The sequence below is a fragment of the Lichenostomus cassidix genome, chromosome 1, assembly GCF_008360975.1.
Source record: "Lichenostomus cassidix isolate B80296 chromosome 1, HeHo_3.0, whole genome shotgun sequence".
In the NCBI taxonomy this organism is placed as follows: Eukaryota; Metazoa; Chordata; class Aves; order Passeriformes; family Meliphagidae; genus Lichenostomus; species Lichenostomus cassidix.
In genome coordinates, this window is record NC_139479.1 from 71506798 (window position 1) to 71635291 (window position 128494).

Here is a 128494-nt window from a genome sequence, read left to right on the forward strand (position 1 = left end):
CCAAATTAATCTCTGTTGTAAGTACACACATTTCAGTGGTGTTGCAGCAGAAATGAATTTAGCCTGAAGCAACTTTACAATAACTCATATATAAGCATGCACAACTAAATGTATTACACTTTAAACAAACTCAGCATTGTCTGGAGCACAGTTGGTCTGCTGAACCTCTGAAGTTAGGAACTAGCCATTGTGTGCTTAGTTTGTTTAGACAGTACCATTTTTGTTCAATTGGCTACATCCGCGGTATTTTAGTGACAGCAGGAATGTTCCCTCTAGCTACAAAGTGACATTATAACTGTCAGACACAATTTTTATTCTAGGATGTTTATGCCTTAACTCTTTTGTGCACTTAGAAATAATATTATAACAAAATAAAATAAATAGTTTCACCAGTTCTGAAACCTTTGAGCTTAATTCTTTGAATTGTTCCTTTAATTCAAAAGGGGTTGAAGTGCTCTTATGGAAGAGACTTTGTAACTAATGGAAGTAGTCAAAGAGTGTGAAGAATAAACCAAATCAGATCCAAAAAGCAAGAACTCAGCTTTCAATAAGCTAATATAACATTAATTTTTCTCTGGCTTCAGGCTTGATTTCTGTATAGTTTTCAGTTATAAATGTAATAATAGCAGACATGGCTACAGCTGCCGAGTCCTTCAGCCAACAGTGAACACAGTGGTTTTGGAGATCATTGTTCACACTTCACCAGAGAAGTACATGGACTGAATGTTTTAGGCAATCACTGTCTGTCAGAGTTGCATAAATGCCTTTTCCTCCTTCATGTTTTTGCCACTTTTTACACCATCATCTGCCATGACCAAGAAGAATTTGGCTTGACTGTGTTTGTAACTCCCTTACAATGAGTTTTATGTTCCTATTATATCTTCCCTTAGCCATTTCTTCACCAAACTACGTGAGCTCATCTCCCACAACCTCTCTTTGGGACTTCAGGCCCCAGACCACCTTGACTGACCCCTGCTGTGCCTTCTTCAGTATCTCCATGTTCCCCTTGAAGTAGGGGCCGTGAAACTGGACACAGTACTCCAGGTGTGGCCTCACTGGTGCTCAATAAAATCAAGCAATTTGCCCTCATTTTCCTGCTTGAGATGATAATTCCCAGGGCAGCTGCAGCCTGACAGTGAGCACTCAGAGAAATATGCAGAGAGCTCTCTGCTGGAACAGGAGTAGATTTCTCATTCACTCAAATCAGGTAGATTTGAAATAGCCTTTTAAAAAAACTTCAGCGGCAAGAAGAGGTCAAAACCAAGAGAGCCCAGAAAAGTGTAAATTGAAAGCATTGCAAAGTATATACTAGAAGAACAAGGCAACAAATACCCCTGTGCAAGCCTGAGTTTTTATAGATGTTTTGTGTCATGGCAAGGGCCAGATTTGGACCTATTTGTGCTATTCCTAGAAGTAATCTTTGCACTTAGAAGAATATAATCTTCTATGCTGTGCATTGTCCGTTTTCCTGTGTTGTCTATCAAATATCTTGTATCTCTTCTTGGGTTCACTGACTGTGTATGATGATCAGATACCCACCTGCCACCTTATCAGATGCAGAGACTGAGGTATGAGCGAAGAGCTGACTGTGACAATGTGAGGTCAAGACCAGAGCTGGCAATGCTGCTTTTTGCTTGATGGGGTGGGGACAGAGGATATGGCTGCAGAAGTTCCAGTAGGCCAAGGGTGATTTCCATTTTTACTTAGTTGTCCACTTTAAGAATAATAAGGGCATGCTTATCTCTCTGGATATTTTTAGGGTTTCCTACAGCAGCATGGTTTATAAATAACTAGGGATCTCAGGACAACTATCAGTAGCAGAGAGAAAGGAAGTTAGCCTTTCTCAGAGTTTGAAAAGGTGCTGCTTGTGATGCTTTTTGTATGATCAGAGCTGCAACCACAATGTCTCTGGTCCAGCAGATCTGTCCAAGCAACCTGCTCACACCCCTTTTTTTTTAAATACTATTAACTTTTTAGCACCCTGAGACAATTTTGCTCAAGGTTTAGTATCATCTTTGCAATGCCAGACAGTGTTTTCTCACAATTTTCAACCCTGCTTGCAGTCAGGTCAATGGCCTCACTGCACTGACATGTTTGGACTGAGCTGCATTCCAGCCTCTGGCACGTCAGTGGCTTGGCAGATTTTCTCCTGCATGGCTACTGTGACAACCTGGAATTTAGGCAGGAATTAAAGTACTGATGATTCTTGGGAGTTCTCAGCAATATTGTTCCACACATTTAGAGCTTGGCTGGGCAATAACCAGGGTGCACTAAAGAGGGTTGGTACTTTGGGAATATTGTTTTCAGTGGAAAGAGCCCGATTGGCTGGGACAGAGACATAAAGCTTGTGGCACTGCTTTTAGTGACTGCAGTTGCTAGTTATGTAGAAATCCATTAAGCAATAAAACCAGGAGATCTCTTGCTGTCCAGAGTTCCTGGGACGTTCTGATACTGCTGGCTGTGGGGTCAGAGTTAGTTTGTTGTTCACCTAAAGAAATGTCAGAGCCTTCTGGAGACTGGGTTTGTGACTCTTTAGCCTTGGCGCTGGTTCTGGGTGCTGGCAGTGGCAGTCTGGGCACTGAGGCCTTTGGACTAACACAGTGTCCTCCATCTGTAAAGAGAGCAAAATATCCCAGGGTGACAAGCACTGTGGCCTTTGCATTGCTAAACCCTTTTCCTTTAGTGTCTTTACTCCCTGGCATCCTGGAATGAAATGTAAAATCCTTTCCCATTTTCAATCAGCCACAGTGGGCGGTGTGGCTGAAGGACTTCTTACCACTCGTGCTGGGGGCAGGCACTGTCTCCAGGATGGGTCCCAGGGAAATGCCAGTAGAAGTAGGGAGGCTGTGATGAAGAGAGTGAACAATCTGCTGGCAGTGATCAGGACACATGTTCTGATCAGCATGGATAAAGACTGATGTGCTGTGCTGGTTTCTATCAATACCATGGGACTGGAGGTGCACTGCTAGCCTGGTGCTGCAGGTTGGTATATTGTTGGTGTATTGTCTGCAGTGACTTTCTGCTCAGTATCAGCACTTTGAGAAAAGCCTGAGGTGAAGTGTGATGAGGTGATGGTTGAGCCACCATGCTGAATGTTAGGAAGTAAAACCCTACTAAGGAAGAGAGGGAGAATGTAGAAGATTGATTTGAACCAACTTCCAGAAGGACTGGAGTCCAGCTTTGTTGGTACAAAGTACCTCACCCCCAATTAGGGAATTTGTAGGCACACCCTGGAGCACTGACAGTGGGAGCTAAGTTGATATAGCTATGGGGTCTACATAGCTGCTGAAGAATTCATTATTAGATGTAATGTTCAGAAAAAGGGAACTCATTTCTCAGTCTTAGCCCCTAACTCATCAATTTTAAATTTAAGCAGACCACATGCTGTAAAATCAATCCTCATATTTATATTTGCAAAAGTACATTTTAATTGCAGTATTGCTTTCCATGGTGCAAAAGGGTTTTTACTGGTTTGGTTTTCCTAAAACTTGATACTGTGTATTAAAAGGTTAAAAAAAGGGTCATTTAAGAGAAGAATCCTGTACTGGGGCTGGGCTGAGCGTCTGGGTGAGGCTGCTGAGGAGCCCTTAGAGGATCATGTCATTGCATCTGAGGATGTTCCCAGACTGCTCAGTGCCTCCAGAGGCAGAGGTCACTGCCTCCTGGCTTCACAAGAACAGCCGAAAATGTCACACTGACAAACTTCTTTGGAAACTTTATCTAGGCTATTATTTTTTACTCTTGCTGTAAGTCTGTGCTTCTTTCTCCTCCCTTTCCTGTCCACAGATGCTCTGCAGTCTCATGCCTTTACAATTCTTCCCTTGCCTGCTGCTCTTCTACCTTCACCTTAACAGCACAAAGCTATTCCCACATCCCCATCCTTCTCTATTTGAGTTGCCAAGCACTATAGCCATTCCCATTTCTGTCCTCACAGATTCCCAGAGGACTTTCCAAGCTAAAACTTCAACCAGTTAGCTGGTCATCAGTTCCGGCTCAGACAGCTTTTGACCTTCACTTCCAAACGTTTTAAATTACTACATCCTTTTAGTCACTTAGGGGACATTATCCTGGTTTCATTTTCTATGAAGGTTTCTCTATACATTCTTACAGCTGGGCCCTGACTGCACTGTGGATAATACAAGGAGTTTTAAAGGTCCTTCTGGATAATATTCGGTTCTTAAGTCTAGCTCACCAGGGTGGGTTGGCACCATCAGCTCTGTAACAAAAGTTGAACAATCTCTTCTGCTGACTGAGCTGCCAAAAGTTAGACCCTGTGAAGGCCCAAAAAGGAGTGTCCAGAATAATAAGGAGTTTCAGAGACTTTCTGGTGAAAGTCAATGCTGATTTCTGCTTCTAAATAACCTCCAGCTTCTTGAAATCCCTGCTTTTAAATCTGCTTAACAATATGAAAATATGAGTTACTTGCAAAATTGAGAGATTAGTTTCACATAGGAGCAGCCTTTTTTCTGGAACTAGCACTCATGTAAAGGTGCTTTCGTATTGGTTTAGTTTATGGCTACTGTGAACCTTCCCTTAGCATAATTTTAAGCAGAATTTCATGGGCAATTTCTTGAGAAACACTTAAAATATAGCTTGAAAGTTAACTGTCTTAAAAGTTGTAAACTTGAAAGGTGTTTGGGTTGCAGTCTATAAGGTCAGTCATGCAAAATGAAGTAGGGCCATGTGTATTAAATATCTCACAGATAAACACACATGATTAAGAGATCCAGACATAGAAACCTGCTTGGTTCTGGGACAGATTCCAAGCACAAAGAGAGCACTTTGCCTGTAAAAATGAAATATTTTTTCCTGATGGGTTGGCTGGTATCACCCAGATGTGGCAGACTGAAAGTGTATTTTGCCATCTTCATGGCTCAGAAATATTTTTTTCCTCGAATGAAAAGTTCCATTAAACATTGAGTCCTTGAATTGACTGTTGTTCTGGTTCTGGTCTTTATGTTATTTTATTCCATTCTCTGAGGCATCTCTGCATTCTGCTGCAGTCAACAGTGTTGACACATCTCCATACACTGGAATCTGCTCACTTCAGGATGTTTATCTGCCTGCAGCAGCAGCCCAGTTGAACTGAGCCCCTGTGCCACAGTGTCTCTGGCCAGACTTTCTTCTAACTGTATGCTGGGTCTTTCTGTGTTTTCCCCCTCACTGATTATGGAACAGATCAATGGGTATCTCACTGCCTCCCTGGACTAAAAAGGGCAGGCTTGCAGGATACATCCATGCTTGATGTATAAACATTTTGTAATAGAAAAATAACAAATTACTATCTGTGATATGCACAGGGAACCTGCTTGTGTTTAACTTTTTCCAGCTATTGGCAAGGAATAACTTTTGGCTGCAGGGAGTCCCAGCCACTCTCCTTACCAGGATTTTATTCTTCTTCAATATTGCTGACAGGTGCCTTCATGCATCACTTGGCTGCTGGGGTGGTCTTTTGGCCACCAGTGATCAATTGAATTTCCCAAGCTCTGCTTTCCAGGCTAAGATGCCCAACTTTTACATGTCACAAATAAAGACAAAATTCTGTCTGTTAGTGTCAAAGTGCAATTTATTGGCTGTCCTTATGTATGCATCAAACATGGATTACCCCCAAGAGGAGAGCTAAAGGGTTAAAAACAAAATGTAAAGTAGTCACGGAGCAACTATTTTCCCTTCTGTATGGAGCCCTGTGTTATCACTGTGTTGCTCAGATAGGTGAGAATGACACAGTGAAGTGGGCCCAGGAAGCATAATCAGCTTCATGTCCCTTTCTCCTGCAAGCTCAGCGGCTGTTTAAAGGAAAAACTGCAAAGTACAGGACACCAAACCAGAAAAGCACATTCTGAGTATCAGAAATCTAACTGATTGTTGACTTGACTGAGCATTTTTCTGTATGTCTGAGTTCATATCCTAAGGTGAGGAATTGCAAACTGTTGGCATATGTCAGCCCAGTGTTTCTGAAGGTTACTATTCTGGCTGGAGTAACCTTTTCTAAAAATGAGCTCCTGCCAAGACTAGATTCACACTGCAGGCAAGCTTTGGCTCACTGCCTGTCTTATGAAGTAAGTGTATTACCTTACTTTTATACTCACTTTTCTCCAAAATGATTCCCTAGTATTTTAGTGCTTTGTGTTCAGTGTTAATCCAACAGCTATGAAACCTCATTTCTCTTAGCAATGCCTTCATGTTAACCTTGAGGAAGTCCTGACACTGCCCAGTACCTCCCTTACCCCATCTGCAAAAGGGACCCATGGCATTCATCTGCTTTAAGAAGTGTTCTCACATTTGCAGATGAGAAGCTTGATGTTGAACAGAGACACTTTCAGTCATGGGAAAGGACACTGAATTTTTAAGAATGGACTATGGTAACTAGCATAAGCTCTCTCTTATACACAAATGTGCAGTAATATTTCAAATTAAGCCAGTATGATTTGGCAATTTGAATGTGATGGGCAAAATACAAGTCTTACAGAAAATGGCCTGTGAAAAAATATTTCTTTCTAATCATAACAATGCTGATTCTGTATATCACTTCATCCCTTACTACAGCTCTAAAAATCCCTGCCATATGTCTATAGCTTCACTAACTAGCTAAGGACATCCTGAAGTGTGCCATATAGCTCCATGATAATTAACATAGTCGTCTTTCACATGAATTATCTATCAACAAGTCCCTAAGATAAAAGCCAGGGTAATTTTAGAGGGAAGCCCCAAACTGAGGAAGAATTTGAAGACCTGCCACGAGCAATGGATGTTCAGAGTAACAAAGAAAGCACCAAAATGTGACTGATGTGGACCATGCCACATGGCAAAATGAGCTGAGAGGCAAACTTGTGCTTCTCCAGATTCCTTTTTTCTATCATGAAAAGGAAACTCAGTGTGTTACTGGTTATCTGTGTTAACTGTTTTTCATGCACCAGAAAACAGCAAGAAACTTGCCACATTTTGAAAGACTGCATTTTGTGGGATCTGTCAAGAAGTAAGATCTTATTTTTGAGGAATCCCTGTCTGGCATAAAATCCAAGCACATTGGCTTAGTGAAACTGGGACGATTAATACAGGCAAAAGGAGTTTATGGTCGTGCCTCAGGAGGTACTGCTGAAAATATATTTTGAGATCAAGGCAACTATTTTTATAATGTTTAATTGATTTTGCATTCTTAGCCTGTCTTTTAGATCCTATTAATGTTGCCCTAGAATCTTTCAGTGGGAAATACCTACCTACAGTTGGTTTCAGAAGGCAATTGCAGATGGATATCTCTTTTTGGAGGATCTCGGAAAGTGGAGAAAAGTGTTTTGGAGTAGGCTTGGACATGAACTAGACCTTGGACAGGATGGCACTGGGGGACTGGCAGGACTGGGAGGAGCCTCTGGGCTGTGGAAATGACTCTGTCCAGCCTACAGCAACAGAAATGGTGCCCAGCTGTTCATCTCCCCACTCCTGCGCAGATGTTGACAACTTGTTGACAGTGCTAGCAATGAGGTCAAGCACCGAAAGCGCAGCAGCACTCAGTCCTTCACTCTTTCTCCTCTGCTATGCCAGCACTTGAGATCCCAGCTGGAAGTACTCTGAACTGGTGTGGATGGAAGAGGATGCTTCTGATCTATTGGAGAAAACTTCAGCATCATCATATTGCTGTTCTCAGTAGACAGCAACTTTCAGCTTTTACAGAATACTTGAAGGAAAATGGTTAACATAAAGAGAGTACTGAAATGTTTTAGCATCTGAATTAATTTTGTTATAAAAATATAAGGTTTCCTTTGATGCTGTGACACATAGAGGGGGATTACAGATGATTTCTCCCAGAACAAACTAGCAGTAGATGCTGCACAGATTTGACTGGTGTGCTGCAGCTATAGGCTGATGATAAACTAGAACACCAAGAGATGCTGAGGGGTGCCAGGATGAATAATGCAAAGACCAAGAGATGCAATGACACTGAAAGATGCAATGATGAGAGATGGAAAGACAGAACAAATGACAAGTTGGAGGGCAGCACATGAGGTTTGGAAGTTACGTTGTGGCTACAGCCCAGAAAAGAAGCTCTTTCTTTCAGCTTTACTTTTAAAGAAAAGAAAAAGTTATTCAAATGAGATAAAAAAGCAGGATGTTGTAGCATTTTATCATTTTCATACCTAAATCTCACTTAACACTATTGTGTTTAATACATTGGCCTCAAGCAGGTTGCAAAATAAATATCTAAAACTGGTAGAGACAAAGCAAACAACATCATTAGTGCAATTAGCACAGGCTGTCCTGACACTTTGCATTGATTTACTTAAACATCAACACCACCATCTTTTGTTCATAGTCTGTACACAGGATATCTGCTGCCAGGAAGATACTTTAAGATGAAACAAGTTATTGCTATCTTAGACAATATAAGTGACACACAAAAGAAAACCACAGTCTACAATTGTTTTCTGAGAAAATAAATTTGGTCCCCTTTCTCTAAACTGTGGTATCGTTCAATTTCTCAGTTGGGTTTTTTTGTTGATTTTTTAAAATACACTCAATAATGACAACCCCCAAACAACCCCCTAAATTAATTTTTGCTCGAAGAAGTGCATGAGGACATACACAGCTGTTTATGGGTTTCTGTGCCTCCATGCTGCCTCAGCCTGAGTGGAGGCATCTTAGAGTCACTTCAACAACCCTCATTCAGAAAATGTTGACCCTGCGGTCAGAAAAGAGAGTCAGAATGTTGTAAGCAGGCAACTGAGTCTCCAGCCCTGCCATAATCAACATGTTTTTCAATTTAATAATCTCTGTAGCTTTTGCAGGGAACCCATCCTCTCAGAGATTTTATTACCAATACCGCTGGACTTACTTCGCCAAGAAGAAAAGAACAAGAGAAAAAGTTCATTTGCTAGTATTCGAGCTTGAATTAAATTTGCTAGAATTTTTATTTGTATAAGCCCCACAATACTTTACAGAATGAACAGAGACAGATAATTTCTGGAAGAATTCATTTGGTGTGAAAGGACTCAATATGATAAAAATGTGCATGATGCAAAGTCCCTGTTTCTGATTCTCCTCTCACAAGTTGTCTGCCTAGGAACCATGTGTTTGAAAATCCAGGTATTGGCAAGGTCTTGCTAAAATTATACTGCCCCCCAACTGCCCCTGGATGGTCCCATATGGGAAGTTTCAAAATGGGATATAACCATGTAGAAAGCATATATGGTGAACACTGTCCCAGTAACACATGTGAAACAGATGGGTTAGCTCACATTGGCGAATTATCTTTAAGATGGAAAATAGCTTTCCATTGTATGGGTTTGATCCAGAAGTCTTAAAGGCTTCCTCACATTTCTACAAGACAGGGATCAAACTGAAAAATTATATTCCAAAGGAGTAAAACTGCTTTTAAAATATAGCCAAAAGATTTCCACAATCAATTTCCACAATCTGATTTCTCCTTCTATTATTTCTCTTCTTATGCATTATATGTATTCACATTGCCAAGAAAATAAAGAATTATTCTGAATTTCAGAAGAACCTACCTGCTGGAGACCTGGACAAGTTAGCAAGTAGCTTTCTAAGGGCCCAACTACAATAAACAAACCTGTTTCAGGGCACAAACATCTGAAAGTCTAGTCCTCAGGTCACATGTCTTACTCCTACACCCCATATTCCCATGTGAAGGATGGAACACATCCCATCCAGTGCTGGTTGCTGAGGTGCCTCACAGCTGGTCCATCCCATTCAAACAGGTTCATCCAGTAGCCAATGGGGAGACTGTGGTAATTCCAGATAAAGATTTACTCCTCAGTCCTCTAATTCCCCAGTGCATGACAAACTCTTTATTTGTCCCATCTTTTCCTCTGGCAAGTGCTTTCCTAACCTAGGGCAGAGGTATCAGGGTTTCCCCAGGGTGGGTCAGCCATGGGCACGAAACCCACCTAGCACCCACACAAGGGTGTAGGACCTCAGTATTCTTTGGAGAAATAGGAGAAATCATTTTCTAAGGTCATGTTTGTCGAATAAATAATTCACGTTTCCGGCATGTCTGTTTGCTTGTTGTCATCCAGCAATCACAGTTTTAGGACTCTACCTTCGTTCTGAGGCTCCACAGGCATTCTTCCTGCCATTTAAACTGTTCATGCTGCTTTTGTTAATCACAGTTTTGCAAAGGTCAGAGGTTTAAAAGACACTGATATCACGTAATGTCCCCACCCAACATCAGCAGAGTACAGCTGCCAAGAGCAAACCAGCTGGATGGGAAGGTCACTTTAGTCACTGTAAGGACATTATGTGAAGCTACCTACACAGCAGTAAGATGCTTTTCTCTGAGAAGCCTGTGCTGAGACAAGAAGGCGCCAACTGTTGAATGATCAAGACAGGCCTTTCTAGTTTCCCATGGAGTATCTGAGTTTGTAAACTTCTACTCACATGGAAAACATAGTTCTTGTTCTTGAGGAGGTAACCAGGATAAATCACCTGGTGTCCTCTGACATTTCCCTTCCTCCAGCTTCAGAGGGCAACACCTTGCCTTGAACATTAATTCTCCTGGGAGTTTTGCAGGAAGAAAGTATTGCATGCTGATTACCCAATGAAAAACAAACTGTTGTTCCACTCTAAATGAACTTTGAGTTGTTCATTTGAGAATTTTTTTTGTCCTTGACTGATCTTCCCTTTAGCTCCTTAGGCCTTTCCAATTTTGTGTTTTCAAACAGAAAAAATTTCCACGTTGACCATTTAGATGGGGCACTGTATGGCAACGTTCTAGCAGTATTGTCTTTAGTTCAGCAGTAAATCATGCAACTTCAGGATATGGGAAACTGCAGACGTGATTTCTGGTAACACACAGTAGTATTCTTTTCTTGTTGACCTTAATTTCCCTTTCCTTCTAGCAGAGTTGTGTGAAAATGTTTCTGATGTGAAGCCACATTCTGAACTCTCATTGCTGTCATCACTATAAGGGAGGCAGAAATCAATGAAGCAGAGCAAGTACTGTGGGCACAGCAATCAGCAGCCACATTCTTCATTCCACCCATGTATTCTGCAGGCTTGTCCCTTAAGTGCAGAATGTTGCACCATGCTCCTGCCAGGTGTTCATGAAATAATGGTAGAAAGGGGTTCCCATCAAGAAAAAGCCTGTATGGAAAAGGCAAGTGATACATAGCTGATATGTGAATCATATTTCCTGGCTGCAGAGATACAGATTTTCTGATGTGCAGCCAGATCCATGTCCATCTTGTCTAGTAACTCCTGTTTCACCATAGACATCCTGTCTGCACTTTCCTGTCTCCAGGGAAGACAGTAGTTCTCTTGGATTTCGGAGATTTCATATGCTAACCTGATGTAATGGTTTCCTCTGTGAATTCTGGCGCACAGGAATGTCAATTATTTGCAAACTTCATAAATATGCTCTTAAAAGTATTTGATTGTATTCAGCGTAAAAGACATCAAAACTTTGGGGAAATTTTCCATATGCAATGAACATAAGAATAATTTTATTTTTATGGGACTAGAGAGAGGCTCATACACAGGTTTACGCTCAAGCTTTGCTGTGGGCTCCCTGTCCAACCTGAGCTGAGTAATTCACTCTCTTTCACTGCCCATTGTTTGGAAATGCTCAAAATTAGTGCTTTTTTCTTTTCTTCTCTTCTCACTCTTCATTTCATCCTGATTTCTCAGATTAGAAAAGCTTTTTAATTCTCTTAATGTGCATTTGCAAAGCTTGAATGTGACAGGACACCGAGGTGCATCTGTGTTACTCATAATTACTTTGTCAGTCTCATGCTTCACTTGACCAGAAAGTCAGTGCTGCAGGACACCCAGTTATACACTATTTTGGTTTATTTATAGTTCTTCAAGAGGCTTGGAACAGCAGGAGTCAGCAGAAGCATGTAAGCAAGAAAAAAGAAAAGCTTTTCTGAAGATGTCAGCCCACCTTGTTTGCTGCAACAAAAAGATCACAGCTTCATGTCTGACCCCTTGACAAACTTCTATGACAAGATGAGTGGCTTGTTAAGAGGAGCACAGAGCAGTGGATGTTGCCTCCCTAGACTTCAGTAGGGTTTCTGACACTGTGTGGATCTGCAGACAGTGAGGTGGACTGAAAACTGCCTGAATGGCTGGACCCAGAGTGTGGTGACCAGTGGGACAAAATCTAGTTGGAGGCCAATAACTAGCAGTATGACTAGCGGTGCAACCCAGAGAACAATAACAGGGTATATCTGCTTAACACAGTCATGATTGACCTGGATGGTGGAGCAGACTGTACTCTCAGGTTTGCAGATTACACCAAACTGGGAGAAGTGGCAGATAAACCAGAGGGCTGTTCTGCCATCCAGAGGAACCTTGACAGGCTGGAGAAACAGGCCAGCAAGAACCTCGTGAAGTTCAACGAGGAGAAGTGCCAAGACCTGTGTCTGGGGAGGGACAACCCCAGGTACTAACATATGCTGGGGATCTGACAGCTGGAAAGCAGTTTGGGAGAAAAGGACCTGGGGATGCTGGTAGACACCAGGTTGAACATGAGACAGCAGTGGGCCCTGTCAGCAAGGAAACTTGATGTTATCCTGGGCTGCATTAGGCAAAGCACTGTCAGCAGGTCACAGGAGGGGATCCTTTCCCTCCACCCAGTCCTGGTGAGGCCTCACATGGAGTGTTGAGTCCAGTGCTGGGCTCCCTAGTACAAGAGAGACATGGATTTACTGGAGAGAGTCCAACAAAGATGATGAAGGGACAGAAGCATCTCTTCTAGGAGGAAAGGCTGAGAGAGCTAGGACTGCTCAGCATGGAGAAAGCGCTGAGGGATTTTATCAATACATATAAATACCTTAAGGGAAGATACAAAGCAGATGGAGCCAGAGTCTTCCCAGGAACAGAAGAGGCAACAGGCACAAAGTAAAACACAGGAAGTTTTCTCTGAACATTAGTAAACACTTCTTTCACTGTGAGGGTGATCAAGCACTGACACAGGCTGCTGAGAGAGGTTATGAGGTTTCTATAATGTGGAGATTCTCAACAGTCATCTGGGCATGGTTTTGGGCAATCAGCTCTAGGTGACCCTGCTGAAGGAGGATGTTGAACCAGATGGTCTCTGGAGGTCACTTCAACCCCTCCTGTTTGGGGCTGGGGTGGCAGAAGGCAGAAGAAATCATAGCAATGCTTTTGTGCTTCCAACCAGGACTTGCAAACAGTTTAAAAGGCCATCCAGAGAGACTCTGCGCCCAATTTTATTATCAAATAAGCTTACCTGGCTGCTGGGTATTTGAGTTAAATGCGTGCTGATACTCCCACTACCCCATGACAGGAGCTACTGACCTTTCCTAGTCCTATGAATTAAACTAGATAAGAAATGAACTGAATTAGTCATATAAAGCAGGATATATTTAGCAAATCAGCTCTATGATCTGGAGCAAAAGATCTAGAGTGGCTGGGCAAACCAGCCTCCACGTTGGTAACAGTGTTGTAACCATGATTTCTGAGTGATGATAACACACTGGAATGCCTCACCACATTCCATGAACCACACAATTCTTTTTGACTCTCTTGTACACTAGAAATATTTTGTGATACCTGTAACTGAAGATTGGATGGACAGTTGAAGATGTGTCAAAATTGACAGTATTTCCAAACTTTTCCTCATTTTGGTATGAAACAAAGTCTATAATTTAAGAAAATTATATTTAAATAACCATTAGAAATAATTTTAGAACAGAATTGTCTTTGAATTTTTTGTATTTGCAGTTTTAATAACATATCTTGAATTCACTGTTTAATTTTTTTTAGCATAACAAGTTTAGCTTCCACTTGTACTCAGAGATGCAGGTGGATACTGATTTCACATCCCCCTTTTCGGGGGATAAATCCTCATGTCCTGAAAAGACACTTGTTCTAAACAAAACTGTCTCGAAATACTTGCACTTATTTTAACTTCAGTTTTTCCTAGTTATCTAAAAAGATCACACTGTACTTGCTTAAACAAAACATTTAAAAATGCAGTTGTCATCCATTCTATTCCTCCTGTAGCTGAACACTTTGTTGTTTTATAATAAATGGTGACATTAGTTCATATCATGTGATTAAAAAGGATTCATCACACATTAGAGCCCATAATCGCAGCCTATAGTCTCATTTTAACATTTCTCACTGGCATATCCTACTTGACCCTGCTTACTGCAGCACTTCTATTATGCTGTCTAAAAGGACAAGAGGACTGAACAGAAACAAAAATGCAGGGGTGAACATTGCTTTCACACTCACAGCTATGTGTTCAGTACTGTTTTAGCTCTCGATGAATAGAAGAAATCTGGAGTCTGGCCAATGCAGCTCGATAGAAATCTCCACCTTCCAAAAAAAATGTCCTGATGTGTTTAAAATAAAGTGACCAGCTAAACCAGTGAGCAAGAACTTTCTTTCACAGAGCTATAGGACACCTCTGAAGACAACCTGACTTAATATGGTATCAGCTTCATACTTTAGGAACTATCACTGTTTAATGGTGTTTATTTTCCTTCTTGGCACACTGGTAAAGTATGATGAGGATAAATATCAAAAGGTTACTGATTAGATCTTTCTGTCTAGGTTTGTAACAAGTAATGCAGCGTTGATGTATTGCTTAGGAAAGAAATCAAGATATAATAAAGCAAAAATGCACCTTCATGGGTCAATTTTGTTACAGATGGTATGCTGATAGCAACATGAAAATAGTTTTCATGTCTTTATTGAGTGATACAAACAACTAAACCAAATCTTTCTTGGTTTAGCTCTTCCTTTTTTGCTATCTTTCAAGAGATCTGCATATCAAACCAACATGAAAATAAAAGGTAGCGAGGTGCTGTCTGAATCTGAGCAAAACAGTTTAGCTGAGCTGAACCACAGGCAGATTTGTGCTGTGGGCTCCTGGGGCCAGCAGAGGGGCAGGGAGGCTGCTGCAGGTGCCAGAGGGCAGGCAGCTCTCCCTGCTGTGGGTCAGGGAAGGAGGGTTTCACCTCCAGCCCACAGGACTGGTGCCACAGCCTGTTTGCCTTGTGTTGTGCCAAGAGCTTCCAGATGGAAATACAGTGATGAAGCCCAAGCTCAAAAGAGATCCCAGCGCGAGGTTTAGCCTGGACATTCCTGCTTCTCTGCTTCTTACACTTAGTTATCCTTATTTGTCATGTCCACACTGTTTTGCTTTGGGCTCTGCCACCACCTCTCCATGGCAAACCTGCTTGAGACAGGGCTGGCTTGGGGCACTGTTTGCTTGGTGCCTCAGGGCTGGGGATTATGTCTTGATTCTTTCCATTTAACATATTTAGAACAGCCTTACAGCAGTGGGTGCAAATGAAAGCTGTTGGCCGAGTACATGGTGGGGCACACTGCTGAGGCAGCAAACATCTCCCTGCCCTCATCCCCTGCTTCTGAGCCCCAAACATGTCCACCTGCACCTTTCCAAGCTACCCCTCTGGCTCAGCCAATTTAACTCATCTTCTGAACCAAATCTTCTCCAACTTTGCTGAAATCCAGGTGCTCAGTGATGGTCAGTGTCTTCACAATGGTGGTTCCCCTTCCTGAGGAAATAAATCCCAGTCAATCTGAATCACAGTACTACCTCAGTTTCTTCTTTTTGAAACCTTACTCCACAGCATATTGCTCCTTTCTCAGCTGCTTGTGTTTTCTTCTGTGACAAAGAGATAGTCTGTCCTAGTGGCCTCTTTTTCACTTGGCAAAAACAAAGTAGGCTTGGGCTTTCCCCAAATCTCTCATAGCCCTAAAAAAATGTTGTGTACAAACTCCCTTGCACAGAAAAACCACATGAGACATCCCATAGTCCAAAGTATTTGACATCTCCCATGGGGGACATTGCTCAGGTTTTCAAATTCAAACAAAATCTTCTCTGCTCATTTTGCAGAGACTGGTTATCCTGCCAGGGGCTTTTTCACATTGTTTAGCATATTTTTCATTATATCTTCCAAAGTTCACGTTTCAGGACAGCCTTATAGTGGATCTCTTTTATTCTTCCAGTGTGGCTGATGGTATGCTGCCTTTGCATAGTTTCCACAGTCCTGTTGCATCTCAGCTCTCCTCCCTGGCTCCAGCCCCTTGGGCCAGTCAAATGCCATCCCGTTTCGCTCACACCTGGGCCATGGAGCATGCATAGTGAAACATGTAAATAGGGTCTGGTGGGGGAATCAGTGTGACCATTCCAGCAGCTGTCAGAGGTTCCCTTCCCATGGGAAAGGAACCTGCTCACCAAACCCAGATCCTTTTGCTGGCTACCACAGAGATCTGCTGTTTCTTCCAGAATCCATCCCCACTGGTGCTATTTTACCACTGAAGCAGCAGTTATTCAGCAATAGTTAAATGATCATTCCCAGCACTTACATAGAGGTAGTTATTGTACTACCCAACCTCCTCATATTCTGTAGCAGCCAGGCAAGGAACAGGAGTTTTGTTACTTAGGTTTTCCAGTTTTGATTTTGTTTGCCCACAGCCGTACAGAAAAGCCACAGTGCAGCCAGCTCAGGAAACTCAAGCTCATATGGGCTCTGACAACAACCAGATGTGACATGGCTGTCAACACAGAAATAATTCTCTAACAACCCTCCATGACAGTAGCATTACTAAACAAGTTATATTTCTTTAAAAAGAAGCCTACGCAGCAGTAGGGGAAGATGTTGGAAAATTCTTTTAACTTCAGCACAATAGTGTTTGATCCCTATATCCATGGTTAATGCTTATTTTTGTACCATATAGTGCTTAGTACAACTGCCAGAGATTAATGTGGCTTTGTGTTAACTCCCTGCAGCTGTGACTAGTAAGTCTTGTGCCAGTTAGTGCTTCCTTATTTACCTATAATATCAGTGATTAATATGTACTAGCAGATGACTTAGTTTTGAAAACAAAGATAGTGTGCCAAAGCAAAGAATGATAAGAAAAGTGCATCATGACCTGACCACATATTTGAGATTCTCACAAGGAGAAAAGATTCATTGGAAGATCTGGAACCATGAAAGGGAAATTTAGGGAATGGAATGTTCCCAAATGACCAAAGACCCTCAAGAGACCCCTGCTCATATTAAAAAAGTTCACAGAAATAATTAGCGTATATGCATGTATTCAGGAAATGTAAATTATATGTCATAGAAAGGTAGAGAATATGTATGGGTTTCAGTGATATCACCTGGTCTGTTGGGTTGCTGGGTGTGCACATCAGGTGGAGTGACCCCCATGCACCCAATGGTTTCCAGGTGGACTTATCTCCCAACTCCTCTCCTTCCATGCTGAGGGAGTCAGTGATGAAATCATTGCTGCTTGGTTCAGTCCTCCTCCACATCAGGTACCATACAGCCTGTGGCTGGGGGTGGCTGCAGGCCTCCTGCAGTGCTCTGCTGCCTCAATTAATTTCTCTCTTGTCTGTCAAATTAGAATGAAAAATGTGCAGTGTAAAATTCCCACCATGCTCCAACTGCTTTTTAATCATGTATTTCCATTTGAATTTATCTGGTTAACGTGGTTCTGTCTTGTCCTGCTTTATGATAGCACATCCATGTGTCTGCAAACCAGCAGCACTGAAAATAAAGTTCAGGAAATAAGAGAGCTGAAATTAGATTATTATTTTCCCCTCGTTCTTAAATTAAATCGCTTTTTTTTAAACCTTTTGCTTGTTAACAGTACTATGTAATTATTGTATCTCATTTCACTTTAATATGAACCTCTCTGGGACCTGCATTGTCCACGTTCCTGAGTTTCCACAGTTAACAAAAATGTGGTTACATCAAGCTTTCATTGTGTGTGGTGTCAGGGATGCTCTGTGGGCTTTGTTAGGCACTGGCTGTGCACGCGCCACGTGATTGTCTCAGACACCTCACACAATGGCATAAAAAGGCTCTCCTCTTGTCAGCAACACCAAATTTGTAAAAAAAAGAAAAAGAAAGAAAAAGACCTCAAACAATTGTCTTCTGTTGGAAGAGCATATGTTTTACTAAAAGCTCTGATATATCATTTGTCTTTTAATGCTTTTTTGCCTCAACGAGAAACATGCAATGGATGCACTGTGGTTTGCCTTCCTTCATGCATCACCAGCTAATTTGGCTGGCACTGCCAGTGAGATTCTTTTACAGCACTTGGAACACTGAACAACTGAAAATTATGTTGAAAATTACTACAAACTATAGAGTAGCATTATATAAGCTACCTGCCTGCTGACACACATTGTTTCTTCTGTGAAGATGACAGACAAACTTCTAACCCAAGCCGTATGGAAATCAAACCTGGCAGAGACTACAGCACTGTAAAGTAAACAGAGTTAATGTTCCCTTTTACAGGAGAAAAAAACAGATTTAATTCTTACTGTAACTGAAAAGAACCACCATAATGTGCCTGTAGGGCTATGTACAAAGCTCATGGAAGCATTGTCACTGCTCTCCTTTCCTGCAGCCACCACTGGGTCAGGACTTCTCAGAAGCAGGTGATAGAGTTTAAAAAGGCTAAAAGACATGTAGCATTTTTGTAAAGAAATACTGTTTAGCTCTGGGGAAATAGGTAATTATTATGCAAAATGCTTAGTTTGAAAAAAACATCTGTTAAAAGAAAAAAGTTAATTTGTCACAAGTGTGTTATACATGCTCCGGGATCACTAACAATTGTGACCCCAGTGGGAGAAACTGCTTAGAATCACAGTATCATGGAATAGTTTGGTTGCTCAGAGCCCCACCTAACCTGACTGTGAATCTTTCCAGCAACCTCTCTGGGTAACCTGTACCGGTATTTCACCACCCTCATTGTAAATAATGTCTTCCTTAAATCAAGTCTGAATCTACTTTCTCTTAAATTTAAAACATTACGCTTGTCCTATCACTACAGCCCCTGCTAAAAAAAATAAATTGTTCCCATCTTTCCAATAAGCCTCCTCCAGATACTGGAAGACTGCTGTAAGGTCTCCTTAAGAGGTTCTCTTCTCCAGGCTGAACAATCTCAGCTCTCTCAGTCTTACCTTATAGAAGTGGTCCAGCCCTGAACAAACAAACAAGCAATGGAGAAGTGTCACTTTCTTGCATTTTTAAAAAATAAAGTATCTATACATTATTTCTGTGATGGCTCTCCTGATACAAAAATACATCCACCATTACATAGAAGATTCAGCAGTGCTCCTCTGCTTTGAGATCCCACCCCAATGGATTTCTGCAGAGGAACAAAACACTGTGAAGGCAGCATTGCTCTTCTTGTTGACTTTTCTTTTGCTTAACAGTTTGTACTAACATCCCTTGCTATTCACTTCCTCCCTATTAAGCTCAAACAATCCAAATTGCTCACTCTTTCTTCTAGAAAATACTTTCCCCACCTTTGCTGTGCTCTTGTCCTTATTAAGTTCAGTAACTGCAGCACTAAATCTGGCCCCTTGTTAAACTGACTGCAGAGCCACCAAGGAATTTCAGAATCACAGAATATTCTGAGTTGGAAGGGACCAACAAGGATCATTGAGTCCAACTCTTAAGTGAATGGCCCATACAGAAATTAAATGTATGACCTCAGCATTATTAGCACCATTCTCTAACCAACTGAGCTAATCTCTGGTATTTCATAGGACTCCCTCTTGTACTGCAATGTACTGAAACTTAACTCACCACTGGCCTGTGGTTCTGGAGATAGAGTTGATGTGAGGAGTTACTTGCTGCTTTGAACCTCCTCATCTCTTCATTTGTGGAGATTCTCCAGTTGAAGCTGGAGGAGAAATCACTTTATATCTTGACAAGATACCAATGACACAGATGAGAATGTCCTCCCCTGAAGGTGAGCAGACTTCTTAAAAGTATGCCAAAATACACATTGGACACCAGCTCTGGGGATGAGGTGGGATTTTTAAGAAATATTTTCTGCCTGAAGATCCTCAGAGATGACTGCTTCAGTGCAATGTGGCCATCTCTCTGGATGAACAGTCATATGCAGATATTCTATACATCTATACATACTTCTTTGAAGTACATCATTTCAAGTACATCAGCTGCAGGAGCTCTCCAAGATGCAGGAACATGTACATGAACAAGTCTGTCCATTGCAAAAGGTGCCTGGGCTTCTATCTTCCACCAGCCTGAACTGAATGGACACACTGGTAGAGAATTCAAGGGACTTTTCAATTCCCTCAGATGACATTAGGGCCAAAGACTGCTCTTCCTCCTGTTCTCTTTCAAAGCTTGTCTTTTTTTATTTATTACTTTTTAAAACTTTTGCCTTTAATCCCTATTTGTCACTTATACAGTCAGAATTCATCAGAGGGGAAAAAATGAATTAAAAAAGCTTTATTTCTTACTTTAATAGAAATAAAATTATGAATCTTCCTGTATTTATTCTTTTGATGACCACAGTAGAGTTGTTACATACTAATGTGGATGTCACATATGGAGCCGAATAAAAGACAAATAGAAAATATTTTATGATGTACTGAGGTGGGAAGATTTTTGGAATTAGTTTTTTTTCTAGAGTACTGAGGCTGATGATATTGCAATGATGGTGGGCCCCTTCCTTTGCCTTAGTGACCCAGCTTTACCCTGAGCTGAAAAGTTCTCTCTTCACTTCCAAGTAGGGTATTTTAAAAACTGTTAATTAAAGACTAGAAATGCAAATGCTACACATAGTGTCTTTTATAATGCATGCTGAAAGCAGAAATAACCTTCATGACTGGAAGTAATCTTCATTACTTACTCAGCTAACATACTAAGAAATAAAATAATATTTCATATTTTTAACCAGTAAAGCACTTCCAGTGTTTTGGCACAAACAAAATGTCAGCAGTTTAAATCACATGGTGACAGAGATGTTCCCATTCCTTTGCCTGAAAGGACACAAAGCTTTCATGTTTTAAGAACCAGAATTTTAGTATAAAAACGAAACAGAGTAGGTACTTGCAAGTACCCAGGCACACTGTACATGACACAACCCACTAATGCTCTGAACACTTTCCTCTTCTGTGACTGTGAACCAGGAACAATTATTTCAATAAGTAAATCAACAAATACATAAATAAAGGAAAAATATGTTAATAAACCTAACTCTCCTTGTACTGAGCATTGCTTCTGAGGAGTTCTCAGAGAAACCAAAGCAGCCTGCTTGTGCGTGGGAAAATCTAGCCACCAAAACCTTTTTTTTTTCTTTAGTATACAAACAGAAACCCAGGAACAGGTATAACTCAAAGAAGGAGCTGGTTTAATGTTAGCTTTTATTCTTTCCAGACCTCTCAACTCCAAACTCCTGCTTGGCATCCATGGGCTTTGCCTTCCAAAGCTTTCACCTCCTGCACAGCTATAGACATCAGTGACAGAAACACACATTTTCAGTATCTGCACTTCTGTCAAACTCTCACTAGTTTGGGCCAAGGCATGTAATATACAGTAAAGATTTAAACCTGGAGAACAATTCCAGGAAGCTTTCAGCTCTCATGTCAGGAAGGAAAACAGCAGCTTTTCTGCTGCCTTGACATTGTCCCGTCTCAAGGCAGGGTGACAGCCTGAAATGGCTCTCACCAAGTGCCACGTGCCACATGCCACCTCTCTGGGAAATGCCACATTTCAGAGAAAGCAAAACTCTGACCATGTACAATCATACTCACATTCATGGAATTTGAGAAAGTACTTGAATAAGAAATCAAAGTTGAGCTTGATCTTCTAATTTTCTTTTTCTATTTGCTTTTTGTGAACATCTGCAGAAATTGCTCTGCTCAGAAGGGTTTCCAGGACTGGCACCAGCACTGGTTTGCCTGGGTAAAACCATGCCTCATGAGGGGAGCAGCAGAGTCTGGGCATTCATGTCATAGCTTTTCCCAGCTTCAACAAACAAGAGGGCTACTTACTCCATGGCTCCTTGCCAGTAGCCACCCTTCACATCCTCCTGCCAGCAACAGAGGAAATGGCTGATGGTGTCCTTGAAGGATTTTTCCAAGAACTCTGTTACCTTCAGAGATTTTCTCCTTTCATTTCACAAGCCAAAACAAAACTAACCACAAATAAGGGGGGGATGGGGGAAAGCACACTGGAGACTTGAGATAGAAAAACATTTCATAAAACCATCAGTAGAAGTGCTGCAATTCCTCACCAGTACCTGGGACACAATACAGTGAGTAAATTGCATCCTTCCCTACTCAAATTAGGCACTTGCAAATGTGCCATGCATGACTGCTGTGTCACTAGCTTTATTCCATAAAGATAATTAGTTCATGGGTGAGGAAATAAAAATATTTTCCAAATGTATGTACTTGGAAACACCAACACACCAATTTCCTGAAAATAAAACTAGCCAGACAAAACCCTTTAAAATACATACCTCTTTTCCATATCCACCATGCATGCAGCAATTGCTGGGTGAAAAGCTTTGAGCCAGGCTATGCAGGAAGTTGTAACAGAGGTGTCAGAAGCTCAGAAAGCCTCATCAGAAAGTACATATTAAACCTGCAACTTTTAAACTCTGGTAGTGGTTCAAAGTGAATAGAGTCAACCTTTTCTGTCCTATCTCCCTGTGCATTAGCTCACTCCTCTTGCCCACCACTGCTTGTCTAGTGGTCACCACATACATCTCCCCTTGCATCCTGATGCTCTTTTCCACACTAGTGTCCCACTCAAACCTTTTTGGTATTTTGCCTGGAAGAACTGAGTGGAGAACTGGGCTGGGGAGTGCTGAGAGCAGTCACACATCTTCCACTGTAAACCAACAGCAAGGAACTCTGAAGTGACTGTGAGCTCCCTGAGAGCAAAGCAAAGAGCTCGACAGACCCCCCAGGCGTGGTGCAGGACCCACTGCCTGTGAGCAGGAGCAGTGCCCACCAGTGCCCACAGCAAGCTGGGGCTCTGTGCCAAGGCTGAACCACTTGCCAGGGCTGCCAGCTCCAACAGGAGCAGCGTGACAAGCAGACACTAATCCCCACATCAGCTCTGTGTCTCTGGGAGAGACCTGCTGTGCCCGCGGGTGTCTGGAGACAGACACCCATTAATGTCAGACACAAACACCAGCCTGAGTGTCAAAGCATCAAAGTGCCCCATTACATGCTGGTCCCAAGTGCTGTGGCTCGTGTGCTGAGGCTTTTGGGTTTCCACGCTTCAAATTCAAAAGCTGCCAGAGGAAAGATTTATTTCTCACTTGAGAAAGGGGACATTGCCACACTTAACTGAGCCCCTGGGGACAGCAAGCCCTGCACTGCAGTCACACTCACAACCCTCACAAATGAGACACACAAAAACTCTACGGCTTAGTTCTAACCCTAAACAAAGGGTAGCTCAAACTTCAGTGCTTCCAAAACATCACTAACTTTTGCCGTTATAATCCAGAGACTTGCTCATCTATGATGACCAAACACCCTCTCAAATCTCAGTAACTTAAGCTCCCACTGCACTCACTCTGCAGCATACTCAGTCCTGCACACACCACGTATTACATAATGCACAACGTAACCGCAATGAACTGAAAACTGGATGTTTCAAAGAGTGGAAATTAAAGCATTTAACTGCCATTCCTATCACTAACAGACAAAAATGGGAAAAGTATAACAAAAAACCCACCTATATAATGAAAAATGTCAGCAAAAATGCATATGGGATGAGTTCCTATCACCACTCGTGCATTTTTCTCTTCCATGTCACACACCACCACCTCCTTTTGGGACTGCAAGGTTTATTGACCACCTCTCCTGTCTCCCCCACCTATTCACACAGCCTCTCATGGGACAGAGTCATAGATACTAAGAAAACAAATTTTGCTGCACTTTAGAGTCCCACTGTGAGTACTTTAAAGGTAATTATTGTACACATTGACATTACTTCACAATCACAAGCTGTTGTTCAAGAAAAATCAACTGTTGTAATTTATGCTTAGTTCCCTAATTACAAAAAGCTGCATTATTCTCATTGACTAAACACAATCACAGATAAAAAAGATGACTAAAAAAGTAAATTTATTTTCTGAAAATTGCATGTATTTTTCACTGTTTCTCACACTGAACTATATTTTCCAAGTAATTTTCTTACTGTTGCTGTCTTATTTTCTTAGTGTGCTAAGAACTTCACCTGGGAATTGTTCAAAACTCAATCTCAAACCAAGGAGATGCAGAGCACATGTTGGCATGATGGCACAAGTTAGGAAAGCCCTGCCAGGAGTGGAGTGCATTGCCAGGACCATCTGCAGGGCTCTGTGTGGACAGAGCAGTGAAGTCCCCACACTGCATTTCTCAGGTGAGCTCTGCCAGAGCTCACAGGGATGGCCAGAACACCCAGGGTGCCACTCCACATCCTCTTAAGGAGGAAAGTGAGGGCAGATGTCTTATACACATCATTACCTCAAAGCTGTGTGTCTGTGTAGAACAGAGCATCACATTTTGTCCTGCACAGCAGTGTGCACGTAATTCCTTGACAATAACCTTATTCTAGTGCAGCTGCTGACAGTTCTGACAACAGAAAAAAAAAAAAAAGAAAAAAAAAGGATTTGCCCTGAACTCCTAATTATTGTAAAATTGCATGTCTTTATTTTTCCAGAACTAAGGTATTTTATTGCATTTTGCATCACCATTCAAATTTAGGCATAAAATGCATACATCGAACCATGATGCAGACTTGACTGCAATATCTCTGCAGTTTACAATGTTCAATCTGAACACATGAACCACTTGAAAAACATTATTGCTGATGATGGAATAGCTCCATCTTCTGGAATAAAAGTTATTTTCTTGACAACCATCTTTGTGTTTCAAACATGGATCTATTTGTAAAAATGTCTATTTCGAACCCCAACTTGGTTATTTTTACTGATGGCAGATGATGGTAGAAAATTGAAAGAATTTATGACAATAATGTGGGTTCTGATAAAATTTAGGAAGCATTATTTCCTACTGATGCTGAAGATGCCTATATATTGTTCAACATGCCATACTAAAGACTGACCTTACTATATAAGAAATAGCTTTAATTTGATTTTGAGAAGAAGAATTTAAAACTCTTGGTTAAGACAAACCACTCAACACATATACTTAACTTTAAGCTTCACATTAAAGGTTTGCAGTTTCACAAAAGTGTGTTTGTGATTAAACACTGTTGTAACCAGGGAGCAATTGAAGCCCCTGCTGAAGTACACGAAGTCTGAACTATAGAGAAGGGGCTGCAAGTGACCCTTACTGCTATTTATCAAAACACTTTAAGTTATGTTTAAATGAAATATTTCAAATTTCATTTTATGCAGGTAATTAGTAATGATTCCCATATGCAAATTTAACTTATTGTCAAGTCAGGTGTTAAAAAAGCTGGAGAGACCAGAACAAAACAATGACTAGAATTCCTGATTTCATCCCTTTTATGTATCATGGGCACATTTTATAGTTGCTGTTTTAAAAAAAGTGTTAATGAACCAAGTTCTTAGGTATTCACTCATGCATGGAAGCTGTTGGTAATCTACTCACTGGTGCTGTGTTGTATTTCTTGATTTCACAGGAAGGGTAATGCCACCAGAAAGAAATTAAAAATTAAACACATACATTTCCATCTCCATTTGAAATAGTGGTATACCTAAAATTAATACATACTCACAGACACACCAGAATAGGAGAAATTTAAATAAACTTGTTTAACAAAACAAAGCAACTGAAGCTTTATTTATCTATATAGAAAGATGCATCCTTATGTGCATTCTTTTAAGCTAAGGAAAATGAAAAAGCCATGCAGCCCTTGCAAGAAATAAATCCTCAGGTGGTAATATATATACACCATAGAAAGTTTCTCCTTTAGTCAATGATTCCTCTCAACAGACAATTAATGCCATTTAGGAGAGACTTTAGCTTATGACTACTTTATAGTAGAATATTCTACTACATTTTTTTTCAGTACAATAGCAAAACCATTGCTTGAACCACCATATTGTTTGCATCAGTTAAATAAGAGCAAGTAACAAAACTTAAGCAGTTAAACATGTATCTGGAAATCAGACTACTTAAGTAAAGTAAGCACAAGGAAAGGACATAGAGCAAATAAAGGGACTTTTCCTCAAGAAAAATTATCTTTCGACTTGTTGCAACTTCACATCTCATATGGCTTTTGAATGGAGGCATTAAAAGAATTTTCCCACCCACAGTCAAGTATTGACTGTATTTAAATACATCAATGCAAGGACAAACAGTTAAAAATTTAGCATACCATATTACTTCATGTAATATGGCACAGAACCCCTTTTTCTAAGGCTACAAAGGATAAATTTACATTAATATGAGGTACTGGCATTTATGATTGGAAAAGTAAAGATGAAAAGGGATTATACAGCATTGTCATCAGACATTTCTTTTTTTCCTTTTTTTCCTTTTTTTTTGGAGGGGCTTTTGGTTTTAGTTTTCTTTTTTACATAATACATGTCTTGATGACCACATGCTCTAAGCTTATATTAATTTATTTTTACATAAATATTTTATTTGTAGGGGCAATTGAGAGAGAGTCACAAATAACGAAAGGACACTAAGGTTTTAATAAGGGCAACAAAAAAATGTTTTCACCAGAATAGATTCACATTACAGTACACCAATATTGACAGCATTCTCTTTTGTCTATTTTTGGTACATAAGGTGGAATCTCTCTACATAACCTTATAAGGCTTCAGTAACTAAAAAGTAAAAAACCTATTAGTTTACAATTCATTTAAAAATTCTGAAAGACACAGCAAGTTCTAAACTTTAGTAGTGCTACCCATCCACAACCATCTGGTTTAAGAAGCCATTAAAAGAGCCTCCTCTCAAGGGAGCTCCCAACTGCAGACTTGTGCAACATGGATGTATCTTACTACAAGGGGGGGAAAAATTACACATGGCACATTCTCATTCATATTTTGCAATGTAAAAAGTTACAAACATACCTAATCAAATAAATAATAAAAAAAAAAAAATCTGAAATGTGTTTGTTATGTATCCTAAAACCACTACGCAGGATAATGGAGACTTTCACTCACGAACTATTTACATGGTAATACCCAGTGAGGGTACACACTGCTACAAAACTCATAAAACAAAGGGTAAACTTGAAATGTTTTCCATAGTAAAGGTCTAGCAGCATGACTCTATCTAACGCTGTTTGTTTTCTTGACAGTTTTTGGAAGTCTGTTTTAATCTATGTCTTCATCCAGTTCGTAATTGTCTTTATCATAAATATCTTTGACTAGAAGAACCCGTACAAGCATGTTTTCCAAAGTGTTGCGGTCCAGTGACGTGGCAGTGTACCAGATGGGGCTCTCTGCAGACACAGAGCACTCTGGCTGCAGATAGAACATGTCTGTCCTCTGATTCAGATTCTGTGGGCTGCAAGGAGGAAAACACAGGGGGTTAGAAACACAGCCTCGCAGCACAAGGCAGTACGTTAGCAGTTCCAAAATATTGCACAAACAAAACTCCAACTGCACCTAGGCAAGTTTCAAAAAAGCCCAAAACCAACCAAACAAAAAGGAGTAATGTGGAGAAATGTGGGCTTGTTGATAGAAGCCCAGCCAGTCCCACATGCCTGGGACTCGGCAAACACACAAGAGACCACAGACTCTCCAAAAACCTGCAGATCCAGGACTTGCTAAACCAGAAAGTTATCTTCCATGATTGGCAAAGAGGCCAAACACTGGCACCAGTAATTGCTCACACAATTGCTGGCTGACCTAGCTACCTCTGAATGTGGAGCCTGGGGCTCCCTTGAAAAGTCAAGGATGGTAGTTCTGAGATGCACAGAAATATAAGCAGCTAAAATCCCTCATCCTTCTATTTCATATAAAAGGTTGGTTGTTATAAATCTTAATCCCTTAATTCCTTACTCGCTATACTATGGAGTTTGATCCAGCTCAGAAACATCCTCTAAGACACTAGAGAAGACTCCTTTAAGGAAATTCTAGCAGTTAATCCATTTAGGCAAGTCTTAGAAAATAATTTTCAATTCTGGATGTGCAAGTGCTCACTCAAGCTCCCTCCTTCACAAATACTGCAGACTTCAGGAGTCAATTCTATTTCATGTTTCTTCAGTAAAAACAAGGATTTTTCCCAGCTCACCTTCCCAAACTGGCTGATAAGATTTCAGGTGTCAGATAAGAAGTAAAATATGGTCGTTTAAAATATTCTAATATTTTAACTATTTTAACCTCCTCCCTACTTTCTGAAACAACAATATTTGTATAGGAACAAGCAATCACAGAACCACAGAATCAATCAGGTAGGAAAAGACCTCTGGGCCACTGAGTCCAACCTATGACCAAACACTGCCATGTCAACCAGACCATGGCACTGAGAGCCACGTCCACTCTTTCCTTAAACACATCCAGGGATGGTGACTCCACCACCTCCCTGTGCAGTCCATTCCAATGTCTAATCACTATTTCTGTGGAGAAATTCCTCCTGATGTTCAACCCAAAACCCCCATTCTGCAGTTTGAGACTGTAATGAGACAATAATGGTGTTTCATAGCTATGAATGAAAGCATCCCAAAATTTCAGCTGCAGCTATCCACTAATTGCCAAGTATATTTCAAACAGCTGGCATTACCTAAAATTTTGCAGTAGTTTTTACAGTATTAAGTATTTCAATAAATTATTTCAACAAAATTAGAAGCAGAACCAGGAGAAGCAGTCTGCTGTTTTAGGTAACTACGGTGACCAATATCTGCAAGACAGCATGGCTTGAAACCATACCATAAATGATGCTCCAAAAGGGTTTCAGTGCATTCTTTTCCCCAAAGTTGACATGATCCTAAAGAAGAAGAAATTATGTGGTCTTGCCCCAGGGACTGTGTAACAATCCAAAAATCCAACTCCAACTTTTTAATGACAAATCCTCTCCAAACCATGACAGTAGAGTGAAAGCAAAATCTGCCTGCAACTATCAGAATTAACTGTGTTTATGAAAAACAGATGATTGCATAACAGAAAACAAGCTACTCTTTATTTGTTTCTCTCTGTAACATCATGTTTGTACTCCTGCTGATGCTGTGTGTGAGCTCTTTCTTCATCTCTCAGACTACTATGCTGTTTCCTAACACACGAGTCTCATGCTTAATTTATTGTGCTGTATATACAAGGTGATTTTATTTCTTTGGTATCTCTTGCCCACAGTTCCCTTAGAGTTACATAAAATCTACATTAAAATCAGCCAATTGAATGGTTGTCACAATTAAGGAAAAGTACTTTCCAAGATATCTTGTTTTCAAGCTTCCAAAACACATAGCTACTAATATTTTATTATTTTTTTAAGAGTTGCCTAAGCCTTTTTTTTTTTTTTTTTTGGTAATGTACTAATTTCTGCTTCCTTCCTGTACAATTAATTGTGGAGATTGGAAGGAAACATTTAGCTATTTCTAAATACTGGGCTACCGCCAGTAGTAGTTTTCCTACTAAAAATATTTTTAACATGCTTCCACATTGGTTACCTGAAAAGCATCTACATTTCAGATGCCAGATAACTTACAAAGAAGCAAAGCCAATTGTCTTAATCCAATTCTTACTGAAGAGACGGGGACCTCACAAACACAATCCTCAGTAGCAAAACCTACCAGAGTTTTCTCTGAGAAATTCCCTTGCTGGCAATTCTCTGCAGAAAAACTTTGGTATTCCCAGGTAAGAAAATTGAATTGCATTGTCATTACCAGAGGGAGCCCTTGATAATTAACACTGAAGTACTCCACTGCTCCCACACTTCCAGCACATCTTGTCCACATAGAGAACTGAAGATTTCAATACTTTCATTTATGTATTTTTAAGGATTATCTCAGTCCATTTCCTTTGCTTGAGCATGTTTCATATTGCATCAAAACAGTTCCTTTCTGTACCTGGTTTGCTCTACACCTTGTCTGTATTACCCCCTGTAATACTTACCTTTTAGACAGATAGCACTCAAACATTTTCACAGGGCATCTAGCTGGATCAGATGTGTTTTCAATTTGTTCAAATACTGGTACATCATCTTCGTGTTTCCTTTTTCCAGTAGCAATTTTATCTTTAAGAAAAAAATCAACAACATCTAAGCTGTAACTTAAAGTTATTTCACATTTTCCAGTAAACTTCCCCGTGTAAGCAGCCCACCAAGTACCGCAAGGCAGTCACCACAACTGTGCAAATCTCCAGACTGGAAATACCACCCAGAGCCACAGCAAAGTCACAGCATTTCACAGGGAGACCAGTGGGCTCAAATTAAGAGAGACCCTGTAGACCCCATGGACCACAGGCTCCAATTAGAGATCTGGGAGCTGAGAGCTGTTAAACTTTATGCAAAGGCAGAGCTCTGGCTCCTGACCAGGTGCCCACGTGTCCCTCATCAGTGCCATCTGGATGCTCCTGCAAGACTAATTTTGAACTGCCATAGTACCTTCACTATCAGCTCTGCACAGGGAAGACACTTGGTATCGAAGACAAGCTTTGCTTTCCATTGTTAGAGGATTTTTTTTCCACTGTCTAAAAACAGTTCCAAAAGAAAGTCTCAAGTGCTGCTCCACTGTTTTCAGGCCAAAATATTTAGTGTTAAAGTAGAACAGAGTATTCAAGAGAGCAACAGGTGAATGAGATCCTAGCTGTTTAATCCTCCAAAGGTAATCTTCTTCGACTCGTGAGAATATTGATCCTTGAAAAAAAGAATATTAAGAGAAAATACAATGGATTAGCCCATGAACTGCCAAGGTGCAAAAAAATCAAGGTTTTTTTTTACTGTGAAATGTAACAACATGCTCATGACAGAAGCCTCTCATAAACTTATTTAATTATATGTCCATGCTGCCCAAACTCACCTCTTAAAGATACAGACACTCATGGAGACAGTAAATGGGAAATACCAGTTCAGCCATATTCACATAGAACACATTTTTGTTTAATTAAAATGGCATTGCTGACATGCAGCTCTCTCATGCTATGTCACAAAAATTAATGTTCAAGGGAGTAATCTTAATTCCTGCATAAAAAGCATGTTTTTGAGTTCATTTTATTCTGCTCGGGTTAAGGCCTCCAAATAGCTTTTTATTTCTTATTAGTAATGGATATCTCACTTGGAAAGCACTCCTGGACCGTAACAGGATACAGGGAAGGCCCAACACAGAGGCTCTCTGGGCTGTACTGAGAGAAGCCAATATTGAGAAGAGAAAGGACAGGGTCTGGCAAGGACACACCCTCACTCCAGAGAGCGTTGTGAGAAAGATGGAAGAACAGTTGATTCTGCAGTTCAGCACCAGCACTGATCTGCAGGGAAAAAATTGCTTTCTCCATGAACTGATCATCCTCCTGAGCAGAAGACTCCCAGCAGAGAGTCCTCCTAATCCATCTGAGAAATGTTAAAATACATCACTTCTTAGCCCTACTCACATAAAGTCCAGTGCCTGCCTGCCTGCCTGCTTCCATCTGGGAAAAAAAATAGGCAAAAAAAGAATTCAGCTCAGGTAAAAACTATACGTCAAAACTATATCTCTCCTAAAAATGGATAATCAATTTTAACAGTCAGTGGCAAAACCAACTCTTGCAGCATGGGTTACCCAGAAATAAGACAATTAAAAACAGGTACAGTTTTAAATTAAATCTCAGAAGACATCTCTGTAATTCGTCATCAACTACTACTGCAATGCATAACATGTCTGTGTATATATGTGTATATATATATATATATATGTGCTTAAGAATACATAACTGTTAAGAGATGAAAAACATACATGACCAAAAGGAAAATTACCATCTGGAAGTATGCTTGGTTGCCAGCTTCGAAGGATTTTATTTAATTCCTGTTCAAACGTCTGGTAGACTGGATCAATAAATATGTTGTCTTTTCGATTACTTCTATATAAATACTACAGAAAAGAGAGAGACACAGTATTTAGAATTCCAGATTAGAACAACTCCTGTGCTACAGGGTTCTTTTTTTTATAACTGTGCAAGCACTGTACTGAAAAACAGTATCTAAAAATAAAGGTATGCTACTTTTCCAATATCTAACAGGTAATAGTTACTTCCAATATAATTGTATCTTGTAAATTTCTAACTGGATATGAATCATAGTTTAATTACAATTAACATCTTCTCTGAGACTTCCTGTGTGCAACATTGTATCAGTGAATGGGGAGTCATTAAAAAACCCCAAACCACAAACAACTAATTCATCTTTTCCTCCACCTAGGCCTTCAAAAAAAAAAGAAAAAACCAACCCAAAAGCAAACCACATTTAGCAACAGCCTGGAATTTTACATGTGAACTCCAGACAGTAACAAAAGCATCTTCAACACAAAAGTGAGAGGAAAAAACCCCATATATTTGTGGTAATAATATACAGCAGTGCAAGAAAGATGACAGGATGGTGCAAGGTGCCTGCCTACTCTGCAGTCTAATTATCTAAACCCTCTTGACCTTATGGACAGAAATTGTTTTGGTAATTTGAACCTTTACCAAAAACTAATGGCTGAGAACTACTATTTGACATTATCCTCTCTGGAGACACTTCTAAGAAAGGGAGGATTGGCTTCTCAAGATTTTTCACTTCAGCATTACCTTTGCATAAACATGCCTGTTGTTAGTGAATACAATAGAAGTGACAGACAAAAAACATATTTTCTTCTGGAAATGGCATCTATTTCTGTACCCATACTTGAAATCCCATTAAACACAACATTCATTTCTAACAGGCAATCACAGCTCAGTATATCTTGGATTCCTTATCCTTGCAACTAATTTTATAATAAGGAAAAATGAATGAATGCACTTCCTACAGGTTTCCAACAAAATTTTCATTTAGATAACTATTTTATGTGATATGCATAACTAACTCCTCAAAGCACAACAGTCCCCCAAACGGGCTTGTTTCTACATATACCAGTTTTGATTTTATAAAGCAATTCTAAGCCAGACATTACAGCTTACTATAAGCTTCATGGGGTTCACCCCCCTGTTCCCTGGCACATTTTTCCTCCATGTATTTTTCTTTTTCTCTGGTTCACATTAAACACTCACACTGAATGTTGGTGGTGAAAATGAAGACTGAAAATGGGTTCAAAGCCAATTCATGCACAAGCCTGTGAGAATTCAACTAAAACTGCTTCTGTTTCCTGGTTCACAATAAGTGTTGACTAAACCCTGACACCCCCAGGAGAAGTCTGAAGCCCCCTGGACCACTAGCACCGCTGAGTCTATAGAAGGACGATGCTGTGATGCAGAGCAGACTCCAGCCTATCACCCAAACCTGCAAACCATTTCCAAACCACAATGCTGTGCTCTGCTGCTCTACAAACCCTATGGGGGCAGGATCAGCACAAGCCATTCCCACCTGGGATGAGCACAGAGGAAGAACTGGATGTGCCTCTGAATCCCACAGCAGAGGAGAATGAATTGCTGCCCACAGCACCTTCAGACAAATATAGGCCAAGCTTTGTCAACCTGAATTTTGCCCAAATGACTCTGTTACCAGACATACAAAAACCAAGAAAAAAAAAAACAAAACAAAATCCCAATAATCCAAATCAGGGACAAAGAATGAAGGTCATAATGCACCAAAGGAACACAGCAGGCTAATACCTTCCTCTAGATGCCTGTCTGACCATGCAGCAGCTTTTACTCCAAAGAGTGATATTTTTGAGGATGACTACTTCAGAGTTATCAAAACCATTACTGAACCACTTCTGTCTGAAAGCGGAACAACTTCAGCTGCAAATGAACCTGAACTGAGAAACTGCACTCTGACTTGGATCAGTTTCCTGGAACAGATTTTACAGTGCTTCCTTTAGGAAAAAGTTATTTTACAAAATTTTTAAAAAACAAGAATACAACCAATTTAGGACTTGAAGACTCCTGAGCTCAAACCAAATTATATCCATGAGGAAAAGCTCCAAACTGAGTGCGTATTTAGCCACAATGAATGCAGTAATTCTGGTGGAAGGGAAAAGTACTTTTTTACTAGCCTATGGTTCCTACATTCTCCTTTTTCAAAGAGAAACTTACTTTAAGTTAGCAAAATATTAATGACCTTTAGCCCAACTGTATCCTTAAATGGCAGAATTTAATCTCCTCTGAGCCCTTTCCAAGTTCAACAAAGCCAATACCTTTCATGCAGTAGGAGACAATTTATTCTCTTTCAGGGTACCCCCATGGGGGTTGTCAGATGGAAAGGACTAAGCAAATTCTAGAAGGCAACGGAATTTTATTGTTCATTGTGACAACTACATTGCATTTAGTGTACCTCTAGCTTGCTTAAACATGTTTCTTCAGAAGGATAACACACACCCAAATATTTGCCATTAGCACACAGATGATGGCTGCAACCCTTCACAACTCATGTTTGTGACCCTCACTTGCTGTCTGCCTTCATGAAACACAAACTCATGAGAACACAGCACATCTGCCTGCCAGTCTCACCAGCACTGGCCCAATTTGGCCAACACATCAGGGCTGTTAACACCACCTGAATTAAATACTGGACACTAAGTACAAGCAGTAATTACATGAGTGACCACATGTTGCTCCACTAATGTTCCAGCATTGTGTATGTGTATTAAGGATCATGATAATTGTGTTTGCCACACAAACTATGGTTCTGAAGAGCTGAAAAACAGAAGTTTTACACATAACTAGCTTTCATGACTGACAAAATAGATAACATCAAAGCTACAAAGAGAAAGGTAAAAAAAAAATATTATTTGACTTCTATTCTATAATGGAAGCTATAAATACATAGCTCACTGTGTGTATCGTTTATCTGCTTAACATGAGTATTTTCAATTCAACAGAAAGGTATAGAGAAACAGTGTATCATGCAAGTGCAGAAGCAGAAAGCCAGCTGAATCTGAAACAGGCCTTATAACAATATTGACTAAAAAGCCATTGACTAAAATCAATGTTTGCTTCTCAAATTTCAACCAAGAGGCAAAGGTATCAACTAACTCTTTAATTTTGCATACTTGCAACACAGGAAAATTACTACTTTACTATTTATTTTAAAAAGATTTCAATTAAAAAACTTGTTACTGGAATCAAATCCTCTGCCTCAAGTATGGAACAGTTTTAGTAGGACTGCAAACCTTGTGAGCAGCTTGCTTTCCACATCATACACATCTTTTATTGCCTTTGAAGTTGAACAAAATTTTCTGTGCTCTCAGCTCTGAACACTGCTTATTTTATCTATGTTTTGCCTAATGTAGCAAAAATTTAGGCTTAAAAGATAAGCTGTGGAACAGCTTCTCTAATTATCTAGTGATAGGTTACTGCCTTCACATACATTACATCTAACCTGGTTCCTTCCCATCCTACTGTGTGTAAGACAATCAATATAGCAGAGTTTCCTGCACTCTATCCTGCCTGTCCACAGTCTGCAATACTAAGTAAATTAGACCCTCCCCAAAAACCACTTAATTTAGGTTGTTTCCTCTATCTGCTAAGTAACTGAATTAGTAAAATGCTTAGAGATCATGCCTTGTTTCATTCTGTTTTTACATTGGACACCTTTAACAAACAAAATGAAGCACAGCATTTGAAAAGACTGTGTAATTTTTGACTGCGTTGATTACTTGCTTTAACCCAGCAAGAAGCTTAAAATTATTACAGTATACCAATTCATACTGGAGTATTCAGGATGGGTCTGAATTTTTTTCCTACAGACAGCTTTCTACAATGTCATTACACAGCAGCCTGATCACACCCATACATTGAGTAGCTCCTAGTCAGTAAATCCATGTTATCTCCACTCTTCTACTGAAATGGGTTACAGTCAAATCAGCAGCTCCTTTTCCCATCTCTACAGCCTCTACTAACCTCCTGAATTCCAAGACACAGATAATAGATGCTGTCAGGTGCATAGTTCTCTCCATTAGGCCTTCGAATTTCATTGACAAAGTGTGTCAACCCATAGTTTAACTCAGCTGAAGTATGTGATAATAGATCTTCCTTTAATTTCACAGACTTTACTGTAAAATAGAGAAGAAATGCTACATTATACAACAGAATTGTCACACAGTTAAGGTGGGATGGGGTATTTTTTGACCAGAAACTGGGAAACTGGCTTGATGTCCTCTCCATTAACCAATGAATGAGACTACCATGTACTAAGTAGTTAAAATGCTAGGTCTGTATTAAAACAAAGAAGTCTCCCACAGTAAAGTCTAGTTAACCAAATGCAGTAACACCTGCTAACAAATGTACTGTCATGCACAGCTCAGGAGGACACAGAAGCAGCCCAAAATGCTGAAATGAAGCCAGTGGTGTAGAGGGGCACATCCAGGGGAAACAGCAGCTTCCAAAGATCCAAGAGTGTAACACAGGGGTGCTGAGATGCGAGTGGCAGCTGAAGAACAGCAGGAGTAACAGCAATTCCCATTCTCCCTCACAGTACAAATGCACACAGAGAGGAGAGCTGCAGAAAGAGCAGCATGGCTCCAGGGAATCAAAGGCCACCTTGTGCCAGAGTTCCACAGCCAGGTAATGCCAGCCTCAGATGAAGATCTCACAAGACAAAGAGTAGGAGCATGTCCCTCCCTTGTCATTTAGAAGCCCAGAAATGGTAGGAACCCTGAGGTGAGTTAGAATATGAGGAACAATAGGATGCAAAAAAAAGATCAAAATGGATTTTTTCAGAATATCAGAATAGCCAAGAAGGAGCTGTCCTAGCTTCACAGGAAGTGTGAGACCCAGCATTTTGAACCAAATAGGGAAAACTAGAAAAAAAAAAAGAGTTTGGCAACTCCATGGTAAAATAATCTCAGCCATGGTGGGAACATTAGGGACATGAGAAAAAAATCTATCAAAAATCACAAACACAGCAATTTTCCCTACCAGGTGGGAAACTGGCTGCCAGACTTTTGGAAATACTTACTTGATTTCAGTTCCTCTAACTCTGGAAGCTCTTCGTCCAAGTAGCGAGACTTTACCCAGTGCTTCCATGCATTTACCCCGTAGGCGTACTTGAAGGGGAAGCTACACTCGGAGTTTTCCGAGCTGTCATCGTGCGCCTGGTACTCCGACACAGCTTTCCTCTTCACGCCCTGCCACGGAACACAGAGGTTAACAGTGCCACCAGCAGCCCCACCAGCAGGGACACAGGACCTGGCACAGCCAGCTGCAGGCCAAAGGGCACACGGAACCTCAGTGTGTTCACAGAATTTCGTGATTTTCATGCACAGGGAGCTACAGGTGCTACAAATCTGTGCCACAGGCTCAACTCATAGGCTCAAATGAACCCAGCAATGGAAAGGCCAGCACTGGTCCCAGATTAAAGCATGCCCAGCAGTGGATATGTGGATAATGGCCAGTGGCTAACAATGAATGCTTAGACTCCAGATTTGATACTAGAAAGGCCCATTTATTATTAGAAAGCTTTACTAGCAGTTGGCTGGTTTTTTTTTAAAGCTGCAATATCTACTCTGTTATTGGAACAAAACCGTTTCAGCCTTGTGCCAGACATAGGAAATTATTTCTTGGTAGTGTCCTTCTAAATGAAAGACTATGGCTAACTTATATGCAATGTTGAAACTACCATTGACTAACAATAAAATCTGGAAAAACTACAAGCAAATTAAAATTTTTTAAACTCTTTTATAAAGGAGATGCTATGGCTCCCATTATAAACCATGGTAATGCCAACGTTCTTCTGTTTCACTATCAAATTAAACCAAGACATCTTTGTTCAAAGTAGAAGGCAAAAAAGCATTACTAAGAGTACAGTAGGTATATACACACTGCCACATTACATCAACAGTTCTACCACTGTGAAGCAAAAACAGGATCACAACTTAAAAATCACACTCCTATTACAGCAGTTACCTGCAACAGACATACCACTGAAATACTTTTATTATTTGAAACGCATCAATTTATGTCAAAGATAGGATATTAAGTATGAGTAGACAGTAACACACTGTGAATCAGTATGAGAACTAAAAAAAAGGCATACTTTTCCTTCATAAATTTTGTGTTTTTCTTGATATTTTTAATAGCATGAAAAAATTACCTTCTTTTTGGACCTTGGCCTTGGCTGTTCCTCATATTCTTCACCAAAAACAGGAGGTAACAAAAACTCATTTTCTGTATCAAGCTCCTCAGTTGCTGAAAATACATTAACAGAAACTTATTTCTAAACATCTTTTAAATCATACTGCTTTGAAAAAAACACCCAATTAACTATAGTGGTGTGCCTTAACATCAGGCATCCACAAAGACACACACATAAACATAACCAAAGACTGGATTTTGGGAAGAGGAAACAAACCTATTCTTACATACAAAGTAAGACAAAGCTGCCAAATAGTTTATTTCTAAGTAAGTTGTAGAGGACACAATGCTCAACATTTCAAGTATCATCTTAAGTCACTAAAGCAGCATTTCTTACTGTAGACTCTTATATAATGTTTTCTGCCCAGGCTGTCTTTGGTATCAAGAATTTTAAGGTACAGTGAGAATGAACTGCTCTGACTGGAAAAAATACAAATTAACTTAGTACATGCACTTTTGTTCATGTATTTATATTATTTCTATTAATATTTTGTTATTTCATATAGCACATTTCACTTGGTTAAAAACATTAAGAATCAGAAGGCAAACTCCTTCAGATAAACTGGTGTTAGTCTGTATTTATACAAGTGGTGGAGATCTAGCTCATGACAGATACTTAAGTTTGTAAGCATATGTATGGCAATACATCAAAATATTGTTTATTTAACACTTCAAGGGCAGGATTGAGGACTCTGTTTCAAATACTGAGGAATGAGACAGCATATGAATGGATATAATGTTGCAAGTCCCACCTTTATTTACTTTCTTGAAGATGGTTCATCAAGCATTTAGCCAGAATGTTTTCACTGAAAATTGAATGCTCCTCTGATTATCTGATTTCACTACCTTATTTCTCACAACGCCTTTCCAACTGCTGCTGATTAAATAGCACTTACATGCAGAGATTTCAGAATTCTGCCCCAGACTCAAAAGCAGTCCTTCTCCTGATACCACAAAGAATCTTATCTCAGAAGCACTTCAGTGTAATCAACGCCTCTTACAGACTGCTGTTAATTACTATTCCACTTTGCTTATTTCTTTTCTTCTACTTTTTTTCTTTCTCATGTACCCAGCCTCATTTACAAGGAGGGTTAAAAATCTAGTATGCATCTGACTAGTAAAGCTATGTCAAGAGGGACACTAACTACAGCCAGAAGCTTTCCTGGATCTTGGACTGATTAGGGTATGGTGTAAGGAAAGAGACACTGTTCCCCGCATTCTGTAGAGTGGTAGAAATAGTACTATATAACATCAAGAGTTTCTTTCCAGAGAGCAGGAAAATCACTACTTTGAGACTTAATTCAAATAACACTACCTTTTTAAATGCAGGTATTGACTTTAACAAGATATTAAAAGGTTACACAAATTATGTACAGCATGGCAACTTGCAATTTTCTAACAAATTTGTGTGGGAAATCGACCCTTTAGCAATTTCTGCTCTAAGCCATGGAAATACCTGATGATTGAAGAATGCATTCACTGTGTTTTTCATTACATATGCCATCTGATTCCTTGATCTTTCAAATTACCTTTCCTAAATCCATGTTCAAACCAAATGATGCAGTCAAGTTCTTTGTGAAAGATTAACTTCCCCTTTTCTTTGCATTGTTTCAAATACTGTATTTGGAAAGATGGAAGAACTCATTCAGAAGTTTGCCATCTTACAAAGGCGTGGCAAAGTTTTACCTAACAGTCAGTCAAGTGGATCCTGCAATCAAATAAAGCTCCTCTGAAAGGATGATAAACAAGGTACAATGGCTGTCCACAGTGTCACAGTATTTATTAAACCACAGAAGAATTACCTCTTGGAAAGTCTATTTCAATATCAAGGTCTGGCTCATATGGAACATCAGGCAAGCTTGTCCGTGACACTGTTTCTGAATTTAGTAGATTTGACTCAACTATCACACCTGTTTAAAAAAAAGAGGAAAAATCCTCATTATTTTAACACATGGATTAGCCAAATAGTGCAGATCTATAACTTTAGAAGCTGAGTTGTTCCAAAACTGCTTGTTCTGATCATTACCATCCTACATTTTATTGTTCTTGGGATCTCAGATTTACTTCTCCAATCTGATTTCCTTCCAACATAAAAGATACTTACTAGCCTATTGTCCTTCTTCATTAAGGTGAGTCAGCAAAGCACATGTACAGAAAATCAAATACTGGTGAGCCTGGATCAGATCAACAATCCCAGAAGTCAAACAAGCTTGACAAACCTAACTATCTATTGTCCTACCCGATCCTGTTGCAACAGAACAGACTTTCAAGTTCGCTTTTGTAGGATCTGTTTCTCAAATAAGGCATGCAGGCAGGGAGAAACAAAGCTTGACCTCTCTCCAACTTCTGGCAAACACTGATTTTTCCAAATTCAGTCCTCTGCAAACGAGCAAGCTCTGATCCCATACATCTGCTCATTTAGCTAGCTGTACTTCACAAAAAACAGCAAGGAACTGTAAATGACAACCTTGCAGTGCTACCAGAAATTTGCAGTTTTAGAAGGAGAATAGCAGTAGATTGAAATACAATAAGCCTCCTGGGACCACAGCTCCACCAGCCTCCTATATACCAGGCACAATGGTAAGTTCATGTAATTTGTTAATATCCTTTCAGAAATCTGTTGAAAGAGCTTGGAAGAAACCCTCAAAATATCACCTGAGTGAAGGCAAATTTTCCTGGAAAGATACAGAACAGACTTAAAGATTTGGGCAGACAGAGCCAGGAAAGAAGAGCAAAGTGACATGGGCATTGAGAAAATATAACTACAGTGTATGCTGGACTTACTGATCTTCAGATATAAATTTTTATCATGAGAATAACGTGCTGGTTATTGCCCAGTAGTGCTTACTCTAAATCATGGACTTTTCAGTTTCCCATGCTTTGGCAGGGAGCAGGTGCACAAGAAGCTGAGAGGGAGCATGTCCAGAGCAGTTGAGCTGAGGTGTCCGAAGGGATATCCCATACCACACAATGCCATGCTCAGTTTATAAACTGGGGGAAGCTGGCTGGAAACCACTGATTGCTGCTCAGGAACAAGCTGGGCATGGGTCAGTGGGTGGTGAGCAACTGTATGGTGCATCACTTCATTTTCTTGCATTTTATTCCTCCCTCTTTGAATTCTATTTACTAGTATTAGTAGCGTTATATTTTATGTTGTTTCAATTATTAAACTGTTCTTGACTCACAAGGTTTACATTTCCAAAGTCACCAGGGAGGGGAATAAGCAAGTGGCTGTGGGATACTCAGTTGCTATCTGAGGTTAAACCACAATGCAACTTCATATAAGACCTCAATGACAGCACTCAAACTTCCCCTAAAATAAAAAAAAAACCTGAACAAACAAACCCAACCCTTCTTTTCACACATATCCCCCAGCACTCCCAACAGTCAAAAACTCATCAGGAAACTCACTGGCCACATCAGAAGCTTCAGCTTTTCCAACATGTTCAGGTACCACCCCTGACAAGTTCAGTAGCTCAGCTTCCAGAGGATCTGAGGGCACTTTCCCCCTCAGCTCTTCTATTGCTGCAAGGATTTTCTCAGTGCTATCCAGAGTAGTGGGCAAAAAAACTGGAACTGGCACCTGTGCAGACAGGGAGGCAGAGATAATTAGAAAAGAAAAAATGCCACAACAAAGCAATCAACAAACAAAAAACTTCTCTACTCCTCTTCTGAAAGGCAGAGTTACACAGATTAGAAACAAGTCACTCCAGTTTGAGCTAACAAAAAATGCTGACAGGTTAAAAACCCAATATAAAGCAGCTAAGAACAGAAGTGAAAGCAGCAAAATACACAGAAGAAAAAAAGAGAAAATATAACCGGTCAAAGAAAGAAGAAAAGGGTCTTTGGAACTTCAAACCTGTCTGATTTCTCAGACTAACAGCTTGGACAATTAGCATCTTGTTTTAGTGGCTTGTTTGTGAAACATGGAATTTTAGGAAATCAGGATTTTTTTCCACAATTTGTATGAAATTAGGTATGTAAGTGGTACCAAAATAAACGTAAGGGTTCTTTTCTTTTGCTGGCACAAGGTACAGGTTTCAGGATCTTTCCTTTGATATTCTTCCTGCAGTTTATTCCACTCTGCCATCCTCCCCCAACACAACCTTTTCAGTTCCCTTATTAGCAGAACAAATCTTGCTGTTAAAGGCTTATTCAGCATATTCAGCAAATACAGAAGTATCGCTCAGAACTGCTGCTAAAAAGTTCAGCAGCACAAGATTTTCCCAGTGGAAGAAGGCAGACAGGTCCTAAAGAACAACCAGGGAATTAAGTGCCACTGTCAGATTCTAATGCTTTTTGAATGCTGCAGCACCCTGCAATCCTTGAGATGGACCAGCAGGAGAACAGCCAGCAACAAGAGGTGATCCCACACGTGCATGTGAATTGATGCCAATTGTAAAATGAAGCTGAAGTCTCACTTACAGGAACAGGAACTGTGGTAGGAACAGGAACATTTTGACTATACATGTTCATAGGCACTGGAACATAGACTGGTACAGGAATAGGCACTGGGACATACTCTTTTTTCCACTCATCTTCTATTAAAAGAAAAAAGAAAAAGGCAAATACTGCCAGGTATTTAAATATATTTTTACACCTGCCATTTAGTGAAAAAAAAAATCAGAATATTTATAATATGTTCAAAGACAGTAATACTTAATTAAAAACTGCAATGAAGAAATTAGTTCTAGCACAGTTCAGAAGTTACCTGTCTGACAAGATTTTGTCTGCATATGAGGTTTACAGTATGTGGCTTTCGTCATTGTCAAAGGCTTGCAAAGAACTGCCTTGTTCTTCATTTCTCTGTTAGGTGTTGGAGAAGGTGGTGGAGCTGAGCCCTGCAGACAAGCAAAGAAGAGAAAGTACTGCTGGACCACACAGATTCCAATGCAAAGTTCTTGACTTAATGTATCAGTTGATACTTTTCATAAATGAGATACTGAAGAGGAAGCTCACAGAAGCACAACACAACAGCACCAACTACTACTCTACAACTGCAAGCTATTCTACCTTCCTAGTATTGAGCTGCCACTAGCAGGATCCTAACAGGAGTAATATTTCACTCAGGGCCAGCACTTCTGGCTCATTTTCCTTTTTTTATTTTTAATAATAGAAGGTACTCTAAAGACTTTTTTTTTTACATTCTTGTTAAAGTGAAAGTGCCATTTAAGCTATTTTATGACATTCAAAATAATTTTAGCTGTAAAAAGAGTTCATTATAAGCAACATTAACAAACTTTAGACTCAAGATCTAACCTTCTTGAATTGTGCCATAGTCCAAAGACCACTTTTTTTTAAAAAAAAAGTATTTCTGAATAAAAATTCTCTAAGCACTTTTTTAGAACCTAAAGTATGAAGTTCGAGCTCCCTCTGCTGGCTCTAGAACAGTGACAACAAATACCTGGGAACATCCATGATGCTCGAGCTGCACCCTTACAGTCAAGAGGTAAAAAACCCTCTTGTTCCAGACACGGCTTTTGTACCCTAGTACCTCTTTTAGAACTCGATTTGAGAAATAAACTCTCTGTTTTATTTAGTCATATGTAGGAAGACTAGCCCCACATGTCCTTTTAGATATGGAAAGAAAACTCAGTTCCAAGGACAGCAATATGCTTTCTACCAGGTGTACACTTCCTAAAATATATTAAAAAATACTGTATCACACATAACTTTGATATCATCTTTAGATATTTATGGACTGAACTAACATCATTAAACATAAAATACTAGAAGTTTTTAACAACAGCTTAACTTGTCTGATGTCTCTAGTTACCTAAGCAATTTTATTTTCTGTGTTTTTCATAAATATATTTATATTGTTACCAAAAAACTTTCACTTAAATCTAAGATTTATCACTAATACCTATTTGCATTTAAAAGGCAAGTTTCTGAGACCTTCCATGCAACAACCAAATCAAAACAAAACTAAGTTACAAACAAAATACACTAAGCCAACTGAAACCAGTATTAATAATAGTATTTTTGACAAGCTGAGAAAAACTGAATCTCGGAATAAAGGCTGCTCTCCCCTGATGATCTCCACCCTTCCAGAAAGTGATCCTGCAAAAGGTTGTGCTTTCCCACTCTGCAGCAAAGTCAATCAGACCTTGAGCACCCAGAGTATTCTGCTCTTGGGAAGGACAAAATATAAGACCTGAAGACTTATTTCCAGCCTTTTAAAGCTGAGCTACCACCTTAATATTCCAATTGGACAGTGAAATTTGTTTCCCTTTCTATACTCAATAAATATATCTGATCAGTCTCAAAATGTGAATAAGACACACAGTTAGTTGATTAACTTTTAAGCAACATTTATATGCACTATAGATGTACAACACATGGTTGATGATTTAGTTTCCCAGAAGACATTGAAAAGAAAATATTAATATTTAAAATTTTAATTTCAACTATGGACATGAAAAGGACTAAAAAGCTTCATAAGTTTAGCTTAGGGTCATTCAAAGACACTAATTTTTGGTTTTTAGTAGTATCCCTTTAATTAACTGGGATCTCCCATTTTAAATCTAATTATATTTTGTATATATGTGTGTATATATAAAAATATATATATAGACAGAGATAGATATAGAGCTAGATACACGAGTGTGTTAAATATATGTACTTACTGTTATTTTTGTCCGGGGGGTTTGACAGCCCTGATCTAAAAGTACAAGGAAACATTTTTAGAATTTTTTGCCCCTTTTTCAAAATCAAAGCTAATTTTAGTAAGCAACTCAAGATAACAACCATCACCAATATAACATTAAATCAAGAGAACTCATTAGTACCACATTGCAGGTGAGAGCTGCATGCAAGATTTTCCTTCATGGGCATCTCCCTGCTCTACCTTGTGCCTTACACTAAGGCAAATGGTAAATCAATGCTCTAGACAGATGTGAATCAGATCTAGAGGATGTGAATACAGCCTCTTTCAGACAAGTAAACACCAAGATGTTCAAGTATTAAAGCGGCTATACAAAGAAGCTGAGTTGCCTAATTGCATGAATTTAAAAGCTGGTTTATTTGAACTTTGCCTGACTTGCCATTTAAACCACACAAACATGTATTCAGTGCCCATCAGCAAATTTACTTAGCACCTATCGCCAACAGAATGGAAGGAAAAAAAAGCAATATATTCTTCTTATCTAGATACTTTCATTCTATTCTCATTTCATTGAAATGAAATGTCATTTCTATTTCACTTATTTCCTTTAATTCCATTTAACATATTTCTTTTCTTCTTTCCTAGTGCATTTATCTGTTCTCTGTGACCAAACGGCATTTTGAGAAGTGTTTCCACAGAGCAAGTAATGACAAACTGGAGCACAACGGAAGAGGAAAACATTTTCTGTTCCCATGATGACACAGCACTAAAATTACACTTAACCCAGAACGGCTCAGTGCTGCCTCTGATGATAACACAGAAAAGGATAATCTCTAATGCACTTTACTACGACAACTAAACAATCCATGCAGCTTTCAAGGTTTCATTTAAAGGAAGCATCTGGTTTGGCATTTCTGAGCCCTAAAGCAGCACATACCATAGTGCAGGTTCTCAGGTCCTTTCTGGGTGGCCAGGTTGGGCTCGTTCTGCTGGCAGTAGAAGCGAAGCAAACAGTGCTGATCGCAGAAGTGTTTCATCTCGCCGCGCCACTGCACCTTCTCTTTGAGGGCTCCTTGAGACTTACAACAGTCACACCGCACAGCCTTAATGCAAAGGGAGAGTTTCACATTTTTAAACAAGCTTTGGAAAAAAAATTATTGCTACATTTTAAAAGGCTGCATTTTTAAGAGTGCTGAGGGTTCACTACCACTACAGTTAAGTCTCGCTCATGTACAACAGTTAAGCTACCTTCTTTTTAAATTGTTTGTTAGAGGTGAACACCCAGAATAAATCTCCTTTGTTTCATTAATTCATCACTACGTGAAGAAAAAAAACCTGCTCATTTCTAAACAGTTACTGAAACAAGAATTTTGTGCATCAATTTTAATTAACTTTATTGAAGCATTCTGCAAAACAAAAGCAGAAAGTGATGGACTCCTTAATGACTCTATTGAACTGAGGACAAGTAAGAGCTGTTTCTTCTCCCACCAAAATTTGGTGAGTTTTTTAAGTCCCCAAAAGAATCACTTCTCTAGGTATCAAATCAGCATAAGTAATTTTTATATTTATATTATTTTAGTAGTTTGGCAACAATTTTAGATTCCAATTCTTTAGTTCATCTGAGTTTCTCTATGATTCATAAGCACAATCGCTCTCAAACTACAGGGGGTTCCTCAAAATTTAGTCAGCATGTAAGTGGAAACTCAAAACATTTAAGTAATATATCTATCATCAGCCTGTGAGTTATTTTCATGAGGCATCACTAAGACAAACACTGTTTTTCTCCAAAATAGATTCTACTGCATTTTACTTGCCATGCTATAAATTATCATCTGAACAGTGCTAGCCTCAATTTCACATCTTCAAGTAAGCAAAGAATTGTTTGCACTACAGCTTGCCTCGATATTGTTTGCAACCTCCATCCTAAAGCAGACCTTAAACAATTAAAAGTTTTAAAGATGCTCAGGAATCCAAAGTAAGTCAACCTAACAATAGAGCCAGGGGAGGAAGAGGGAAGTCATAATATGTGCAACATAAAACATTAATACATAAAACTATACACAACATTGCAGTTATGCACAAAGGCTCTGATGGCTTAAAAAACAAAACAAAACAAAACAAATTCCAACTGTAATTTTTGTGACTCCAAAAAAGTAGGAAGAGGCCAATTAGTTCAAATTTTAAAAGTAATTATATGTTTCGTTTCTCCTATGTATTTGAACAGTGCGGCACCATCCTCTGGCAATATAAGAAATTAAGCTCTCAGTTGTAATTTTCAAGTATTTAAAGATGATACATAGAGAGACTCATTTCTAACAGTATAACCAGCTTTAAATTGGGAGCAATTAAAGCTGCAGCTTCAAGATCACCTCACACTAAGTACCAGGTGGCCCTGGAAGAGCAGGTATTTATCTTCCCTTCTGTGCAGGTAGAAGCAGCAGTGCTCATGCAGCTGTACACCACACAAGGTCAGAGACCTTACAGCACTGCATGATCCCCATCCTCCCTCAATTTTTGTTGTATTGGTCACTTGGACTTTCCACTGATGATGATCCACAGTTCCTTTTGCAGATCATCTCAGTGGGACAAAAGAGCAAGTTAAGTTGTATTCTTGGAAGGGGGTGAGAAAGAACATAAAATGTAGAGTGTCGCCAAAAGAGTCTAGATTTAATCAGTTCAGGAAAGCTGTGAATTCACACCTTTAAGGCAAATGCAACTTCCAAAGCCACCCAAAGACTGAAATACCAGTAGGAAAAAAAAAAGGTATAATTCACTCTAAATTTAAATCTCAAACCCACCTAACACTGATTAAGAGTGACAGCTGACTCACGTACAGAAAAGCCCATCTATTCTGACCTGCTGCACGCTGCTTGACTATCAAAGCACCACTTTCTGCTCATTTTTCTCTCCTTCAAAGAAAGAAAAAGGCGTCAAATCTTGTCAAATCCAGCAACTACAGCCTTCCTACAGGAGGGCCTGTTGTGACAGGACAAGGAGAAATGGTTTTAAATCGGAGGGTCAACTTAGATTAGATATAAGAAAGGTCAACTTAGATTAGATATAAGAAAGAAGTTTTTTAGAATGAGGGTGAAACATTAGCACATGTGTGCCCAGAGAGGTTATAGATAGGGAAACTTTTAAGGTCAGGTTGGATGGGACTCCAAGCAACTTGATCTCATCGAAGATGTCCCTGCTTATTGCAGAGGTGTTGGGACTAGGCAGCATTTTAAAGGTCCCTTCCAACCCAACTACTCTGTGGTTCTCTGATTCCTGCAATTGCTCTCTCCCTCTCCTGGTTTTCTTTCTCATTTAGGCTTTTGCATAAGTATATCATTGTCTCTCCTGGGCTTCTACTAAGTTATCTAGGTGAAAAAAAACATTGGTTTGCTTCCACATGGAAATTACTGCTCCTCAGGAAGAATGAGATTCTTTTATAGTGATGCTTCACTTCTCATCTCTGTATTTGCTACACTTTAATTCCACTATTTCCATAACCTGCTTACAGTCAGTGTTATACACCCTTCCATGCACTGAAGTTTCCTGCTACCTGCTTGCTCACCCACTTCCCTGACCATAAAATTTATTGAAGTGAAAATGAATTAATGATCTTCATGGTATTTTATGATTTTTCCTTCCTTCCCCTTTTCATTTGTTTTCCCCTGGGATACTGGCACTATATGTTAATTGAATCTCCAATACACCTGCCTTCAAGTCTGCTTATCTCTGTGTTCCAAAAAGCCCATCTCTGCTTGCTGTGCTCCCACTGCATGTAAATTCTTTGCCACTCACAACTGGCTTTTGGTACATTTCTCTTCCCACTACTTCAACATGTTCAAATGGGTACGGTGATTAGTATAAATCACTAAGGTTTGCCCCACATTTGGATTAAAGAACAAAGTTTGTATATGTGGGACTCTTATTTACATTTTAAATCCTTCCATCACCTGTTCATAAATGTTCTCCAATGGTCTGGACTGCTATTAACTTGACAATCTTAGCTGCCTATTCCAGCTTCAACTGCAGTAAATAGGAAGCAAAAGATGTTCCCAGAGACTGAGTGATTATAAGAGAAAGGAGATCAACTGTTCTCAAAGAGTACTTACTGGAGGTTGAGATGTCTAACTAGAGAATGGCTGAATTCCGACAAGAGAAATTCCACAAGGCTGTCTTGCTGCCTTCACCATTTTGATTAATGCTGGCTCCACTTTCAAATTTTATCACTGCTGACAATCATTGCTGAGCTCACCAGCCACAACAATCTTTCTTTGCCTCGGACCGTAGTTGCCCACTTCCTACTTACTCTTTGCTGAAGACACCTGACCTTCACTGAGTACAGAGTCATCACTGCACATGCCGAGTCTAATCAGTTCTCCACTGTGGCCTCAAATGACCTGTGTGCACTTCAGCTGTAGTACTGTCATCAATGTTTCTCAATGTATATTTAAAGAAACAGATTTCTGCGCTGTTCTCAGAACTGTATACTCTTTTTCAAGGTAATTTCAATGCTGTAATATAACATCAAGTCATTGAAACTATCATCAAACATCAGGCTACTAAAAGCTTTATACTGGAATTTCCCAGGGATTTTCTGGATTAACATCCAAACCATTGCATACAAGTTTACAGGAGGAGCTCTAAAAACTTAGAGAGCTAACCTCATGACACCAAGAATTGTACCTCTTCTCTTAGAGGTGCATGGAACCCATACAGTAGAAACTTCCTCAGTACTTGGCACCAACTGGTAACTGCAGCTGTTGCCCAACAGATGATCAGGACTAAAACTATTCTTTTATATTTCAATGCCTCACATTAGGTTTAAAGGACTCTTATCTAGATAAGTCTGATGAACTTCTACTACTTCTAGATAAGGTGCTGTGCTTCTACGAGTGCTAGCTTCTTCTGCCTTTTTAAGAAGAGAATTTTGGCATTCAGGGAAGTGCTCCCGTAATACTTCATTACTTTAAAAGATTACAATGTTTTCCAGGTAATACTACATGAGAGAGATGTGTTCATAAAAAAAAGTAGACAAAGAAGATGGAGACAAACACTTGTTTAATGAACACAATGATGGTGTTAAAACATTACTAGGTTATTACTACTTATTCCTCTTTATGTATACATTCATTGAAATTCCAAAATAACACTGAACATTGCATAAATGAGACAAAGCTCATACATATGTAACTATTCTTTTCAGAAACTAACAGACAAAACAACTAATGAAGTACAAATTCAGAGAATGATCCTTATCTATTCTGTCTTCCGATGTTTTGATCAGCATCTGTTTTGGCTAAGTAAGAATATGAGCTAACAGTGCACTACCAAATCTAAGGTATCTGGAGTGACTTTATAAAGTGGGAGAAGTTACCAGCAAAAATGAAAATAAATAAAAAAGAGAATTTTAGCAGAAGACACAATTTCCCAAAACCTATTAAATGTCCTCCCCATGTAACAAATCTCAAAATCTTTTATAACCAAAACTCAATTACATTAAGGCTTTAAGAAGCACTTGAAAAAAATTACAATCAACAATTCTTCTTAATGGAACACTAGTTCCACTAGCAAGTGTAAGATTCAAAAAGTAGAAGTATCTAACACTTCAACACCATCAAAAGCATCAAAAGTCATGAGTCACCAGCAGATCTGTTTATAAAAGCAATAAAAATTGCTTTTTATGACACCAGATCTAACCTTCCTGTGACACAGTACCAACAGCATTTAAGCAGACTTCATGGGCCAGTTAACTTACTACCTCACCCCATGAATCAGGATAATCTGAAGTCTGAGTTTTCAAGTGGTTCTCAAAGCTGAATCACAGTAAAAGCTTCCACAGAAGCTTAGGTTCATGAAAGTAGTTTGGTGTGCACACCTCCAAACTATATTCTTTGCAGAGTCACCAAAAGATTTCTGAAGCACACCAAAGATTTAAGTTCTCCATCAGAAGGCACTTTTTATGCAGGAATACGTTTCATCCCACACTCCAAGTTTTAAGGCATATAGATAGATTAATTATTATTGTATGGAGTTAATATTTTAGTTAAGAACTTGCAGCCAAGCTTTGTCACCCTATTTTCATGTAAGACAAAAGAAACATATTGTGTCTTCAGCAGTTTTCTTTTAGGAAAGTCTAACAGGACTCTACATACACTATTCAAACTAAAAAAATTACAATATTTGGCTGTAACATTTCTGGAACAAGACATTCCAAAGTATCAGATATGTCTTCATATTCAGTTCTTTTATGGTAGGTAGATCATCTTGAATTACAGGACTTGTATCTAGCTCTCTAACATTTCAAGCTTTTTACTGCCTTCCAGGCTGTGTGCAGAGTTTTGGTACGGTGATGAATTTTGTACTGTCATTTTTGCAACTGCATCCATAGTGTAGTTCTTGTTTTGAAATTATCAGTGTAGCTTTCCAGGACGTTCATACCAGAGATCAAATATTTTATCCATGGTACTAATCGCAGGTTAAACCCAGTCCAATTTCATCTTTTCCTTTCAAAAAATGTAAACAAAAACCTCTTATTGTGAAGTCTTTGCTGGTTGTACTTTACAAGGCAGTTAAGCTTCCAGAGACTTAGAAATAGATGCCATCTGTTTGATTTAAACTTTTATTAGAAATCCATTTGGTCTTGCTTTTTCCTTTGGCATCCTTTCCACTGGGAAATACTGAACAATCAAAGACTCTGCAGTTCAAACTGTGGGAGAAGGGAAAAGGCAAAAAAGGAGGCAAAAACAGGAACAAGAAAAACTCCACTAATGTCGGTGAACTCAAGGTATCCAGCTGCTACTAACAGTGTTTTCAACATTCTGAATACACATTTAAGAAGTTTTGACAAGAAAAATGTGTTATTAATCGAGAAAAAATTGGAATTGTAAAGTAACAAATATATATAGTAATTTCTTGTTTTTCTGTAACTCAAGACTTCCTTGCCAAACGAATTAATAAAATCAGATTATAGAAATGCTGCTCTAAGATCTACAAAAACTCAAATGATGAAATTAATACATTTGCTTATTCTCTAGCAAATGCTTTGCTGAAGTATGCCATATCTGCTGCACAATCCTTGAGATATCCTCACATGTGCATTTTTGGTTTTTTTAACTGTGGAGCTCTCGTCAAAAATTCTGAGTTACTTGCCTTGTAGTACCAGTCCTGAAATTTTTTACAGCACTCTTCACTGCAGAAATCTCTCACTACACCATCAAGTTCCTTAGTTGCTCCCTTTTTGCACAGCTGTGAGCAGTAATTACAAGTAACACATCTCAGTCCTAACCGTCTTGCAAAGTCTTGTTTATATAGCAGCTTGCAGCCTGGAAACAGATTTTAAACATTAGGAACAAAGTAATTTTTACAGAGAGATATCACAGTTAAGAGTTAAATATTGAAAATTAAATGAGTACAACAACAGCTAACAATTGGGGCTTCAGACAAATTCAGGTTGCAGAGTAAGACTATATTTCAAGACATTTTTACCCAATTACCTTCCCTACACAACTCTATGGTTTCCTGCAATGCCTGCATCTTTTTCAAAACCCTATGCTGAATCTTTATCAAATCCCTGAATAAACAGTCAGGAAAAAAATAAATAATTTTCTTTTAATATAGACTCATGCAAAAGCACTGACTTGGAGTTACATTGCTCAGTTACACATTCTCAAATTGCTAAAGATCAGACATTATCTACTAAAGAAATATCTTTCTTCATGGATCAACTTAATTTTATGACTACCTTTATTTATATTAATACAACAAACTACTTAAGATAACTCATTAATATCTAAGAACACTAATATGTACAAGATGACCTAAGAACTGAGGCATTTCTTAAAAATTATAACTATAAAGTAAGCAATGACCAGTAGTGAGAATTATGCAATGACAGGAAATTACACATGAAATTTGTAAAGAGTTTGTATGAAATTAATCTTCTATTTTTTTTTTTTTCACATCGCAGTGGGGTGGAGTTGTTGGTTGGTGTTTTGTGTTGTTTTGTTGTTGTTGTTGGGCTTTTTTGTTCTGAGTTTTTGTTTATTTGTTTATTTTGTTTCTTTGGTGGTTGGGTGGGGGTTTTTGTTTTGCTTTGCTTTGTTTTGGTTGGGGTTTTTTTCATTTATTATGCAGTCATAATTTCAAGGTTGCCATAATGACAGCTATATTTTTCCACTATCTGATCCTCCCTCCAGCAAATCAGAAAAGATATTCTAACGTATTAAATGCATTAAATTATGAATACTGTAGCTATTACATAGGCTATTTTCAGAACATAATGTATTTAAACTATCTCAGATTCAGTGCATATTCAGCTGATGCTTAAATCATGTGCTATGTACCTCTGTAATTGTCCTAATTTTACAGAAGAGAACAGAATGAGATGAAGTAACTGTCTATATTGAACACTGGAGGGATGAGGTAACACACAGACCTTTAATCTAAGGTACTGCACATGTTCTTATGATCTACCAAATATCACAGTACCACCAAAGACCAAAACTCAAGTCTTCCAAGGGTCCACTCTGCTAGGGCATATATAAAAAAATCTAACAGATACAAACTTCTATACTTCTAGTAAATTATGAAACTCAGTATGTAGCACATATACTGTACTTCCTCTGCCATACAGAATATAAAAATACTATAATGTATTCAGTAATTTCAATTATGTGACTTCAGCTGTTGTCTATTAGGGTAGAATTCATATGTGTGAAACTGAGATACTATTTTTAAATCACTAAAAGCACAAGAATGCAAATGGAAGATGCAGCAGACTGAATTTTCCAAAAAACAAAAAGTTATTGAGGAACTTCAACTTGCAATGCAACAAGCTTTGCTAACAAATTAAATTTGCTAGTAATGTCAAAACAAGACAACTATAGAATATTGTGCAAATAAGACACTGTAGGTAATGTTTCAAACTGGTTTTGTTGTTGGGTTTTTTTGTTAGCTTTTTTGGGTTTTAACGGGTTTTTTTTCCAAGTTCTGTATCTGGTTCTTTTAACAACAGAATAAAGAAAATTACTAGCACAGATGGAAAATGCCAACTCAAGCAACCATCGTTACAGTGCAACTGATTTGGACTTTAAATATGTTACTTTGAAGGAAATAACAATCCAAAAGATACCACTGTGTGCAAGCTATTGGTTAAAAGTACCCATTAGAAGCACATGAAATCTCTTGCCAGTGTTTTTTCCTGCTGGTTGTATCTCTCATTATTGCATGGAGCATCATATTCTTTCCACTTCTTTAAAATTCCAGAGATATCTTAGCACCACAATGTATCCTCTTCCTCAGCTGTGTCTCAGAAAAGCCACCCAATGGTGCATCAACCTTTCATGACTATAGACTAGTAGTTATTCCTCTACTATCAAGCAGGTAACCCACGCCCACTAGCTAAACAGTTTACAAAAAGGAATGGATAATATTGACATTTCTCTTGGCTGCTGAACTACAGGAAGTAAAGTTGAAAATGATGCTGCTGTTTTATTTTAAAAAGTTATCAGGTAAGAAATTTTCCACTCTACAGTCAAACATCTCCCACATCTCTCTGACTCATGGAAAATAATCATCAGTGAACATTAAGTAAGGGAAAACTAAAAATCCAAAATGCCAGCCCTTAAGACCTAAATGCCTGGAAAACGTGGGACTTTTTTTATAGATCAATGACTGCAAGGCTTCTTGCTGATGGAAGCCTCTACAGAACATGAAAAAAATCCATATTTATAAAACTTTAGATATTGACAGTAGATTGTTACAACCCTGAAGACTGCTAAAGTAGCACAAAGGCTTTCTTTTGCAACATCATGAGCAACATTCTTCCAATTTGTCTGAAGCACTTTTATGTCTTTGTAATAGGTAACCATGTACCTGGCCAGGGAAAATTAGCTTCAAGACGTTGTCACTTCAGACAAAGTGAAACCAAAATGCCTTTCCTAGGTCCTTGGCAGTCTGCAACCTAGGACATACATTTTTATTACAATGCTATGGCTTTGACTACAATATTAAGACTGTCTTTGTATGGAAAAAGGAATTTGCCCTTGGGAAAAACAAATTCTAAGCTCAAACAAGTTGGTTTTCTCCTGCACAAGAGAAATCCTGAATCAACACAACAGTAGCATCCATGCTGGCTTTGTAGATGCGACCATGAAGTGAGCTTTGACTTACAGTACATTGTGGATGAGCAACACAAAAAGCACTGGTTGTATGACCTTGCTAATATCAACACTAAAATCCCGAGGGTTTGCTCAACCTAACTCCCCTGGGGACTTGGGGTTCATGAGTATGAGCACTGCCTAAACCAAACACCTGATGGCCCCAACATTTTGAACAAAAAGATATGAGTAAAATCCTAAGTCCCCCAAGATTTCTGCAACAACACCAGCCCCACAAGTTACAATGTGATCAGATGGAAACCTCTACTGCTGTAAAATGACTCTGAGAGAAAACAGCTCTTGTTTTCAAAAAAAAAAATATTAGCACAGGTTATCTGGCTCAAGCTACACCAGTCATTAATTATGGTCCTTATCAAAGTTCGAACACATCATTCCACAAGTTGGCTGTCTCAGACCACAAATAAGCATTTTCAGAAGTATCTCCAACTCAAAATCAGAAGCTAACAAAAACCAAGGTGAGTATCCACTAAATTAACATAACACATCCTTAATTACACTATTAGAATTCTGGCTTTCAAGAAAAACCCAATATAAAACCTATCCCTTAGAAGCCCTGAATTTTGGCTCCCCATGTAAATGGTAGAGAGAAGACACTGATGTGAACACGTGCAAGAGAAGATTACTGACAAGGCAACACTGAGGCAGTTCCTCCAAACCTTTATCTCAGGGAAGTTCCAGGTTGAGAGAGCTTCCTTTCCTTGGCAGATCCAAGAACTGCCAGGTTCAGCCCTGCAGAGTTATCATTGTAGAAAACCTGCTTCACTTGACTGACTGCAGACTCAGAGCAAGCAAGCTACTAAGAACATGATCCTATTCTACCAGCAGCACCTACCTGAATTATGGGAAGTTCAGTACATTTCTACATCAAGTAGCTATGTAAAAAGGAATGCTGAACAAGAAATATTCCTGAGTCCCCAGCTCCAGTTCCTTTTCACCACAAAGAATAGTATCTTTAATAGAAAGTAATTGTTCCACCCTAAAAGCAATTGGTTTTTTTACCTCTGAAAGGAAGTCCTTACTAAACTGCCTCTGTCCTTCAAGTAACATGCAAGACTTACTATTCTCTCATCTTGTAATAACGTCAGCTGTTATCTGTTCCAGGGAAAAATAACAACAGGCCTGTGCAGCACAAGCTACATCTCCGAGGATTTCTGGAGCTACGTTACATGCAGATCTTTCTGCTGTATCTCCCTCTGTACTCATTCACATGCAAAACCTCTTCCCATACCCTCATCCCTATCATCCACTGGTCTCTGGATTCATGATAAACATTATTTTTAGGAAAACAGATTCAATGTATCCAAATTTTGGGTCCTGCCTGAATTACTGTCAAAGTAGACCCTACCCTCTCTGTGTAAAGAAAAGTTGTGTATATCCTTTCTGTTCTTGTATTCACCTTAAGAACCTCTTATTATTCAATCCAACTTTCATAGAACTTCAGTTTATCATAGTATTTCCTGATATTAGCTACTATCTCCTTCCACTTTCCTCCCTCCTACTCCAATCCAGTTACTCATGTTTTGCTTATTCTTAAATCTTCTCAGATTACTTAATATTCCAGATTAATAAGAAGCATCTTTATAAGCTTTTGCCTTCTTTTGCTCATGATCTCAGCACAGAAAATCGCATCACCCCTTACCTGCAACAGCCAGTGCTGTCTTTGCTCAAAGAACAAACTCAAACCTCTTTAAAAGACACAACAGTATAATTAACACTGAAGAACGATAATCTAACAAGGACCACTGGTGTTGAACAATGCACAGCATTTCACTTGATATTCTTTACTGTGTTACAAATTATCTCTCCACAAAGAAAAACAAAATTTCAAGACTCAATACATGTACACAAAATTTAAATGATGTTACTTGAACACTATCAGATTTCTCCCTCTACAGACAGCAGAAAGATAAACATAGTCTCTTCCACAGCATAGCTCTTCCTTTCAATTTTTCAACCACAAGAACACTGTCAGAAATATCAAAATCCACATTAAGAAGTTTAAAATGTCAAGTAATTTCAGAAGAGCTGCAACCAAGACGCACTAAATGGAAACTACATCTACACAACGAGACTTTTCCACAAGTGGATTACCACTACAACCAACTGCCCAGCTCTTCCATGTGTGTTTGCCAAGAAGGTGCAGAACTATGCTTTCTTTCAGCATAGCCAAGAGCCTTCACTTGGTGCTTCTGTAGCAACAGAGCCTGCTACATACTTCCTAAATGACCTGTCAGAATTTAATATTCTGTCCCTTTTACCTTAACTCATTTTTATAAGTAAGAAGATTATTTTAGCTTTTACAGTAAAAAAATTTGTTTGGAACAGTCATCTGCAGCTCAAAGATGTAAAACCAGACTACTTAATCAGATTACATGGCCTGAATAACTGCTGTGCCATCAGAGTTCCCTAAAGAAAACTGCTTTCTGCCCATAGCAGTCAAAGGTTGTAGTGCCTCAGAATAGCCCAGGCAACTCTAAGTCCCTCCAAAGTTCACTTCTACTTTTCTACTAACCTAATTTATGGGAAAGGAATGTCCTCCTGCAGTAACAACATGACACTTGCAATTGCGAAAGAGCATTTTCACAGATGATGCATTTTGCAGTAGTTAAGACATGCTCTGCTTTTCACTTGTCCCTTTTTTCCAGGATATCCCAACTTGGCACCAAATAAAACTTCAAGTGAAAAACACAAGGAAACTGTCATTTCAGGTCAGAATTTATCTCAAGAGTGACATTGCCAAAAGAAATGGTTATGAGCAAAACCAAACTAGGCACCATAGCAAGATCAAGTAATTTCAACATGGCAGGCCTCTGTCAAGAGCTGTAGAAAGGGACATAACAGCTCTATGAAGCACAAATCCGAGTGTATGAAAGGATGATTTTGTACCATCTTCAAAAATTTCTGTATGCTAGCCCAAATTCTATACATTTTATTTTTAAAAGCAGTATCAGTGTCTCTAAAATACATAGTTGCTACTGTAAACTATGAAAAAAGCTGTGTTTGAACAGTTTCTGTAGCTCTCACTTCAAAAATAATGAGACCAAACATCAGGAACAAAGAGATTCACTCAGGCTTGATGGCAACTCCCTTCACCTAGGGGGGACACAGCACATTGGCACAGCAGGGCCAGTGCACCAATTCCTCCTTGGTCCACCCACCAGAGAAGCCCAGCAACTTAGCAGCACTTTATATAACATGTCAATTTTTAAATAACTTTTTTTGCTGTTTCTAAGAACAGGAGTTGCTATAAATATCAGTAGTATCCTAATTGATTGTGAAATTCTGATACACGAGCACCTGTATGAAAATTGAAACACCCATGTTTAGGCTATCTCAGTATCTGTAATATTTTCATATAAATCTAAAAATTAATCAACTACTCATTTAACAATATAGTATACCAAACAATCCACTGTGAAGTAGTGGTTGGAAAAATACCACTCTAAAATCTACAATGCTTTAACTGAGTATACACCTTTCCTAGAGGAAGGTGCAATTACCTAATTTCCTAAAATTATTTTTCTACTTGTCGGCTCTACAGTATTTTAAGAGAGGTTATCTCTTCTTAGATGAAACATCAGAGACATTTCCAAAGAAAACTCAACGTCTACATTGAGTTTTATTTGCAGAAACCATAATACCCAGAAAGCTCTTAGCATGCTTTCAAGATGATAATACAGTTGCTAGTTTCATAGCTGTCTTTTATCTGTATTATCCATTTGAAAAGAATTCCCAAGCATCAGGTAACTGAGTTACTCCACAACTTATGGACCTTCTCCCTCCTAGAAGCAGACTAACAGATACGAATCAGTGTTATTAAAATTTGCATTATAAAATTATTAAGCCTGTGTTGTTTGAGTCAGAGCACTTACTTCTACTGGAGAGATGAATTACGTAAGTCCGGAAGTAAAACAAAATTATGCCAATACTCATCATAAAACAGTTCCACCATTACAGGATTGCCAAAGACTGATTTATTCTCCCAGACTCTCAGAAGGAATACATATTAACAAAACTGAAAAAACCCCACCCCACTCACAAAAAACTCAAAACCCAGTAACATGAAGATTTCCTCAGGATTAAAAACTTGTACAGCCTATCTGCAATTGTCACTCATGCAACTACACAAGCCTAAAAACCCATAAGCTACTTCTTACTTTAGCATACATAATGTGTATCTTATTTAGTTTAGATGAAGATACTTTTGAATGCAGCATTCTAGTGGTAAAACACCAGGACAGTTTAATTTCCAAAGCCTCAGCACCAGGGGAACAGATTAAACTCTTTCATCTAGTCCGTTCACATTGTTCATTCTCCACATAGCACTTGATTTTTGGACAAAACCAGAAAAAGCATACTATACTCCATGAAAGAATTAATAACCATCTTTAGCACAAAATCTAGGTCAGTTCTAATTACACCTTATTGTAATGGAGGTTTCAGCTACTCCCTGCACAAATTTTTTAGTGTCTCAAGAGAAACATACAAAGAAACAGAGTTGGAATGAAACTGCACAGAAATACTGGTTCCAAGAGACTTTAATGTGGGTGCCAGGGTTTGTGTGTAAATATATATGTATATGCATGTGGAAAAAAACCCTCAGGTGTGAAGAATGGGAGCAAAGGAATGATGACATCTTCAGTACTCCAGCTAGGCAGGTGGTCAGGAGATATTTGTGGTTCATCTTTATATGCTTTCCCATCAGGTTGCTTGAAGATGAACAAATAAGTACACTTGCAGAAATTTAAACACCTGTTTCACTTCTGATTTTATCTAGGAGCCTTCTTTTATAAACACTCCCCTGAAAATTTTCTGCATTTTCCCTTGAGGGTTCAACTTCTTCCAAAGTCACAACTTTTGTGACTTAGTACCTTTGGCTAATCCTTCTCAAACTGTGATATATTGTCTTCTGATGAAGAATAATTGCATGTTCAAAAAAATAACCTATGTTGGTGAGGTTTCTTGAACACTGCAATATCAAAACCAGAACGGCCTCCGTATCCAACAAGTATTTGGTACTTGTACTGGTTTTGTTATTTCACAAACAGTTGGAAATATATCTGAAAAAAGGTTTGAAATTAAGGACAAACCAGTGGTATTTAGGAGCCCAGAAAAGGGGGAAGAAAAATCTATCATGTCTGATGATTGAACTTTTATTTGTTGACCTCCACTCAGCCCACCAAAAGCCCTGGCCCTCTTCTGCCCACATCAGCTCTAAGCACTATTAATTCTTGGATTGCACTGTTTCTGCAGCCATTGATGACAATCATTGGTTTTCCTTTAAAATACATGGTCTAGGGTTCCTTCAGAATTTCTGTCCAGGTCATGAGTTTATTTGCAACAGGAACACATACAGTTCTTTGTCATGTGCATCACAAAGCAGACCTCAGCTACAGCCGGCAGATATGCACTGTATTTAGTCAAGTTACAATCTACTTAATAGTGCTTTTGACTACCCTCTCTCTATTGCTCAGTGGTTCAGATCATCACAGTAAGCTGATGAGCTTTGGCTTTATGGTAACATTTTGCATACTCATCCTCATAAACATAGTATTTGCTCTTAAGCTGGTAGTACAGCACCTGCAGACCCAAGACCCACACTAAAACATCTAGCAACAGATTCCCCCCACTTAGTGTCTATACCTACACAGGAGAGACTGTTTTTATTTCTTTTCTTCCTCAAATTTTCCAATAGAAAACAGAAGTCCTCACTTACTTCAAGCACCTTCATACAGAACTAGTAATGGCATAGATGGCATTAGGAATCCTACTGATTTCATTGTGACAGCCACCAGGCTTTAAAATGAGGGAGTCGTAAATATTCTGTAATCTCCGGAAAAGCATCTTGCTCTTCTTTGAATATATTCTGTGGAATTGTTTCATTTACATAAACAATTTCTAGCTAGAGGCTGCTGAGCAATGCAATGACACACTGTAAGACTAGGCCTTAATTTGTCCTTTTTTTACTCTCCTGCTATCATTTTGCAGGACCAGAACACCACACTCCATTCTTCAGAAACAAAAGATTGCAGAGTCCCGAGTTGTAAGGGAATGGCATGGAGGGAAGACTGCCTCTAGCCCTGCATTACATCTCTCCAGCTTAACAGGATCCTCCTCAAATAAATTAGCATATCTACTATTCTAGTAATCTGCCTGAAAGCAGAGATCTTCCATAGGTTTTATCAAATGACATTGGAAGTGTTATTGTTATTATTGTAACTAAAGAAATAAATATTCACCATATTTGTGAATGATAGGTCATCCAAACTTGTAATTAAACTTCTAAGATCATGATTAAATACCAGTATCAAAGGAGAGCTCACCAGAAGTGGAAAGGATAGGTCCTTGTTAAAACTCTGTGTTGCTATTTCTATTAAAACTATACTTTAATGCAACTTAGAAGAATTCTAGGCCCATAGGGTTCCCTTTTAGTTTGTTTTATTTTTGCAAATTCAAGTAATTAGTCAAGCAAATTTTAGTGACAGTAATCAACACACATCAACAGGCATCATTCAAGTTACTGCTTAAGTAACCATTCTAAGCCAATAGAGAACTTCTACTGTTGTATTTAATTTAGAAGATACTAATCAAAGAGAAAGCTGGTATTCATCAGTGCAGTTAATGCTGTATGTGCACTACTGCATATGTTTTTAAAAAAGAACGTATAATTTTTTGTGCATATCTATATATGCAATGTGCATACATACGTGTATGTGTTTATACACACACACTACAGAGTGTTACCCTTAACCTGGAGTAAGTAAGTGGTGAAAAGCTCTAAAGGCAGCTCAGATAAATTAAAAAGTACATGCTCTAATACTAACATGTGCAATTACTTCAATAATCATAATGAAGAGACTTCTGGTTTAGCCTCAAGTACAACAGAATGAGGTGTTACCTTAAATTTTAACGTTATATATTAACAAAGGAGTAGAACAATGACCAGTAGCTCAGGAAAAAATCAAATACATACATACCTTCACTGCAAAAGGGTCTTTTGATACCGGAGAAATTCACCGTTTCATGCAGCGTTTTCTCTTCTTGACAGTATTCACAGTACGTAACTATGCAGTGCAGTTTCTTATAATCATCAGAACATGCTCTGCTGCAGAACTGATACACTTTGTTCTAAATGCAAAGTTGCAAAGCATCATGAATATGGTTAATGGATAAAATGTTAAAGTCTGACTAGTGCAACTTGAAATAATAGCTGCCACACGACTATTGTGTTTAAGACACAACTTACAAAGTAAACTGAAGAGTGAACATATAATTAGGATATGATAAATTAGGATAATGCTAAAAATTTACAAATCCCAATAAAGTTCACAGTGTTATAAACACTCATCATTTCACGTGAAAACACAACAGAAAATATGCCATTCAATCTTAGCATATCCTCTTTAGATACTTCTCTCAGTTCATAAAGAAGTGTAATAATGGTCTATTGTATCTACAATAACTGAAGATGAAAGCAGATTTCAGACTTACATGTCATCTGAGAAAATAATTTTTTCTTTAAATTCCACAGAAACTATTTATGAACAAAGACTTCCGCTTTTATCCCTACTGAAGATAAATTATATTCTACAAAACCAGGTAGATTGTAACTAAACTTTTTTTAAGAAACTTCAATACCTTATAAAATAGAACTCTGATACAGGTTTTCTAGCTAAGTTTAACCCTTTAAACACATCATCATTCTAATTAGTAACACCAACATCCCCCTCCCCCCCGCCATCCCTTACCTCCCATTCCAGTACTTCTGGCTTTGAACAGAAAGAACTTTTGCAATAATTACATTTCAACTGAATATCACTGGGAGACACAAACTGACCATTTGTTGAAGAATGAACACTGAGAGTCTGAAAAACATAAATATATATACATACATCACTAAAAAAGAAAGTTACCTTTTAAATGTGGGGTTTTTTTCAATTAAGCTTACGGCATTTGAAAATTTAAGACTTTATTTATTAACTCAGGAGCATTTCTAGCAAAAGCACAGCAGGCTGGTCCTTTACCTTAACTCCCTTTCCCTTGTCATCTCAGGTTTTCCAATTTTGAATCTTTACCCTTGCTTCCACCATAATTACTTTATGTCATTGTTTTAACCTTACCTTTCCAATGCCTTTTATTTACCTTTCCAATGCCTTTTATTTAAGGGTAAATACATTTTTTGCCAAAAATAACCAAAAGTATCCCAAAACTAAACACTTCTGTTAATCACAAAACATATATTTTCAGATAAATACATTCCACAGCTTGCATTATTTTGGTGACAGACAAAGACCAACAAACAAGTATTTTCAAATCCAAACCTCACCAAGGCATACCTTATGTAAGCATGCAGCCTGAAAACACAAATACTAAAGTAAAAGGCTTTCAGTGAGAAACCTCACATCTACTCAGATTAAGACAAAACCAGTTAACAGTCCTACGTAGCATCAATCCTATGGCAGGAAGATGTAATTATTTACAGCCAGCCCCAAAACAATTTAGGGTTTTAAGACCGAGAAAAATACTACAGATTGCATGTGTAGGTATGAGAATTTAATTCTGTAACTGAGTAATTTCTTGAAAGTGTTTCTGAGGCAATCAGTAGAGATGAGAAAGCAATTATACAGTACCTGCATCTTTCAGTTTCTTGTATGTGCCAACAGAACACAGCCTTTTGACACATTCCACGTTAAGCAAGAACTATTGGTGTATTGCATGTGTGATGTTCCAAGACAAAAATCTGAATCAGTAGTGATCACTGACACTTAAAGAACCCAGGACAAATTTCTTACATCTGTTTTCTCATCAAACTTTCCCACACTATTTGCAACAAAACAAATATATTTGAAGACAAATTCTCTTCAGACAGATTTGTTACTACCTCTCCACTGTGTAACAGTGAGAATTCAAAAGATTTCTATTAAAGGATACTTTTCTTCAGACTCTCATGTTAGTAAGGGCTCACCTACACTAAAAAATAAATTAAAAATTGTGTTGAGACTTACTGCTGATATAAACCCTGATGTATGTGGGCTAGTACTGCTGAGTGCTAGCTGGCAGTGCAAACAGTATAATTTTATGCAGATACAATAATTCTCTACCAAGAGTTTGCAACCTAAAGTAGTCATGCACATTTCCCAATCACAGGCAATACCTGAGAACCAAATGCCAGGCAGCAGAAAGATGACACCTTTACCTCAATGGCCCTTTGGCCCATATCAAATTTACATACATGACTTCTATAACAACTTTCTTCTGATGCCCTCACACAATACTAACAAATTCCTACCATTATATCCAGCAACTGTCCCTGTGGCTGAGCAAGGTTTGCTTCACTTTGTCTACTCTGTATAGCTGAAGACCTGCACCAACATGAGGGCCACAAAGGCATTTTTAAGTGCAAGGTCCATCCAACCTGTGCACTTCTGCACTTGCAGGTTTCTTTGCAAAGCAAACACCATGCTCAACACATGCAGCTGGGTGGGTTATGGAAGCCCTAGAAGCTCTCATTGAAAATGAAAAGAAATCAAGAAGCAAGTATACCCAGCATCTCCAGTTCAGGAATGAAGGAGATGTAAAGAACTAGTAGATGTGGCAACTTATACAGAAACACTGAGGACAGAGTGAGGAATGAACATGAAATAAACTAAGTGGTCATCAAATGAAAGGCAACCCTTATCTTGCACATCTCTAGTTACCTTTAAATATGGGACTCAAACAACCTATTGTGAGTGCTACAAGTTAAAACACAGGTTTTTTTCTGTTTTCTGAGGTATGCCACAGTTAGCTTCTTTTATTTCTTTTCCCATTTACTGGAGTAGAGATTCAGACTCACATAGTCTATAGCGCTGGTCATTGAGAAAAAACAAAAAGCTAGAGAAGTGAGAACGAAGAGTTTGAGACTACTTGAAATTGGAATTTGTTTTAAAGGATATTTACACTTAACTACAGATTAAACAAATCTAAACTACTAAGCATTATTACTTCTAAAAAAACCCCAAAAGCAATGTTTTTTTTATCATGAGCTCCTCTGGTTAACTAAGTATTTTTCCAGAGAAACCCTGTAAAGAACTGCATTCACACTAATGAAAGTTCTAAACCAAGCAGAAGACAGATTTTAAATCAAGTTAATCACATTATTTTGTACACCTCTTTAAAGTTTCAATTACCCTGCTTACAATTAAGGACTGCTTCTGCATAGTATTTTGAGCCAAGATGACATGTATATAGTATTTTCACCATCTTGCTTTGCCTCTAACTTACAAGGTACTTAAAGTACCTTTAGGAATTATTTGGGAGCACAATAGCACACAAAGAATAATAAAAGAAAAAAATATAATAAATTTATTAAAATCGTTTGCCAGTCACCCTGAACACAAAGTTTTACCTATGCTATGCTTTATCAAAGACATCTCTGAAGTCATGTACATATATTTGCTCTTTTGAGAGCCTGCTCTGAACAACAAGAGCATGGAAAGTGCAAGCAAAGCAAAAAAACCATTGTAAAGCCCTTTTCAGCCTTCAATGCAACCAGCTCAAACTAAGCTAAGTTGCCAGGTTAATAATGAACAGTGGGCAGGCACAGCCCAGGATCCTCTGAGAGGACAACCACAGCAGCACAGCTTCTAGCCCGCCCTGCCACTGCAGCATCTGTGACAGAGGGTGATTCTTGCTCACAGCAACACAAAACCAAATTGTGGAAACACTTCTGCACATAAGTGTACAGGTGGAAGAGCTCGTGGGCAGCCAGACTGAGGCTAGGTCTTTTTTTTCAGATGAGGGAAAAAAAAAACCTTTAAAGAATCAAGTTGTTCTTAACATGCATGAGAGAAGCAAACACTTATAAGGAATCTTCTACATGCTATCATCCACTAGGACTTCCACAAACAAAATCAAGGGCACTAAATTAAACAGGGAAGGAAACAAACATTCCCCTCACACTCATGCACACACAGACCTTCCAGCTTGGGCATGGAAGCCTCAATCTTTTTATGATCAAATTAAGAAGAATATTTGTCTGTGTGCATGTGTGTGTACAAGAAAGAGAAGTGTAAGGCATATAGTGAAGAACACTTCCAGACACCATCACAATGGTAAAAGAGAACAATATTAGTGAATAACCAGACTGAGTACCCTGCTAAAAACCATTGTAATTATTACCCATATTGATCCTACAATTCTCCAGATACATCCATAAATTGGAAGAAAAACCCAAAGCAATTAAAGCTTTAGCACAAATTTTGCACAGACCTGTATTTTGCCAAATAGTTTGTACTGTCATACACTTACACAGCTGCTAACTTTGGGAAGACACTTGTACAACAACCTCCATGTTCACAATAAATAATCAGTAGTTTATTTTTCCCTAAACAGCAACATCTTCAACTGACCCAGTAAAAGTACCAATAGCAATACTGTTTTAAAACAACAATACACCTTGGGAACAGCTCTGTTCTCATCTCTGCAGTAACACCCTCCTAGACAAAGCATAGAAGAAAAGATACAGTCCCACTATTATAACACCAACTGCCAAACAAAATCACATAAAGCAGGCTGTTCTCTCTCTTTTACTCTCTTTCTTACAAGGATCAATGCTCTTACAGGCTGGCCGCTCAAAGGAGAATGTAGATATGGACATAAACTGTAAAAAAATCAGCTCAATTGAATCTTTCAATACATTAAAAGAATAACTAGCTAGAAACAAAAGGTTATTTTTAAGATACAGTGATAATCAATCCTAAAGTTCTGTGAAACACACCCATTTCTAAACCAAAAGGACTAAAATACTGGCAGAAGGGAGAAAACACAGCCCTCAAATAGCAATTATTCTATTCCGAGAAGGATAACTCTTAAAAGAAAAAAGTCTAGGAAGAATAGGCACAGTAGGAAAAAGGGATGAATATGAAGCCAGAAAATTAAAATAAGAGTTATTTCCATTAGTAAACAGTGAAAAATATGAAGCACCATAGTAAATCAACCATTTTTTCACTTAGATTCAATACTTTTACAGGTCACTTAGGTACAAAAGAAAACTCAAGGGAGCACTTACAGTGAAAAGCTCACAATCAAGTATACCACCCTTTCCACCTGAATACTAAATGAACAGAACAAAGAAGCTTTTCTCATACATTCAACCCTAACCTTATGGTGAATATATTTTATTCTTCTACACAGTGACTATACAAAAGCTATGAAAGGTTAAAACCCAACAGTGCTGTTAGAGCAAACTAACTGTAAGCAAGTGATGATATACCCATTCTCGGTCTTTACTAAGAACTCACAGACTGCAAGCCTGCTTCAATTAAACTCCAATGCAACACTGAAGAGAGCTCTACATGCAGCACTGAGACTACAACAGAAGCATCAGCAAGGTCTCAGTAAGACCACAAACTGACTACCAGCATTAACTGATCTGGCAACTATTCAATAATGTTGCTTAATGTTGACTTCAGTGCAAATCCAAGAAGGCCCAGGCTGAATTCATCATTCACTGGCTGTATTTATTCCAAGAGCTCTTGGGGACACAATTTATTGTAAACTCATGTATAATAAAGTAGATGTTAAATGAGTTTGCAAGAAGTATTACAAGTCTGTCATTACATATTAACAATATGCAGCTACTCTGTTAATCAGTTCCACTGACAGACATCAACCAAACTGGTTATGATGGAAACACAGGACATGGCTACATGACAGAGGTCAACCCCGGGTATATTAAAGAGGCAATTAAAAGACTGATTTGCTGTCCAGTTGACAAAAACCAGCAAAATTCAATGACAAATGGCAAAACCCTGCATGGGTGTAACTGCTCAACAACACGAGGAACCAATTATCAATTATCCAGTGCATGTCTGGGAAAGATGTTTTTACATACAAAAATTGAAACATACTCTTTAAAAATATCCTTTGATCACCTAAAGATTAATGGCCACAACACATTTCACTTATGCTTTAACCTTAAGTCATACTGAAAATACAACACTTTCAACAAGCATAGCAGCCTCATCCATATCGTTAGCCTTGCAACACTCCAGTTTCTGACCACAATTTAAACAGCTAGTATTGTCCATAAATGAAATGACTGAGGCTCTAACCTTTCACTTCAAAAGCAATCACTACTCTCCATGGCAGACCTTTGTTAGTACTATATTCAATCTGAGAATTTTGTTACTGTATTTAATACAAAAGAGGATAAATTTGTTGATCTTCAACACAAAACAGCAAGGCTCACATCCATGAAGAAGCTGAGGTGGTAAAAATAAAATGAGCAGTGATATTGCTTTGTATTTTCTAACAATATAAAGCAGAAATTGGTTGTTATTATCCAATTTTGTAAGTTTAAGACAGCAGCTAGTGTTACCATTATGAAACAGTACTTTGATCAAAGAAATTGTTATGAGCCAGAAGCATCTGCTACATTAATTGTAACTCTCAAGCAAGTATATACAAGCAAGTTAGTTTAATAAGCAAATACTTAACACAAACACACTCACACAAATATTTAGGGAGGAAAAGATTTAACACAACAGCTAACCTGAAATTTAGCTACACAACTGGAACTGCAAAAGTTGTACAGTTTTCCATCAGGCATTGTGGCTTGATATTGAGGTAAAGAGTTTCGTTTACAAAAGTGGCAAATAATTTCCATACCTAAAAGAAAAATGTAGTTTACAAATAAAATAAACACAAACTAATAGGAAAAAAAATAGTATTACAGGTCAACCTTTTCCAGTACTTCAATGTAGACAATTAAGATTTGTCTGTTTGCCAGTCAGCTTCTAGAAGTCACAAAAACCAAAAGAAATTACGGAAGTTTTGATAAATACTTTCACTAAAGATCAGCACTAAATACAAAATTACACCTTCTTTCATAAAATTCACTGGAACATTTTCACTTTCAGGTTGAGATCTGTGACTGCTTTGCATATTGAAGCACACACACTTTACTTACTGGATCAAAAATTTTACCTAGAGAATATCTATATGCATTATAACTACCTCCCCCCTTCTCTTGCTTAACTGAAAAAAACCCAAAACAGGGTGAAGTTGGATCACAGAAGAGAATATGAATTCATATGCAAAAGGACTGCACTATCATTCTGTAACACATCAGAGCACGTTATGCTTCAGCATTTTTTGCACTGGAAACCTTAAGACAGCTGAAAATTCTTTCCAACATCATGAAAAAAAGCCAGTGAGGAAAATGAATCCTCATGGGTACATTTACTGGTATTCAATAGAAGATGGTCTTTTTCTTTTTTTTTAAGAAGTTACAAAAGCCTGCAAAGTCATATCTGTATAGACTAACTGTAAAACAAAACCACCCACCCCCAGTGTTCAAACTTAAAAAAAAAGTCTACTCTTAGCAGTGATGAAAATCCATCATCCTTTTCACTTACTTTGTGATTTTGCATATTTTGATTTGTGTGTGTTCATGCATACAGTTGAGCAGTATGGCTCCAAGTATCCATTAGGTCCTATGCACTGAGTCATGTCAAAAAACCTGCACTGAGCTCTGCAGCCAGTACAAGATGTTAATTGGCCACATTTCTAAAACATAAAACAAAGCAAAAGAATGCATTAGTTAAAACTATGCTTGGCTTTTGACTTTAAATTATGATCTAAAAAAAAACACAAAGGAAAACTTTTATTTCTGCCATCTGTTCCCCCATCAGATCCTTCCTGTATTAACTCTCCTGATAATCCTCTCAAGAGCACTCAGCACTATGGTTGGGTCTTTTACTCCTGGGGAAAAGCCAACTAAAGCTAACCTTCTGTGTAAAGACAAGACACACATACACCCACTTCAAAAAACTCAAACCAATAAAAAAACCCAACTGCATCCCAAACTCCACTGTCTGCAAACTGTGAACTGTGATAAGAGCATACAGCAAGTTGTGCTGAGTTGAAGAGCATGGAAGAACTCTCTTCCTCTCCTTGCAGATGGGACAATGGTTGTAAGGAAAGGAACAGGAATCTGGCATGGCTAATATGAATCACAGAAGGGGTAAGCTTTGAAAAGACCTTTGGTCCAACCTCCCTGTTCAAGCAGGGTCTTCCTAGAGCACATTACACAGGATTGCATCCAGATGGTTCATTAATATCTCCACTGAGGGAGACACCATAACCCCTCTGGGCAATCTGTTCCACTGTGCAGTCACCTGCATGGCAAAGAAGTTATGAATATGAAGAATAAATAAACTCTGGGGAAAAAAAATTGTATCTTCAATCCTCCAGGCTGAAGGAACACACTGCAGAGTTTCTATGCTGAACTGTGACTCCATGAACCTGATAACAAACTCAATTTTGACATATCTCAACATAGTAGACAGTCCATCAACAGTTTTCCACAGAATGGAACGAATGTTCTATAAAAGGCACAGAAAAGCTGCACAGAGCAGAAATACCAATGACACAGTCAACATACAAAATCAATAGTTCTGATGTGCTACATGTATTACATATGTCAGTGTCAGGCAAATACCTCCAGCACCATAAAGAAAGGTTCAGAAAAAGATATCTAGACACTTTCTCTGCCCATAGAAATGGTATCATGGTTTTGACACTGACAGAGAAAATTCCTCATTCCAAAAATTATGGGCCTCCTACTAGACAGACTCTCACCTTATTAAGTATTAGAAAATTGTCACTTAGGCACTTAAGATTTCTTCCCTCTGAAATAAATTATTTTGGCACTCTCTCTCCCTCTTTCCCTATTCTCAAGGATGGAAGGGGGAAGGAAAGGCAAATCATGTTTCATAGCTGCTTCACTTTGTTCAGAGTAAGAGAAGCTTCAGAGGATATCTTTGCTCTTCCTATTTTTAATTACCCAAATTTGAGAACTGTTAAAATCCAGTCTTACAGATAGCAAGAGATTAAATTCATGGGTTTAAAGGGTCATCTTTCCTTTACTAAGAACATTCACACAAAAACATACAAATACACATACATGCCTGTGCCACAAACTGGATCTAGCATCTTGCAGAGACCAGCAAAATTTCCACACAACTTCACAATTTCCACATGCTGTTTTGATGAAACCTTTGCTGGGGATTTCATCAAAAAAGGAGTATCTGTCAAGATACTGAACTCCTACCTAAAACAGGATATAAAATACAACACTAGGATACTTCCTTCCTAACAGTTTTTTTTCCATTTGCCTTTAAACATGTTACCCAGCATATCATTATCTTCCTAATCAGCCACAATTCTGACAAAATTCTCACTAAATATCAACACCAAAATCAAGCAGTTATACTATTCTGTGACTTGGAGCTATTCTGCTGATACACTTCCATCTCCTCTGGCAAGCTAAGAGACGAAAGCAGAGCATCCAGAGAACTCTGAGTTATACTACCAGGACTTGATTTCTTGGAACATGCTTAATAGACAACCACCATAAAAAAATCTCCTTTTACAAATAGCCTTGGTAGCTGCAGAACAAACCAAAATGTAAACCTAGAAGCATTGATACAAATATGCTGGCAAATAACTTAACTGAAACTTTCACAAGTTCCACATCCAAAAGAGAAATCCAACAGAGGCCACAGTGACTTCAAGGAACAGCAAGACAAAAGTACAAGCTTTAAAAAATTAAGTTATAGTAAAATGATCAGAACATAATTGGAAAAAATTCACTGTGTCAGCAAACTACATGTTTTGACAAAAACTCCTGAAAGCAGAAACAGCTTTTGCTAACTAGCATTTCAAATACCTCATCGTTTAGGTTACGTGAAGAAAGGATCAAGTACACTAAGAACAGTGCAGCAGCATGTCAGTCACTTCTGAATTTCATAAATCCTCAAAATATTGGAGTTGTTCACTGACTTCACCATATCTCTTTCAGAGTTAAAAGCAACAAGAAAAATTCTTATTCATATCTAGTAATAACCTAGCAAACCTAGATCTAATTTATAAAGACTGCAAAGACTATGAATTTCCAAGAAACATGCCAAGTATGCAGAAGATTCCGTGGGTAGGAGCAAAACCATAATAAAAAAGCTCTCATTTTATTCTTGTCATAACAACTAAAAAGAATGTTTCAGCATTTCTGCATTATTAGAAATTTTAACATTGTTACAAATGTGAACAAGACAGGACACCAGTGGAAATAAGGCAAATCAGAAGGCTGAAACCCTCTTTAAATGTATTGCTCCTAAAACGTTGTAATCATCATTTCCGTCATGCTGAACATTTTTATTATTATTTCCATCAGCCCCTAAACTTTTGAGTTCAAATATTAAAACCATTAAAAAAAAACACGGAGTACAACACTGTTATTAAAAAAATATTAATGCACACCTGAAAATATTCAACCAGTATTATACAGGTATCTCAAACATTTATCTTTTTAAGAGTCTAACTCAAAGACTCCACTTACATCAACAGAGAACCTCACTATATCTCTAATGTTTTTGAATACCCATAATGCAAACTAAGAATTTTTTAAGTGTGGAATTTCCAGATGAGACTCTCTTTTCAAGTTTCTCAGCTAAATTCCATTTCTACTCTCAAATTCTTCCCAATATACTCTTTCGTCTCTAAGTACCTGCAGTATTCATTCTGCAGAAGGAACACTTGAGAATCCTTTCTCTCAAAGTACCCTTCTAGCTGCCATAAACAAACAGAAGATTCACTAAAACTAAGGAGAACTACAGTAATACAGAGGGTCAAAAAGCATTCTTATGAGGTAAGGACTTTCACCCTGGAAACAAGATAACTTAAGAGAATAACGACACAACCAAAAATGATATTATGTAGGGCACTATGGATAAACTGTTCAGTGTATTTTCTAATATTAACAACTATGCAAAATCACGTGAATATCAACAGAAGTTTCAAAATAAACAGGAGGCAGCTCTTCATGTAAGAAACAGCAGGTCAACAGAACCTCCTCCCAAAGAGAGTAATGGGTGGGAAAACTGCTTGTACGTGTTCACAAGGAGACTGGACAAGCACTAATTAAAGAGATTTGCCAAAATAGTATACAGGAACATTGCATGAAGTTCAACACATGCTCTGACCTCTAGAGAGTCAGAAGCTAAGAGAATGCTCAGGGCAAAATACCCTAAGTTCCTGCCCTATTGTTACTCTTCCCTGTATGCCTACTTACATCACTGCGTGAGTCTCAATCCCTGATGAGAACCATAACAGCTTTCTCAGGTTCTCACTACAGTATGCTTTTAATTTATTATTTTAACCATCCTCAAGGAAAAGTGGGCATTCAGGAACAAAATGAAGGAAAATGTAAAGCTGTGTCAATGTTGTTGATATTTCCTGGCAGGACACCGAAAGAACTTCACTAGTAGAGGAAAACCAGAGCAAAATACCAAAATCTTCACTAGTGACTAATTAAAGAGGGAACAAAAGATGCAAAACTTCCTGAGTCTTTATTTTAAAAATCACTGTTGCCTTCTATGTTTCAGAAGAACAAAATCACAGTCATATAGACTGGAGAGGACCTCCTGAGGTCAAGTGCAGCCTCCACCTCAAAGCAGGTCCAGAGGTGTTTGCTCAGGATCTTGGCCTCAGTATAATCTGAGCATCTCCAAAGACAAGCACTCCAAAACCCTTCAGGAGGATTTCATCATCCTTGTAAGAATAAAAGAGAAAAAAAAAAAAAAAAAGAAAAAATAAGAAAAAAAAGCTTTATCTAAGTAAGTTTACCCTTGCTTTCAAGTTGTGTCTCTTGCCTTTCTTCCTTCCACTGTGCAACTCAAAGAAGAGTACAACTTTGTCTTCTTCTGTCTCATCTCATTAGATAACTAACCTCCCTTTAAGCTCCTCAGGATTGAAGTAACATCTCCTGAGCCTGTACTACTATGTCACGTGCTCCAGCCACCAAAACACCTTGGTTGCTCTCCACTGAACTTCCATCAGTGTGACAATGCCTTTCATCCTGTCAAATGCAAAACTGGCCATGGTACTCCAGATGCATTCTCAAGAGCAGAAGGATAGAGTAGCATGGAGCACAAAAATCACCTCCCATGTCCTGCTGGCTGTACTGTTACTAATACAGCAACGGGATGCCCACTCAGGCTTTGGAGTGCCCATCCTTGCAGATACTCAAAAACTCAAATGGATGTGGTCCTAGAGGACCTGCTCCAGGTGACCCTGTTTGAGCAGGGGGCGGACAAGCGGACCTCCAGAGGTCCCTTCCAACCTCAAGCATTCTGTGACATAACCCAAGATGCAGTTGCCCATCTTTGCTGCAAGAGCACACTCCTAACACCTGTCTGTCAAGACAGATGAAGCAGTACCATCTGCTTCATCTGCCTTGACAAGGCTAGAGAGCATGATGAAGAACATGCCAGCAGTATAAGGGAGAATTCTTGCTCCAACTTCTCCCATGCAAGAGCCAGTCAATGGAAAATATCACAACAGCAGCTGATTGCTACTAATGTAGCAGCCCAAAGATTTGCTTCCAGTCAAAGGAAATGCCTTGGTAGTTAAAACTCAGATGGTCCTTGGTAAAACATTATTAAATATTTCTCAATCCAGGCAAACCTCCCTGGTAGCTTTATAAGGAATAAGAGGTTTGGATTAGAATTAAGAAAAATACCAGGAAATTCCCAGACAGAAACACAGTATGCCTGTGTTCAAACAGAAAAGGAGAAAGAAGATGAGATTTTCTGTGAACAGAAAAGCAGACATATTCACTACATAGAATTTTATGATAACAGAGATCCCTCTGAAAGGTAATCAAGGAAATAGCAGCTAAACTACTTCAGATTCATTTGAAAGGATGGATGGTCTGATGGATCCAGAGGCAACATGCAAGTCTACAGAAAAGAACCAGATGTCAGCAGAATCTGGAACAGCAAAGAAGAATAACTAATTTATTGGCTCTTAAAATACAGCACCCAAATAATCTCTCCCCTAAGAGTAACAACTGTAAACTCTTCCTCAAAAACATTTGCCCAAGTCCTAAGAGCAGAAGATGAAGCAATTGCTTTTGTGGCCCTTGAACACCGAGTAATTTACGTTTACATTCCATCAGCTGAACTCTGCAAACAGCTAAATCGATAACTTGTCCAGTACTTTTCCTTGGCATCTCCAACTGCCATTGCTCTCTTTTTGACACTTGCTCTACTCTCAAGACACTTGTCTTCATGTCTTTTAAAAAAGCAAGTTACTTCTACATTAACTGAGTCTTTCAGCGGTTTCTGTTTTGCCTTTTCTCTCTTCCCCTCAATCCCATGCACATAATTACTCCAGGTATGCCAGTGGATGGATGTGGTTATATCCATCATAACTATGATACCTAGTCGTATCACCTCCTTGCTTCCTCTTCCCAAGAATCTCCTGTGCTCCCAACACAAATCACACCTCACATTTCTGACTGCCCTGTGTCGTTTTCTTCAGAACTACAAAGCTATTTTATCATTTCTGATGGACCCATCTCATCTTCTAAAATATCGACATTATAGTATTCTGAACAGTTATGAGGAATGATATTTAGATGTCTAAGAAATCTCATTACACAGCTTTTATTGAAGAGCAGAGAATTCTACAGCTGGAAGACAGACATTTGAAGAAGAAATGGCAAAAGAAATGGTTCCAGAAAGGAGTAAATAAGTAATATAAAAAAAGGTAGAACGCATAGTTTCTAGGACTTAATTTGCATCAGAGATGCAAGAAACTTAGGGTCATAAACACCAAAAGGTCTCAAAAAACCTCCCACATCACTAACCAGGAAGAAAGAGGAAATTATTATTCCTTGGTTGATAAAGATTTATGTCTTTTAACCATGGGAGACATGGCAAAAAGCATCTAGCTGTCTCCATTTGTAGAAGTGTGCACAGTATGAGATACCAGTATTATCAGAGATTACTTAATAGTAAACTGAGTATTACCTGAAGCAAACAGAAGTGGTTTATTATATGAGAAAGAGACTCCACTATTGAACCACAACTTGATCTGGCTGAAATCACAGAACTTCTCTTTAAAAAGTGACCAGAAATTTAAAAAAAAAACGAAAAACAACCATACAAAAAAACACTCAAACAAAAAAACCCTAAACCAAACCAAACCAAAAAAAACCCCAACCAGGCAGTACTTCCAACATGTCAACATAAATGGGCTGTTCAACTCTCACAACTACTGACTTTGTCAAGAGACCTTAATCTTGAAACAGACACCTGGAAATAAGAGTTTATAAAACAGTAACAACAGCAGGAAGTGGTAGATTCTGTAGTTAATTGTACTATCAAGATAAAAAGGCAGACAGGAAGGACAGTCTGTATTAATAGCAAAGAAGCACAGAAAAAAACCCAGACATGCATGGGACAAGACAAAGTTGAAAACCCTAGATGCTTCCACTGAAGTGCTAAGTGACAAGATATCCTATCAGAGCATTTGGTGGTATTTAAACCACTAGTTAACAACACACTTTTTGAGACTAAGTACAAACTCTTTGTAAGCAATTAATTGTTAGCTGCAGAACAGATAAGCATATTATTGTACACAGTGAAGGCCATTAAACCCCTGCACAGAGATAAAATACACAAATTAGTTTTAAGAGTTTCACAAAAGCAGTTCCTTGGCAAGGAGCAGAAACTGAACAAGGAAGCACAAGTGCCCAGGGTGTTTTTTCTGTTGCTTGTAAGTGAATAGCTTAGAGGGATGGCATAGGCTCATTAGTCTTGAAGCATGTTCAGCAGTAAGTCTTTAGCTAATCAAGAAGTCAACCAAATGCACTTTTATTCAGTATTGAAAATTTTTCATCAGATGAAAAGCAAGCATCCTCTCCAACTGGAAAAACTCTCATTTGGCTTGCATTCATCCAGTATCATTTCAGTCCAGAGCTATTAAAATACCTATGAAGAAATAGCCAGAGCACCTCTCCCACCCACTCCCCTTTCTGGCAGTAGATGAAGACCACAACTTTTAAGAAGCACCCAAAGCAAGCAAATCCCTGGTCATATGCTAACAAGAATTTTAGTTACAGAAACAAAGCAAAAAAAAAAAGTAAAGAAATATTTTAAAATAGCAAGGCATTAAATGCTTTCATAGTAGAATCAAGAGCACTGTAGACTGATCAGGCCAGGAAGCAAAGTATTTTTAAAAGCAGATACAGACACTGCTTTAGCTTAGTTGAAAAAGCCAAAAAGGAAATTGTGTGGTTGGTTGCACAAGGTAAGTCTCAGAATATTCCCCTTGTTCCTTAGAACAAGGTTGTCAAAACCTCCACCTAAAACCAAAACGCAAACATGGGAACTAGCTTGAAAAGGAAGTCAACTAATTTTGTGGAGACAGAAAACATACAGTAGTATCAAAAACAGGAACACTGAAATAACCTAGGTATGTGCTTGTGGTTAACATGGCTTTATGGCAGGAATATTTGAGGTCACTTCCAATTTGTTGCACAGATACTAATTTTCAAATGGATCATTCAAGTAATTTTTAAATGGCCACATTTTCCTTTTTTGCTACAGAAAATGCCTGCTCGAAGAAATAGAGTATTTCAGCATCTGAACAATACCACAGACAATTTCAGTCACCTCCTGACCAAATATAATTTCATTCTCTTCTAGGGTGGTGAAGGATTTTTTGTTTTGTTTAATGTCATTTTTTAAGTTCCTCTTGCCCCTCTACATGTGAAGGGTTTGAACCTCAGTGCAATAGTTAAGGAGTTTATAACTTAGCAGGAATCGTCATCTTCAGGTATAAAAAAATATAAACACTTCCAATGAGAATTTTGACATTTTATCTGAATTGTCACACTTACTTCATTTTTAAGGAATAATTTAATCATTATTTTATCTTTTTTTTAAGCTTGATTTGCACTTAGCCATCTTCACAAATGGCTGTTGCATCATAGAGAAATTAACTTTCTCTTGCATATAACTACAGTGAGCACTAGTTATGTTATGCCTATTTATTATTTTTAATTGTTTTGGAAATTATTTTTATTTTGTAACTTTTTAATACTTAAAAAAAACCAAAACAAAACAAATTTAAAAAAAAAAACCAAACAAAAATCCCCCCCAAAAAAACCACCTAAGCTCTACAATCACTTGAAGTTTTAGGAAATAAAGAACAGCCATGACCTCTCTGGAAATCAAAACGTATAAAGCAATATTAAAGACTATGTGTATCTTACTTTTAAAGCAGGTTCTGAACTGGTATATAGGAAGTTAAGTGCAACCATCACCTTCAAAGGTGACTTAGGACATTAAAGAAAAAAACCTACACTCCATTCCAGGAATACCACTGTTTCTTACTCCCAGGAACAGTCTAAAGCAGAGAAAAAGAAATACTTTGCAGCAGAGGGATTACTTGCAGTAATCCAATTACTTGTCATTCTGAGAGCCACCGTAATTTTTATTACCCACAAATTTAATTTTTTCATTCCAAGAAAAGAAGAAAAAAATGTCCATGATGATTACTGAAAAATTGTGTGTTCAAATCAGTGTAATATTTATTTAAAGAAATTGTGATTAAGTATATAGATAGGTACAAGTAATAAGGAGTTTTCGTTTATTACTACCACAAATGTATGGCAATTTTGATAGGTGTATAACGTTTACAATATAAACTGCTTAATACAAAGCTCATACCAGTAAGACCTATTTATTTTACAACTGCTTGAAAGAAAACATTTGCTAAAACTCTTATGTGACACAAAATAATTAGTTGTACAACACAATGCCGGAATCAAATGACATCAACTTTTTCTGTATTATTTCTTTCATTAAGTTTATTTCAGTATGTAATAATAACTCTCCCAAACTCTCTCCTTGAGCATTTCTCCTTCAAAAGCAGTATCTAGTAGTTTCCAAGAAAACATTGTTACAACTGAACAAAACAACCTGTAATTTACCAATTGTGGCCAAGTGGGTTGTCAGTGACATTTTCCAGTCTAAATTTCTTTTCTAATAAACAAGAACTCCATGAACATACTCAGCTCAAAAAACCTAAATTAACTTTAAACCTAAATAAACCCTGCTAGACAACTAAATAATTTTAAGGTTTTGTGTCCTGAGCAACTTTGGACACCTACAGCATACACTAAAAGAACTCCTAATTTTATAGTTTGAGTTTCATTCACTCATGGAATCACAGAATGGTTTGGGTTGGAAGATCATCTAGTTCCAATTCCCCCTGCCATGATCAGGGACACCTTCCACTACACCAAGCTGCTCAGGGTGATTCAACGTGGCCTTGAACACTTCCAATCACAGGACATCCACAACTCCCCTGGGCAACCTGTTCCAGTGCCTCACTACCCTTACAGCAAAGATTTTTTTCCTAAACTCTAATCTAAACCTACTCCTTTTAAATCTAAACCCATTCCCCCTTGTCCTGTCACTACATGTTCTTGTAAATAGTCTTGCCCCATCATTCCCTAAGTTCCCTTCAGTTACTGGAAGGTCACAATTAGATCATCCTGAAGCCTTCTCTCTTCCAGACTGCGCAACCCAAACTCTCTCAGCTCATCGTCACAGGAGAGGTTCTCCATCCCTCTGATCATCTCAGTGTCCCTTCTCTGGACTCACTCCAACAGGTCCATGTCCTTCCTGTGCTGAGGACCCCAGATCTGGATGCAGCACTGCAGGTGGGGTCTCAGCAGAGCAGAGCAGAGGGGCAGAATCTCCTCCCTGCCCTGCTGCCCACACTGCTTTGGATGCAGCCCAGGACACTTTTGGCTTTCTGGGCTGTGAGTGCACATGGCTGGCTCATGTCCAACCTTTCATCCATCAGCACCTCTGCAAGTTCTTCTTGGCAAGGCTGCTCTCCATCTGTTCATTCCCCAGCCTGTATTGATACTGGGAATGCCCTAACACAGGTACACTTTGCTCTTGGTCTTTGTCCTTTATCTGGACATCTGTGAAGCCTTTGACATGGCTGAGATTCCCATGCACCCACTTCAAGCTTGTCCAGGTCTCTCTCAATGACATCACATTGCTCAGATGTATCACTGCACCCTCAGCTTGGTGCCATTTGCAAACTTGCTATGGGTACACTTCGTCCCTTGGCCTATTCCTTAATGAAGACACGAAATAACACTGGTCCAAATATGGACCCCTGAGGGACACCACTTGCCACTGATGTTTATCAAGACTCTGAATTACTGACCACTACCTTCTGGATGCAAACATCCGACCAATTCCTAATCTGGCTAACAGTCCTCCCATCTAATTCATCACTTTCCAATTTGGATAGTAGAACACTGTGGGAGACCAAGTCAAAGGCTTTACAGAAGTCTAGATAAACAACATCAATAGCCCTTCCCCCATCCACTCATGTAATTACTCCATAACAGAACTCGGTTGGTCAGGCAGGAATTTCCCCTAATAGTTTCTCTCAATAATACCCTAAACTCCTCACACTCCATGAATATTTGAAACCTACCAGTTGAGAACTACACTTAATCACCATTCCAAACCAGATGCACACAAGCACTCAAATTAGGCTTCTCACAGCCTATTATAGTTGCACAGTACCAAATATTATGATAAAAGAATCAAGAACTTCCTTGCATAAAACCTGCTGTCAGAACTGAATGAACCAAAACAACGTGTCTCAATTTTAAAGGTTCTCACAATAATGCACAAACTTGATGCTACTTGTGAACATTCTTGGTACTGCAAACTGCTCTTCCTCCCCAAATTAAACCAGAACATACAACTTGCTACCCATATCCTTCTCATTCTCAAAAACATATCTAAACACAAAATACAACAATATGTGAACAAATACGATATATCTGTCATTAAAGAACAAATTTATCATTTAACCTCAAAATTCCGTGTTCATTTCATACTTCCATGTGCAGTGTAAGTTATACTGGTTGTGTGGGAGTGTCTCATGTTCAAAGTTAATCTCCTGCACTTTTGTTTCTTCAAGACAGTATTCAACGTTTCTTCAAGTCTTTCCATGGCTTCTGGTCATGCCTATGTTTTTAGTAGCTTGAAAACCTATCCTGTCCCTTTTGGTACAGCTGTGGCAAAAAAATAATGCTTATGTTACGCTTCCAGTTACACTGTTTACATCGCACGTTTCCAGCTTTGCCCTTTACACATAGCACAGACACAGGAACAGGCATCCCCAAAAGGATCAGAGCTCAACGCCCAACGAGAAAATACAAGCACACATGATGCAACGTTAAACAACTTTGCAACACAGCACGGCAGTGCCTCTTCTCTTGGACCACTGGTGTCTTAAAAATGGGCAGAGATGAAGAATGAACCCCATGCAATGTGCAGCACTGGGGGCACTCACATATTCAAGTGTGCATTTCAAAGTAAGAAACAGAAATTTTTTGCTAGTGTAACAGCACTGTCATACTTCAGAACACTACCCCTATAAACTCAGAGCAGAACAAACCAAGTGAAAGAACCCAAATAATAAAAACCATAAATCCCCATACTCTATATCCTCTCCTGAAGTATTTAATATTTCAGAGCTATCCTACTATACTGTAAATACTGTGATTAACATTTAAACCTTCCAGCCAACATTAGCAACAGCTCAGAGCTAAGCAGGCTCTGCAATATGTAAAAGGCATCAGGATCAGATTTCTTGATTTGGAATTATTTTTAAATACAATTACTTCTATCTTTACAGTCTTAAAAATAAATTAAAAGCAAACGAAGTAAGTAAAATGAAAGCATAAAATTTAACACATGGAAGGATCAAAGTAACAATTATTTAAACCCTATGCTGCACAATGGAGATGAGACATAGTACAAGTATAAAGCAAATGAGAGCCTTCTCACAGCAATGTCCAATCTGTAAGTTCTACATATTTTTTAATGTTTCCGCTGCATACAAGTTAGTTTTATATATAAAAACCCCCATAACTTAAGGACCAGTAAGCCTGTGTGTTGTGCTTGCTATTAATATGCTTCAGATAAACCCGACAGAAAGAAATAGAAATTATTAACCGAAAGTTTAATTTCAATTATATTTTCATTAATAACAAATAGGTATTGCTATTACAGCAGCATCAAAAAAAGACAGTAGTAAAAGGTCCAAAGCAGATAGGTTTTTTTTTCTCACTGGCATTAATTTAATTTTTAGAAGACTTTGTTACTCATGTCTTCTTAGGAGAAGTAAACCCATGCTATTAGTAACAGGTAAAACCTAAGAAGTATTAATGTTTATTTAATTTTAATTTATAGATAGAGAAGTCATTACCTGTTTGTATTCCCCAACGCAGTTCTGACAGCAGAATCTTTTCTGCTGACCATCAATCGTAAGGACATTGTTTCCAGCTCCTTTACTGGGCAAATACTCCCCACAATGCTCACAGCAATTCATTATTAAACCATTTGCCATCCTGTATCTATTGAAGCAATGGTCACTGCACAGCTTATGAGTCATATTTTTAAAGCTAACTTCGTGACGAATCTAAAAAATAAGAATAAAAAGTATTCTATCACTAGACAAGCACAAAGCTGTCTGAAACTAGCAGACCAACCAGAAGTCTTACACTCAAATAACTAAAACCAGATTATACTATCCCACTATTTAAAAACCTGAAATGACCATGAACTATAGAAACAGAAATGGATGTTTCTGTTGTCTCCAAAGTTCTAGGAAAAAACTCTTAGACCCATCTACTTCTTTAGCCTAGAAGGAAAGACAATAGGGAAGGATGTATTAATTGCATATGAGAGCAGAAGGTCATTTATGCAATTTTATAAAATGGTCAATTTACAGGTGGAGAATGTGGCATATGAAGACTGGCCAGAAAATATGCTTTGCAAAGGAGTGGCCTGAACAAGGGTCAGCTCAGTAATCAAGAAGGCATCAAGAATAAATACATTAATGAGAATTCAAAATTACACATATTCTACGGATCTCTAAAACAATCTGCATTACCTTTCAAGACATACAGTAAAAAAAAATCAGCAGTTCTTTTATGTGGGAGATCTGGGTTATAATTACAAGATTCTATGCCTAATAGAACATGTTATCAGCAAAAGGCATTTCAAGTTTCTGAAACAAAAATCAAGTATCAACATCTTGGATTCCTTTCTTCCTTCAGCTGCTCTTTATGAATATTAAGCCTGCATATTTTAGTATTTTGCTGTGTATGAAAATACTGAATATTTCACATTTGCTTATGTTCAGTTCTCTTATTTCAGTATATAAGCTACTAATATGCCACTACTGAGAAAGAAAAAAAAACAGTCAACCAGACCTCAGTTAGTTTACCACAGATCGTGCATCTTGATTTATTCAAGGCTCCTTTTGATGGATTCTGTTTATCTTCATAGAAGGATAAACATGATGTACTGCAAAACTCCTGGAAAGACTCACTTGAATCTACTTGAGCAACAATGGTACCTTTCATTGTTGTTATATCTCTGAAATACAAAAAAAAAAACAAATCCACAAACATGTGTTTGTGTATAAATACATATACAAACAAGAACACTTCACATGTTATAAGAGTAATTCTTCCTTTCAGCGGTTACACTTCAAAACCATTTTTTTAGTGTACAGTTGATAGTCACAGGATGAACACTAAGTTCAATAATATTTTTACAACTACTGCAAGTACAATGTCTTTATTGTGTAAACCCCTATGTTTTTCTTTATATTTGGGTTATTTTTTCCCATTAAATTATTCTAGAACTAAGGTGTATTAATGCACCATTAGCTGCCATTGTGGTAAACAAATTTTATACAAAAAACTAACACAGCAAATTTGAACTTGCCATTTTGTAATGGCTTTTTTTTTCTTTTACACAAAAGCTATACTTCAGTTTCATATGAAAAAATTGGATTTATAGTAAAAAGCAAGAAATGGTCTTAATTTGTTTATATTTCCAGTGTTAATCTCAGGATGGGATGAGAGGGAGAAAGTTGTTTTCTCATATGTCTCAAACTTACAAACACAACCAAAAAGCTTAAAACTCTACCACAAATGTGCCTAGAACGTTTATAATTTAAAATTTACAAAATTGAATTCCATTTCCTTTAAAGTTCCAAAGCATCTGAGCAGTTCGTGCAGTTGCCCATGAAATTGCACCAATTTAATACCTTAAACTAGAAAACCAACCACCAACATAAGTAATTTGAAACTGAACAAACCTTGTTCTAACCAGACTTACACTGTCCCAAACTAATACCACATACTAGAAGATGTAAGGAGAAGAAATAAAAGCCTCCTCCTTTGCCTTGTAAGCAAAAAACCCACAAAAAATCCAAAACCTATTACTGACATACTGGAATGCTATTAGGTAAAATATATTAAAAAAAATATTGATTTGGCACGTCTGGATCACCAGGTGGAAAACATCTGCCCCACACAGTCGTACCTGTAAGCCCTAAAACTAAGACGAGTAAAAACCACTGGGGAAATGGGGAAAATATATGTTTCCCTATACACACTTCCTTGAAAATAAACTTGTACAGCCCCAATACTAACACTTGCAAGACTGCCTTCTTCCATCAAGGGGAACTCAGCAGAGTTTTGCTCATCCTTTGGAGAGTTAGCAAGGTGTGTGTCAGCAAGTGCCAGCATTCCTGTTCAGCAAAACAATGGCAGAGTTCCTGCCCTGAGGAGCATGCTATTTATGTAGCTACAGAAGAGTACAGAAGAGTGCTAGAAAAGGGATTTATAATAAAATGCCTAGGAATTTTTACTTTTCCCATTGGCTTATATGGAGGAACAATTCAGTGCACATACTACCTTCTATTTAACCATGATTGAGTAAAAACTGCGCAGTAGTGGAAAAGCAAACTAACATCACCTCAAGAATTGTCACAGGTGACTTCACAAAGATTCTCCAGAAATTAAATACACTAAAACTAGAAAGCTAGAAATAAGGTATTTTCTTCATCATTCAAAAATAAAGCCTTTTCATTTAGGGCAGTTTTGTATGTAGCCTCTTGTAAAATACAGGTTAGGTATCTCTAAAGTGGCAAGGGAAGCATGGATTTAGTCATGATTTCAGTCAGAAATAAAAGGATTTGTCTAATCTTCATCTTCATATATCATGCAGCTAGCTGAATATTGTGGTCACCAGATTACATCTAAAAAAAAAATAGCATAAACACATAACAAGCCAACAAAAAGAGCAAGGATTGATTTTAACTAGCCATGTAGAGGGAAGGGTTCAGAGAATTTGAGCTTTTACACCTATTTTAAAAAGCTAGAATATGTTACATTTTCTTGATTTTCAGTGTACCAAGGTATGAATATACAGCATATCAAGGTTATCTATAACTTATTTTTACTGAGTGCCAAGGAAATAAAAAAGACCAGCAGTTTGCATCTGAATACTAGCCATTAATCCACCACACTGCACAGTGAAGTAAAAGGTTTTTTTCACTGGTTTAAATCTGTGATTGAGCAAAGAATATGCTCTCTGGAGCACACCCTAACAAAAGCAGTCTTTACTGCAAGCCTTCTTTAGTTCAGCAAGAATTCATCCTTTAACCAGCATCACTGCAGTGTGTACCAGACTGAGGATATGAGAAAGTGCAAAGAGTTCAGTAAACAGTACACTGAAAGAAAAAGATAGTACAGCTATTTTATACACTTGACACTACAAGAACACAATTACAGAAGACTTCTCTTTGGCAATTTCAAGTCTGGCAAATAATGAAAAACAAGTCAAACCTAACCAGCAGTTTACAATAAGACACTTCTACCCATGCTTGTCACTCACTCCCTCTGTATTGCCCACTGAAGGTATCTCCAGCTACAAAGTTGCCAGTTGCCCCCACTTATGGGAAAATCTAAGGCTTTCCCTACCCCCATATGGCCAAATGGAAGAACTCACAAGTTTCTTCCAGCTTCTTGTTTTAAAGCCTCTTGATTTTACATCTTCAGCTATCAAAATGAGTGCTTTCTACACAACACAAGGTCCACTTTTTCCATAAAGAACTTCATATATGACGTATATCTTGTCACAAGGTATGACATAACTTGGATACCTTGTCTTTAAAAAAAAAAATTCCATTATTTTTAGTGTATTGGCATTCAATAAAACAATATCCCACACTTTGTATTCAGAAGCTGGTATTATTTTGTTAGACACTGCGAATCCAACATTTCCATACACTGAAGTGATACTACATAAAGCACTTATATAGTCACATTTTCTATCATTAATGGAGCAACTTTCATGCATGCATGAGACTCTCAAGTAGTACTAGATTCAGCTGCTAGAGTTAAACAAAATAAAAAACTCACTTTCTGCACATGACACAAAGTTTCTTTGGAGCGGGTTTGTGTGAAAATGAGGAGAGGCAGGTAGTGGAACAGAAAAGGTGAGCTGATCCTTTCCGCTGATACGCAGTCTGTCCCTTTTGTAAAGGCTTTTTGCAGTTCGCACATGTGACTTTAACCTGCTTAGAAGGCTGCTGCTGGGTAGAAGGCTGGAAAATTTGCTTAGGAAGTGATGCTACAGGTGACAAGGAATCCACACCTGGTTGCTTCTGATTCCTAGGAAAGGAAGCTGACTGGGATATCCAAGAATCTTCAAGACAAAAAACCCAAACAAACATAAAAGTAAATCAAAAGACATGTACATATGTAGAGAATAGTATTCACAGATGTATGATCATAAAATCATTTTTCTGTTGGGACTGACAACAGAAGATATTTTAAATTCAGCCTTAATTTTAAAAAGTCTGTCTTATGGTACCACTCTCCATTGCTACAAAGCTTCAGAACATGAACAAATTTCAGGATGGTCCCATCCTACATCCAGTGACAAGTCTTGCAGATTTCAATTCACTTGCACTGAGTTTGCAAGCTGGCAATTTTATCTTCAGACAAACAAAACTGCAATTAGAAAAAGAGACCAACAGACAGCATGGAATTTCTAAGCCAATGTCTGGTGCAAACACTGCAAATTTAGAAGAACATGAAATCTGAAATTTTCATTGTTTTAAAGCTTTAACAAGCATAATGTGTCCAGCCTCAGTGATAAACTCTAGAACTGGGTCCTAGTCCAGCTTGAAGCCAGAGAACAATACTCTATAGCAGTGAGAGCAAAACACAGCAGCTTCACATCTGAGATCTGCATCTACGGCGTTGATTCCTGTTAAATTTCCTGGTTTCCTCAATAACCTTTTCAATGTGATGACAGCATTTAATGTGGCAACTTGCAAAGTCATGAGAAATACAAGTCTTCCTCAGTAGAAATCAATGAACCTAGAAAATAATATTTCATTAAGTTCTGGCAGTACACAGATCCATATCCCCATGTTTCAGAGTCCACTAGTTTTCTACCTGTATTTTTGGAAAATAAACTACCATGGGACAAAGTCATCTTTGCCCAGTCTTTTGTAGCATAACCTACTACATGAGTAACTTGCATAACAAGAATGTAAGCAAAACATTTTGTCTGAAAGAAATGCACCTAGAAAGATCACACATTAAATTACATGCTCTGGAGGGAAAAGAAATCCCCCAATAAAATGTCATTTCTAGGCTTTTCTCTGGAATTTAAGCTTTCGTTTGAAGTAATTATTACCAGAATTTAGAAATGTTGGCCTTCTGAAGATTGCCAGTAATAACACATTACTTAAGCGTGAACTAAAACTGAATAGAATCAATTTTCCATTATAAGAAATATTTGCACAGATTTTCAATAGTGTGTCAGTTATACAAAATACTATGACAGCACCTGGGACTTACCTAGCCTTGAATGTCTTACTGCAGCGATTCAGTGTATTCCTGGAGTGTTATTACAACTAATATGCAACTAATACCCAAATATAAGAAAGATGATTTTAATTTCCATGACTTCAGATAACAAAAGCATTAACTTACAGACATGAGCAACTGCCCACATCTTATTCTTAAGGACATTATTTTCGTCCATAATTGTTCATTCAACAGAAGGAACCCTTTCCTCCAATTTTCAGCATTCCTTTCTTTCCCCAAAGGATTTTATTAACAACCACTCTGATGCATAGCTTTAAAATTCACTCAGGGACAGAGTTCCACGAATCTTTGTTAGTGCAAGGAACAGCATACATTCCCTAGCAGGTAAAAGGTAATTTTCTGGTGTGACTTTGTAGCTGTCAAGGGTGTCCTATTACTTGGGTATTTAAGACAAGCTAGAAATTTACCTGTTGTAGCGCTTGAGGGTAAACAGAAGAGCTGGAATGAAGAGGTGAAGGGAAAAGGACACAGAATAAAACACATTTTTCTTCAAAGTTTTAAAGAGGTTTACCTTTGAAGGCATGATATCCTTCCTGACAAAGTAGGGCAAGTTACCAGAGTGCTTAAAGTCAAAATTCACTTGAGTGCCCGCTTCAAACTTTTCTATACTTCTACTACTTCAAATATACAAGTATCCTGGTAGCACCTGAACACCTCAAAACACATTTTGAGATTCTCCACTTTTCTCTCAGGTTTCAAGTGAAAGCACATTGCCTCTCTTGTCAGGAATGCATAGCATGTGCAATGGAGCTACATCTGCTTGTAGTTCCAGCAGTACTCAACTGCCACTCAAGAAAACTTGAGTTTGCTACTCATTTGGGTTTGAAATTTTTACCATGACTACTACCTAAGTAAGGCAGGTAATAATATCTCATTAAGGTTATGTCAATTATTCTTTACTTTCTTAAGGCCTCAGATAACCTCCCTCAACATTTTGTTGCATTTCTCCTCCCACAAACATACCAGAAGAACATCTAAAGATCTTCACTTTTTTCCTTTTACTTTTTCCATATCCCATCTTCACAGATACTCATTATTATTATTATCATGCCTTTTCTTCACATCTCACTTCACAGCCATGTTACCGCCTTTACTTTTAGTTCTCTACAAAAGATCTGCAAAATCCAGTTTTCATGTCCTCAAACTGAGGTGTACCACACTTCCTTAGTCAAATCCTGCTGAGTTTACATACCTCACTGCCTGATGTCTTCATCCTTCAGGTTCCTACCTGCAATTCTTTAATGGCCAGGTTTATGAGTTTAATGTTCAACTACTTCTTATTGTTATGGCTTTTCAGGTTGCTCCCATTCTTTCTTACTCCTTCCTGCCCTCAAGTGCAGTAAAATTCTCCTTCCCTGTCACATTTCTTTGCAGAGCCATCTTTCAAAAATTAAGTATTTTTTTAAAAGCTGAAAAAAATGAGTCAGTACGACTTGGGGCAGAGGTGGGGAACAAGACAGTACTGAAGTTTTACACAGGTATGCAGCTCTTGAAACATACTGAGCTACATTTGCATTAATAACCTGCTTCAGATCAGGGCAATTGTAAACTGCATCCTCAATTTACTAGTGTTGGCTCTTTTTCTGGAGCATTTTTGAAGCAAAAAACCTAGATTCCATTGAAAGAAACAAAACCTGAGTTCCACGTCAAAGCACATCTACATGGACTTCATTTACCTTAACCTTTCCCAAGACCTTTGATATGGTCCCCCACAATGTTCTTGCTGCTGAATTGGAGACATTTTTATTTGATGGATAAGGAATTGGCTGGATGACTGCACCCCAAGCATTACGGTTCATGGCTCAATGTCCAAGTGGAAACCAGTAATCACCTGTGTCCCTCAAGGGTCTGTACTGGCACTGATCCTATTTAGTATTTTCTTCAACACAGACAGTGAGATTAAGCACACCCTCATCAAGTTCAATGGTAACACCAAGCTGAGTGGTGCAATTGATAAAGTAGAGGGATAGTATGCCATCCAGAGGGACCTTAACAGACTAGAAGAACGAGCACATGGGAAACTCTAAGCTCTACAAGGCCAACTGCAAGGTCAGTCACAACAATCCTCAAAATCAATGCAAACTGGGGGCTGAATGAATTGAGGGCAGCCCTGGGGAAAAGGACTAGGGGGTGGGGACTGGTAGATGGAAAATTTGACATGAGCCAGCTATGTGTGCTTGCAACCCAGAAAGTAAGTTGTATCCTGGTCTGTGGTGATTCTGTCCCTCTTCCCTGCTCTGCTGAGACCCCACCTGGAATATTCCATCTAGCTCTGAGGTCCCCTGTACAAGACAGAAATGGACCTGTTAAAGCAGGTACAGAAGAGGGTTACAAAAAGTGGCAGAAAGCCTGAACACCTCTCCTGTGAAGAAAAGCAGAGAGAGTTGGGAGTTGCTCAGGCTGAAGAAGAGAAGGCTGGGGAGACCATATTGCAACTTTTCAACATATAAAGGGGGGGTTACAGAAAAAGATGCAGTGAAACTTCTTAACAAGACCTGTACTAACTGGACAGGAGGCAATGCCTCTAAACTGAAAGAGGGTATGCTTACATTGGACATGAGAAATAATTATTTTACAAGGAAGGTGGCAAGACACAGGAACAGGTTACCCAGAGAAGCTGTAGATTCCCCATCTGTGAGAGTGCTCTAGGTTAGGTTGGATGGGGCTTTGAGCAACCTCATCCAGTGAATGCTGTCCTTGCCATGGCAGGGTGGTTGGATTAGGTGATCTCTAAATGTCCCTTCTAATCCAAACCATTCTATCATAGGTACTCCAATCCTTACTGGGGACATTAGACTCTAAATCAATGTGTTGGACAGAAGTCCCTCTGTTACGAACCTACTGCTTCATATAGAGTGGAGTTACTTAGTCATGGAGAATTGACTAACACGGATCCATCCAGAAGAAATCTTCCATACCACAGAACCATTTATGTTGGAAGAGACACTTAAGATCACCATATCCAACCATTAACCCAGCGCTCCCACTAAACCATGACCCTGAATGCCACATCTACATATCTTTTAAATATATCCAGGGCTGGAGACCACTTTCTTGGGCAGCCTGTTCCAATACTTAATAAACCTTTTGATGAAAACATGCTTCCTAGTGTATTATGTCACTGAGCATATTTTATTCTAGTCACAGATAAAGCAGTGATAGGGATGAAGGGAAGCAAGATCTTTCATACATATCAAGCTAAAAGACTAAGCAGTGCCACTGCCAAAAATACCTAAAAAATTCTATGATCAAGTATTTCACAATTTATTTTCAGCCTTCAAGGAAACATTCAAAATTGCAACTTACCAGGATTATGATGAGTCACAGATTCTCCATTTTGAAACACATCTCCAGCCACGTTCATTCTACCGGGATTGAAAGGTCCTACTCCAGTCTTGGTCTGTGAAGTCAAAGATGGGTTGTATGTTTGCAAATTAACACCAAAATTATTTGACTGCAGTCCGTTAGATACATCTCCCAAGCTGGCATTCTGCAGTGACGTTACATGTGTAATCATTAAGTTCATGTCACGCCCTTTGGCACCATTTTCTAAATGACCGTCACTGACAGAGCTTATAGCACCTGTTTCTAATGTAGTAACATTAGCAATCTGAATTTCAGAGTCTGGTTCTGTGGTTATACCACTATTACCTATTCCTGAATTTACCTTACTTCTCGAAAAACTGGAAGCTGAGAATTCCATTTCGTTGGCTCTATTTTTACACTCTGGAAGTCTTCTTTCATTGAAACTGGAAGCATTCTTCTCCTGTCCTTGATTTGTTTCAATGTCTTCTTCATCATCAATAATAATAGTTTCACTTATACTCCCCTTTTGAGAATTTAAGTCTTTTGGAGAAGGAAGCATTTTGCAATCATTTCCTTTAAGTTCTTCATTTTTGGATGATGTAAATGCAGCGTTCCTTTGGTCTGCTCCCAGTGACGTAGAATTTTGCGGAGGTTGTACAGGTTCAATAAAAACTACATCATCATCATCTTCTATAGGCGAGTTTTGGAATTTATTAGGTCTAGAAACTAAAGAACTCGGTGGTCCTCCAAATGTATTTCCTACATTTGCAAGACCTGCTGCCATGGTGGTATTCCCTAGCAGACTAGGAGTATGTTCAGACAAGTCTAATCCTCCCAGAGGACTCGTGTCCATTCCAGATCTGCTGTTTGAAGAAAAACATAAAGCAAGAAAAACCACATCCAACTTCAGAGTAAGGTATAACTTTCCAATAACAGTTCTTAAAAATAACTACAGAATTATTAGTTATAGCTTTTATTTTCTTCCTGAAATAATATAAAGAAAAAATAGAAATTTTTCAATCCTCTTCTTTTAAAGTCTTAACATCCATTTACTTTCTAATTCTATACTAGCAGACAATTGCTACTCATCATAATGTTTACCAGTACATGCATACATAGGAAATAGAATTTTCAATGCTATTTATTACATGATCCTGATCTCTCAGTCCCTTTCTCACCCCACATATGCACACAATCACCCTCTAACACCACTTCTGCTGGTCTGCAAAGCAAGATCGTAAGTTAGGCACACAGAAAGAAAATATAAATTCCTGTTAAATTTCAGTCCTAAAATGTTAACAACTTTGAAATTCAAAAGATTTTCCGCCAGACCCACCCTGCCAAAGCTTCTCAGGTAGCCACAAAATGACTGGAACAAGGAAGTAACGAAGAGATAAACAGAAAATCCTTGCACATAACAGGAATAGACACATTACTGAGCAGCAAAAAGTGGACAGCAACCTATGATTTGTAGTCACTACAGATTGGCAGCTCGTTTTGAGTCCTGACTTACTACCTCATACTCCTGCAACTTTCAGTAACTTCATCTGTTTTCTTTTTAACAGCAAGTAATGTTTATTCAGGCTACTTCCCAACAGCTATTTGCCTGGGGAGCTGTTTGCTTTTAGTAATTGTTCAGTTTGGGGAATTTGTTCTTCATAATTGTCAATTCAACCATTAATTTAAAAAATTATAGAAGTCAACCCGGATATAATCCAAGCTAAAACACCTAAGATTGCTCTAAAAAACATCTGTATTAAACGTCAGTAAGTTAAAGTAATCTTGATATAATACTACAACAAAAATACAGACATAATTGTAATTTGGGTATGTCTTGGAGTCATATTGATGTGCAACAGCACTGAGCTTTTGTGAAAGGTCAGAAGTAGCTTTCTGTGCTTTGTCATAAAATCTTTATACAGGAAAAATACAAGAAGAAATATCCTGCTCATATATACTTACCCATCCAGAAATCCACTGCAATCTGTTTACCTTTATAAGTTGCTCCAAGCACTTTTATTTTCTTTCCTGTGGGGAAACTGCTCTTGTACCAACTTGCTGCCCTTCACAAAATTAGTGTGGTCTGAAACAGGGTTAAAACAAACATTAGCTATCCAAAACAATTTCCTCATCTCAAGCATCATCTACCAGCTATGTTCCTTAAGCTGACTTCCTTCTAAATTTACCGTTTAAGATCAAATCTGACTTTCAGCACTATGATCCTACAGTGAGATAGAATGTGAGTCTATACAATCACTGCTGTGAGTAAAGCAGCAAGAGTAGTGTTTCAGGTCTTCTACACTCTCACATCCCCTTTCCAGAAGGCTTTATAGATAGTGGGGGAAAACATGCCATGATTGTTTAGAGACAGACATACATAACCGCAACTAAATAATCAAACATTAGAATTTAGTATATCTGTAATAGTATTAAGGAATAAATTATTCAAGTAAACTGAGCAACTGAGAAAAAAAATCTTAGCAGTTACAGCTCCTTCTTTTTTATCAGATCAACTTCCTTACTGCCTGTAGCAGAATACACTACGCTAAAATTATAAAATAAAAGGAAAATTTCAGAACATAAAATCAGGCGTACAATGCAATATAAACCTTACGCTGCTAATAATTTTCAACTTGCATATTTGCACTGCAGTGATACTTCGCACAGATTCAGGCATCCATAGCCTGTATTAACACATGTGATCACACACAAGAGACTGAAAATGTTCAAAGTTCAAGCCTCTATTTATTCTTCAGGTTTTACAACAGTCATTAGGTTTCCCAGACTTTGCCTCATTTTTAAAAGAGAGAACATCAACTTCTGTAGTTATCTATTGTTTGAGGACAGCCTTAAAATCTCCAGACAGTAAAGATGCCCAGAGGAATAAAGCTCAAATGTTCTTCTACACATTTACCCTGTTGTCCATTAACTGAGCGGAAGCAGTGGGGGCAAGACAAGTACCAAAAAGTACAGCTGTGAACCAGATTAATCCTGGAGGAGAGGCGACCACCTTTTAATTCCTCCCTATGTTAGCCTTACAGCCAAATGCTATTATGTAATAGCATTTGAACTCCAATAAAGGTAATGTTGAATTGGAATGAAAGAGGTTTTCTTACCAAAAAAAAATTGTATTATCAATGCAGTTGGCTTGTCCCTCCCTGGAAATCAGTCAGCTACACTGAAGATTAATTTAATTCAATATTCTCTTTTACCTATTTTACTTTTTCCTCTAGGGCTGAATAATTTATCGTTAGATTTTCCTGCATCTCAGCTTTTTGCTGAAAAATTCTTTTGCTGAAAAGAATTAATACCATTTTTAAAGCTTCAGTGGTTTTTTCTGTATATCTTCCTTCACTACAAGGACAAAAGCATCACAAGCACATAAAGCTTTTAATAAAGTTTTAAATACACTTGAACAGATGTGAGCAGGGAAAAAATGAGACTATGCCAAGACTACACCCCAGGCCTGACTCAAAACCTTTACTATTCCTATTTTCTCAGATCCTTAGTGAAAGGATCCTGTAGTAGAAAGGATCCTTTAGTAGAAAGATAAACTTGGTCTGTATTACAGTACATGCACATAATATATAGCAAAGTTAAGATTCAAAACATGTATCTTTTTCCCTAATTCTATTTACTTTTTCTACACAAGCTCTAAGGTTTTAATGAACTCCATCGTTAAGTATAAAAAAAAAAAAAGAAAAAATTGTGTTTAACTACTAGTGCAAAGTCATAAGCAAAATCTGTACAGATTTGCTTGCAAATAGCTCCTACCTCTGTAAGACTCAACAACAAAATTACCCATAAAATGTGCAAAATGGGGTAGCTTGTTTTCTAAAATTGGGAGTAGCAAGGATAAACACAAAAACCACGTGGGAATTGTCACAGTCAGAATTTCTAAATGAAAAACTACCAAAAAAGACTTAGACAGTGAAAAAAATAGGTTTAGAATGGAAAACATGGGAAAAAACTCACACCTCAGAACTGGCAAAGGCAAAAGATGCTTTACAACAGAAATACAGTTGTTAGAAACCTGTGAGATTGATTACACTGATCACTGGATGCATTGCTGAGATTTGGGGGAAAAAAACTAAATTGGAACAAAAAAACCCCAACCAACCAACAAAACAAACCCCCAAGCTGAAAAAAAAAACCCCAAAAAACCACCCAAACAAAAAAACAAACCCTCAAAACACCTCCAACAAACAAGCAAACAAAAAAATTCCAGCCAACACCAAAAAAAACCACCAACCCAGTTTGCAGAAAACGCATGTTCAATACTGCTGCAAAATAAGCTCAAGGCTTTGTGGTGGCATGCAGGCACCAAAACTACAGCTGGAATGAAACAGAAGCACTACCAGTATTCAACATGTGTGTCCCTCTTAATTTAGGCTACATCACTCACCTACTAAAAGTCTTCACACTGAAATAAATTATGATCCCATTGCTATATTCAAGGTTTAATTGCTGGAAGAAATAAAAGGCAAAATGCAGGTACCTCTTTAGAGTGACGATAACTACTACAGCTCTTAAGACAGCTAAGTAATACCTGTAGGTCAACTCCACTGATGAGTAAGAGAGTTAAATTTACCATCAATTGCAGAAATTCAGGTGAGGTGTATGACTACTTCAAAAAAAAAAATCAACTCCACTTTAACAAAAGCAGAAACTGGAATTTAAATGCCTTTACCAAGTGTCACTGATAACAAGTGAAATGAAGGTGACAGAAGATTAAAGTCACAGTTATGCACACTTGGAGCAAAAACACAAAAATCAAAAGGAGTCACTGAAATCTGGCTAAAACTACAGTTCCACCACAACAGGGCATTCAAAGCAGACTTCCCAAGTAGGACCAGCATGTGCAACTGCTTCCATATAAAGGATGTAAGCCCAGAAATAAAAAGGAAAAACTTGAAAGACTACTTTGGAGGTAATACTTAACTGAGACATCCTCAAATGTGAACAGATGAACAAAACTTAGGAGACAGTACACTAAGACACGAATATAGGAACAAGAAGAAAGGTGTATCTGCCTCAGCAAAATACTTCTTTCTGCTAGGAAAGCACAGTATCTTAACTAAATTATTTACCTCAATAGGTACCGGGCTACATTTAAAATTCCACATCCCAAGCAGAAGAAAACAGCCTATTAAAGGTATACTATCAATCACTTCCACTCAACAGTGACACCACAGGTGAGAGAATGGGCATGAGACTGCAGAGTAATAACTGAATATTTCAACTACTATTGTGCAGACTGGGGGTGAGAAAACAAAACCAACCCACCACTGAATGATGAGACAAATTTTTACAACACAGCCAACTTCAACCACACAGAGAACTCTCTGAAGGAAAAGCAAATCCTAGCCTAACTCTGAGCAACACAACATAGTTCAATATGTAATTATCCAGATAGCACTCCAGAAAAGCATATTTAAATTCCCTGGGGAATAAAAAAATAATAATAAAAAAACCCTCATTATTTCAACATCTGGCTTCAGAAAGCAAAACCTCAGTGGGAGGAACAGAAATGGAGCAGCTAGAACAAAAAGCTTGAAAGCATGAAGGCTATTTAAAAAAACTTACCGTATTATGCATACAACCAGTCCAGAAGGACTCCAAAAACCCCATAAAGACTACTATCAGGAAGTCCCTGACCTACAAAAGTGCTGGAATTGTACTGGGGGGATGTTTCTTATACATTTCATACACCTTTTGGTTAGAGACAGGCTACTGACCTATGTCAGAGCAATGGTTTGTCTGAAGTCCCAATTCTTGTCAATTTTACTATCAGTAAAATTTTCCTGAGGTAAAAGAGTACCCAAGAAGCCTAAACCAGAAACCACAGAATAAATTCTTTGCAATGATGTTCAGTAAGGAAAAGATCAGGGAAGATCACATCTAAGCTCTCTTTCCAGGGGTCAGGTCAAAGGAAAAATGTTGCATCAAAGTGCTAACACAAGAGGATTTTAGAACAAATCACTAGGGCCATGTGGCAGTCACATAAAACTTCTAAAGACAGTCAGCAATTTTTTATTTCAGTATCTTCAACCAATTACTTAAGCAGAAGGTGAGAACAATTACCCAGACTACAGTCCTATCTCTATCATGAAATAAATTGATAGAAACTACAGCTGAATAAATATGGATATAACATGGATTTTGCAAAGAAAAGGTAATGTCTCACAGGACTACTGCTGAAATCTTTTGAAGGGTTCACATACTTGTGGACCAACCATGATTAAACTGGTATATCGCACTTAGGTCTTCCAAGAGACATTCAAACACTGCACTCACTGAAGACTGCTGTGGAAATTATCTATAATAAATATCTTGAAAAAATATCACGTGTTGTTTGCTGTTATCACAATAAACAATAACAGCAGTTACCAGAGGTGTACCAAAATAAAATGACACAGATCAACATATATAAGTCAGCCAAGGAGACAGTGACTCCTGAAATGAGTGCTTCCTAAACATACAAACTTAGTCACACAGCAGCTGAAAACAGAAACTGATTGTAAAGCAGTGTGGTAGGCAAAATCACATAGGATAGGATAAATTTAAGGTAACGAACAGGGGGGAAAGAATACACGTAACAAGACCCAAGTTGCAACTCTCTCACTCTTTCAAATCAAAGCTATCAATCATCAACTACCAAAGAGGAAAAAAAATTAAGGAATCAAAACAGAACACATTGGTCACTACAAAAAAACCCATACCTTACCAGCATCTTGCTTATCGTGAAATGTTCAGATCACTCACTTTTCAGAAAAAGGGAAAAACAGATGAGCTACGTGAACAATTGATACTCATGGAAAAGACTTCTCATTGAAAGGAAAACAACTCAAGGAAGATCCTAAATCTGAAAGAATTAAAACAAAATGCATAAAAGGTAAGAGTTGCCCAGTGTCTTACAAGAACAAAAACGTGCCAAATACTTAAGTAGCTTTAATAATCTATTGTGCATGAAAACATTTTCTTCTTAATTGTGAGAGTCACTGCTGTAGAAGGCTACAAAGGTTAGAAATGCAACCAGTTCAAACAGTGATTGGGCAAACATGAAATAAATGCACTGATGACTTAAACACAGTGATCCAAAGGCAACTCTACAAAATTCTTAGCCAGCCAGCTGAAAACCAGAATACACCTGCAGAAAAATCAGGCTGTAACTGAAAAGTTTCCATTCCTAGACATCCCTGTTACAAACAGGTTACCCAATTGTCTATTTACCTAGTACAGCAATTACCCTAACCCAGTAGAAGAATAACCTTCTTACATACAAAATAAATATCACTAACCTCATGGACACGCTACCCACCTACCCAAAAAATCTGAATTTGAGCCTAGGCTCTTAGGCTGACTTCAGCCTGGGAATGGTCAACATTTTGGTAAAAGGTTAGAGAGTATCTGAACACATCCTGATGTTCTGCAAGGCTATCCAGTTTTAATGATCAGTTCCTGACCCTGACATTCATTTGACCAAAATATCATTTAATTCCTTAATTCAGCTACTTGCTAAAGTTCCTGCCCTTATTACAGAACAGTATCAGATTACAGAATGTTATCCCTTGACTTTTCCTAAGTCTGATGATCACAAGCCGAGTAAAGACTATCTGTAAAGCAGCTATCAAGAAGCTCTCTAGCTTACTATCTTGCTACAAATCAGGAACACTCATTCCCTACACAACCAGATGCAACCTACATACCACAGTTGTCTTGGGGTATGAACTATCAACCCAGTGGCTGGCTGAATGTATGCCACAGTTCACCCCAAAAACGAAGTACACCACTCCAATTAAAATCACCTTAAAGTAGCACTTTTTCATCGCAATTGAAGCGAACTAGTAGCCCAACTACACCCACGTATAAGAACTGAAAAGTGCTAGAAAAACACAAGTAGCCCAGCATTTTTAAAGGGATGTAATTTAAGTCAGCTTTAAGCTAAACCTGAATGCTGCTACTGCAGTCTCAATTTGGGTATAGTACATACTGCATATGGACAGACTCCTAGCGGTGTGAACAGAACTCCCCTTTAGAGAAAAAGCAGTTGCATTGCCCTTCTGGGTCACCAGACATAAAACTCTTACCACAGGCAACCACATAAGCTGTTTTGGTTTGTGGTTCTTTTCTCCTCCTTATACCCTTCCTGAGGGGTTATTTAGTCATCAGCCTTAGCATTTACGTTCAGCTATGCCTTGGATATATAGTAGCTCTGATTTAGTGTTAACTTTTACATCTCTAACAAGTTTTAACACTTCTGAGAGTCTACCTAGTTACCAGGTCCACAGTCTCATTTGTTATGCCATCATGTGGCACAGCTGTTTCTGCAACCACATATGACCATACAAGACACTTTCCTGCTGGAATCCTTTCTAGCCAGATTGGTTCCCCAAAACAAAAATTTCTGTGCAAGAACACTACAGCTGTACCTGAACATATCAAGGTTGGTACCACAGCTCTAAACTTCAGAACAAAGATCCTTTCAGCAGACAGGACAGCTGTGACAAGCTGATGGCCACAGACTGAAATGCTCTACCCTAACAGCAACTACCACATGAAACACTCCAACATGCATGTGCTAACTGACAACAAAGCAAGCAGCGAGACAGGCTGAATATCAAAACAGGTCAGACTGAATTTTACAACGAGTATATCCACTGGTCACACTGAGTAGTGTACCTGAAAATGAGCAAGGCTTTAAGCAAGCCTCAGATATTATATTAATGCCCAACTATTTCATCACTCTGCCAGTTTCACACACAAATCATGCTAATGAGTTCAACAGGAATACTTGCATATTTTGGGCTAAACTCAAGCGCAAGTATTCAAAACAAAGTAAAACCAGACTGTTAAATTACTATACAAACTAATTAAGGTGTCTTAATAATATTTAACACAAACCCATCAACGTATTTATACTGCTGGTATTTCAGAACACAGGTAAGAGCTTTCAGGAACAGGACAATAAGTTTAGGTTCACAAATCTAAGGTATCTATTTGTCTGAGTACCATCATGACAAAAACCTGGTATAGCTCATTACTTTAGTCTTGAGACACTACTCCAGAATTTATTTTCCAGTAGGTTTGGAGCTGCTTCAAACTAAATTCTTTTCCTTGATTTTGAAAGAAGTTGTATGGATTGAAGAAATTAGCTTACTAAAAGTCATTATGTAACACTCAAAATGTGTTTGTTACGCAGATTTCAGGGAATTCAACAGGAAAGCATATGCAAATACCTGTAATCCAGCAGAGACAGCAACTAAGAACAGTCAAAGGGTAGGATCTACTTAGTGCAAGAAACACTTTGAAGCAAGACAATAAATTTTGGTTTTATTCACAAGAGTAACTATTTACACACGACTAAAGCTTACTAAAAATGTGCAAAGCTCTGTATCTTCTGAGCATCTTAACTGCACTGCAGACACCACTGTTACATGTGAATGCTAACATCTGTTTTCCAACTGATGCTTCCAGGAATATTTGAATAATTTTACTTAAGACAGCCTCTTCCTTGAGTCTTCTTACTCAATGAATGCTAAGAAATGCTTCCTTGCATGCACCAACAGAATCAAAATTCAGAGTCAACCTCAAACTTAATTCTATGCAAGGGTAGCCAAACCAAGGACCAGTAATTCCCAAGATTACTCATCAAACAATGAGCAGCACTTGGCACAGGAATTCATGGCAAATCAAAGTCATAATGATGACCAACAGTGTTTCAGGACAGCCATACTAACATGCATCTCCCCCTTATACACACATGTCCAATGTATTTCATGGCTGCTAAATCTTAGAAAGACATTGGTCAGCAAGACCACGGCACCACTTCTAGCCTTAAAAGCCACTACAAGTAATGCAATAGACAGTAAATTTTATCTCTCCACTACTCAAGCAGCAAGATGCTTAAGGATGTCCTTTATTATAAATGGAATAGAAAGGTGAAACAAGACAAAGAAACAAAGGATCCATAATAAATGCTTATCTATTACTTACATCTAAATGTGTATCTAGTTCCAGAAAATAGGCAACAGCAGACAACAGCAACAGGCTTGAAAGACAGCTAAGTGGAAATAGAAACAGTAGAGAAACACTACGCTGAAGATATGAAAACAGGAAAAGGACAAGTAAAATGCTTAGAAATAAATAGAAAGTGGCACTAACACAGCATGCAAAGAGGTCAAATTGTCATTTGATGGATCTTAACTTTAAAAAATGTAACACTTAATAGGACAAATACTGAATAGCTAGGTCAGAAACAGACCCAGGAACAGTAAATTTATTTATATGTCTGACCTGGGCAATAGAACACAGGCCATTGGTAAGTGTCAGTGGGTCACAGCACACATTTCAAACACATGCTTGACACTTGCTCCACAGGGAGAAATGAAGATTAATTGAGAATTCAAATCTATGAAGTCCCCAGCTTTTGCTGGCATTTCAAGAGCATCCAGTATACACAAATAGTATACAATCTTTCGAATTTGTCAAGTTACAAGAAAATGGGTGTACAGCCAATCATATATAAACCAAGCAAATCTGAACAAACAACTAGAGACAGGAAAGAAGAGAAATCTCAAGAGCAAGAATTTTCCAGTGTTTGATTATCTTAGCTATTCATAATTTTCCCCTTGTTGCTATTTATGCTCATTACCTGCCATTCTATCAACAGGCATCTCTGAGAAGAGCTTGGCTTAGTCTTCTCCGTATTTTCCCCCTAATTAACTGAAAAGAGCAGTAACCTGTCCCTTCAGCCTTCTCTTTAGACTGAACACATCCTCTCAGGTTTTCCTTCTTGTTGTGTTCCAACCCTCTATGCTGATGGCCTTACACTGGGCTTACTCCAGTATATCCATATCTTCACTAGGACAGAGTCTAACCAAAACCAGACTAAACACTGTAGATGTTCTCCCAGTGTCAAACAGCAGGGAACAATCACTTCCCTTAAACTGCTGGCTAGTCTTGCTTAATTCAGTCCACTATGCTGATTACATTCATCCTGCTAGAGTGCATTATTCACGTTCAACTTGCTGTCCACCAGGACTAGCCAAAGCTATCTTCTATCCTATCAGTGCCTACACTGTACTATTCCCAAACATTCTGGAAATGAGGACACTAACTATCAACATGGACTTTTAACATTATTCTTCATTAGTGCATCTTAATTAGTTGCATATTTTTAATTTTGTGCTAAACTAGTATTCAGTCTACACTCCTATATGTACCACCCATGAGCAAGTAACCTGCACGGATAACTGGTATCCACCATGCCTAATGGTACACCACTTCCTAGTGCCTGAGTGCATGAACCTTTTTGACTAAAATACTTTATTTTTACACGTGCTTAGAAAGAGGAAAAACTGTCATGCCATAGTTCATAAATGAACAAGTTTGTAGACAGATCACTTTCTTTGCCTTTAGCATAACTAACATCAGCCAATAGCTTAAACCAGATTTTTCATCCCTGAAAAATAATCAAGTATTGGCTAACAACCTAGTATTTTGGGCCTGGGTATGGAAAAGCTTCTTCAACATGATTTACCTGCACTGATTAGCATTCAATTAATCTAGTAGCTCAGAACAAAGAGAACTGGATTTAAAAGAGTACATTAATGTTATGCTACATATGGCAGGGAAACCCATGTAGACTATGACCAAATAAACAGACAATGAAGCTACAGTATAACAAAGGAAAGAAAAAATTATCACCACAAACAAAATGAGATATAAAAGGAAGTGGGAGAAAATAAAAAGAAAACACAGCCACAAAATAGTTCAAGTTCTAATGAGGTAAGGTTGATGGGAAATGGGATCCAAGCCAAGAACTGATACAGTCAGCAAGGCAAGTATGATAGGTTTTCACAGCTGCACTGGCTGGCTGGCTGCAAGTTACACTATGCAATCAAGACTCCAGGTTATCAAACTATTTTGAAAATGAAAAAGGTAGTTTTATTCTTAAATAAGATGCATACTGTATTTGCTAAGGCCACAATACTGTGGTTTTGCATTTCTACTCCTTTCTTCCTTTCTCCCTGGCTGTTCAAGGATTCTAACAGCCAGTCCATCATGGGAGCTAATATGGTAGAAAGCTGAAACACAAAAAGACAAGAGCAAATACTCTACACCTACATAGCTCCTCACCCCAAAATTTCATTGTGATGACTCACAGGCCTAAATTGACTCCCAAAATTAAAAACATAAAACAATCAAAAAAGCCAGAAAAGGCTGGTGTAAGTACAAACAGGAAAGGACAATGACAAACATAAGTTGACAAACATTGTCCAAACATACAACCAAGGATATAAACCTTAAATTTAAACCCATGAAAAATATAAAAGGTAATATTTGCTTTAAGCCAGTATTTTGTCTTTTGAGTCCAAGTCTGCATCTCGAAGTATATTCTGAGCCTTTAAAAAAAAAATCTATTCATTTTCCTAGTAGGGAGCTTTTCAAATTCCTCCATAAACTTTTGCCTAAAAGGAAAAAAGTGATGCCTCAGTAACTTATTCAAACTCCTGGTTATTGCACTTGCTGAAGGGCTACACACTGTTCCCTCCCTGATTTTGTATTGCTCTGGCAATAACTGACACTGAGAACTTAGGCCTTTAACACTGGGGATGGAAAGGGAGATGGAGGAAGCACACCCTGTTATCTAATATGTTAGTTGGTGCACAGTCTCTCCTAGGTCAGGATTAAGTCACACTCTCATCTATTCTCTTTAATTGAGGAATACACTGAGTTTCTGAAGTCTGTTAATAGAAAGCATGATTTCCACTCCTTCTGAAGTCATTCCTGTGTATCTTCTCCAAATTTTATGGTTCTTTTAAATTATTTTAAAAAGCTGAATTTAGTTTAGATTATCAGTACTATATACAGTATTAATCAGACCACCTCAGTATTTCTATTTGTTAATTCTTTTGATAGACATATACATAATGATGGTCAAACACACTGATGATGGCAAATATCCAACTTTTGCTTCTGGTAAAAAACAAATAGCCTTTGCTGCACTCTCCATTTTCCTTTATTTCTAAATTGCGATTTTTTAAAATTATTATTATTATTATTATATGGATGACAAAGGACTTCTTACCTGGCCTCTCTAGATACTACCTGGCTTCTTTAATGAGGCACCACCTACCAGAACAAAACCTCATTTTCTGAATGCACATTTTTTTTCAAAAAACACAACCACCCTCACAAACAAAACTACTACTCCTAACAATAATTATTATTACAATAAATAATACCCCAAACATGCACACAGAAACACTAGTTATAAATTCAAAAGATATCTGGTAAATTCTTTCAGCTTAAACATTTATAGATTGGTATATTAATGATCAATTGGTGCTCCAACAAAATGATGGAATTATTTCAGGTATAACAGAACACTAAGTCTTCTTCCCCTTTCCACACACACATACACAAAAAGAAGACACCAAGACCACACCCATAGATCACAACTGTTATCAGACTCCCAGGAGCCAAAGCTGCAGACTACATCATGCTAGCCACTGTGCAAACACAGAGTACAACTGCTCAAAGAGCAAACAATCTAAACATAACGGGCAACAGATGGAGAGAGACAAAAATGAGAATACAAGGAAACAGCACCACCATAAACAAAGGTTACAATTAGTTCTTGTTCTAAGGATGGTGTGTTTGAGTCCTAGGGTGACAGGAAAGGTGGTGGTTTGGGTTTGTTTTCAGTAGGCTTTATTTCCTAAAGCCAGCTTCTTTTGCATTCACAGCTTGCAACTAGGTTGCTTGTAAGGGTGCACACACAGGACTTCTCCAAGCATGAGGAGCATCACAGGAGAATCAATGAAACTGTTTAACTGCCCAGGGAGTTGTGCTGCTCCTAAACAGCACTTACAATATCACTAACAACAAAGACAGATAGCATCCTTCACAGTTAAATCCCAACTTTAAAGGTAAGTAAAACATGTTAGTTTTACAGCCGTAAAATACAAGATGCAGAAAGACCAGACAGTCAAAAGAAAAGTCCAGGAAAGCACTCTGGTATAGATTCCGAATCGGTATCAGTGGAGCAGGATCGTTCTTAGCACATCCACTAAGAAAAATTGTTACCACAAGATACAGACATCAAATGCATGGTATTAGATGTACTCGTGATTCATTAACACAACCAAATAACAAACATTTAATTGCTGATTAACAGTTAAGAGACCACTTACTATGTGGGAGAAATCTACAGTCTGTTAGAAGAGTCGTGTGCTGTGCCTGAAACCAGGGCTAGATTATGGGCTTGAACCAAAGATCTCATGACAACGTTGTCTACAAGCAACAGCACGGAGTTTTCCTTTGCAACAGTAGCCTCAGCTAAAGGTCAGACATCCACAAAGAGAAGTCAAAAGCACACACAGAGATTTAGCTGGCTTAGAGGGCAGCAAGTCTGGAAGAGAGAGACTTGAAGGTCATCCATACATGGATGACAGCTGAGTTTATGAATGAAATTAACAAAATAACTTTTAGAGAAATATGAGGTATTACTAGGAGTATATACCAAGCTGGAAAGATCTTAGATCTTATATAGATCTAAAGAAAAGGAACTCCAAAAAGAGGCAAGGCTTTCACCAAGGTTACTTTCAAGGAGAGAGGAAAACAAAAGGCAAAAGGAAAAGAGGCATAGCTGCCTTACGAGTTAACTCAAATGAATGAACTTTTTTCAATATCCACTATGGGTGCATTGCACAGAAGAGCCTGAAGAAACATAAAATGTCAATACACTTCCAACAGAAGTCTGCAGGAGGAAAGAGGTTCATGTTTCTTGAACTGACTATGAGCTGCAAGCAGCCCTCAATCAGTAAAATCTGTCATAACCCACAGAATTCCATGCGCATGATTTTCTATCTTCTTCCAGTGCCATCTTTCACAACAGAAGATTAGAGGAAACTGCATGTAGAAACCAACATAAACTCTTCTGTAATGCCACTGATTTCTAATAGTCTGGCCCAGCAAAAGTTGCATCAGTAGCCCTGGTACAAGTATCTAAGCAGCTGTTGTCCCATCAGTTAACAGCATGGCCCAAGCATACATCACTACTTTATACAAACGATTCCATGAGGGAAAGGTGGAGCTGAGATGACATCATGCTCAGCATGGGCTGGTGTTAAAACTGATGAGTAGGGACCATGCCTCAAAAGATTTCTGTATTGAGCACTAAGTACACAAATGTAGGTATTACAGTCTTTGGAAGCTACGGTGATGCTAACTGAAGGATTCTGATAGTCTTGTAAGGGTTAAAGAAGCTGTACAATAAAGTTCATAAACCATCTATGTAATGAAATAACATACCACATGTTAAAGTTTTTAGAGACCCAAACCACCAAACATCACTAAGTAGTCTCATCTCAGACAAACTTTAAAAAAGCAAACAGACCCATCAAAGTCCTGCTGCACTACTGACACTGAGTATGGCTGGCTAGATCACTGACAATGCCTGAGTGTTTCAAACCAGTGCTGCAGCTACTCTGTTCAGATCACTGAATGCTAGCTTCTGCACCCCACCTCTGTGATGGATCCCTGCTACCCCTATCATTATTCTCTAATAGCTGTCCTTTAAAGGACAGTCACTGATGTCATCTATTGCAACTGTTGATGTTTTCATACATGGATACATACAATCAAACTCTTTGTGTGTGTGTGTCCTATTGAACTCTAGTGATATTGAGTTTCACAGAATAAATAAAAAATTGGTAACTTCTAGAAGTTCATGGAAAAGAAAAGCTTTCAATTGTCAAAATCATTTAAGTATAAATAAGTGGCATTGAAATCACGGAATCATGTAGGTTGGAAAAGACACAATCCAGTCCAACCATTAAATTGGCATCACCATGTTCACCACTAAACAAAATCCTTAAGTTCCACATCTACACATCTTTTAATTACTTACAGGGATGACAACTCCACCAATTTCCTGGGCAGCCTGTTTCTACACTCGACACCCCTTCCAGCAAAAACGTTTTCCCAAATATCCAATCTAAACCTCCCCTGGCACAACTTGAGGCCATCTTGTTCTGTCACCTGTTACCTGGGAGAAGAGACCAACCCCCATCTGGCTACACTCTCATTTCAGGCAGATGCAAAGAGTGATAAGTTCCCCCTAAGCCTCCTTCTCTCCACCAGCTCCCTCAGCTGCTCCTCACAGGACTTGTGCTCCAGACCCTTCCCAGCTCCCTTTCCCTTCTCTGGACACACTCCAGCCCCTCAATGTCTTTCTTGCAGTGAGGCCCAGAACTGAACACAGGATTTGAGGTGTGGCCTCAGCAGTGCCGAGTACAGGGGGACAATCCCTGCCCTGGTCCTGCTGGCCACACCATTGCTGATCCAGGCCAGGATGCCATTGGCCTTCTTGGGCCAACAGGCACACCTTGCCTCATATTCAACCAAGCCAACCAGAGCAACAAAGAATGCTCCTTAGCCATCTGAGTAGGAGGTAATGGATGGAGATTCACGTGACAGCAAAGACACAGAGCTTGTTGATGCATTAGAAACCACAGAAACACCTGAGAATAGTCACACAGGAATCACCACAACCTCTCTCCCAGAATGGGTGGCAGAATGAATCGTCCCAATTAAGCACATTTACACCAATGCATACAGCACGAGCAACAAACAGCAGGAGCTGGAATCCATTGTGCAGCTGGAAAACTATGACATAAAAATCAATAAAGTGAAAGTGCTAACTGAAGAGGCCATAAAATGCAACAGCATTCCAGAAGCCTCACACTTCTTCCTTCTACCTAAAATTTCTCTTAAAAGTACAAAACACTATCAGACAAACTTGCAAATCTTGATCCAAAGTGAAGAACACAAATAGTAGCATCTAAATTGAGTAGATCATTCATACATCAAGTTAGCATCTACTGCCAGCCATGCTTTCCAGCAGCGCATAGGGCAGGCTATAAACATGAAAGAAAAGCTTAGTTTCATCCAAACTTTAATGTGCAAGAAACCCAGTTAGCCACACAGAGCATTCAACAACTAAGATTAAATCACTGAATCAAAGTTAAGAAGTTGAAAAGGAAACACCTTCTACTGTGGAGTTAAACACAACCATTTCAGTGGACATAAAACTCCTGCAATATATGGGGCTTTTAAGACCCTCCTGAGGTAAGTATTGCCTCAAGGTTCCCAGATGGGACACCTTAGTAGTCTTTTGAACTCTTATGAACTTCAAATTTCAATCCCTTTCCATAGATCAGTTGAGTTCATTGTTATTTGTGATGAAAAAATAAATAAAAAATAAAAAAATAATAATAAAGTACTAAGAAATTAATAAATTCACTCTTCAGGGAACAGTGAATTTTCCATTGGTAACAATTCTTGATACAAGTTCTTCACAGAACTGCTTTTGTTGCAGGGCATATCAATTGGTTACAAACTCAAACAACGTGGCAGAACTTCACTAATTCTGTATTTAGTCCTCAAAACCAAAATGAAAACTTCTCTAACAACACAAGACTATTCATGATGCCACTGGACCAAAAAAAAACCCAAAACCAAAACCAAAAAAAACTCAGCAAAAATCTGACAGATGGTTGCACTAGTTTTGGTCCCACATCCCTCTGTATACTTGAACAAGCTCTATAGAAGACAAAGAAACTTGCTTTCGCTTTTTCATTGCTACTTTGACATTCTTGCTGATGCAAATCTCTCTTAGCATGTTATTACAGGGTAAGCAACAGTAGAATGCAATCATGTATTTGAGGTCAAAGAGGATTAATAACAATATAAAGCAAATTTAGTAGACAATAAAGTGAATTTATTGCTCCAATTAAGACAGTCTACTAAAACAAGTTATTTACTTTAACCACCTAATAACGTGGCTGAGGAGTTTGGTTCCTAGAGATGACCTTGCAGCACTAAGCACTGAATATATTCCCCCGAGAACAGCATGGTCCTGTCACATGCCATAAGAAGGCTGTACCACCATCATCACAGCTGGAGGAGGACAATGTGCCACGTACCACGCTTTTGTGCAAGACGTTTACTGAATCTTAGCTATATGGCTGTTCTTGGCAGTATTCTCATCTTTTCATAAGCAGCCACACAAAGCTGCAATATTTTTTGCCAAACCAGCTCCAGTACACAACAGCCTCCCTCCTTCCAAAGCATTATTTGCCTTGATTGCTCCTAGAAGTCACTTTTTTTGACATGAAGGATCATCAGATAAAACAGAACAGCTGTTAGACTGGAATGCATAATAAATCAGAAGTGAAATTAGATGGCAACCTTACATCTAAGACATGGTAAGAGTTAAAAAATAACAATTAAAATTTTTAAACTGCATTAGCAACTCAAGGTTTAGAACAGACTTCTTTATTAATGACAACATGTCATGCAAACTCGTAAGAGTCTTTGATGTGCCTCGTAATTTTAGATGCTCCGAATAAATCCGGATCTGATGCCTTCCCCCTAAGCAGCAAGGTTTTGCAGCGAACCACTCATTCTTTGTATATGCAAGCCACCAAAAAGTGACAAAGAAAGTTGCAAGCCTTGCAAATCTGAAAAACCTACCACATAAAACGGCAAGGAATAAAGGGGGGAAAAAATTCAAGACACGACTGCTGGGGAAGACTGCACCACCTGAATCCGCGCTGCACCCAAGCGAGGCACCCAGAGCGCAAGCCAGGCGCTGCTGCCTTTTTGTTTTGTTCTCGGGCTGCACGTTCCCAGCGGAGCGGAGCGCCGCGCTGCCCGCCGGCGCCTCTGGCGGCACAGGCCGCGCACCGCGCCCGGCCCGCCGCGGCTCCCGAGCCTCCCTCTCCCCGGGCGCCCACTGCCTCACTTGCTCCTTCACGGCACTACCTGGCCATTTCGGAATCCCCCGTGCAGCTGAAACACAGCCCCGTTATTAACAACGGCAGAAACTAGAGTCAAGTTACATGCTAGCCCTACCCACAGGGATTGGCAATCGGCCTCGCCTTAGCCAACCTAACACCCAACAGAGATCAAAATCTGCCCTGAAAATCCCACACAGACAAAACACCAAATACGCTCGCTGTTGAGAACCTTTAGGTTTCCCCAGCGTCCACCAGCTTTTTGGGGAAGGGGCAAAACGGATGGCTCAGAAGCCCAGCCAAGGCACCCAACAAATCCATTCAAACAAATCTCCGGGTGCTTGAGAGAACACCAGAGAACCAATCTGAGTGCACAAAGAGACGATGGACTATGCTTTTCCATCACAAACTGCTGGGTGATTTTAAATCTCCCACGCCTCTTCTTAGCTTCGAGATGACACGCAGGACATGGGATTCGAGCAACGGGGGGAGAAAAAAAAATCCAAGATGGCCGAAGGTGTCTTGTCACGGATTTCCATACACGCTCCAGAACTCTAGAGGGCACCCGAAATATGCCCTCCTCCTCCTCCCTCCGGAGCCGGGTAACGCGAGCAGCGGCCGCAGCCCGTCTCTGCCTGCCGGAGTTGGTATTGCAGGAGCGATGTCTGCAGCAGCAGCGCCCACCCCGAGGAGGAGCCGCCTCACAGCCATTACTGGGGCTTCGCCCCAGGGCAGCAGCTGCTGGACCCAGGAATTTCCCCACCCAGCCCTGGAGGGACCTCATTCCACGCCTGCCCCCGGGAGAATATGGGGCGGGGGGAATGGTTCAAGCGCTGCCTAAGCAGGTCTAGCAATGGCAGGAAGAGATACACGAATAGCACTCACAATGGAGCTCCCTCTCCTTGTTGGTCTCTGCCAAGGCTGCACCAAACTGGGCTGGAGCCTAAGGGAAAGACACGGGGTTAACACGGGGCAGCGCAGGACACGCAGCGCCCCCAACGAGCGTTTCCTTCGCCTGGCCAGGGCAGGTACTGCCTGCATCACTCACCCCTTCCCTTTAATCCCAACCCTTCAAATAAGTAAATAAATAAATAACTAAATAAATTAATTAATTCACTGCCCTTCCCGGGGGCGGTAGGGGTACTCCTCGCAGCACACCCACGCTCTTGTCCCCGCTGAAGGAAGAAGGGACAAGGAGCCCTCCCCGGGCGCCGCCGCACCGGGGGCTTCTACGCGCGAGTGCGGGAGACAGAGGCAGCAGCGGCACCCACGGCGGGGAGCAGCGGGTGTTACCTGCGAACTTGCCCTGTCAGCCCTGAAGCGGCGCCCGCGGGGCCCTCAGCGGCAGCGCCCCGGCACCGGGCGAGCGCCCGCGCCCCTCGCCCGCCTGCGCGGCAGTTGCCCCCGGTCTCGGGTTTGCCCCCCTGCAGTCGGCCGGCAGCACTGCCGCCTCCTGTCCGCCATTAGAGGGACCCAGCCGAACAATACGGGAGGGGAGCAGCGGCGGCGGCAGGAGCCGCGGAGCGCCGGGCAGGGGAGGGGAGAGGAGGGGAGGGAGGGACCCGCGGGGGGGCGGCGAGGGCGGTGGGTGGGAGAGGCACCGGGGCAGAACAACAGCCGAGGGCCCGGCGGGGAAGGGAGGGAGAGAGTTAAAATAGGAGGCGCTAGAGCAGACCCGGCCCTTCCCCCAAATGCCCCTGCCCCCCCTTCGGAGCTGCCCCCGAGCGCCCCCCATTTACCCCCGCCGCCCCCCTCCGTGCCGCGATGGTTACCCGCGGGACTGCCCCCGGTGCCGCCCGCGCCCCCACCGCCAGAGGTAACGGCGCGGCGGCGGTGGCACCGCAGGGTACTTCGCCCGGGTAGCTGGGAGGCACGGCGGCTGCTCTCCCATCCCCGCCCTGGGGGCAGCTGAGCGCCGCCAGCCCCCCGCCAGCCCGCCCCGGTGAGGCGCAGCGCCCCGCGCCCCCGCCTTACCCGGCTCCCCACCGCCTGCGGGCACGGACCCCCCCGCGGGAGACGCACGCACTCTGCGCTACTCCTCCAGCGCCTCAACTCTAACTCGGTCCAGTCCCGGGCGAAGCGCAGCTGCTGGCGAAGGGGAGGAGGAACCGGGCCAAGCGAGCTCGGGGAGATCCGCCTCCCTGCCCCGGCATTGGCTTTCCCAGAGGGCGGGCTCTGGCGCTGGGCTAGCCGAGTGGGTGCGCCGCCCATCCATCAGAGCCGCCCGCAGCCGGTTGACCCTATAAACTGCCAATCTTCCTCCTGGCCATGCTTGGGGTTCTTCCCACTTTGATCCATCAGGTTTGAGGAACCCGGATCGCTGCCCACCGACCGGCTCGTTACCCGTGCCCGAAGGTTGCGCTGGCGCTCCCCGCGCCGCTCTTTGATAGCGGCAACTTGCAGAAGTTCTTGGTGGCGCTGAGCTGACTGCGCCTTGCCGGTCGCGGGCAGGGTGCGCTGGCCGTCCGGGCCGTGCGCTCGGTCCCTGCGGGCGCCACCGCTCCGGCCGTGGGGCGCGGGCTCGCCTCTCCCGCTCCGTTCCCCGCTGCCGAGCCATAAGGGCTCGCAGTGGTCTTCCGAGGGGTGCCACTCCGCTGCTTCCCTTCCCTCACCAGGGCTTTGAACCTGGGGCCATTCCCCTGATGGACAGAGCCTGGGTAATCGAAGCGCTCCCAGAGGGAAAAAGGAGAGCTCACGTCTCCCAAGGAGGGCGCCTGGCCCGCGTCCCCACAGCCTGCCCCGGCGAGCAGCGCCTCCTCAGCCGAGGACGCCTTGCTGCCCCCGCCCGCCGCGGGGGAGGGCGCCATATCAGCCGCCGACATGGCTCCTGGAGGAGCTGCTGGTGGTGCTGGTGGTGGTGGCAGTGGTGGTGGCGTCCTCCATTTTGTCGGAAGCCGCTGCGGGGAGCTTGGGACCAATTCGAACCAACGTGAGGCGCCGCGGGGCGTCCATTTGAAGAGCCCCCGTGTGGCTTCCCGGCGGGAAAAGGAGCCGGGTGCCCCCGGCAGTGCCGCGGGGTGGGGACGAGTGCTCTGGCCAAGGGCCGGGAGCCAACTCCCCGCCCGCCCTCTGCCAAAATGGAGGATGCGCGCTTCCCTTGCGCGGCTCCTTCTCCCGCGCTGGCCATGGCACCAGCGCCCGCTCCTTCGAGGACCAGGGCAGCGCAGCCGCCCGTCTGGCGCGCTGCTCCTGCTCTGCCCCATTCACCCATCCTCCTCTGCCCAGAAGAGGGAGAGAGAGAGCGCAATAGCCGCCCTTCCTCCTCCAGGCGGGATCCATCCGTGTCAACCACGCGGAGCGGCGTCCCCCAGAGAGAGAGAGCCTCTTGTGTGCGCAAGGAGCTGGGTTTCAGCCGCTGGCGCCATTTCCAGTGCGGAGCTGGAGCCTCCCGCGGGCTCAGCCCGAGGCACAGCCTGCCTCTCGGGCAGCGCAGGAGCCATTGAAGGGATGGCTCCTTTCTCTTGATGTGTTTGGCTAATAATTTTCGTGAGTGGGAGACACCAGAAATTTTTGTCTTCCATTGTCACAACAATACATCTAGTTTCTTCCTAGTGATGCCACCCGGAGACACTGGCTCCAGTCAACAACCCAAGCCGAAAGCTTCTCCCCCAGCGTTACTGCAGGTTGTTGAGTGGAATTAATGTGGGTTTGGTTTTGTTGGTTTCGGGGGCTTTTTTTCAAGACATATTGCTTATCAGATGAAGCTTGAAAGGGTTGCTTGGTGTGGGGAGACAGAGTTACTTCAGGGCTGGCAGCAGCTTGCTCGTGCCTGCAAAAAAAGGTGTGAGCTGATGGCAAAACAGCTCCAATATAACCACTGCCAAGGAAGAAAGTGCCATGTGGATACATCACCACCCATTTTGAAGGTCTCAAAATTGCCCTATAAAGTGATAGACTTCGATCTACAGTATCACACTGTTAGAGAGCTGTTGAAATTTCAGCTTTGAATCCCATTTACTCCATCAGGTCAGCTGGCTCCTGACCATCTTCATTATTAGCCTGGAATATCTTCTAGGTGGGTAAAACTCTAAGCCATTTTAAATTGTCCTCGATATTATGTATTTGCCAACATTCGTAGTCATATGTCTCAGGAAGATGTCTTTTGTTCTACAACAGTGCTTATCCATACGAATTTAAGTTCTCATGAAGTTCAGAAAGAACTTCAAGAGAACTTAAGCACCAGCCATGGATGGTAGAAAACAAGTCGTTTTCCAATTAAGAACACATTAAGAGGAACCTATCATTCTTAGTAGTCATTAAGAAAGTAACGGAAGAATACTTTCATCTTACCACTGCCCTAGCAAAGAGACATTACCTAACAGTGTTATCTAGGACTATTATGCAGCAATAGAACATTTTCATTAATGTCTTAGATTATACAGCTCAAACAAAATTTAATGGTTTTGCTTGCACTTTTGGAACTGAAATGTATTTATATATTAAAGTTTATAACTCCAGAGAACTGTTGTCCCCCTATAGACATGTAAACTTAATTTTAAATTCATATGTTCAAATATAGCCAAAAATAATTAAATACACCACAACTTCTCCTTTATTTTTTCAACTGACATCAGGGAAAAGGACAGAAAAGTTCAGGCACCCATGTAAATTCCACTTCCTCTATAAAACCATGTATAATTCAGATTATTTTTAAGAATAATCCATATAGAGTAATTCTTTTTATGGTTTGAAAGAGTTAGCATTAGCTTGAGCACTAAGCAGCAAAATCTTTTCATGAACACCAGAGAACTGAAGCATACACATTTATAGACTCCACACCACTACTGTCATGGACAGGCCTGCTGACAGTAACTTCACTAGAAAAAGTCAAATGTATTGACTGGGAGTAGATAAATTCAACGAAGCTGAGCCAACAGTTTGTTAATCAACTTAGAAGAAGAGTGGTATCCCTCTGTCTGTTATGGAGGAAAATTGTCTCAAAAAGCAATCAATTGTATTTGAACTGAGAAGGAGTAATCTGATATATTGTGAAAAGTTTATGTTTGAGCAAAAATGTTAAAGACACTTACCAAGCCAACCTTCAAGTGATGCATGTTGTATTGTAACAACAGGATGAACATAGTATAAAGCTACTTCTTGCTGTCAGCATTATTTATCCATGATAAAGAGTAGTGGCATTTGTTCCAGACTTAGAACTTCACTTTCTTCTCCTACCGTTTCTTCCAGTATTTTTCTTCCTTTTTTGTCCTTAATCTCACTTTTTTTGTCTACTTATCCTCAATCCCTTTTGGCCATCACAAAGAAGAAATATGTGACCAAACTGTATAGGTTAATGGAACATGTGTTCTCATAGTCATGGTATAATGGAATTCTGATCCAGTAGGTTTTGCTCAACACAACTTCAAGAAATAGTAGTGGATGGAAAAGAAATTAAAAAGACAAAACCAAAAGAAAGTGGAATCTTAAAACACCTATGATCAGTAACCTATTATCATTTTGTTTTTATTATATAGTATTTCCTCTATCAGTGTTGTGATTTTTGAGTTTCATTAGGCATAGCAGCTATTCTTTGTAGACTAAAAGTTCTTAATGAAAAGATATTTAGGTAAAAACCTCTTTACTGTGAGGGTGGTGAAGCACAGGAACAGGTTGCCCAGAGAAGCTGTGGATGCCCCATCTCTGGCCATATTCAAGGCCAGGTTGGATGGGACTCTGAGCAACCTGGTCTAGTAGAAGGTGTCCCTGGCCATGGTACAGGGGTTGGAACTAGATGGTCTTCAAGGTCCCCTTCCAACCCAAACCATTCTATGATTCTATGACACCATATCTGTGTGTATGTTTGTGCTCTATAAAACCGAACACGTAGAATTTTTAAAAATGAAAAAAGAATGCTTTGTATGACACATTACCTGTGGTTTTCATTATGGTTGTTGAACTACATATACATTTCATAATATTTATAAACAAATCAATCTACAAGCAGATTGCATTCAACTGTTTAATTTGCAGTGATCTTTCCAAAGGCCAAATACAGAGACAATATGTCCTATCCCATAAGTTTAATATTTATTGCATAATATAATATGCCTTTAAATTACCTTTATGCCACATCCCATATATAAGTTCTGTAACAGTAAATAACAACTTCTGTTCTGAACTGGGCAACTTCCCCACGGAAGACATACCAATACTGTAAAGACTAAGAATGTAATACCCAACAAATTTTTCTTCTGAAATAATTTAAGGGGGTTTGCAATAATCAACATAATCTCTACTTGCAAAGTAATTTTTATTAATTTTTAAACATTTGAGGGTTTTAGTTGGATAAATCTCTTGTCTTAATGGAGAAGAAAAGATATTGCAAAACAGAAGATAGGACCTTAAAACTGGAAGAGACTTCATAGGTCACTGAGTCCACTATCTTGCTATTACAGGAAACTGTGTCATATAATCCCTTGCAGAAACTTTTCAAGCCCCATCTTAATGGTAGCTTAATATGTTTACCCCCTACTTCTCTTGCAAATCTGTTCTAGAACGTCATTGTTTTGGTGATGAGAAACCTCCTTCTAATTTTCCCACTAAATTTATTCAAGAATCCATTTGTTTTTGTGCCAATATTCATCCTTTGGCTTAAATAGCTCTTCTCCCTCTCTGGTGTTTAGCCCTGATGTATTTTTAGACAGTCATCGTATTCCCTCTTAGCCTTCCTTTTGCTAGACTAAACACAGATTTTTTAGTCTCTTCTTGCTCAATGGATCTTCATTCCACTGGCCATTCTACCAGGCTTTTTTGCTACCCATCCCAGTCTGAACTCATCTGTCTGAATGTGAGTTCACATTCCCATAATAATCCATTTTAGACTAAATTACTACATGGTACAGTAGATCAATATTTCCATGAAATATTACAGTCTTGGGTGTGTAGTTGCCTTTCTGCTTAAATACATTAGATAACCACCATCTATTCTAGAGGTACCTATGTTGTTTTCTACCACTCAGTTACTGGGAAAGTTCTCCATTAACAGCAAAGTTTTTATTAGCCTCCAAGTGAATGACCTTGCATTTCATATTATAGCAGTTTGTTTTGGTTCCATTAGTTCAATCATTAAGGTCATTCATTGTTTTTCCATATGACATCCCACTGCAGCTGCGTTGATGATGCTGCCTAGTTTTGTGACACCAGCCACTGCAATAAACTTACTTTCTCTTCTTAGCCAAACAATAAGGTCAATCCCAAGAATAACTCCCAAAGAAATCTAGCAGACACTATTCATTTAGGTACTCTCCTGTTTGGTACTACCTGCTGCCATTTCCCTCATCCTGCTCTGGAAAATGCCACCTTATCTCTGCGATTCTTAATGTGTAGCAAAACTCTTCTGCTATTCAGTCCCTCTTTCCCCAAAAGCTCACTACCTAATTATCTTTTTTATGAACTGTGTTAGCTCCTGCCCCTTGAAGAAAGGGCAAATAAGTTTCTTTTCAAACTTCTGAGCTCTGCTGTTCAGTTGACTTGATTAACTAGGTCTTAGTTTACCAAAATTTGCCTTATGAAATCAAGGGGTTTAGATACAAACCTGCTTTTGTTTTCTTTGCACAACATTAACTTTAGGATAATTTTCTACAACCAGTTTTTCTATACTGTCCTGTCCTCAAACTGTAAGTCCAAGTCTAAAAAAGCATGATTTCATGTTGGTTTAGTGACATTTTGCTGAGAAAAGCTGTCAGCTATGACATTCAGCTATATTTGGGGCCCTGCCACTGTTAATAACATTTGTTCTCCAGCCTACTAAACCAATTAAGTAAAGAAAAAAGGTGAATAGCTTTTTGCCACCTTAGTGAGTTGAAGTGACTTATGTGTCTGCCAGGTACCAAAGCCCCCACAAAGACAGCACAGAAGAGTGTGCAGCCTGAAGGAGGAGAGAATTACTCCATTTCAGCAGGAGGGAGTTGTTGCATGAACCTAGCTTCTCATCTTACCATAACCTATCTTTGGAGCAGCATCTGTGTATGTATTCCTATATATAAAGAAAATTACCTATTCTTTCTAAATCCAATTTCTTTCTAGGTTTTCACTAGTGGATCTCAAAAACTATTTGATCACAAGTATTAATCAAGTACTGGATTAGGTAGTTTAAACCTTATCTAGTTTCCTAAACATGATCTTTCTACGTAAGAGGTTGAAGATCTCCTCCTGTGGGGTGTGTAAGAACAGTGCTGAAAGAAATAGCTTCTGTGTACCTTCACTTTTGTTTCTTTCCATTAAATCTGGCATATGATATTCCTTTTTTTATCGTGGTGTTTCTCATACTGAAGAACTTGAATAAGATCAGCTTCCATGGTTTCACCACAGGCAAGTTGCTGCATGATAAAGCTGCTGCCAAAAGTAGCAGTCCTGTCATCTTCTCAGGGACTGGCTATAAATTTATGTCACCTTTCTATGGTGAGATGAGCATTCATGCAGTTAAAAATTGGCCAATTTTCAGTTGGGCCAACACGTTGATCTTTCTGCACATGCAATCAGATGAGTGATAGTGCCTGATAAGGGGGTGCAGTGGGAAGCACAGGGGTATAATATATATCCCATTTTTGAAACAGCACTACTTGCTTGCATAAATCAAAGTGATGCTACATATATGTAAAGGAATAAGTAGTTTTGGGCAGATGACCTGGCTTCTGCTTTATCTCAGTGAGATCCACAATGTAGTTTTTGATTGGTTAGTGGCATTGTTTGGAGCTGTCTGAGAGAAAAAATCAAACTTGCAAAATAGGAAATTGTGAAGTGAATTTTATTTCATAATGCTTAAATTTGGTCAGTTTTTAAAACATTCTTTGATATATTTCTTGTAGTAAATTCAATTTAAAAATCAAATTATTAAAAATCATAATATGATTCTCTTACTGCAAATCATTGTGATAATTTGGCAATATTTTGACGTGTGCTTCATAGACAAAAACTGGAAAAAGCAGTAATTTTTGGTGAGCTTTTTCATTTTCAAACCAAAGCCATTTTCTTTCGGTTTCATTTAGTGTCTGAGCCTGTTCTAGCAATGAACAAAGTTGCTTTTTTAGGCAACTTGTCCTTTCCTGTTGGATGAGGACTGTGCCATAGTCAACAGTACCTTCAGTTTGGATTAATGCACTACTCTTTTATATTCTAAAAAGCCATTTGGAAAAATGAGTTAGGGTGGAATACAGTCAGGACATTTACTAGAGCATCTTTCCACCATGGCTTTGTTAAAATATAAGGTGGATGATTGAACATTCTGAACAGCAGAGTCCCTTCCTTGCCACAATACTGGGAATATGTCCTGCACAGAGCCTTGCAAATGGGAAGACTCCTCTAGAAAGACTACAGAATTGGACTTTGACTTGTGACCAGAAAACCAAAATTCTTGCTCTTTAAACCTCTGTCATCATGGTGCAGCCTCTTTTTCACAGACACAGTTTTTTCTTCCTTCTTTTTATTAACCAGTGCTTTATCCTCAATTTCAAACCCCTCACTAGTGCACCGCCATCCCCCAGTGCTGAATCTGTCGTGGTCTCTATATTTTTGTGGTCTTTCAAAGATCAATTATTTTCTTTTCATTTTCTAGTGTCTCTTAAGGTACTTTCCCTTCAATCTCTTGCTCTTGCTCTAAAACTATAATTTCTTTCATAAAACTTTTCTTCATTTTAGTTCTAAATCATTCTTGCTCATCATAAATAAATGCATTATACATGAAAAAGTAATCAAAGAAACTTTGCAAAGTCGTGGGCTTACAGGTTAGGAAATGCAACATTCCCTACATCCCCATGCAATTTCAGTTCTAAAAAGCCAGCTGGGAAAATCACAACGAATTTGTGACATGGCTTTAAAGAACTGTCTTCCATCCTCTCCTCTCTCTGGAGCTGCAGTTTCCTATCCTTGAGTCCCACTGTCTATGTTCAGCTCAACAGACAGCTCCTTGTCCCAGATTATGATGATTCAGACCCAAAAATCCCCAGCCTGTGATCCCATCTTCAAACCTGTTCCTATGCCTTCCACCCCTTGAACTAATTATTGACAATGCACATTTGAGCATATGCATTATGTCACACTCCTAAACTGCACTAATACTTCTTTTTCATATTACCTCTGTCCCATTCAGTATATAAGGTGAATGACATTCACAAATATCCTCCCACATTTTGTTTTATACCCATAATGGGGTATTAACTTCATGCTTTTTTTAAGAAACAACATTCCATGGTGTAAATAATTTTCTTAGGATGGTGCAATGCTTTATGCATTTATGTACTAGGAGACAAGAGCCTGGAGTGAAAGCGCAGCCCTGCAGAAAAGGACATGGAGGATTTAGCCTGAGTCAATAATGTGCCCTAGAGCCAAAGGGCCAGCCATATCCTGGAGTGCATTAGGCACAGTATAGCTAACAGGTCAAAAGAAGTGATTATCCCACTCTATGCTGTGCTGGTGTGGCCTCACCCTGAGTATTGTGTGCATTTTTGGGCTCCATGACATGAGAGGGGTATAAAAATATTGCAGTGTATTCAAAGGAAGGCAACAAAGATGGGGAAGAGTCTAGAGGGTGACTTACAAGGAGCAGTGGAGGGTTTGTTCAGCTCAGAGGAGACAGAGGGGTAACCTCATTGCTGTCAACAACTTCCTCATGAGTGGTAGCAGAGAGGGAGGTGCTGGTATCTCTGATGTCTGGTGATAGGACATAAGGGAATGGCTTCAAGCTGCATCAGCATAAATTCAGATTGGAAATTAAAAAGTTCTTCACTGAGAGGGTGGTTAAGCACTGGAAGTGCTCGTGTCCCCAAGCCTGTAGGTGTTCAAAAAGTGTTTAAGCAATACTCTTAGATATATGGTTTAACTTTTAATTTGTCCTGTGTGGAGTCAGACTATATGATCCCTATGGGTCCCTTCCAGCTCATGATATGCTATGATTCCATGGTTCTTTTGACACCTATCACTAGCACATACCAGCTTCACAAACATTAATGCATTTATCCCCATTTTATACACAGAGAGCATACAATTAGTGTCAAAAATATGTGTTATTTCGGCTGCCTGTTTTGGATGGCTACATTTGTCAAGGATATAGCATTTATTTCTACACTTCATTTGGCAGTCACAGCTGACATAAATTTTGTTTGCAGCTGAGAAGTTTTCACAGCATGAGGCTGGGTGCCAAGAAAGTGAAAAATACCTATTTCTCATCGCCTGTCCCAAAACTGAATTAAATGAGCTTCAGCCTCATACAGGATCCATTGAAACAAGGAGATAATCCCTTGTTCAGGAGATACTCTTCTGTCCAAAGAACACAACTTACTTTTTCTTCTTGAAATCATGTGCGTCAGTCACTGTACTGTGTAGCTTTTGTACTAGAAAAGGTAAATACAAAGATTCATACAATCAGCAGGCTACTTCACGTCTTCTTACTCTGAACACTAGATATCCTGTGTATTGAAATAAGTAAGGAATGGCCTGTGGTAGGAGTAGATTGTGATCTCACAGATAAAAGGCCGTATTTTGCGGGAGTGTGAGTTAAGTTTTCAGAAGTAATCTGAATTTTAATGCTCTCTATTTTATGCATGTTTTAATGTCTGTGTTCTTGAAACTTTCCAAATTCCTTTTAGGAGTTAACGAATCCAGTAGAGCAACCATCAGAAATTCTGTCTTGGTGAAGCAAATTTATATCCTTGGGGCTCATCCAAAAAGTTCAAAACTCACGAGTTTATAGGACAAATTCTGGTCGCATAAGCTAATAGCAAATAAAAGCAGGAGAAAAATAATCCGTGAATTCTGTGCATCTCAAACATTTGGGAGAGATAAGCTAAAATTTGAGGTTTTCTCTTTAACAGCTAACTCAGGAATCCTGGATCCTGAGCTGCATGCAAAAGGAACATGGAACATACATACCCTTTTCTTCTCCATCACTACCTGCCCTGCAAGCCTTTGTCTCAGTCTTTCATTTTCTCAATCTTAACTTCCAGCTTGAAGATGCACATCCTGGCACATTTGTGGCTTATATCCTAGTCCCCCACCTCTTTGAAACATTGTTCCAGCTCCCATTCTTCTCTTACCTCAGTAATCATTCAGTCCCTTCAAGCATATCTTCTCACATTTACGTGTTCCAGCACCTCTTCTGTGTTCTCAGTTCTTGGCATTGTAGCAAGCTCTTCAGGAATAATGACAGTTTGGACCTCAGACTAGAGCATATCAGTATGTACGTAATCTAAGGATTTATCAATCACAAGCTAACTTGTGCAAACAGAGAATTTTCAAACTTACAGGAACATAAAAACATAAAAGCAGTCAAACCAAAGGTTTCTTTAGCCCAAGATCCCATCTCTCACAGTGGCCAGTGGTGGACATCTAGAGAACAGCAGAAGACAGCAATAGAGTGATACATCCCAAATAGTCTCTCAGCCTCCAGTTTATTACTTTTGCAAATATACATCAGTGAATAGAAATCACGAAGGAGAGATGTAGGAAACAACAGGTTGCGTATATTGCTGTGGATCATAGATGTTAAATGCATTGGTTTCAAGGTTTCTTTTGGAACAAACAGGACATTTTTGTGGACTTCTATGAGCTCTGCCCCATGGGTTTTGGTTAACATTATGTCACATTTAAAAAATTTGGGATTTCAAGATACCTAACCTTGACCATGTTTTCAAAACAATCCACCCAGCCCAAAGTCACTGTTCTGCTAGAGAGTAGATGATCCACTGAGGTAAGTCTCTTTTTTCTCTACTCAAATAGAAGTGAGATACCAATTAATTACTAGACAAGGAATCATGGAATCATAGAATAGAATCATAGAATATCTTAAGTTGGAAGGGACCCACAAGGATCATTGAGTCCAACTCCTGGCTGTTGTGGAAAATGGACTGGCTGGTTATTTCAAAATAGAGAGATGCTGTGAGATGGTGGAGAATTGATGAGGCTGATTCAGCAAAACCACAAGCTAAGCCACTTGCTCATCTTGCACCTGGGCTTGAGCAAGGCTCCACAACTGAATGATGCCTGGGCTGAAGAGGAGGATCCACAGCCCGATGGTATCTCAGTGAAGTGCAGAAGAACACCCACATCTCTGTGCCAGCCCTCAGCCTCACTGCCCCTTCACTCTGCATAACAAGTCTTTAGGTCTGTTCCTCTGAGGAGACAATGATGGGAGTAAAGACCTGGCAGAGGTCAGATGGCCACTGCTGCCTCAGCCGTGTGGGAGAGCAAACTGAAGTGCCACAGTTCTGTGCTGTCTGTGTTTCAGCTGTAAATTTTATAACTCAGTTTGACTGAAGGTAATCAGAGACCCTCATTATCCCCTTGCTTATATATTAAAAAGCACACCTACCAATACAAAAATAAGAAAACAGATGTCCCCCCACCTGACATCTATGATGGCAGCAACAGGCAGACAATGATATTTGACTACAGTCATAGGACCATTTGTCCAAGAAGTATAAAACTGGTATTTGAAATCCTCCACTATGGAAGGACAAGAACATAACCCCATTCTGCAGACAAGTCAATGGGCTTGCTCCTCTCCCCTCCCCAAGACAGGTACAGTGCTGTGGTAAGATTTGTGTCTCTGACTGCATTGGAGCTTACCTGGGAACACTTGTGCACAGAGCTATGCATTCCTATTTTGTAGGTCCAGTGCTGTTATCAACAATCTAACAAGAATCTATAGCCTGTTACTTCAGTAAACTATACTATTTGTGAATCTGTGATTGTGAAAGTTCTTATTCAACGTGACCAGACTTACAGTGTTGAATTGGTAAGCCACATTATTCCTGAATCTCTCATTTGTGAATGTTTTTACTGAATGCCACCAGATTCACGGTGCCTAATTGGTCATAAATCAGAAATTAAGCTCAGCTGCACCAAACCTCTCTGATCTCTAAGGACTAGTTGGAATGCAAGGGGGTTTATTTTCTGCCAAATTTCATGCACTTACTTCAATAACTCTGCACAAGACAGCTCCAAGAATCACACCATGTCCCTGGGAGTATTGTTCAAACAATTCTTGGACCCTGTCAGGCTTGGTGCTGTGACCACTTCCCTGGGGAGTAGTTCCAGTGCCCAGCCACCCTCTGGGGGAAGAACCTTTTCCTAATGTCTGGCCCAAATCTTCCCCTACACAGGTTTGTGCTGTTCCCTTCATTTCTATCACTGGTCACCAGAGAGAAGAAATCAGCACTGTGAGAAGGTCTCCCCTCAGTCTCAGGAGGAGGTAGAACTTTGATGTAGCACATGAGAGGGGAAGCTTACAACCACGTAACTTACAGGAGAAAGTTCCACCTGGACTTAAAATATAATTTTTCATAAGTCTCTTTATAACAGTGACAAATGACACAAATTTTAACTCTGTGCAATATATAGGCCTTTAATTTAATGGAAAAGTGTCAACAGATACATTTTACTGTTTGAAAAAATTATGACACTCTCTCTCATGTCGGTAAAACAGAAGTAAAAGTGTGGAACAAGTGAAACTGTGAACACACCTATGAGGAAAGATCCTAGGCTGGAAACTACTCTACAAAGACACTCTCCAACACACACAATGTAAAATGGCTGGAGATAATTAGTAGAAAATCCCCCTTATGAAGAGCTATTCATCAGCAGATGACTAGGGAATCAGAGAGCAGGAATTAATGTAATCATGTATTTCATACAATCTGGGAATGGGATAGAAATGAGTTTCAGAGTTTTCTTGCACTATACCTGATGGGGCATTGATAATAGCAGCAAAACTCATGGTGGCCTAATTTATAGAAACTCTTGCTTTAACTTTTGTAGGGACCCAAACATAAGAGATGAGAAATCATTTTCCACTGTATACAAGAGCACCACATGTGATTCATTAAGACATTTATAAAATGCAATTGAAGGTCTTCCTTGGTTTTGACTGTAAGACAGTTAATGCTGTTAATCTGTAAGTACATGTCACTCACATAAAATGATATTTAGTAAGAGAGTGCAAGGAACAAATAAACATTTTAATATTTCTACATGAAAACTCGTCATCTGGGGAGAAATTTTACCATCTTTAAGAGTCCAGGTGCTCTATTCTGGCCAGTGCTAACTGCGTCACAGTGAAATACGATTCTTCAGCACTGTCTTGTAGCCAAGTGGACAATTATAATCCTTAAATGTATAAAGAATAAAATATTAAGAGGTTGTAGGGAAGTTATATTACAACCATACTTGGCAAAGTTGTGGACTGGTACTGAAGTGACTGTTAGCTGTTTAGGGTAGTTGGTGTTTTTGGACGTCATGAAGCGAATCTGTAGTGAGAGACACTGTTGTACTGAGAAGCTCAGGTGATTTTGGTTTTGTACAAATCCTAACTTAGCATTTCTCCCATGGGACACTTATGTTTGGTAGTACCAGAGCACATTGCTCCTTTGCCTAAATGTGGAGGTCAGATGGATTTTTCATCACTACAAATGTTTCAATATTTTTTCCCTAAAAGTTGTACTATAACTCAAATGGGAATTAATTCTGAGAAAGTCTTTCATTCTATGTTGATTGGGCACCCAAGGGTCTATTCTAGAATATAGAATATTCTATAGAATCAATCAGCAAAGGACAGACAACAGCCCTTCCTGGCCTTCTGTCAGTAAAGCCATCCTGGATATCCTTCTTTCAATAAGAGGGCCCCAGTAGTTTACCTAGAATTAAGAATTAAGAAAACAAATGGAAAGATGTCCTGTGACACTGAAAGTACCTGTGATCTAATCAGTTCTTCAGATGAAGACTGATGAGTATCATATTAGTGTTTGTTTAGATGTGATTATCATGAGTAGATGGCACATCAAGGAAGAGTAGAAAAATAAATTCATAACATAGAACTGCTAAAGAAGACTTACCATCACTTTCTTGTTTATCTGCTATAAAAGAAAAATTACATTTTTGGTATATTCCTCAGAATATGTAATTTTTTTTATTTCTTTGGAAATAAGTGGGATTGTGTCAAGAAATACCTGACTTTATTACCAGTTTTTCTTCTGAAGGAAACCAATCAACACCCAATGTTGTTGGGAAACCCACTAACTAAACAGAGGTACTGTATTTTCCTCTAAGCAGCTTTGTGTTGCTGGTTTTGTTGTTTGTAGCAATTACTAATTTTGGAGAGCTTTTCAAGCATGATTAATTCTAAAGTAATTCTAAGGTAAACATAGCAGGAAAAAACTTGTGGTTTATTTACAAAGAGCAGTTAATAACAGTTGACCAGTTATTTCTTCTGAATTGGGTTGCATTTCTTAATTCTAATTTTCCTCCAACAACAAACAGCAAGGGGCTTAATTTTCTTTACAGTTACCTAGATGCAAATTCAGATAGATATTTTAAATTAATGATTACATTGTTGTCAATGTATATATTTTCTATATAAAATAATCTGATTCAGACATTTTTGTGGGGATTAATGGGTGCATTAAGAATTCACTGCAGTTCTATATCAAGTCGGTCACTGATGTGAATACCATATTCACAGTAAATGTATAAATCCAATGTGATGCTTTCAGAATTAAAATGAAACTATTTTACTAGAACTAGAAGCAGAGAGGCAAACAGGAATTTGTATGAGACAAATGAAATTAATGTCAAAACCTTTATTTGTTTATTGTAAGATGTGCACTTTTGTAATAAACATTTCTTGGTGTATGGAATAGAAGTTCAAAGAGGTTTAATTTTCTTTCTTTCACTGACTCAGAGGTGGGCTCAGAAGCATCACAGAATTCCTACCCCTCCAAATTCCCTCAGTTCTAAAAACTCTAAAACAGGAATTTCTCAGGCATTGATCACCTAAATTTAAGACTAAATGTGATTCATGTAAAAAAAAAAAAATTGAAACTACAGCATTTTCCTGTTTCAGTGTTCTCACTTTCTAGTCGTTACTTAGAAGCTCATGTACTGAATATTCCCAGTTATATACCAGCTGTGGTAGTTTTCTTGTCTGTTTGGCACTGGCCCAGAGAGCCATGCTTACTCTTCTTTGCTACAAAATGAAGGAATTATGTACTATTTGATAATAAGTGATTGTGAAATATTCAACCATGTTCATAATTTTAAAGAATACTCCAGACAAAAAGAGAATTAGCTAACCTTGTAGAAAAGATCACTATGAAACTTTCTGCATAGCACAGGACTTCTACACACAGGAATGCAATATTGCTAATCCAGTGTATTTTGCATTATAGAGAAGGAAACATAAAAGTTAAGTGCTTGGACAGTACTAATTTTATATGCAAGGTTAATGATGCTGTCTTGACATCAACCTTCTCTGCCTAAAATACTGTATGTCTTTTCCTTACTAGCTGTTGACAAGCATTATTGCAAGATGAGTCTAGCCAAAGTCAGCAGATACTGAAAGCAGCATTTTGAAATTAAAACACTTAAAATCATACATATATTAATAGCTGAAAATATTTTCACTACTATTTCCCAACAAGCAATAGAAATAGGCAAATGTGGCAAATAGGCCACAGCAAAACGCACCGATTTTCGCTGTAAGTAAAGAAGATGCTGAACTCAGGAAGACAGAATTGTCAAAGGATTTACCATTAAGTAGTCGGTCAATATATGTCCACTGACAAAGCTAAAAAGAACCAAAGAAAGTTCTAGTGCATGCAGAGGGCTGGGGTGATTTGGTGAAAAACAAGCGCTGCTAGTGGAGTGGCAGGAGAAACAATACAGGAGGAGAAAGCAGATCTCAAGGATACCAGTAAGGACTCAAGAACACAAGCCAGGAGCATGATCACAACTTAAATGCAAAGAGCAGCAAATTACAGTGCTCATGAAATGTATGGGGTAGATCTCCTTCAGAAACAAAGGCAAAGCTTTAGGATCAGCTTCTAACTTGTCTGCTTGTCAGACCTTGATGTGATCAGCTATGGAGCTGTTAGCCCAGAAAGTAATTCCCAGAGCAATCTGACTGGTGGACGCAAAAGGATGTGAGCCTTAACACATTGATGCTACTTGGATTTCTCAGTGGCACAAGTGAGCAACAGCACCTCTCAGCTCCACAATGTATTTTGCAGTTGAGTATGGTTTTAGAGGGAACAGAGCAAAGAGTTTAAAACCAAACAAAGTAGAAATTATACTGTGGACTTGTGGCAATGTTTCCACCTAAAGATGGATGAGGAAGAACTTTTTTTTTTTACTGTGCAGGTGACCAAGCACTGAAACAAATTGCTCAGAGCAGCTGTGGAGTCTCCCTCACTGCAGATATTCAAGAACAATCCTGTACCATGTGCTCTAGGATGACCCTGCATGAGCAGAGGTTGCACCAGATGACCCCCTGTGGTCCCTTTCACACCCATTTTGTGATTCTGTGAAAACCACTTAAAAGGTTAATTCCATAATGAAAAGCTGGTCTTAGACATTTTGACTATGTAGTGTGATTTGCTAAAACTTGTTCCTGGGATTTTTGGTCATTGAAGAAGCTCCATTACCTAACACTGTCAGAACAGCTAAATTCAAATGAAACATTATACAGTAGAGAAAATTTGAGTTGGTCTCAGCAGACCAAAATTTCCAGTTGTCATTACATTTTTATAATCTGAAATGATCCTTTAATATCATAGTACATATTTGCATATAACTTGTCATCTGCTTCTGGAGACAAGAAAAGTAATATTTTTAAATATCTTAAGATGATATTGAAAGCTTTTATTTTTTTTTAACTCTTACTTGTGTAGAACACAACCATGTTTACATTGATAAGAAGTTCTGAGAACTGGAAAAGTATGACCAATATGGGTATGGAAAACAACTTATTTCACCTATAGGTAAAATCTACAGATTTTAATTTTCGGGGTTGGAGACAGCTCTTTTGTTGAGTCACTGCTGCATTCAGGTGGGCTCTTTTATCCACCACATGATCGAAAAAGCGCACCTCAGCAGGGGTGCTAATGTGAGACAGAGAGGGAAGCTGGGAGGGGTTCAACAGGGACTTTCTATCGTTCTTTGTAATCGAAAAAAAGAATACTTGGAATGGCAAGTGTCCAATTAGAGAAACAAATGTTTTCAAGCACTTGATGAGAAAGAGATAAAAAGTAATGACCTGCAGAGTAATGGACTTCTCACATTTGCT

General features: G+C 39.1%; 1 protein-coding gene across 11 annotated transcripts; it reads right to left on the reverse strand.

The window, feature by feature from the left end:
- Positions 1-25521: 25521 nt before the first annotated feature.
- On the reverse strand, positions 25522-111886 carry ZMYM2 (zinc finger MYM-type containing 2). Of its 11 annotated transcripts, XM_085063361.1 has the most exons (26): positions 111418-111885; positions 110329-110386; positions 97357-97499; positions 92597-92717; positions 90635-91497; positions 85847-86132; positions 82841-83006; positions 81832-82044; positions 69087-69237; positions 68222-68337; positions 62436-62552; positions 61665-61815; positions 51659-51831; positions 45453-45618; positions 44538-44572; positions 42620-42749; positions 42334-42449; positions 41320-41491; positions 39711-39818; positions 37868-37962; positions 36734-36902; positions 35677-35828; positions 31619-31733; positions 30275-30526; positions 29785-29905; positions 25522-27241 (listed from the first exon to the last, which is right to left on the reverse strand). In XM_085063361.1, exons 5-26 carry the CDS (start codon positions 91485-91487, stop codon positions 27049-27051), a joined length of 4050 nt encoding a protein of 1349 aa, XP_084919487.1. In that variant the 5' UTR covers positions 91488-91497; positions 92597-92717; positions 97357-97499; positions 110329-110386; positions 111418-111885; the 3' UTR covers positions 25522-27048. The 11 variants fall into 11 exon arrangements, with proteins under 11 accessions (XP_084919487.1, XP_084919527.1, XP_084919504.1 ...); XM_085063401.1 differs by lacking the exon at positions 97357-97499 and having other exon boundaries at positions 90635-91494; positions 92627-92717; positions 111418-111886; XM_085063378.1 differs by lacking the exon at positions 110329-110386.
- Between the last annotated feature and the right edge of the window lie 16608 nt (positions 111887-128494).

Excerpts from the sequence above, each read along its gene's own strand:
- ZMYM2 (XM_085063393.1), bottom strand. The coding sequence starts at position 91,487 with ATGGACACGAGTCCTCTGGGAGGATTAGACTTGTCTGAACATACTCCT. Across the intron at positions 51,832-61,664 it reads AAGACCCTTTTGCAGTGAAG|GCTGCAAGCTGCTATATAAA; the intron begins GTATGTATGTAT and ends ATCTGTTTCCAG. Across the intron at positions 27,242-29,784 it reads GAGTGCTATCTGTCTAAAAG|CCCACAGAATCTGAATCAGA; the intron begins GTAAGTATTACA and ends TCCTCCTTGCAG.